The following is a 133,346-nucleotide window of genomic DNA, read 5'->3' on the forward strand; positions in this document are numbered from 1 at the left end:
TTGTTTTGTTTTGTTTTGTTTTGTTTTTCACTGCAGCAGTCAATCCCTGTGGTGGAGTCTTAGGAAGCAAAAATGTTTTAATTGCACAACGCGTTTAAAAGATCTTGTTTATGCGAGCTGTGACTGATGGACTTTGATCTAGCTCCTTTTGTATGCTTTGTAAGTTGTTGGCATAATTATGATTAATGGAAGTAAAAAAAATACACATTTAGATGGGTTTTGAAGTTCAGAGTTTGAACATTAACGAGTGATAGATGCATGTAATAATAATAATAATAATAATAATAATAATAATAATAATAATAATAATAACAATAAGCTTGATTCATTCATCTTAAAAAATAAATATACAATGGATTTACATAATTGGATCTAAAGTTAAAAATACACAATCATAAACAAAGGAGCCTTGCTGCCTGTGCCATAAAAGAGTTTGCATGTCTTTTTGGTTCTTGACCTTGGTATTGCTACTGGTCCTGGTGTTGATCTCAGGTTATTGCTGTGGCTAGTATTTGGTTTTGTAGTAAAAATTGGATTTGGGTGGTCTTTTATTATTATGTAGTAATATATGAGGGTATTTCCGTTATTCTTTCGAGGAGTCATTTATAGATTAATTTACACATGTTTAAATGATTTATTTACAGTTATACAGATTTGTGCATTATGTGGGTGTTTTATGCAAACGTTATAAACGTTATATTCACTGCTTTACTTACACACCTACCTTGTATAGGATGACAAGTAGTTGCTGAACAAATTCTTCCTCAACCTCTCAAGAAAGTTAGAATCAGATCCAAGTTTGTAAACAGACAGTTTATCACCAAGCTTCTTAGCTCTGACGACAAAACAATTCACAACTTATAAGAGAAACTTCAAAAACTCCACGTTGGAGGGGGCCTTTAGAAACGATATTAGAACAACTTTCAGTACTAGGCCAAGGGACAAAAATTAGAATTCTAATGAAATGTTCATCATGCGTTCACGTTCTCCATAAAACCTTAAATTTAGTCATTTCACGTTGTTGTTTTGCAGAGGACGGTAAATAAATGTACCAAAGTGTATAATGCAAGTGCAGAGCCAGTGTTTTGCTTATTAAAACTATTGTTTTCTGATGTTCTCGTTGAGGTCATCGTCGTCGCTGCACTGCTTAAGGTCCCTAATAGTGGCCAAGGTTTTTTTCCAGGTTCATGGAGCGAGCCGAAGGTGAGGTCAATAACCTTGGAGGAAAAGGATGTGAGCAATATTTCCCAATACGGACTGGATAAGCTGGTTCAATAAGGTTTTATAGTATAGGCTTCCCCGCTTGTTGCTTTCTAGTGCAAGCAAAACTGGTTTATGTTCAAAGAGTGCGAGGAAAAGTGCGAGAAATCCTTTTCAATGCTGACAAGATGGTTTGAACAGTTCCTACTCCATAAGCTTAATTTAAAACACTTTTACTTTGTTTTTGTCGAAATTACAACACTTTGCTCCCTCTAAACATGAGTTGTAACGCAAGCAGTCCATCGTAACTAGAGGAAGATTCTGACAACTCAGGGAGCCAATCAGAAAATTCACCTTGGATGATCATTTTCTTAATTCTCATGACCTCAGAGGTAAAACAAGCAATGACTTTACAAGGAGAAATTTGATGCTGATCACTGTTAGGGCTTACAGGGTTAAGCATGGATAACTGAGTGACTGCAGAAGCTTAACTTACCTTTCATATAGAAGCTGTAAGTTCTTCAGCGACTGTTCCTTGTCTGAACCATAGCTCCGGAGCTTTGAGTCCACATGTTTCTGTCAAAGAGAAATTAAGTGAAATTACAATAATAGTATATCAACAGAGTTGATAACTAAACTACTGTCAAGGTAAATTGGCCACTGTAAAGGGATTCGAGTGCCGACGTTTCAAGCGTCTTAGGATTCGCTCTGACTAAAGGCTATCACTCAAAACGTCAGCACTCAAATCTCGGTTATCAGCTCTGTTGATAAGCCAAACATTACAACTTGTTTTTACACCCCACTGATGCAGCACCACAGTTTCTTTAGATCTTAGCCTTAATGAAAATGAACATTTTTCACTTCTGCCCTGAATGACTGACTAACAGTAAGGGAAAAGGGGATAAATATAATGATTGTGTTTTCATACCTTAAGCACATCCTCATGAATATTCTGCACCATTTTTCCCATCACAACCTCAGCATTATTACCAAAAACTTTGTCAACCGTGCTGTGAACTTGCTCACAGAGTGGCATGACATCTTGAAACACATCAGCAGAATTGAACTGGCCCTGTCAACACAACGCATTTAACAAAAAGTTAACGTCAGATAATTAAAACCGTGTTCCAGTTAAATCAATGAATTCCCAGCTTTGGGTGGTAATAAAGAAATCCACTTCACCAGAGGAGGCATCTTATTAGCAGAAGCATTTCTAAAATGGCAATGTAGCAGCTTTCATATAACTAGAAATACATGACTTGAAAACAATAGAACAAACAACAGAACGATACTCCCAACCCTAAAAACAATAGCAGCTGTTAATTAATACAATAATACTAGTAATAATCATAGATTAGAGAGTGCATTCGATGTCACAAGCCCAGGCCAATACAATACAATACAATACAATACTTTATTGACACTCCACACTGGTGGGGCTTTTCAGTGACAATACCTATAAGAATTAATTATGTAATAGATATTATCACTACATACTATACAATTATAAGAAAATGAATACTTATAAGATACTAAATACTATCATGACATACTATTAACAAAAAGAAACAGTTATCAATTTATTTTTTAGGTAAAATTTAAACATAGAAATCGATTTTGCAGTTTTAAGAGTACTGTCTAGATTGTTCCAAAATATGGACCATGCGGTAGTAGAAAGTTCTCTGCCTGGTACTCGACTTATACAAGGGGATGTTTTAAAGTTGGCAACTTCGAGTCGCACGCCTGGTGACTGCAAGTCTTGTCGTAAATTGATCGCTGATCAATCTCGATCCCAGGCTCTCTCTCTTTGTGATGTCATCCACCACTGCAAAAAAATCTGCGGGGGATGCCAGATGTGCGTCCCGAAATCCATCGACCCATCCACGACAAGTCCCATAAAATCTCTACTCAAATCCATATTAAGCAACCTCGTTCCCAGGGTCTCTCTTCTTCGGCCGCCCCAGCGAGAGAGAGAGAGAGACCCTGGTTGGAGCTGGTCACGTGGCACCCAAATCTGGGTGCTTGACACAATTTGTCGTTAGGGAGGGGTAGTAGAGTATGCAGTTGTCGCTTTCTCAGAAGGACGGAGAAGCCAGCTACAAACTTTACGACAACAAGCGGTTTTCCAACAAGCATTTCTACATCACACGCTCACTTGAGAATTGGAAGAGGTTCACGTTTTTTCCACTCAGGTAGAGTGTTGTTAATCCAAAAGAATTATTTTAAAAACAGTCGTAACTTTTCGGGACGCCAGAGGGAAACCGACAAAACCTAAACAGGCATGGTGATTAGAACAGAGGTATCGCTGGCTTTACGCCTTTTAACAGAGCTCCAAATGAGGTGAAATGTGAAAGAAGATCAATTTTAGTATTGCCGAATGGAACACCAAGAATTTTTGGCAATAGAATGTAAGCAGGCGAAGTGTTCAGAAATACCAACGGACTGAAGCAAGCCGCGTGTGAATATAATTGAAAGGTACTTTTCATCTTAGTTTATTCCCTACGTTCTTGACTTTAAACCGTAGTTAAACGAAAAATATTGAGCTCAGAGCGCTGATTGTGATCGAAAACAATGTATTTACAGTGTATTTAATCACAGGAAATCGGTGACCAAAAAAATATTCAATATTGTGCTTCGCGAATTACATGTAAATAAACAGATTACTATTAACAAGAAGAATGTATTGGTATTTTCTTGTGAGTGATGAATTATAATGCTGTTACTGAAAGAATTTTTTATGAACTTCATTTCATTTTATAGAGCAAAAGATGTACTTATTACCGCAGTTTAAGCTTGAATAAATACTATTTCTGGTAGAATTCATGGAATCAGTACTGTTCCAACTAGTGTAGATAAATTACTCCGGTTCAAGTTGTAGAATTTATGATAAACCTCTGCTTCATTGACCGTTTGAAATTCCCTAGATTGTACTTAATATACGATTTTTGCAGACGGCATGAAACTGCGCCAAATCTCTCGCATTTCGCTTGCTTAAATCGCACCCGCTTGAAAATCTCTGATCGGCTCTTTGCGAATAAAACAATTGAGCAAGTGTACCCCGACTGGGAAGAAGTTTGTCTTGTGCTGTCACGTGACCAGCTCCAACCAGGGTCTCTCTCTCTCGCTGGGGCGGGAAGAAGAGAGACCCTGGGAACGAGGTTGCATATTAAGAAGCGTTCTTCCTACATCAAACGCAATTATTTCAAGCTTACAAGAGCTGCTACACTACTGTCTTAAAACTGTAAGAGGCATTTTATTTTTCAGGTATTAGATTTGATATGGAAAAAAATCATTTTGGTTTCTTTAACAGGTGCCTTATAAGTTTACAAATGCAACAAGAAGAGGAAGAAGTTGGAAATCTGAAGTACATGTAGTTGAGTGTACAGCAGTTAGAATAACAAAAAAAACCTTAGCGGTATACTAGGTTTAAAAAATGCAATTAGTTATAAAAAAAAAACTAACTAATTTTATTATGAAGAAAAAAATGTAATTAATACCACATTGTTTACTGTACAAGAATGTTCCAAATAATTTCTGAAAATAATAAAAAAATTATTATTCATGCCTCTCCCAGCACATTACAGATAGCATTTTACATAAAATGCACATTGTGCAAGTGGAGGACATTCACAGGGTTACAGAATTAACTCATCAAGTTTAACTTGCCTTTTGACTTTGTTTTATGAAAGCATCAATACACTGGGAGTAGCCCTGTAGAAATGAATCAATCACAAAATATTAAATTATTATTGTTAAGTACTTGACCGACTGTACTCTTAAAGTTGGATTGGAAAAACCATGCATTACAATATGTAACGGGCAAACACATAAGGGCCAGCCCACATCTTGGAGAGCGGAGGTGGCATTCATCCAAGGGGTATGCTTTTTCAGCAGTTTTGTTCTGAAAACACTGCATTAGTTATGAATTTTAAAAGCCATATTTTAACCATTTACATGTAGGTCTGAAAAAAGGTATATTTTTGGTCTGAAAGAGGGTCAGGTTTTGGAGAATTCCCCTCCCCCCCACTCCTCCCGCATTTCAATTCTGAACTACAGGGTTGGTTGTTCTTATACACTCTATATATAATTTTTTTTCAAGTTAGGGCAATCGAAATCCAGAAGGTCACTCTCACTTGGCCCGCTAAATTTCAAAGTTTCCTTTCCCACGTGCCCGATTAACCTCCGAGACATAATAAATATCTTACTAACCTTCTCGTTACTTTTTTTTTGGTCGGTAACTAACAGTACAGACCTCAAACTCAGTTAGCAAGAGGTACATATTTCACGCTCCCAGGAAGACTTTACCTTGAATGGCAGCAAAGTCTCTGCACATTTTCTCATACTGTTGATACTACCCTGGTGATGCGCATCTTCAAATTCTTCAAGCAAAGCCATTTCTACATGATCGTGACACTCTGTGGTATTTAAGGATGCATACCAAAATGATGAATTAGCAACATTTATAAATAAGCCACACTCGTCAAAAGTTAACCCAGCTTTCAATGTGTTTAGATCAGTCGGTATATTCTAGGAAGTCTAGGATTTCCTTTTATTCCTATTAATAGTGTTACATTATTTATATCAAGTTAAAAGTGTTTCATCTTCTGCTTTAAAAAAGTTAAATTGTTTTCCTGGAAAATACATAATTTATAACTTTCTTTCAATACTGAAACAAAAAAACAAGAACAACAAATTCGAATCAATCTGCATTAGCTACATAACACATGCACTTGACTACATGTATGTCAGCCCCCAAAGGGAAGCCTTTTTGTTTTCTTTCCAAATGAGACATACCACTCACCTTTGATTCTTTCTTTAACAGCTTTAAACCTAAACCCAATAGAAATTCATTATAAGACAAAGTTGCATTTAAAAAGAAAATAATTCAAAATTCAAAATGCCAACATTATGCATTTTTTTACAATAACTGTAAAAATTCCCATGCACTGATTGGCACATAGCTATTGTCTATAACTACAATACAGACAGATGTACATGCACACTTTCTCAACAAATTATTCTGCTCATACTTTTTCCACTGTAATTGTAAAACACAAATCAAAAGGCAGTTTTCCATAGGCTGTATAATTATACTCTTTTAGAGCATAAAATGATGCCATAAACTTGGCAGTGAAACCACTTGTCTGCAGCTTGTGGTTCCACTTGAGTTTTGAACATTTTATGACATCATTTTATGGTCTACAGCTGTATATACACGTAAAGTTTTGACCACAGAAAACTGCCACCAGTTTGTTAAAAATGACAAAAAATATCCAAGAGACGAACAATTCACTTGTAAATCAGAAACAATTAACATTGACAAATCAGTTTGAATAGACTAAAGATTCAATCATACTGTCCTTTTATGGATTATTTATCACTTGACTGTACCTATCAGTAGGCAGTTCTTGAGCAATAAGGGACAGTTTTTGTATGATGTTTGCTGCCTCATGAATCTGTAGGCAAAATAGAACAAAGTTATTCTGTCAATTAGTGTTGCTATAACACCAGGAAATTACAACTAAACATAGTCTACATGTATTATCAATAATTTATTGCTGACAAAATTTTGACCTTCTGTTTGACAACATAATTTCTATCTAGCTTTCATTTTCTTTGGCCGATGAAAATACCAGAACTGTGATATATTCATTTATAGTTAATAATAATTATTGACTTTGACTATAAAAAGTTGGGGGGAAAAACCACTTAAAATTATTCTAAGATCTAAAAAAAAAGGCTAAAAAAACAATGATGTTTTGATGCTAACTTAACGCCATTATCAAGACAAAAAATGTGTCTAATTATGTTGAAATCTATAAATCTAAAAAGAATAAGAAGTCATCACTGATGATAAAAAAGTTGTAACATTTTTATTATTATTTTATTTCACTGCGGGTCAGTGTTGTAATCAATTACATTGGGGGGGGGGGGGGGCAGGGGTTATGTTCAGAACAATTTTAGCATCTGAAATTTGGGGGATGGGCTACATAATAGGAGGGGGGTTAATGTCCAGAATTTTACTGTAAACTGTGACCTTAACATTCATAATATAATTATATGTGGACATAGCTTATAATCTTTCCACCTTCATGCTCACCTGAAATTGGTCATTAAAAACACGTGAAACCAATTTTCCTTTGACAAACTCATCAAAGTACTTCATAAGTTCCTGTGCCTCAATGGATCTTGACCGTGGTGTGTTGATCCCCTCAAGCTGGTCTCCCAAGTGTACAACCTTAGTGGCAACATAATTTATCCTGTCGTCTAACTCTTGAAAAAGACCAGTTGCAGTCTGCGATTAAAGATATTAACAATGAAAAGCATTTTAGCACAGCACAGTACTGCATGATTAAGTGAAATTGAGAAATTGAGTTTAATTTATGCATGGTTCCCAGTGCATTTTTGTATCCTAACCACACTGATGACAACAACAATTCTTATTATCAACATAGACCTTTACAACGGAAATTTAAAATTTTTATGTAGGCCTGATAACGCAAAACAATCGACGCGGCTGGGAACTGAGCACCTTACAATTAGTAAAAGGGCAAAGTTTGAGAGTCTTGTCAGGTAAAATACCGAAGATATAGTTCTGTGAATTCAGGAACTTTTCCAAATGTTTATATGAAGATAGGCAAACTTTGCCTGTTTCCATACAAACGTCTATAATATTTTCAGACTTAACAGAGCTATTATCTTCGCTTCTTTAAAAGACCAGACTCTCAAACTTTGCCTTTTTACTAATTTTAAGTTACTCTTTCCAGCAGTGCAATTGTTTTCGTTATCGGGCCAACATTAAAATTTTAAATTACCATGATAAGGGAGAATTGATTGGGAGTCTTGGTTGCCTCAAGGATCCTGGTATTCTATACCAGCAAGGGCTTCAGTTGCTGGTAGCTCCAACCAAACTGGGCAGGCCTTAGGAGTAGCAGACTGTTTAAAGTCTCCATAGTATTTTCCAGTGTGGTTGTCGAGATCGTGTGCTTCAATCAAACTGCCATCATCTTTGTCTGTAATAATGAATGCAACCTGGGGAGACCTGATGAGGGGGGACCTCACCATTACAAACCAAGTCAAAGCATAAAATCTCAACAATCACAGTGGAAATGATGGACTGTAAACAGTCTACAGGGCGGGGCCAGATGAAAACTAGCACCTAGCACGCCAAGTACCACTCCACCAATCCACCAATGAACCTTCTGTCTGGAAACAGACCTCTCAAAATCTTCAAATGGCAAATAATCCATAATATGGGCCACTTTCTAGAATTATTAATACCTACTACCAAAGATACTGTACATGTATATGACACACTGTACCACAATCCTGACAATTAATGAGAAACTGCCAGAGGCTGAGCAAGTCATGTATAGGCAAAGTTAGCAACAATTCATCAACATGATCAACGTATTTTTCAGTCAGTGACAAGCATACTCAGAAAAAGAAAATCCGAGTTCTAGCCAACAAGAGTCGAACCTAAGACCTTCCCATTACTAGTTCGGATACTCTACCACTGAGCTACAGGAGACTCGTGGGAGCTAAGGCCATTAAACTAGATTCATGGGACAAACATCCTGCATACTGCTAGGATTTGAATGTCGACGAGTGGCACACGGTATAGGTATTGAAAGAAACATGATGTTATGTTTTAAGCCTGGTGAATAAATTAATGACAGACACACTTTCCTCTCAGTGACACACACATACATACATGTTCTTGGTATACATTCATATATTAAGTGAAACCCCCCAAAAAACATTTCCTACTTAAATGAACACAAGAGAGACCTTAAATGTGTTCTCCAGTTCTCTGGCTTTCTGCTTGTGTTCTTCCTGCTCTTTGGCACAGAGTTCTTCAAGCTTGTTTATTCTCCCCTGCATCTTCTCGTCCAAAGCTGTAAGTTCTCGGATGGTTTTCTCAAACACATCTGACAAAGTTCTGGGATCAAACGCATCAGCTCCGCCCTTGGATCCTCCACCCACAACAGTGCTCGCCAGGCGTTCAACATATTCACAGGCATCAAAATCCCCCTAAAGGTGGAAAGTATACACAGGGGATTTAATTACATGAAATCTTGTTGGAATGCAGAAAGGCAGCAAATGGAATAAAATCCATTTTGGAAAGGTGACAGAAGAAAAAACAGAAAAGAGCAAATGGAAAATGGAAAAAAATAATTAATTATAATGCACTAGGTTAAGTGAAAAAAGGCAAAGCTACTATGAAAAAACCAGGAAGTGGGATCCTCTCAACAGCCCCCCCCCCCCCCCATCACCCTTACCCCTGTCTCCAACTTGATGTGACAAGTCAAAATGATTAAATTTCGATTTCCTCCCATAGCTCCCTATGCAGTGGAAGATAACCAAAGAACATCTGCCTATGAGGCTAAAGCTTAAATCCTATTAAAGCTTAAAAAATGACAAGGAAATTATTTTACATGTAGGCAAAATTTTAAATTACTTCAGATTAAGTCTCACGCACATTTAAAAACAGAGGAGCCTCGGTTTATTCTTAACGCAACTATTTAGCTAGAAATTTACGATGTCAAATGCCAGCTATAAGTCATTATTTCCTCCAAAAAGGAGAATTTCAGAGCGTCAATATTTTGCACTTTGGGGGTCTCAAAAACAGCAACTGAATAAAAGAAAAGCATACCTCGAAGTCTTCAAAAGTAGCCATTTTCGGTCGAAACCGTCAGCGGTCTATCCACAAGGAATTACATGACCAACACGCTGAAATTGTTACTCAAAGAAGAACGAGCAAATCTCACTCCTCTGTCCGCCATGTTTGTTTAGGCGCTGACAAGAAACTAGTGCCAGACCTTTTCCTTTCGAAAATTTGACAAGAACGCCTGCTTGATTTTTGAGTCGAAGCCTGGTTCTGGAGGATTATGTAATGTGTTGAGGTATTAAATTACTCCGTTCAGCGTTTATGTCTTTCCTTCACAAATATAAACCTCCGTTCAGGCCTTTCATTTGTTTTAAAATCCGGAATTTCATATTTTTACAGGGCACTTCCGGGTGAAGGGCTTGCCTCAGTGCATTCCAGCTCCACGGATAGGCAAATCACATGCTCGAGTGAGCTTTATTAGATGCAGGAGCCAGACGATCAAAGACTGGTTGAAGATGAACGACTTTCAGTAACCGATCTGAACGAGATGGAACAGCCTAGCAATAGCACTGCAGTGACAGAAAGCACCGTGAATTTGACAGAAGATGCCAGCGAAAGGTGAAGAAAGCTAGTATTAACTTGTTTACGACGTTGTACCTAAATGCTTGCAGATTAGCAATATATATTCACTGTACTTATTCTAGCTCTCGAATAAGTTTACGACGTTGTACCTAAATGCTTGCAGATTAGCAATATATATTCACTGTACTTATTCTAGCTCTCGTTTCTCGTTTCACTTTGCTGTTTCACTTTATGGATCCACTTTATTTTAAAGCTGATAAATTGAAAATGGCAAAACCAGATCGCATTAAGCATGAAAATCAAACTCAAACCTGATAAAATTAAGGAGTCACTTCATGTAAATACAACACAATTTTACATAAAACTTGGAAAGACTTCTACTTGACGCGCGCAAACAAAGCTTGAAAAGGCTACAAATATCATTAAATTCCCAGATGCTCTCTAGACCATAATTTTGAAATCTTAATAAATTATGTGATATCACAACATATGCTTTCAGTATAAAATGGTGGTAATTACATGTAATTGACATCCTTTTATTTTTACCCAGGCCGGCTCAGAACCACAGAGAAAAGCTCTGTGAAATTCTCCACAGTCATAAGACTCAATATGCCATTATTGCTTTGGTTGTCGTGGATATGATCATTGTCATTGCAGAGTTGCTTCTTGACTTGAGAGCAATTGAAGGTGAGAGCCATGCAGTTCCCATTTCCAAACCTGTTCAACCTGTTGTCCCTTTCTGAGTCTGGTTGCTGATACAATATCATTATGCCTTTATTATTGCCGAATTTACAATTTTTTTTTCTACCACCTTTAACTAATAATGTCATTTTTTTTAATGTCATAGTATAAGGAATGTTGTTGTATGATGAATTTATAACCTATTTATTTATCATACATGTAGGTTATCTGTGGTCTGACAAGAAGAAAAATCTTTGATCTGTTGCAGTTCATCATGACAATCCTGCACCTCATGTCCTTCACTACATCAGTATCGTCATCCTGTCAATTTTCATGATTGAGGTATTTTCACTTTTGCTTTATTGATTTGTTGGTTTGAAAGATGATTTGTTTCAAAGTTACAGTGTATGGCATGTGAATCATCTGTGACATCAGTGCATCAGTGAGGAATATTAAACCTGCCAACTCTCACGCCTTAGGCGTGAATCTTAAGCCTGCGGGTTGAAAACTTCGATCTCACTCCGGCTCACGCTTGCGGGCCAATTTCTCACGCTTGATTGAAAAATGTGAGTTGTTGCTGTCTTCCTTGACACAATTTCCAAAAGTATGTTAACTCAGACCCATGGAAGGAACGAAAGCCAATTGTGTAAAATGAATAAATGACAACACCTCTTGCGATCTCTGAGTTTTGAAGGTGAAAAGCACTGGGAGCGAGCTCGCGTTTATACGCGTCCTAAGACTGGGACTGGGAAATGCGAGGGCTGTTTTCGCTTTCGTCATGCTTTTGTGAGCAGCTAGAATAAAGCTTTATGGCCGTTTCTGGGAACACCAACATCAAAACTGCATTAAAAAATTGACCATGTCAGTCCAAAACTTTCTGATTTTAGAACTATAGCGCTGATTTTAAACCAACTTACGTTGGTCCTTGTGGCTAAGCATTTTCTCGATAACCTCGCTTTTGGCAGACTTCGGACGTCTTCAGAAGACTTCGGATGTCTTCGGAAGACTTCGGACTTCTTCGGGAATCTTCGGAAATGATCGTGTCGTTCTCAAAAATCCCACCACTCCCAGGATAAAAATCTCATGCCTTTATCTCAGAAAAAGTTGGCAGGTATAGAATATTGAATTGCCTGCCCAGTTAATGATCAGATGACGTCAGTGTGCAGGGCTGGGTTGCTTTTTGTGGACCTCACATATTAGCTCACTATTGTTTTTTAATCTATTGTTTTTTAATCTATGGAATTGCATCAGCTAGGCCAGATGGTTTGGTAACAATGTGTCTGTCCTAGTTCTCGCTGGGAAACAACACAATTAGTATCATTCTAATTAATTAGCTCTAGCCTCTAGGCAAAACCCTACAGACTTAATTCTGCCTTACTGCTAGCTGCTCAATCAGAAATAGTACATTTCACTTTGAAAGTTACCTGTATAACTTATCAATTTGTTGCCATCTTGTTGTTACTAACCTAAAGTAAGAAAAAAATTATGTGAATTTTTTACCCACAACATCAAGGTAGCGACAAACTGACAGCTCTTTATGTTGTCATGAGTAAAGTGTGATTATTATTAAAAGCTGTGAATTTTTCTTTGAATTACTTCTAATGTGCAGTTCCAAAAAACACTCATACTCCCCCCATGGAAGGTTTTTTGTGTTGCACCCCCATCCCCCCAGGAAATTCCAGTTTAGCTTCATACTTTGCTTCTAAAATTTTGACTTTTATGATCCCCCTCTCCCCCTAGGAGTTTCAATGACCTTCCATGGGGAGGGGATTTTTTTAAGGACATACATTGAACTGTTTTGACCTTTTCAATTTCTGCAGTTGTTTTTGAAGATCTATGCCATGGGGCTCACATTTTTTAAGCACAAGATGGAGGTTTGTGCTGTTTTTGTTTTTGGTTTTTTTTTGTTGTTGTTGTTGTTTTTGCCACAATTTGATGCACCACATGTTTCAGCCGTTTTGTACGCAGACATGATCTTCACTCATCAGTGAAAGTTCCCAGTTATAATTTGGCAAGAACAAAACTTTAATTCCCAAAACAGGAGTGTTTATGGGTATTCGAAAATGTTTTGCCTAGTAAGTATGTTATCTGCAAAATGGATTCTGTCAGCATAATACCGTATTTTCTTGATTAAACGCCGGCTTTGTGTAAACGCCGGGTCAAAACTGCCGATTTTCAAATAAACGCCGGGTGCGTTTAATCGGAGCCTCTGTGTTTGATCGGGGTCCCTGCGTTTATTAGGGGTTGAGGTCACAAGGACCAGTTACAAGTAAATAGTAACCTCTTGAATGGTACTGTTACAACATACCAAGTAGGGTATGCTATAATTTGCACACATTGGCTGACACAAACGAGGACGTTGGCGACATTGCTGTTTATAAACTTAAAACTTTGTACTCATTTCATTTACTTGCTTCTACATCATTCAAATATTGTTTATGTGCTGTTTGTTAGTGATACAAATGTTGATTGCAACATGGTACACGTGCCATATGTACGGTGCCATAATACTGTAACTTCGGGTAATCCGGGGGAAAATCGTCCAGCACTGACAAACTGCCCCTAGGTTTCCGAGAATCTGTAATAATAAATCAACCTGGAAAAATGACTGAAAATTGCATTTAATTAATAAACGCCATACCCCGATTAAACGCCGGCCTCAAAAAACGCCGGGTCAAAACTGCCGAATTTTAAATAAACGCCGGGGGCATTTAACCGAGAAAATACGGTACCTTCCAGGAGTTGGGAGTTGTAGTTCAAATGCAGGATACTTCCAGATAATCCAGGAAACTAATACATTTACAAAGGCCTTTGATGTTCAGACTTAAATAACAGTAATATTATTAATAATTATTGTTAACTTTCAGTGAAGAGTGGACAGTATGACAACAAAATTAATATAAATTATTATACCTCAATTAGAGATCTAAGTCAAATAATTATTAATATGTTAAAACTTTCACTAATTTATTGTTATGTTATTACCTGGCAGGTATTTGATGGGGTTGTTGTCATTGTGTCGTTTTCTCTGGATGTTGCATTCAGGTTTGTAGTAAGAATGTTTTGTACAGTGTAATGATTGGCTAGACATAACTTTGTTAGAATAAAATCTATGATGATGGCACTTTGAGGATAGAAAATACCTCCAAAGATGTTTCCTTTGAGGTCCACAATGGGAGGTGATGATGCACCCATCTTGGTTCCGCCATCTTGGAATTCTGGATCATTTCCCCAAAACTTCAGGAAAGTGCCAAAATTGAACAAAAAGTCCTCTGTTTTTCTCTAAAGGGATTTTCCATTTTTTAAAGCAACTGCAATGGTAACATCAAAGTTAATAAACACTAACCGATCACATCAGATTTTTCCCAGATAAACTTCTGAACGAGTCCCCCATCACATTTGCTCTTATATTATTACTAATAGGTTCAAAGTCGACTTGTGCAGAATCTGCTCCCCCCCCCCCCACCCCCCGGGGTTCAGGTAGGGTTAAATAGTGATGTTGTATTAAAAAAACCTGTTGACGTTTGCAGACGCTGAAAACCGTACCTTAATTACGGAGCATCAGGTTTATGTTGATGCCAAAGATACGTGTAGGAGTACCCCGTACACTTCCCTAGTGTTCCCCTGCATGCATGGGTCACTCTTGTTCACTAGACTGATAAACATTTTAATTTTCATTACAGTGGGAAGGAGGGAGCTGTAGATGGGATAAGTCTCATCGTTATTCTGCGACTGTGGCGAGTCACAAGAATTGTCAATGGTAAGGTCTCCTTTTTCACCTCCTTATCAAAGTCTGATTATTAAAAATAAGTTTGATTACAGCATGACTGAAATGTATAAATAAAAGTTCGTACTTAATCAGGTACAATATATTTTTGAAAGGGAAAAAAAACAGAAATGTTAATTACTCTGTACAACTATCTATTTAAAATTGACCTCAGGTTTGGCTATAGGAAAAAGTTATTTTTCACAATAATGTTGTGTCGAACTTGCTTTTTATCCACAAATTAGTTAAGTTTACTACGGCATTCACTAATTTATGAGGTTGAATCTATGTAACAGGAATAGTTTTGTCCGTGAAAATGCAAGCAGAAAGAAAGATTCAAGCACTGCAGAAAGAGAATGCTGAATTGAAAGAAGAAGTTGAAGGGTTGAAGACCAAGTGTGCTCAACTGGAGGTAATATTACATGATAACAGATAAGTATAGAAGGTCATAATCGCTTCGTAACACTGAAAAACTAATTCCTCTCATTTTCAAAGGGGAAAATATGTTGTTAAAAATGTAAAAAAAAAAAAGGTGAGCTAGCATTTTCGTCAAGTCAACAACGGCTAATAAATTCGGGGATAAAGGGGGGATTTCACCTAAACGCCATTTTTCCACCACTTAACATGGCTTTAATTTAAATATCTTGTTCACGTTTCAAGCAATCCAAAAACCCTACCATCATCCCGTGAATCGGTGTTGTGGAGTATTCTGTGAATTTTTGGGTAGGAGTAGTTTTTCTAGAAGGATGGGTAAAATTAAGAGAAATAAGAAATATTGAAGATTTAGTGAGGTTTTAAAATTAGAATTTGTAGTTAATAATTAATAGACGGACACCAAGTTCGTCCACTAGCAACCTGGGGTGCTCTTGCGTGGGTATCAACTGTCTGTTGGTGTTCCAAAAATCATTTTCTTTCTTCTATCCCTTCTTAAAACCTCTTCAAATTTCATTCAAATTTACGTGAAATCCCCCCTTAAGATTCTTTTCCCTAAAATTTTCTGCAACTTAGATTTTCAGTTAAAGCATAAGAACAGATTAAACTTGATTAGCTCACATAAATATGTCTTTAAATGGGCACAAACGATCTGGGAAAACATAGGAGACAACATTTTAAGTGTTTTGCTAAAATGTTCTCGTTGGTTGCCCCTGATAAAAAGACATTCTAATGGTTTCTTGGATTAAATCAGCGTTTGTCACAGTTTTTTTTTCTTAATTCGTCCACCCCATCCCGCTATACACTGTTTATACTGTAGACAACTGAGAGCCCTCCTTGGCCTTAAATACTTAGTAAATTATGGAACCATTAGACTTAATAACTTTAGTAGAGGTTATTTCTTTCTTTGTTTCTTTCAGTCAGAATTGAAGTCCTTTAAAGGAGAGACAAGTGAATCAGCTTCAGTAAAAGGAATTAATCAGCAAACACTGGACTCATCTTGAAGGAAATGTGTGTACGTAAAATGCAAAATGACTGGATTTTAAAGTGCCCCAGCCTTTTAATTGTCAAATGAATGAAACGAAGTTCCGTACAGTTGAGTTTATATTCAGAATGAATAGTTATTTATATTTTAATTATCATATAATTAAAAGTATTCCACAATAGTTTTATCATTATGTAATTACCAATATTTGAAGAATTTATGTTTTGCTTATCCGTAAGAATTTAATTATTGATGAGTTGTTTTACGAAAGAAATTTTTAAGTCGAGATGTATATTATTTTATACTAAAGGCCGATAAAAATATATAAATTTTCATACTTTTTTATATAATTTAGTTTTCTGCGTCATGAAAATGACAGTCACTATATTGAGTAGCTAGGCGAACTTTCGCAGAAAATTAGGTTTAAAAGTAATCGTTGATAAACGCACACTTCGATTGATATTTTCACAACGTGTGTTTCAAAACGTCTGTTGAAGAGTAAATTGAGCGCAAATTTTACAATACATGTAATTTAAAAATGTAGCGAAACGGCCGGATACCATCCATAACATGACTTTGAAACTTTGAAGTAATTCACGATTTTCTACTTCTGTAAATAACCAAACAATTAAAAGGCAAAGAATATGTAGACTCTTGAAGTGTTTGTTTGCTCGTGAAGTTTTTGTCTTTACGCACCCGCCCCGACCGTAGTTTTCTTCCTTCCTTCCTTCCTTCCTTCTTTCCTTCCTTCCTTCCTTCCTTCCTTCCTTCCTTCCTTCCTTCCTTCCTTCCTTCCTTCCTTCCTTCCTTCCTTCCTTCCTTCCTTCCTTTCTTTCTTTCTTTCTCTTCCTTCTTTTCTTCTTTCTTTCTTAAAATCTCTGGACCTCGTTACGCCGCAAACTATCTTGCGCTTTTATCTGCCGCTCATGAAAGTGCCCTCAAAGAGACTAAAGCCACAAAAAATGTCGACTAGAATTTAAACTGCCCTCCTTGTTTCAGCGCTATCTTTCGTGCGCCACCATCAACATCGCGCTCTCGTATTATGCCTTGAAAGTGATAGAACAGAAGACTTTTACGCGCAGACTCGCATTATATACAAATCACAGAGAACCACACTAATAAGCTTCGCGTTAGCTTGAGGCTACTTTATCCTCTTTAAAGTCATGTTGCACGGACAACTTTTAAGCACGATTTTTAACGCAATATAGCGCAGGAACAACTTTTAACGCAACATTTTGTTGCGGGGAACTCGTTGAAAAAGTTTCCAAGAAAGATTAAAAAAAAATTGCATTGTGTTCGCCGCAGCAAATTGCTTCGTAGGTTAAAATTGTCCGCCCGCTATGTTACACAATAAGAACTTTTAACGTTGTGTTACGTTAAAAATCGCCCCGCGAAGCAATTTATTACAGTCCATTGAATTACATTGCCCATTCTTACTGATCTAGGATCTTGGCGTTGTCGTAGTAGTCCGTTTCTATACTAGACTGCGAACAGTCTATTTCTTTTCCTAACTTCTGTAGCGCGCGATAGATGTAGCGCGCGATCGGGCGCGATTGATCGAGCGAACGAGGAAGCCACGACCCCTCCTCGTTCGCTTTTCTAATTTGCAAAATTTTGCCGGCGCTTTTGCTCACGTGATCTGAGGAAAAAGGAGGACTGCTCGCAGACTATTTCTATACCATGTTCTTCTTTGTCATACCATTTGTTCATTTTCTCTCCGGCGGAAAGAAGCGACAGCCGGATATAGGTCTCCGTTCGCAGGCTAACTCAATCTCCCACGCAGCCGTTTTTAGGGCAGGTGGGTAACAACTCCCCTAAAAACGTCTACTGTAACTGGAAAAATGAAAGTTAGTCAATTAGGTAAAGGGATTTAATAACTGCAAGTAATAGGCCTTATCACGGTTTTCGACGCCATTTTGACGAGTAGGCAAACAGGCTTGAAATAACAGTGTTTGTATGGAAATCCGATGTCAAATAATTTTCATAAAACATCGCTTCTGAAAAATTTATGAATTGAAAACTTTTGGCACTAGGAAAAGGATTTTAAGAAAAAAAAAAAGGAAGGGATGTAGCTTTGCCAGAAAGCGTCTAGTCGTGTTTTGAACTTTCCATACATTTCCCTGTATTTTTTCCCCGCGAACTATTTTTGGTAGCAGTTCACGGCAGTTTCGCTTTACAGACAAATGTATGGAAAGTTCAAAACACGACTGGACGCTTTCTGGCACAGCTACATCCCTCCAATTTTTTTCTTAAAATCCTTTTCCTAGTGCCTAAATTATTATGAAAATTATTTGACATCGGATTTCCATACAAACACTGTTATTTCGAGCCTGTTTGCCTACTCGTCAAAATGGCGTCGAAAACCGTGATAAGACCTATTTTTCGCTTTTTCGCGGGTATATTATATTTTTGATTTTCATTGAGTTTAGACAAATATTCTGCCGTGCACGGTCAAAGTTAACATTAGGGGCGTGAGTTTTAATGAGCACGTGCTGGGCGCCCCACGCCTTCGATCGATCCACACGAAAATCATTCACGAACAAAAATAGAGGAATTAGAGGAGAAAAAGATTATAAAACGACGGCCAGATGTAAAAAGAGAAAACATTAAGGGGGAAGAGTTCCTGACTTTCAGTGATATCTGTCGCAGTGTTAAACAATTTAAAAATGTATTGACAGTAAGCAAACTCACGTGTAGCAAGGAGACACCAATGTTTAATTACGGACTGAATTAATTTCTGTCTTTATGAATACTGTGCAATGCCAGTGTTTAAGAAATAGTATTCGCGAAAAAAAATAGGATTGTTAAAGAAAGTCAGTTTCTCGGGAGAAAGAGGAAAAACTGAGCTAAGCCTGTAAATTCTACTGAGTCCCTTTTAATTATTGAGATTCAATTTTTATGACAAACATAATCTAAATAGAAAGTGAGCTAATGGTCCTCTGGCAAACGCGAAAAATTACGAGCGATGCTAACCTTTTAGCTAGCATGACGTGTCTACAGTCTAACGAACCTAATAAAATTGACCTCGCAGACTGAGCTCGGCATATTTGTTCATATTGATCAACTGGACAACTTTGTTCTGTTTCGATCTGTTCTATATTATTTTCCGTTGCCGAAACGTAAAGTTGAAGAAGCGTGACCGCCGCATAGCAATGATCAGAACAGCTTTATTGATTTTTGTTGCTGTAGCGTTGGTAGAGGGAGGAGATAAACCAAACAGGCAGTATAAACAGCCACAGGTATTTTATGCCATCGATTTGTTTTCGTTTAACACCGGGGAGCTTTCTTTGTTTACAGTTAGCTTCAGTTTGTTACAGAATATTAACAGTAATAACTGAATAGTCAGAACTATTAGCAGACGTTTATCAGTAAGGCGGCGCTGTTAACTCAGTTTCCGCGCGCGTTTTTTACCGATTTTCATTCAAAAATCCCAAGAATGGAAAGAACCGTCTTAGTCGCAGTTCAGGTAGCCTGACTAATATTGATTCAATTGCCGTTCGCAGCTGGTAACTGTTTAAAATTTAATATTACAAAAAATTACGTTTCGACTTTTAAGGCATAAGTTTTCGCTTGGTAACCGACCCAGTGATTATTCTCGAAACTGTACAACGACTCAAAGGCTGAGAAGAAAAGCAGGACCTTTAAGAAAGTTTGAAAAGTAGAGCAATTCACTTCGAAAAAAAAAAACACATTCGCTAGCTCCGGATTTTTTCCGTGGTTGACTTGTGTGAAATCGCGAACACTCGGTCATCGACAAACCGAAAGTCCCTTTCAATCGAATTTTAATTTTCAATAACATAAAACAAATACGTTAACTCTATTTTAATATTTCACTTGCTTCTTATAACTACTTATGAACGTAGCCTGCCCAAAAAAGTAACTCAATTGGCAAGATCACACCCTGTAGCGCAAATATTTAATCTAGAGCGGAATGCCTTTGACCTATAGACATTGTAGTTTCTGGTTGATTTCCGGTAACCGTAGCTAGCTTCTTGAGAGGGCGTTCTTTGGGCTATGGGACAACTCCTTAATACATCAGTTTTTCATTACAATTTGTACTGTTTGAGAACTGCTTACTATGTCGAGCACGTTTGAGAACTGCTTACTATGTCGTGCCAATGTCCTGCGTGGCATTCGCCAACTTGTCAATTTATGTGAGTGTGCTCTAGTCCGATCTCTCTTTCTCGCTCGGCGAACCTTCAACGTTTCAACAATGTCTTGCGAGTAGCTTACATTAAAACCACAACGTGACACTTACTTGAAAGTACTAAACGTTTGATATATTTTAATTTCCTAATATCATGTATCTAGATGCTGTTTTACCGTTACTTCACACCCATGAAACTTGCAAGAGCTGCAACCTTCATCCATCACCACCATTCTCTCACAGCTCAAAGCCTCACTTTTCTCAGCGCTCCGAAGAACAGGTACCGGCTGATGATCGTCCCCCTTATACCTCCAAAGATTACCACTGCGAATGACAACCTGGTGATCAAGATGGCGGTTGGTTTGGAGACAAAGTACGGCCAAGGAGACAGTGATCCTTCTTTTGTTGTTTCTGATGGCATTCGATTTATTGGCGCAATTACCGTTGATAAAGGTCACCACAGGATTCATGCTCCTTGCTTTGGCATCGAGGGAGGCAGTGGGTTAACCATGAACAGTCCACGCACTGGCGTACCTCTCCCCAAAACTTCGTACAAGTACTATCCAGGAAGGTTTGAGATCCAGTTAAGCCTGTCAGACCGGTGGGGAACCTGTTTTGTTCCTCTGGACGGAGGCTTTAGCAGAGAGGTGATTTACCAGAACAAGCTGGATCCGCGTAATGGCCTGTTTCTGGAAATTTATGGCGATGATACCAACGAGAAAGTAGGAATCAAGTACATCGAGGTTAACATCCTACAAGAGAACTGACCTCGTTGTAAACAGCATGGTAGACTGAAGCTAACAAAAGCTAATAAAACACGAGTCTACACCAATTTTTAAAAGCCTCTTTCCTACCTTCTCCTTCCTTCAATCCCCCTCGCCTCTTCTTGAAGAATTGCACAATGAAAATGAAAGAACCACACAATCACACACACTGTACACCAACACATCAATCCGCCTTTCCCTTAAAGAGCTAAAAAAGTCTACAATTGGTCTTTCATGCAGTCGAAACAGTCAATTTGATTTCCTCTTTACTTTTCCTCTTCAATGTTAGCCAATTAATTTGTTTATTAGACCTATCGGCTTTGAGGTTAAACTTACTCCACAAATGAAAGAGGAAACATTTCATTTTGAGGGATATCGAACCTACAGTCAGAAAAATTTAAAAATCATTTGGAGCCACTTAAGAAACTCTTTGAACAATCTTCGAAATATTTACAGGTACATTTTTGTCCATTCAAACCATTTGATAATTTTGAAGACAAAGTCTTATGGAATTTTTTTAATTTTTGGAAAGAAAAAAAAAATCGTAACAATATTACCGGTAATGTTCAGAGTTTGGATCATGGCAGTCCTATACTCAAGGTAATTAAGGCATGGGTGCATGTCTAGTTATTTAATCGAAAAAGCAAGGGGGTGGTCTATCTTCTAAAGACTTAGCCATAACATCGTAAGACTTCGCAAGCCTAAAATGCTTGCAAATGTCAACATATTGACATATACGACCTATGTAAATTAGGTCACGGGCCTGGTGCGAAAATATGCGCAGGTATTCGTCCCCGGATATTTTCTGTTCCCAAAACTAATATCATTTTCTCGCTAGCTTCAGGTTCTTCGCTTTGCCTATTCTCCTCTCCCCTCAGCCCCATTCCCCAACCCCTCCCCCCGCGAATGTCATTGTTTTAGCTGATTACAAGAGTACTGTACTAATCAAGAAATTGACGGCAGTTTTCTTTGGTCTATATATACTCTTTTATTAAAAACTGGATCGCCCATTGTATAATGCAATTCCGGAGATTTGATTGGCTTAGCGGCCATGGTATATGACCCATTATACCATGTCCAAGGAAACAGAGACAAGCGAAATCAGCAAGATCCGGTAATATTCTATCAGTTGCTTATATCAGACTCTGCTGAGTCTGATTTTTTCAATAAAGACTTCATTCATTCATTCATTCATTCATTCATTCATTCATTCATTCATTCATTCATTCATTCATTCATTCATTCATGATAAAACAATTATTCCACTCCCACTTGTTGGAAAGGAAATGATTATAGCCAACACGGAACTACGCGCGTCTAAATACAGTTATCAAATCGTATCGTATCGTACGCGAATCGTTGACTATTTATAATCTCATATTCAACGCTCGCTCGTGGAAAAATTGTCAAATAGACCATAAAATGATGTCATAAAATGCTCAAAACTCCTGTGGAACTGCCAAGTTTTGAATATTTTATGACGTCATTTTATAGTCTATAAGAGTTTAGTATAAATCTACTAGTGTTCTATCACGAATGCCGTTCTCTGATTGGCTACGCTACTCGCTATCTATTCTGTGATAGATAGTGAGTAGCGATTTTCAACAAAATGGCGCCTGCTTCTTCGCGTTTTCGAAGTGTCTGCGATGAGGAAATAGATAATTTACTTGTTTAGTTTTGACCGACTAGTAGATTTATACTAAAACAATTAGATTATTCGCTCTCGATTTCTATGCGTGATAGCTGATTCGGGCTGCGCCCTCATCAGCTATCACGCGATAGAAATCTCGAGCTCATAATCTAATTGTTAAATAGACCATAGAAAACGGCCATCGATTTGTTTTTTTTTACAATAACAAGGAGAAAGTACAAGCCGAATCGACTTTCTTTACCTTTGAGAAAGCGCGCGCGTTACATCTGACGTCATTTCTATCCGGTCTGTACTCTTATAGACAATAGCTACGAACCAAGCATTAGAAGAACGAACGTCTTGTGCTTATGCTTATCATGCGCAGTTTTCCGTAATGAGAACGGCTGCGACATAAGTGAAGGGCAGTCAACCGTTTCGTCCGCCATCTTCAGTTTACATCGAGGAGAGCTGCTAAGGAGAATTCCGTCAAGAAGTGGTATTCTCCAGGGAGAGGGGGTACTCCCCTATATGGGCTACATGGGGACGTGCCGCTGGATAGGGTTATGGTTTTTGGCCCCTCTGCCCTGAACAATTCAAAGCGAGTCTGTCAAGGACCCGTCCTAGATAGGGTATGGTTGCAAGACTTTCGTCGAGTATTTGGCAATCCGAAATCAGAGACGTTAGTCTGTATTTATTTTAGTGAACAATGCTTCACGTCAATTAAGTTTCAACCTTAGGTTGACCGCTGTTGATGCGAAATTTTGGGAATTTTTGGCCATCACTTCTAGGTAATGTATTATTTTATCTGTTGTGATTGGTGTTCGCGTTTTGAACAATGCGTGGAACATCACGACCGGTAAGTGACAGTGGGCCTTTAAATGTAACTACTTATGATTGCCAATAAACACTTGTGTAAAACAAGAGCTAGATGTTGTCCTTTATCCTAATAAGGTATTAAAATATAGGGCGTTGTCCTACACAGGGTAGGTATTTCAGGTTATTTTCCTCCTAAACAGGGTCAGGATTTCAAACCCCCAGCGGCACCCCTATACCCAAACACGGGTCAAGTACCCCACTCCCCTGGGGGGGGCTTATGCGCGTGCGTCTGTCCTTATGGTTATGTAGCTAGTGTTCTCGCTTGTTTATCTTTTTTCTTACCATTATGCTTATGTCCAAGTGAAAACCAGCCTATATAGGGGAGGACTTCCCCGGGATTTTTCACTCTTTTTAATATTCTGAGAATAATAGGGTCTTAAACATTTCTGCTCATATTTTTTTGTCATTTTGATGCAGCAGGAAACATTTACCGACAAAATGAGAGTTTATCAATTATCTTGAGGCTATCTCTAAAATAGGGAACGGGGAATGGAGGAATGGGGAATGGGGAACGGGGAACGGGGAACGGGGAATCTCTAAAATAGGGAATCTCTAAAAGGGGGAATCTCTAAAATAGGGAATCTCTAGAAGGGGGAATCTCTAAAAGGGGGAATCTCTAAAAGGGGAAATCTCTAAAATAGGGAATCTCTAAAAGGGGGAATCTATAAAAGGGGGAATATCTAAAATAGGGAATCTCTAAAAGGGGAAATCTCTAAAAGGGGGAATCTCTAAAATAGGGAATCTCTAAAAGGGGGAATCTCTAAAATAGGGAATCTCTAAAAGGGGGAATCTCTAAAAGGGGGAATCTCTAAAATAGGGAATCTCTAAAAGGGGGAATCTCTAAAATAGGGAATCTCTAAAAGGGGGAATCTCTAAAAGGGGGAATCTCTAAAAGGGGGAGTCTCTAAAAGGGGGAATCTCTAAAATAGGGAATCTCTAAAAGGGGGAATCTCTAAAATAGGGATTCTCTAAAAGGGGGAATCTCTAAAAGGGGGAATCTCTAAAATAGGGAATCTCTAAAAGGGGGAATCTCTAAAAGGGGGAATCTCTTAAATAGGGAATCTCTAAAAGGGGGAATCTCTAAAATAGGGAATCTCTAAAAGGGGGAATCTCTAAAAGGGGAAATCTCTAAAATAGGGAATCTCTAAAAGGGGGAATCTCTAAAATAGGGAATCTCTAAAAGGGGGAATCTCTAAAAGGGGGAATCTCTAAAAGGGAGAATCTCTAAAATAGGGAATCTCTAAAAGGGGGAATCTCTAAAAGGGGGAATCTCTAAAATAGGGAATCTCTAAAAGGGGGAATCTCTAAAAGGGGGAATCTCTAAAATAGGGAATCTCTAAAAGGGGGAATCTCTAAAATAGGGAATCTCTAAAAGGGGGAATCTCTAAAATAGGGAATCTCTAAAAGGGGGAATCTCTAAAAGGGGGAATCTCAAAAATAGGGAATCTCTAAAAAGGGGAATCTCTAAAATAGGGAATCTCTAAAAGGGGGAATCTCTAAAATAGGGAATCTCTAAAAGGGGGAATCTCTAAAATAGGGAATCTCTAAAAGGGGGAATCTCTAAAATAGGGAATCTCTAAAAGGGGGAATCTCTAAAAGGGGGAATCTCTAAAATAGGGAATCTCTTAAAGAGGGAATCTCTAAAAGGGGGAATCTCTAAAATAGGGAATCTCTAAAAGGGGGAATCTCTAAAATAGGGAATCTCTAAAAGGGGGAATCTCTAAAATACGGAATCTCTAAAAGGGGGAATCTCTTAATCTCTAAAGCTTTTTTACAACCACTGTTTCGGCAGGCTTTTTACACGGAATGCCCGCAGGGCATGACGTGTCTAGGTTTCGGTCGGGTATCTTTTTTTTCATCGGTGTCGCAAATGTGCACATTAATTTATGCATTAAACTCTGTGTTCCCCTAGTAAGGATATTTTGTTCTGATTGTCTTCAACCGAAGCGGCCCAATCAAAATCTATTTTTCAGGCACATATCACGAGAGAGGGGACCCACTCATCACTTCTGTGTGACGTCAAATTATCATTTGATTTATTCATTAAAACTAGATTAAATTCTTCCCTCTCCCAGAAGGGATCTATTGTTTTGATTGTCTTGAACAAAAGCGGCCCAATCAAACTCCATTATCTATGCGTATATCACGAGGGAGGGGACCCACTCATCTCTACTTGTGTGACGTCAAAGCAAATCATCATTTGGAAAAGTTGTTTTCGTTCAATGGCGGCCACATGTCTGAATTTAACGGATCTGCCGTTTTCAGAGAGAAAACCAACCTTTTTCAAGCAGTAAATCGAAATAATAACTTCTAGGTAGTACTCGACAGTTGAAACGGCGGAAATTGGGAGAGTTCACAGCAAAGAAAATCCGCTTTAAAAAACAGATCGAATGATCAACGCGAAAGATTAGAGCTAGAGGAGGCCAGACCAGTTCAGCGGGGTCATGACGTTATTGCATAGTTATTTCTGGTACGATTCCTAGTAACACAACGATAAGTATCACGCAATATATCTGAATAAAACCATTCAGGCAATTATTTCAATGGCCAAGGGAGGATATTTTTTAAATATCTACGAAACATACAATGGGGAATAATTGGGGCTACATTAAGCATTCCGTGTAATGCCATTAGAGGGGCATCTTGTTTGTTGTCTGATACTGGGTAATAAACACCGCGCCAAATGAGCCTTGACCAATTACTTCCTGGCTCGTAATCTCGTCCCAGCTAAATTTTGGGAGCCCATCAAACGCCTCAAGCTTTTTTCTTTTGCTGGCAAACGCCAATGGAAACTTGAAATTGTTATCCATGTTGACCTGAAGCCACCGACTTGAAAAAACGTCGACCGAAGGTCGGGATGACATGTCTTATCTTAACACGTTCTTGCAGCCATTTCCCGCCATTTGGTACTACTGAAAGAGAATTTGTCTTTTTGGTATAAAAAAGCACACGCTATTAAACCTTATATTCTCATTACTAGTCTTGTTAATTACGCCATGAAACGTAACCAGCCAGACACAATGAAAACATATTTAGCATTTGCAATTTGGGTGGCTTCCGGCCTACGTCAGACATGTCTTTATCCCAGGGAGATAAGCATGTCTGGTACCTGAGTGATAACATCATAGATAAGGTGAATTTTTTCCTTGACCAGCGAAACCTTTTTTTTCTTGAAAAACATTGAGGGCGTTTGTTGCAACTTTCGAAAGGCATAAAAGGAAATTGGTTAGTTTTAGACATAAGAAAGGGCTTTTTTATTAGACATCGTTGTAAGGCCATTAGGGTTGATGGATCAATCGCAACACAAACACCGCGAATTTCACAATTGGCATTTTTGAACTGATCACTAGATAAGCTTTTTGCAGGCGTCCAGACGTCTGTCTAGTCCAGTTAATGATGGTCGACCCGTGTTACAGATGCCAGGCCCGGTTCCAGTTCCAGTCATTTTGAGTCTACGGCTTATTCAGAGATTCAATCGCGCTTTCATCTTAACCGTTTTGCAGTAAGATGCTGTAGAAAATTCGATTTCTCTTGCTGTACGTGGCCCTTTGGTATCAATTGGCATTTTTTTTTAGACCACCCCTACCGAAGATATTGCGGCAAGCGACGACAATAATTTATTTTTATCTTATATATCTAGTAATTATGACAACAACTGTCAATAATCACTGGTTTTCACGTGACGTCACCAAATTCTAAAATTCAAAACTGGGAGGCCTACAAAATTTTTACCTTCATTCAAGGAAAGATTACCTAAAAATATGTCTGTTCACAATTTCTTAGCTCGATGTCGTGCTTCCTTTTGAAAATAGAACGGTTTCAATTTCCGAGTTTCCATCGTGCGTGACATAAGGAGGACGGCCGTGACAGAGCTTTTCCGTATCTTAAAAATGACTCTTCGGGTAATTTTCAGCATTCTAAACAATTTAAGTTTGAGGAGAAATATTAAGCTAAACATTCGAAAATTCACAAGGGCAAACAAACCTCTTTTCTGGCAAAAGTGAACTCCAGATGTTTTTTCGTATTTCCGGCCGCCATGTTTGTGTCCCTCAGAGGGACACAAACATGGCGTCTCCATACTAAGCTCTATAAATATATGTGGAACACTTTATCAAATAACTCCAGTAGGGAATGCCGCACAGACCTGACACTTGGACAGATGCCTTATTTATTTATCCTCTATACCATGTCAATTTCTTGACTTCATTCATGGAATGGTTTCGATTTTTTTTTTCAATGGCGTGACAGTGAAAACCGAGAATATTATTGGTTGTTGGCAAATGATGTAAATGTCTCTTAGGAAAAACTCTACTTCTAAAACGTTCATAGATTTATCCAGTTTGTTGAAAGATTCTCCCGTTTAAAGATTCCCCTTTTTTGAAATTCCCCCTTTTAGAGATTCCCTATTTTAGAGATTCCCCCTTTTAGAGATTCCCTATTTTAGAGATTCCCACTTTTAGAGATCCCTATTTTAGAGATTCCCCCTTTTAGAGATTCCCTATTTTAGAGATTCCTACTTTTAGAGATTCCCCCTTTTAGAGATTCCCCGTTTTAGAGATTCCCTATTTTAGAGATTCCCCCTTTTAGAGATTCCCTATTTTAGAGATTCCCCCTTTTAGAGATTCCCTATTTTAGAGATTCCCCCTTTTAGAGATTCCCCCTTTTAGAGATTCCCTATTTTAGAGATTCCCCGTTCCCCGTTCCCCGTTCCCCATTCCTCCATTCCCCGTTCCCTGTTTTAGAGATAGCCATTATCTTGACGTAACAGTAACTGGAATAACAATCAGTAATATGAACCGCGGTGAATGGGTTTTATATCTTTCTCTTGCTTCAGGTAATATTAAATCTTTGATTTCGGTGGTATATCAGATATTTAATTCTCACTTACTTTATAATTACTTAAAAATATTTAATTATGCATAGCATGATCAAACTCAGTTAACCCTGGGGGCGTGGCACGTGCGGGGCGCCCCACGACCGCCACACAAAAATAAAGGAATTAGAGAAGGAAAAATATAAAATATATTAAATCTATAAAACTATAATCAAAGAAGACGGATCTAAAAAGAGAAAAAAAGGTGGAAGAGTTCCTGACTGTCAGTGATATCTGTCGCAGTGTTGTGTGGGGAATTAGTAAGGATAGCCCACACTGTCTCGTCTTCACTAGATTTTTATTCTTCTCCTCTTCTATTCTCGCTAGGTTTCACAACACTCGACTGATATAAAAGATTACTTCGACTGAAAGCTAAATAAATCACAGACAATTGTTCCTTATCTTTGCGGGACACCTTAGTTAAAAAAAACGCTGATTGGCTAGATACGAATCTTCCAGACATAAGAATAACAAAATTTCCAGACAAACATTTCACAATCGCTATTTGATATCTATGCTATTATTCTGTTTCCGACACACTCCCCCCATGTGCCTTCCAAACGGAAGCACATGTAAACAGAGGAAACGGCTAGCTTAATTAATAATTAAATTGAAATCAGAAACAAAACAAAACAAAGTAATGAATGTCAAAGTTCGCTGAAATCACTTTATATTCTCCGTCCATCCGCACAGTTCTGTCCTGCGTTTAGTTTTAAAGTTCTTCACTCTCTATAGCGTCACGAATACGCAAGTTTGCGGCAACCGCAGCATCTCTCCGTGGACGAAAGACTGGCGCTTTAGCATTTAGGGGGGTAAGGACTTCAGCTCTCTCCGGCGCTCTATCGCATGCTAGTTCCATGGGATAAAGGTGTTGAATCGGCCTCTCCAGAAACGTTTTCCCTGCGCGCAGCTTCACTCCACGTACAATTCCATCACGGCCGTTGAATAGTTCAACGACTACTCCTAATGGCCACTTTCCTCGGTTCTTTTCTTCTGAACGAATGAGAACAACGTCACCAGGCTTTAAGGGCCTCGCCTTGCCTTTTCCATTGCAGTTGTGACGCTCTCTGAGCGCCCCCAAGTACTCTCGAGACCAGCGTCTCCACACAGCGTCCTTACAAGACCTCAAATACTTGGCACGCTTTCGTAGGTCAGTTGTCTCCTCTCGCCATGGTTCTTGTTCAGGGAGGCGAATACATCTTTGGAATAGGAAAGAAGATGGGGTGAGTAGAGGGAGCTGGACGTCATCTTCTACATAGGACAGGGGGCGGCGATTTAGTTGAGTTTCAACATCCAGCACGACTTCGCACAGCTCTGACCAGGATAGCATTCCTCCACCAATTACTTTATAGAATGCACGTTTGAAGAGGCCCACTAGTCGCTCAAACTGGCCACCCCACCAGGGTGCTCGACTTAGGTTAAACCTCCAGGTAATCTTCTCCGATGCAAGGTAGCCTTGTACTTGCTCATCTTTCTGGATTCCTTTCAGTAGGTTTGCCGCTCCTACGAACGTTTTTCCATTGTCTGAAAAGATCTTTAAAGGTCGTCCACGTCTAGCGATGAAACGCTTCAAGCTTGAAAGAAAGGTAGTAGTTTCCAGATTAGGCAGGACCTCCAAGTACAAGGCTCTCGTTAAACTGCACGTGTAGAGCACCAGGTAGCCTTTTCCTTCTACACGAGAGGACTTGCGGTACTTAATCGGCCCAGCAAAATCTACGCCAACAATTTCAAAGGGAGTTGAGCCCTCAGTTCTCTCCAGAGGCAATAAACCGGGGGGTGGAGCTGCGAGAGCAACAGCCTGGAAGCGTTTGCACCCATAACACTCCCTGATGACTTTCTTCGCGAGGCGCCTCAGGCAGGGAATCCAGAACTCTTCTCTCACTTTAGCCATAGTAAGCCCCACTCCCCCGTGAAGAGTGGCTTTGTGGACGTGTTCGACATACTTGCTTGCGAACGTTGTGGCGTCTGGGATGTATATCGGATAGACCCCTTGCAGTCTCCCACGGCACTCAAGCAATCCATCCTTGTTCTTCTGTAAGTTTAGGCACAGGCGATCTTCCTCCATGCTTTCAATTCCCCGGCTCTGTACGCGTAGCAACCAAAAGTGTTTCTGCTTCTCAATTTCGTCTGTTGTCAGGGGTCCCTTTGTTCTTGTCGCTCTTTTCGCTCTAGCGTTGTTTGCGAACCGCATAATCCAAGCGCACACTCGCAAAGTCTTCCAGTAGTTGTGCTTGGCCAGAAGATGGTCTAGATCGTCATCAGCTTTAACGGCCATGGCAAAGAGCTCCTTTGTAGCTTTCATTTCTGCGTTAGATTCAGCGGTGGGCGCGGTCACAAGGTCGGCTGGCCATTTCGCAGGATCACTTAGCCACTCTGGTCCCTTCCACCACAGTTGGTTCTCCTCAGTTACCAGTCCACCTCGGCTAGCAAGATCTGCAGGATTATCCTGAGTAGGTACGTGCCTCCAGACAACATCAGAGTGTTCTCTAATTTTTCGTACCCGGTTGGCCACAAACTGCTTATAGTCTCCTCCTCCTAGTATCCAATGTAAGGCAACGCTGCTGTCAAGCCAACAATGCAGCGAAGTCACAGGGAATCCTTGAAGTGCATCTTGTACGTTGGTCAGAAGATTTACAGCCATGTGACCGGAGACCAGTTCGCGGCGAGGTATTATCAGCCCTTGTTTGGCCAGTCTTGCCTTTGCTGTAACCAGGCCTTGGTTGATTGCGCTTGACTGTTTGACCACAGCGTACACAGAAGCGGCCACGCCTTTTCCGCTCGCGTCTCCAAAAGCATGAAGTTTAATGTCCTCGATAGGTTCTTGGACGCTGGTAAGTGCTCGTGGACAAGTTACGTGTTGCGGCAAGGAACGTTCCCACTTCTGCCACTGCTGTTCTAGGGGGTGGATAACAGAGCGTCCCATGCACGTTTCTCTTCACAGGCATCGCGGTACAGAAGCTTTCCTTGCAGGGTGATTGGAGCGATAAGACCAAGGGGGTCATAGATCCTCGCCACTTTTCCCAGAAGCCCTCTCTTTGTCGGTTGGGCAACTTCCTCTGGAATTGTAACTCCAACTTCGTCCGTCAGTTTGTTCCACTTTAAACCAAGCAGCCCACATTCTCTCGGCTTGATTCCGAGTTGTTGCTTGGCGTAGCTTAAGTCATCCCCAGTTTCAGTTTCTTCAGTGAGCTCTAGTTCAGTCACGTTTGAATGCCACTTGTGTAAGTGAAAGGTGGCCTGGTGGAACATCTCAGTTGCTGTAGCTTTCTTTTTTTTCGCTTCTTGGATAGTACCTCCACCAGAAATGAGATCGTCAACGTACAGTTCTCGCTCGATTTCTGCTACGCGATCAGGGTGTGCAGGTCTGCAAGTGTTCAGATGGTGCTGAATTACGCCGCCAAGCAGAAACGGCGAGGGTCCCAAAGCAAACAGAGCTCTGGTGAATCGGTACGTACGAACACGAAAAGGATCCTTGCTTTCCAACCAATGAAACCGCAGTGCATCTCGGTCCTGCTCTCGGATACGCACTTGAAGAAATGCTTTGCGAATATCACCAGCGATAGCCACTGAATGAAACCGTCCCCTTAGGAGTACCTTCCATAGTTGATTCTGCAGGGGTGGTCCAACTTCCAGACAGTCGTTTAGGGAAGGGGCTGAGTCGTACGCTCTTGCTGAGGCATCGTAGACAATACGCATCTTGGTAGTTTCTGCACTCTCTCTCACTACTGCTTTGTGCGGGATGTAGAATTCTCTTTGAGTTGCTGGCATCTCTGCTTCTTCAATAATTCCTTCATTAAGCTGTTCTTGTATGATAGCGTCATAGTCGTCTAGCCTTCCTGTCTTCTTAAGTCGTTGGACTAGGCTCCCCAGTCGCTTTAAGCTTCCAGACTTGTTAGAGGGCAACGGAGGATGGTCCCCTTTCCAGGGAAGGCCAGTTTCATACCAACCCTCAGGGCTGCGGCTGAGTTGTTCAAGGAATTCTTCATAAACAACGCTCTGATCGCCATTAGGTTTGTCTTCGAATCCTAGGACGTCCATCCGGTAAAGCTCTTCATAGTCATTCGAGGCCGTCTGCGCTAGAAACATCTTGTCCAGGTCTGTCTCCGTTCCTGGTGACATGATGGCCCATCCAAAAAGAGTGTACTCAGCCACAGGCTCGCCGATAGCTCCGGTGCGTTGGGATTCTCGAGTTTTTATCTTCGCGTAGTCACTCGCGCCCAGAATAACATGGACCGGAAGTAAGCTCTTACTGTCGGTGTCTTCCATTGAAACGCCTTCCAGATGGCGGTATTTGCTGATCATTTCCTTATAGTTAGGATTTTCCACGGACAAAAGTTCAGCGCGGTCTACTCTAGTTACTCGTAGTGAAATTGCATTGTTTCCTTTAGTGTCACTCACTTGCGTATTGTAAGTTTCTGTCCGCTTAGTCACTATGCCCACGATAGTTTGTATACGGCGTGTTAAGGTGCGAGCTGGTACGAGGTTTAGACGATCCAAGATGTATCCTGAAGCATAAGACGCAGTCGCACCGGTGTCCAGTAGGGTTCTACAGGTCACGCCATTCAACTTGACAAGTACGATTGGATGGCAGACTTTCTCTCCTTCTTGAGTTGCAGTTAGAGCCACTCTGCCGTTGTTCGCTCTTTGGCGTCCAGTTGCCGACGGTCGGTCGCAAATAGATGAGTGGTGCCTTTGTTTGCAGTGTACGCAAGATGCGCGGCTTCGGCATTGTGAAGCGCTGTGTTGAGGCCCAGTGCAGTTGAAGCACAAGCGTTTGTTTTGTAGAATGTGACGGCGCTCCGCTGGAGATGTCACGTTCTCACACTCACAAGATCTGTGTGTCACGCGATCGCAGTAGACACACGCGTGTCGTGGGTTGGGTTCGCCCTGTCGCGCGTAGAAACTTCTGTCACGAGGCAAACGTGGGGGACGCGGCGGACGCGACGGGTGATAAATCGGCGGAGTCGGAGACGTTTCGTTTGCCTTTTCTACCCCCAAAGTTTCCATCGGATGAATGGCTTTCCATTCTTCTAAAGCCTGCATAAGGTCCCCGAAACCCCAATCTTGCCATCCCGGTTTTCCGCTCACGAGGTCTGCCTTTATGTCTGGCAATTTGTCTAGGACGCCACGCACCATAAATAAACACCCAGAAAGTTTACCTAGAGTCTCTAATGATTGAACATTGTAGTTCAAAGTCTGACAAAATTTATGAATTTCATTAGGGATGCATCCAGTTACCACAGGTAAACCATTGATGTTATCAATATACGCTCTCACAATCTCGCTTGTCTTGCCGTAATTGGACTTCAAGATATTTTTAGCACGTTCATAACCTTCAGGACTAAATGGGAGGCCATCGATTGATTCACAAACATCACTTTCCAGTAATTCTTTGAGATGAGCAAATTTAGTAACCGGGGGAATATCGGCTGCATCGATTTCCGCTTTGAACTTGTTCCAAAAGGAAAGCCACTTTTCGTAGGTGCCGTCATATTTCGTAATTACCAGCTTTGGCATTTTGACATTTCCCTTACTTAGGGGTTTTCCGGCGGGCTGATCGGGCGACTGCATTTTTGATTTTTGCTCAAGTTTAAGTTTTTCAAAGTTCAGTTCATCCTCCCTCCTTTTGGCTAGAAGAACCTCTTCCTCTTCCCGTTTTTTGTTTATTGCTTTTGCCCCAGCTTCTTCGAGATGACGATTTAAATCTTCTACTTCTTTATCTACATCATCAATCGTTTGCTCGATAATTTTTCCCCATTCATCAACTTCGTCAATGCTTTTCCACGCTTCAAGCTTACCTTTCTCGATGTCTAGCTTCAAGTCTTCTATAGATGCCACAATCTTTCCCAGAGTTTCTTTATGTCGAGTGATCTTCTCGATATTTCCCTTCTCCACGACAGATTTCGTCCTTCCTCGTGTAAGCTTTAGAAGCTGAAGTTCTGCCTCCAGTTTAGCTTCCATTGACTAACAGGTTGTCCGAATCACTGCAGGTCCCGTCGGAGGTGCCACTAATGTGGGGAATTAGTAAGGATAGCCCACACTGTCTCGTCTTCACTAGATTTTTATTCTTCTCCTCTTCTATTCTCGCTAGGTTTCACAACTGTCACAACTCCTCGACTCGACTGATATAAAAGATTACTTCGACTGAAAGCTAAATAAATCACAGACAATTGTTCCTTATCTTTGCGGGACACCTTAGTTAAAAAAAACGCTGATTGGCTAGATACGAATCTTCCAGACATAAGAATAACAAAATTTCCAGACAAACATTTCACAATCGCTATTTGATATCTATGCTATTATTCTGTTTCCGACAGTTGAAATAATTAACTACCCTGACAGGATAAAAAATATTCATGATCTGTGAAAAACGAATCAATCAATTGTAACCGCATACATATATTCCTTTGCACGACGAAAAATGACAACCTGACGGCAAAGGACGAAACTTCGAGACTACCGAATCAATACTGAAAATCACCAAATCAGCCATTGCCCCCGGGAAGGAAAATGTTTACTGGTTCACTGATAGCTACTGATAATGTCAGTCGATTAAACTGAGAAAACTACGTGCAACAAAAGCGACATCGTAAACTGAGGGCAATGTTTATTTACAAACTGAATTAATTTCTATCTTTATGAATATTGTGACTATTGTGTTAACTTGCTTAAGATATAGTGTTCGCGAAAAAAAATTACGATCGTTAAAGAAAGTCACTTCATCAGGAAAAAGACGACTAAAATTGAGTCAAGTAGTATACAAAATTCGTCGCAAAAAGTTTTAGTTTGTTTAAATTACTAGAGTCCCTCTTATTGAGATTCAATATATAATAAACACAATCTTAATAGAACATGAGCTAATGGTCCTTCGGCGAACGCGAAAAATTACGAGCGATGCTAATCCTTATGCGGTTAACATGACGTGTCCATAGTGTAACAAAGCTATCGACCTCAGAAGCTGAGCTCGGCATATTTGTTCATATTGATACTGGACAACTGTTCTGTTTCGATCTGTTCTTTATTATTTTCCGTTGTCAGAACGTAAAGTTGAAGAAGCGTGACCGCCGCATAGCAATGATCAGAACAGCTTTGTTGATTTTAGTTGCTGTAGCGTTGGTAGAAGGAGGAGATAAACCAAACAGGCAGTATAAACAGCCACAGGTATTTAATGCCGGTGAATGCACAAAGAGTGGCGTTATCTCAGTTGCTGTTTTCATTTTGATTCAACATTCCCAAGAATAGGAAGGATTGAATAATCAGAATAATTACCTTGACTTATATTTTGATTCAATTTCCGCACGCAGCTCAGCTCGTAACAGTTTCAATGATTAGTAAACATTACCTTTCGACTTTCTGGGCGTAAGTTTTCACTGGATTATACTGATAATTTTCGAAACTGTTAAACGATTCAAAGCTGAAGAGAAGAGCGACACCTTAAACAAAGTTTCAAAAGTTGATCAAATAATTTTTAAAAACACACACAGCCACACGCTCCGGATATTTTTCCGTGGTCGAGTAGTGTGGAATGAACTCTCGATCAGTAATCAACAAACCGAAATTCCCTTGTAATTAAGTTTTAGTTTTCAATAAGAATGAAAAAAACGTTAACTCTATTTTAATACTTCACTTGCTTCTTGTGATCCTATCCTGTCGATAAAAAGCTACATTTAGCAAGATCTACACCTAACTCAAATTTAATTAGTTTAATTTATAGAAGGCCTATAAACTACTCTGTAAAGATAGCTGGCTTCTTGAGGGGACGTTCCACATCAATTTTTCTTTCCATTTTGTACTGTTTCAGTACTGCATTTGTACTAATATAAACGTTTTGTTTTGTTTTTCTTCATTTCCTTGTATCATGTGTCTAGATGCTGTTTTATCGATACTTCACACCCATGAAACTTGCAAGAGCTGCAACCTTCATTCATCACCGCCATTCTCTCACGGCTCGAAGCCTCATCCTCAGCGCTCCGAAATCGACCTTGTCCCGGCTGATGATCGTCCCCCTGATACCTCCAAAGATTACCACCATAAATGACAACCTGGTGATCAAGATGGAGGTTGGTTTGGAGACAAAGTACGGCAATGGAGACAGTGATCCTTCCTTTGTTGTTTCTGATGGCAGTCGATTTATTGGCGCAATTACCGTTGATAAAGGTAACTACGGGCGTTATGCTCCTTGCTATGGCATTGAAGGAGGCAGTGGGCCAACCATGAACAGTATACGCACTGGTGTATATCTCCCCAAACCTTTGGAAAAGTACTATCCAGGAAGGTTTGAGATCCAGTTGAGCCTGTCAGACCGGTGGGGAACCTGTTTTGTTCCTCTGGACGGAGGCTTTAGCAGAGAGGTGATTTACCAGAACAAGCTGAATCCGCGCAATGGCCTGTTTCTGGAAATTTATAGCGATAGTGCCAGCGAGACAGTAGGAATCAAGTATATCGAGGTTACCATCATGCAAGAAAACTAACCTCATTGTAAACAGCATGGTAGACTGAAGCTAAGAAAAGCGAATAAAACATGAGTCTACACTAACTTAAGACTCTTTCCTATCTATTCTTTCTCCCAATACCCCTTCCCCATCCCCCACCCTTGCAGAATTGCTAAACGAAAAGAAAAAGAAACACACACTGTACACAAATATATCAATCCACCTCTCCTTAAGAGAGTGTTCTTTGAACTGTAAAAGTCTACAAAGTCACCCTGGACGTGGTCGAACAGCCTGTGTAATAAGCGTTTCCTTTGGGCGGCGCGAAAATTGGGTTGAGAGCGAAACAGAGGAGGGGAGCAGGGGAGAGGAGAGAGATGAAATGGAAGTTTCCTCTCTTTCTCCTCCCCCCTTCCTCCGGTTTTTTTCTCTTGTCCCAGTTTACTCTAAATAGAGTCAGTTAAGTCGTCTCGACTTATTGCAGAAATCCACCTTCTGTGCTCTCCTTAACTGAAAACAACACGCGCCGTGGAACAAGAAAAAAGCCACATTTTTCAGCATTGGGCCGCTTCGTTCCTGATTTATTGCCATAACCGACATTGTGGCAAAGGACCATGATGAAAACGTCTATTTTCTTTGGCTGAAAACGTCAAAAAGCCGTACAATATGCTACTACGATGGAACACCAATATGGCGGACAAAGTCGGTCGTCATGACGATACGGAAATGTGAGCACGTGAGCGAAAACGCTCTTTAGCTGATGTTGCAACGTAGAAAACGAAATAAAAAACGTAATAATAAGAAATTTGAGAAAGTAACATAAAATAGGAGGATAAAAGACTGGAAAAATGGCCTCATCTCTCCTATTTAGACCTAAGGTTCAAGAGTTTGACCTCTGTCGATGAGGTATGCCTCTCTAGCTTTGCGTACACTGTCACGATTACATTTAATGAGTGCAAGCCTTGTCTTTGTTTCTAGCCGAGGGCGAAAGACGGGAAACATCCATATCCTTCGCATCATGTCACCGATTGCCGTCTTAATTGTCTTGCTTACAATACACCAATGTTCAGCTAATTCACAGGTAAATGACAACTGATGGTTTAATTTGCAGCGTAGAATTCGTGGAATAGGTCACAACTCAGGGATCCGCTATATCGTGAAATGAGGTGTTCAAAAGGGGGTAGGTTTTGACTACTTTGCCCTGCAGGAAGAATACGGTGATCCCTTAAATTAAGGACTAATCAAAACATGCCAGTTGATATACTGGTTAGCGTTTTGAGATACGGACGGCAGACCCTCCGCATAGGTTTGTCTTGTATTCGAGAAAAAGATCAAAATATGGAGAGAGGTCAGAACCTCAGTAGCTAAGAAACAACTTGTAACTAGTGTTTGGCGACTGTGTTGACAAATAGCTGGAAATTGAGTGATCATCAGTGCTCACATGAGCCAGAAGGAAAACACGTTCTAAACTTATCGAACAGAAACTGAAAATATCTAATATACACCACCTTAGGTTTTCTCGCTAACAGCATGCCATTTTGCACGGTTTAGAGAATGAAGTGGATTAACCTTTGCTCCTGAGAGGAGCTAATCCAGGGGTGTGTCGCTTGAGTTGCCAAGACAACAAGAAGAACAAGGGCAGTCTTTGTCTCGCGCGTGAGTTAATTCGCTTCAAAATAGAAACTTGTATGGATCTCATACAACAAAAGGCCTTGGCTACCAGCAAGGTTTAAGACATCATGACCGAGGCAAAGATCTTCCTCCTATCTTGGGAGCAGGGATGATACAGTGGTGAGAGCACTCGCCTCCCACCAATTTGGCCTGATGTTCGATTCCCGGGCAGTCGCGTGATCTGTGATATGAGTTGAGACAGTTTGGCTCTCGGCGTCGAGGTTTTACTCCGGCTTCTCTTCTTAATTTCCAACTTCCAGTTTGAGTAGCGCTCTGCGCTTGATACCGTTGACACTTAAGAAACGTTATTTATTTATTTATTTATTTATTTATTTATTTATTTATTTGTTTGATCTACTGTCAAGTTCACCCCTTTATGACTTGTATACTGCCTACAAGAAATACCTTTCTTGTAGTCTATACCCTGCTTCTTAGATGAAGGAGCGGATGTGAGTATCGGCCGGTCCGCATAATCTTAATAGGTGTTTGGTGGCTGTTCGCAGCAGTTGCTCGTTGAGAAAAAAACACCCTTAAAAATATCTGTTTTCAGTCAAGTGTAAAGGGTGATTTGGACTGTACAACTTCCGCTTACGACTGTCGGAAGCGATTTCTGTACAGTACGTTGGTCGAGTCATGCGCCTGCTTGCCATTGTCATAGGATTTTGAAACATAAGTTTTACCGTCCGACATCGACTTTAACGCCTCAGTTGATTTTGTATTTTTTAATATATCCCTCAGTTAGTACACGCGGTGGGATTGCGGGTCTTTTTAGTTTGCAGGCCGTATCTCACTGTACGGCCCGCTAAATTTGAACTTCAAATAGTTTCCTTTCCCGTGCGCCTGATTAACCTCAGAGATATCACAAATATCTTACTAATTTCGTTTTCTCGGTCCGTACTGTAAGCTACGTACCCTCGTTTTATCCCGTTGATTTATGGCCCGGAAAAAACTCGGTCCGTCACTCACAGTACGGGCTGAGAAAACGAGGTTAGTAAGTGGCATGTTTTTTTTTCAGGGGCGGCTTCAGTACTACCAGCTTTTTACACCAATGAAGCTTTTGCGAGCCGCTAGTTTTATTCACCACCAACATACCGTCACCGCCACAAAATTCACCTTCTTGAGCGCACCACAAAGCTACGCCCGCCTGATGAAGATCCCGCTCATTCCAGCGGGAACCGTCGCCTCAGATGCCAACCTTGTTGTCAAAATGACAGTTGGAACTGACAAAGGGATTGGCCAGGGAGAAAGCGATCCTTCGTATGTCATTTCGGACGGTAAACACTTGATTGGTGCTCACATTCGCGACAAGAACACTTATTGATCTGCTGCTCCTTGCGTCAACGTCGAGGGATCCAGCAGTAATTTTTTCGGAACTCGTCGTTATGGTTCGGATTTGCCGAAGCCTTCCCAATTTGACTACCCGGGAAGGTTCGAAACCTGGCTGAACCTGTCTGACCGGTGGGGAACCTGTTTTGTCTCGCTCGACGGTGGCTTCAGCAGAGAGATGACCTTCCAGCGTAAGCTGAACCCCCACAATGGCCTGTTTCTGGAGATTTACGCCGATGCAAACAACGAAAAAGTAGGAATCAAGTACATTGAAGTGAGCATCGAGGAGGAAAATTGAAACGAGATTTAATTCACGAACTGCTTGCAATTTAAAGCTCTTTGACTATAATTGAATTAAAATATGCTGGTTAAAATCGCGAACTGAGAAGATATAGTTGTAAGCGGCGCTTAAAAACCATTTAACATAAGATTGATTTAGTGTGTTCATTTTGTAAAGTTTCTAATCCTCACAAAACTTACTGAGTAAGCTGTAATTTAGCAGAACCAGTTCGACTTTTAGCAGAGTCTGCGGATTTTTCTATTATTTCTCTCTTAGTTCTTTGGTTGTTTTAGTACACCTGATCGGATTTTTCATTTGCTTGTTTGTAAGTTCAGTTTTGGTTCAAGTTGTGAATGTTCTGTGAACCTTGCAAAGACCACTTGAACAACTACAGGAGCAATTTGTAGTCGGATCTGTGTGTAGATCAGGATAATTAATAAAATTATAAGATACTATCCTAAATAAATTAACTTGAAAGATGTAAAGCTGATGGAACAGCTAGATCTCTAATTTATTTTAATAAATTTGCTTCATATTTCTGTTAGAGAAGACTAGCTTTCATTGAGGGCTAGAATAATTAAGTGACAACGACAAACAAACGTTTACAACCACAAGAGTAAGATAAAATTCTTAAACGTGATAAGCTGGCAAAAAATCTGTAAACAACCTCATGAAAATAGCTTATACCGGAGATATCATTTAAGTTAGGCTGCATATCGCCAACGGTTGGTAATCGAGTCTTTGTGAAAAATAAGTTTCATTGCGTCTGTCGTGAGCTGAGTATCGTTCTCTGGCTTTTCGAACGTGTCCCTGTGTCAAATTGGGAGGTCCAGTGGGGTGATTCCGTACAGTGAGCCACTATTTGGGAACGTGTTACGCATTGCTCGCATTATTCTACAACACTTTGGATCTCCGAAAAGTATCATCAGATGCAACGGGCCGGGGAAAATACCGTCGAGTATCTGTAACTAGTAGATTAAAATTGTCCGGCCGCTATGTTACACAATAACAACTTTTAAAGGCCCACATTCACCCAAGATGTATTGCGCGCCGAGGAACAGTTTTCATATATGAAAACCCCCCTATTTTATTTGAGCGGGAGTCGAGTGAGAAAGCAATAAGCGATCACGAATAGTCTTTCCCTCCAGCAGGAGTCGTAGAGGAAACCCGTATGAACCTCTTGAGCTCGTACAGCCAATAAGACCACGCGTTTGGACAATACCGCATTTCAAAACAAAAACAAACGACCGCAATGACTCTTGGGTGAAGGTGGGCCTTTAACGTTGTGTTAAAAATCTCCCTGCGTGGCAATTATTGCAGTCGAACCTGTATAAAGTGTGATTCCATTGAATTGCATTGCGCATTCTTACTGAGCATAATTGCTTACGTCATTTGCGCGGGGCTCTAGGATCTTGGCGTTAATGTTGTATTAGTCCGTTTCTATACCATGTTCTCCTTTGTCACAATTTTATCACTGCAGTTTCTTAACCAGGTAAGTGATTTTCTAAGGGCTTTTGTGAATAAACTTTACACTTAGTGAACAAATTCTTACATAAAATGTCGTTTCATTGTGATTGACGTGCTATTCTCTGCAACCTGTATTAAACGGTCACCTAGCCATTCCCGATCGAGGGTGACCGCTTAACACAAGTTTCACTGTATTAGGTATAATTTTATTGAGGCTACGAGTGTATGGAGAGAGCCATCGACTGTCGACTCGCCGTTCTGCATTGCACGTTTCTTTCTCTCTCTATCCCGCATTTCTCAATCGTTTTGAGATTCTGAGAATAAAAGGTCATCATAAAACGAGAAACATTGTTGCTCATATCTTTTAGGGTTAAGCAGGTAGAAACAAAATCCAATTTCCCCTAGGATTTGACCCCATTTTTTCAGTCATTTACTTTCAGTTAACTCGAACTCCCCGCACACTCGAACTAATTTTACCAGCTTTAACTTTCGCTAGCCTCAAATTTACCTCGGTAACTCGACTTCTATTTTAAAAAATGTCGCTGGTTAATCCTCAAAATGTCCGCAGAACATAGCTGATTGACGTGTCGAAATCTTATTGTTAACGCGATTGGCCTGTTTTTTTTTTTTTTTTTTAGTGGTCCTTGATATGTCGTTAAAATTTTGGCTAAAATTGCCAGATTAATATTACTAAATCGTCCTCATCTTAAGGTTGTTATAAAACACACTTATTGCACCCAAGTGGCTCGTGTTTGCGAGAGAATGATAAATTCAACGCTGACCGCCGGTAAGCGTACTGGTCATAATAAGTTTGTTTGAACAGGATCCACCTTGTCGGGGGTAGGGGGGTTAACGAAGACACTTCCTATCTCAAGAACACTACCGATAAAAAAAATATTGGCTTTAAAATTAAGTTGACACAGAAATATTCAGCCAGCAGTAAGAGTCAACATTGCTAGATAAACAAGAAAAGTGAGGTTTGAATCTCATTGTCATTTTTTACTACTGGATAGAGGGGTGGCTATGCAATAAAGACACCACCTTTTGAGCTTGAGAAGGGGGGTGCAGGCAGAGACACCATCTAGTTTGTGGTATATAGTGGGTCATGTTCGAACATAATTTCTTTTCACCATTTGTTCAACACTAGTCTCCCACGCCGTTGTTACTCGGGAAAGAGGGTAACAATTCCCCTAAAAACGTCTACTCTAACTGCAAAAATGAACGTTAATCAATTAAGTGAAGGGGTTGCAAGGGTATTTTATATTTTCAATTATTCTCATCCATTCAGTGTAAACAAATTTTCTGTATTGCACGGTCAAAGTTAACCTTAAGTCAGCGACACACTTGACGATTTTATACGCCAATCGCGGCGAATTTGATCGCCAGCGAGAATCGCAAGCGATTTTCGTCACCGACCACAGCTGGCGATTTTTTTCGCCGATCACGGCAATGTGGCAGTTTTAAAGTCATGTGATAAAATCGCCCAACCTGATGGGTTGGCTTTACTGGCGATTCACAGCAATAAACGTAGAAAATTGCGGGAACGAGCACACTTGGTGAATGCTGGCGAATTTAATCGCCGATATATGACGTGCCAGATATCGGCGATTTTATACGCCGATCGCAGCGATCGGCGAAAATCGCAATCCCTGCACCGGGCACACCTAACGATTATAGCCGATCGCGGCGATCGGCGTATAAAATCGCCAAGTGTGTCGCTGGCTTTAGGGGCTTGAGTTTTGAAAAAGCACGTGCGGGGCACCCCACGCCTTCCACACAAAAAACACAAACACTGAAAAAAGAGGAATTAGAGATGGGAAAAATTATAAAAAAACGATTTAGAGAAACATTTCAACAGGAAAATTAACGATAGTAAAACAGCATGACGTTTCGACGACTTCATATCGTCATTGTCAAATGAGTAAAATGGAAATAACGGAAAGGCATATTTATAGGTATTGAAAGTGAGAAAATAAATTAGCATGAAAGCATTTTAGGTAAAGAGTTTCGCGCGAATGGAATCCGCTTGCGTGTTCAGTTTCGGTCTTTTGTTCTTGATCCACACATTTCGTAGACCAAACATTCAAATTTGTCACGGCATTTCTTTATGACTTTAAAGTTCTTAATTAAGTTGTTAGGTGTTAAACCATGCGCGTCCCTGAGATGTTTTCCGATCACAGAATGTTTATGATCCTCAACGAGTTGATGGAGGTGGCGGCAAGTGTACCCAATATAATTTGTATTTAAATTTCTCACTTTCAATACCTATAAATATGCCTTTCCGTTATTTCCATTTTACTCATTTAACAATGACGATATGAAGTCGTCGAAACGTCATGCTGTTTTACTATCGTTAATTTTCTTGTTGAAAAATTATAAATACACTTAATTTATAAAACTATATAACCTAAAAAGACGGCCCGATGTAAAAAGAAAAAACATCAAGGTGGAAGAGTTCCTGGCTTTCAGTGACTATATCTGTCACAGTGTTGAACAATTAACTATACTGACAGTAAACAAACTCACGTGCAGCAAGGAGACACTATGAGGTAGCAATGTTTAATTACGGACTGAATTAATTTCTCTCTTTATGAATACTGTGCCATGTCAGTGTTTTAGAAATAGTGTTCGCGCAAAAAAATAATAGGATCGTTAAAGAAAGTCAGTTCCTCGGGAGAAAGAGGAAAAAAACTGAGCTAAGTGTAAATTCTACTGAGTCCCTTTTAATTATTGAGATTGTTTATGACAAACACGATCTAAATCATCCTCTCTTGCCTGTTATAAATAGAAGGTGAGCTAATGGTCCTCTGGCGAACGCGAAAAATTACGAGCGATGCTAATCTTTTAGCTAGCATGACGTGTCTACAGTCTAACGAACCTAATAGAATTGACCTCGCACACTGAGCTCGGCATATTTGTTCATATTGATCAACTGGACAACTTTGTTCTGTTTCGACCTGTTCAATATTATTTTCCGTTTGCCGAACTGACGTAAAGTTGAAGAAGCGTGACCGCCGCATAGCAATGATCAGAACAGCTTTGTTGATTTTTGTTGCTGTAGCGTTGGTAGAAGGAGAAGATAAACCAAACAGGCTGTATAAACAGCCACAGGTATTTTTTGCCATCGATTTGTTTTCGTTTAACACCAGGGAGCTTTCTTTGTTTACAGTAAGCTTCAGTTTGTTACAGAATAATAACAGTAATAACTGAATAGTAAGAACTATTAGCAGACGTTTATCTGTTAGGCGGCGCTGTTAACTCAGTTTCCGCGCGCGTTTTTACTGATTTTCGTTCAACAATCTCAAGAATCGGGAAAGGATCGTCTTAGTCGCATTCAGGTACCCTAACTAATACTGATTCAATTGCCGTGCGCAGCTGGTAACTGTTTACAATTATTACAAAAAATTACCTTTCGACTTTCAAGGCATACGTACCGAATCAGTGATTATTTTCGAAACTGTACAACGACTCAAAGGCTGAGAAGAAAAGCAAGACTTTTAAGAAAGTTTGAAAAGTGAAAAGCTCCGGATTTTTCCCGTGGTCGACTTGTGTGAAATCACAAACACTCGGTAATAAATAAACCGAAAGTCCCTTTCAATCTAATTTTAATTTTCAATAACATGAAACAAATCCGTTAATTCTATTTTAATATTTCTCTTCCTTCTTTCAATTTGGCAAGATCACACCCTGCGCAAATTTAATCTAAAGGGGAATGCCTTTGATCTTTAGACAATGCAACTTCTGGTTGATTTACGGTAGCTAGCTTCTTGAGAGGACGTTCTTTGGGCTATGGGACAACTGGTTAATACATCAATTTTTCTTTCCATTATGTACTGTTTCAGTGCTGCATACTTGTATGTGCTAAACGTTTGATATATTTTAATTTCCTTATATCATTATCTAGATCCTGTTTTACCGATACTTCACACCCATGAAACTTGCAAGAGCTGCAACCTTCATTCATCACCACCATTCTCTCACGACTCGAAGCCTCACCTTCCTCAGCGCTCCGAGAAACTACTACCGGCTGATGATCGTGCCCCTAATACCTCCAAAGATCACCACTGCGAATGACAACCTGGTGATTAAAATGGCGGCTGGTTTGGAGAGAAAGTACGGGCAAGGAGAAAGCGACCCTTCTTTTGTTGTTTCTGATGGCAGTCAATTTATTGGCGCACTAACCCTTGATAAAAATAACTACCTAAGCACAGCACCCTGCATTGGCATGGAAGGTGCCAGTGGACCAACAATGAACAGTCGCCGTACTGATGTTAGTCTCCCCAAACCTTCCGAGAAATACTACCCAGGAAGGTTTGAGATCCAGTTGAGCCTGTCAGACCGGTGGGGAACCTGTTTTGTTCCTCTGGACGGAGGCTTTAGCAGAGAAATGATTTACCAGAACAAGCTGAATCCGCGTAATGGCCTGTTTCTGGAAATTTATGCTGATGAAGCGAAGGAAAAAGAAGGAATCAAGTACATCGAGGTTACCATCTTTCAAGAGAACTGACCTCATTGTAAACAGGATGGTAGACTTAAGCTAACAGAAGCTAATAAAACACGAGTCTACACCAAATTTTAAAAGCTTCTTTCCTACCTTCTCCGTCTCTCAATCCCCCACCCCCCCACCTCTTCTTGCAGAATTACGAAATGAAAATGAACGAAACACACAATCACACACACTGTACACCAACACATCACTCCGCCTCTCCCTTAGAGAGTCTTCTTTGAACTTAAAAAATTCTAAAACTTCGTCCTTCATGCGGTCGAAACAGTCGATTTGTTTTGGCCAATTATTTTGTTTATTAGACCTGTCGGCTGTGAGGTTGAAGTTATACTCCACAAATGGGAGGGAAAACAATTCATTGCGAAGGATATCGTTCATACAGTTACAAAGCTTCGAAAATCATTTGGAGCTACTTAAAGGGGATTAAGTATCACGCAAATTTGCTGTCATTTCAAAACAAAAACATGCTTGTCTGTCAGCAGAAACAAAGAAATAATTATCAAGTTTGTTATAAATTATCCCCCAGTGCAATAAAACTGTCGATTAGTGCTTTTGGCCAGAGACAGAGTTGGTCGGTATGGATTGAAACTTAAAAAATCATGGTTAGGCTAATGTTTTTCGAGTTCTCGCATTTTTGTTTCCAAAATGCGCTAGAACAGATCACGAGTTGTTCCTTTCAAGAATTGAGTTGATTTCTTTCCTCTCGTCATTCTAGATTTATTTGGCAGCTGATTGAAGGTCTTATTTCATCATTTTTAACAAAAGATACCAAAAACCCCATGCTACTTCCCCTTTAAGAAACTCTTTGAACAATCTTCAAAATATTTCCAGGAACATTTATGTCCATTCAAACTATTTGATAATTTTGAAGAAAAAGTCTTATGGAATTTTTTAATTTTTGGAAAGTATAGAAAAATTGTAACAATTAATAATATTACGGGTAATGTTAAGAGTTTGGATCACGACAGTCCTATATTCAAGAAAAGTAAGGCATGGGTGTCTAGTTATATATTTGATCGAAAAAGCAAGGGGGTGGTCTATCTTCTAAAGACTTAGCCATAACATCGTAAGACTTAGGAAACCTAAAATGCTTGCAAATGTCAACATATTGACATATACGAACTATGTAAATTTGGTCACGGGCCAGGTTGTAGCCGCTACTTTCATGAAAAGCATTTGGCATCACTGTTTATTGCCTCCTGGAGGCTGCCCTTTTTCAGTATTAGGCACTTCATTTCTGCTCTCGGGACTTTAAATGTTCCCTTAATTTTGAAAATAAACGGCTATTTTCACTAGTCCACAGTCCCTTCAAAGTAAAATTAGCCCTTTATTTTTCATAATTGAGGGAATGTTTAAAAAGGTCCAAGCACAGAAATAAAGTCCCTAATAGCCGCAAGGTTATAAAACTACAGGCAGCCTCGAGGAGGCATTAGAAAGTGGTGCCATTTTTGATCAAAAGTTTCATGGAATGTTGCGGTCGTAATACGCCACGTGACCTTATTTGCATACGCCACGTATGTCAATGTGTTGACATTTAGAAGTATGTTTCTCCAATCTTTGGACAGATATATTCCCGACTGATTATTTGTAATCCTTGGCAGATAAACAATAACTTTCTTTGGTGCGAAAATATGCGCAGGTATTTGTTCCCGAATATTATCTGTTCCCAAAACAAAGATCATTTTCTCGCTAGCGTCCGGTTCTTCGCTTTGCCTATTCTCCTCTCCCCTCAGCCCCATCCTCCCCCCCCCCCTCCCCCGTGAAAGTCATTCTTCTAGGTGATTGCAAGAGTATGCTAATCAAAAAATTGACGGCAGTTTTCTATGGTCTTTACCCTTTTATTAAAAACTGGATCATTGTATAATGCAATTCCGGAGATTTGATCATACCATGGTTATACCTATTTTGATTATACCCATTATACCATGTCCAAGGAAATAGAGACCAGCGAAATCAGCAAGATCTAGTAATATTTCTTGATCGCTTATATGAGACTCTGCTGAGTCTGATTTTTTCAATAATTAAAAGACTTCATTCATTCATTCATTCATTCATTCATGATAAAACAATTATTACACTCGCACTTTTTGGAAAGAAAATGATTATAGCCAACGCGGAACTACGCGCGTCTAAATACAGTTCCCAAACTCAATAATAATTTTTCAAAAGAAAGCAAAGAAAATCACTACTGTGACCGTGGTTTGGATATGTGATCCTAATTACCATAAGATTTTGCCAACTTTAGCCTTGAATTTCTCCAAGAATTATTGATCATTTGAGAAGCCATATCAAACACTCGAAAGTGTGTTTCATCAGACATCCAAACACCTCGAAGTCGTTTAAAAAAACTCGGCTACGCCTCGTTTTTTCAACCTACTTCTCAGTGTTTGGATATCTGATGAAACACGCTTTCTCGTGTTTGATATTACTTATCACATTGATCGTATCGTACGCGCATTGTTGACTATCTATCATCTCATATTCAACGCTCTATTGTGTAAAAATTGTTAAATAGACCATAAAATGAAGCCATAAAATATTCAAAACTCCTGTGGAACTGCCAAGTTTTCAATATGTTATGACGTCATTTTATAGTTAATAAGAGTATAGACCATAGAAAACTGCCATCGATTTGTTTTTTTCGAACAACAAGGAGAAAGTACAAGCAGAATCGGCTTTACTTTCCTTTGAGAAAGCGCGCGCGTTACATCTGACGTCATTTCTATCCGGTCTGTACCCTTATGGACAATAGGGACTTTAAGATACGGCGACTACGGACTACGGACTACGGACGAGACGAAAATTAGGACTGGGACGAGACAAGTGTGCTCTCGCTTCTCACCGTCGTAAGCTGGCGACGGTGTGTATAGGCGAGGAATTTCACGTACTGCGATCAAGGTGAGTACAGAGTTATAAATTATTGTATGAGAAAAGAAAGGTTGCGTTAGAATATGGTCTGAGGGCTTGATGCTTTCTATCACGAACACCAAAAAGCAGATATTTAGCAATTTCAAGCGCTTTTGAACTCCAAAAAGCGAAAAAATTTACGGCTAAGTCGTGTTTACTGATTTTGACCGCCAATTTGTGTTTACTTTTATTTACATGAGAAACAAAACTTGCGAGTGAAACACGCTCTTTGCATTTTGTAGGCAAAAATGACTTCTCCCCAAGTGGAAATGTAAGTACACAGCCTTTTTATCTTTTACCAAAGTATTTGCAAGGAAATTATGATTGAAGTAGTATCTAACCTGTCTAACGTGTGCATTAAATTTTGACTTGCAGCGTCTACAGAGCACCTGAACTGTGGAGGAACCCCAAGAATCTCGGCTAAACGAGGAAGATCTTCCTTGTTCACTCTGAACTCAGTTAAACATTCACTTGAGTCAAAGGAGTCGAGACAAAAACAATCGTACTCCCAGTATGGATATGATAGATTTACTGACTTATAGGCATCAAACAGAAGTACGAATTCTTCTTCGTCGATTATTTCGTCCACTAAAGAGTAAACCAGGGCATCTCGAACCTTTTCAAAAGACATTCTGGACGCAAAATATGAAAAAAGTAAGCGAGTTTTTTTCTTGAGTTTACTTCGCGCTTTGTTCGTAGTCCGGTGTCTGTAGTCTGCGATCTTAACTTCGTATTTTCGCACCACTGTTGTGTATTCGGCCCAGTCCTCCATAGCAAGAAAACCTTGCGTCCAACCGTAGTCCGTAGTCCGTAGTCGCCGTATCTTAAAGTCCCTAATAGCTACGAACCAAGCATTGGAAGAACAAACGTCTTGTGCTTATGCTTACGATGCGCAGTTTTCCGTAATGAGAACGGCTGCAACATAAGTGAAGGGCAGTCAACCGTTTCGTCCGCCATCTTCAGTTTACATCGAGGGGAGCTGCTAAAGAGAATTCCGTCAAGAAGTGGTATTCTCCCGGGAGAGGCGGTACTTCCCTATATGGGCTATATGGGGACGTGCCGCTGGATTTGGCCCCTCTGCCCTGAACAATTTAAAGCGAGTCTGTCCTGGACCCGTCCTAGATAGGGTATGGTTGCAAGACTTTCGTCGAGCATTTGGCAATCCGAAATCAGAGACGTTAGTCTGTATTTATTTTAGTGAACAATGCTTCACGTGAATTAAGTTTCCACCTTAGGTTCACCGCTGTTGGCCATCACTTCTAGGTAATGTATTATTTTATCTGTTGTGATTGGCGTTCGCGTTTTGAACAATGCGTGGAACATCACGACCGGTAAGTGACAGTGGGCCTTTAAATGTAACTACTTATGATTGCCAATAAACACTTGTGTAAAACAAGAGCTAGATGTTGTCCTTTATCCTAATAAGGTATTAAAATATAGAGCGTTGTCCTACACAGGGTAGGTATTTAAGGTTATTTTCGTCTTAAACAGGGTCAGGATTTCAAATCCCCAGCGGCACCCCTATACCCAAAAACGGGTCAAGTACCCCACTCCCCTGGGGGGCTTATGCGCGTGCGTCTGTCCGTATGGTTATGTAGCTAGTGTTCTCGCTTGTTCATCCTTTTTCTTACCATTATGCTTATGTCCTAGTGAAAACCAGCCTATATAGGGGAGGACTTCCCCGGGATTTTTCACTCTTTTTAATATTCTGAGAATAATAGGGTCTTAAACATTGCTGCTCATATTTTTTGTCATTTTGATGCAGCAGGAAACATTTACCGACAAAATGAGAGTTTATCAATTATCTTGACGCAACAGTAACTGGAATAACAATAATAATAGGAACCGCGGTGAATGGGTTTTATATCTTTCTCTTGCTTCAGGTAATATTTCTTTGATTTCGGTGGTATATCAGATATTTAATTCTCACTTACTTTATAATTACTTAAAAATATTATGCATAGCATGATCAAACTCAGTTAACCCTGGGGGCGTGAGTTTTAATAAGCACGTGCGGGGCGCCCCACGACCGCCACACAAAAATAGAGGAATTAGGGAAGGAAAAATACAAAATATGTTAAATCTATAAAACTATAATCAAAGAAGACGGATGTAAAACGAGAAAAAAAGGTGGAAGAGTTACTGACTGTCAGTGATATCTGTCGCAGTGTTGAAATAATTAACTACCCTGACAGGGTAAAAAATATTCATGATCTGTGAAAAACGAATCAATCAATTGTAACCGCATACATATATTCCTTTGCACGACAAAAAATGACAACCTGACGGCAAAGGACGAGACTTCGAGACTACCGAATCAATACTGAAAATCACCAAATCAGCCATTGCCCCCGGGAAGGAAAATGTTTACTGGTTCACTGATAGCTACTGATAATGTCAGTCGATTAAACTGAGAAAACTACGTGCAACAAAGGCGACATCGTAAACTGAGGGCAATGTTTATTTACAAACTGAATTAATTTCTATCTTTATGAATATTGTGACTATTGTGTTAACTTGTTTAAGATATAGTGTTCGCGAAAAAAAAATTACGATCGTTAAAGAAAGTCAGTTCCTCAAGAAAAAGACGACTAAAATTGAGTGAAGTAGTATACAATATTCGTCTCAAAAAGTTTTCTTTTGTTTAAATTTTTAGAGTTCCTTTTATTGAGATTCAATATTTATAATCAACACAATCTTATTAGAGCATGAGCTAATAGTCCTCTGGCGAACGCGAAAAATTACGAGCGATGCTAATCCTTATGCGATTAACATGACGTGTACATAGTGTAACAAAGCTATCGACCTCAGAAGCTGAGCTCTCGGCTGCATATTTGCTCATATTGATCAACTGGACAACTGTTCTGTTTCGATCTGTTCTTTATTATTTTCCTTTGCCGAAACGTAAAGTTGAAGAAGCGTGACCGTATAGCAATGATAAGAACAGCTTTCTTGATTTTAGTTGCTGTAGCGTTGGCGGAGGGCGGCCTTCCAAGAGGTGAACCAAACAGGCCACATAAACAGCCACAGGTATTTAATGCCAGTGATCTGCAGGCAGAGCGGCGTTATCTCAGTTTCTGTTTTTATTTCGATTCAACATTCCCAAGGATAAAAGGGACTATATAATTAGTTTGACTAATAATTTGATTCAATTCCCGCGCGCAGCTCAGCTGGTAACAGTTTCAATGATTAGTAAACATTATACCTTTCGTCTTTCTGGGCGTAAGTTTTCACTGGGCAATAATGACAATTTTCGAAACTGTACAACGATTCAAAGCCAAAAAGAAAAGCGAGACCTTAAAGAAAGTTTAAAAAGATCAATTAATTAAAACACACACACACACTCTCCAGATTTTTTCCGTGGTCGACTTGTGTCAAATGAACTCTCGAAAATCAACAAACCGAAAGTCCATTGTAATCAAATGTTAATTTTCAATCACACAAAAAAATTCGTCAACTCTATTTTAATACTTCCCTTGTTTCTTATGAACCTATATTGTCGATAGATAGCTACAATTGGCGAGATCGACACCCAGCGCAAATTTAATTAATTTAATTTATAGGCCTATGAACGATACTGTAAATAAAGCTGGCATCTTGATAGGACGTTTTACATCAATTTTTCTTTCCATTTTGTACTTTTTCAGTACTTGATATTTACTAAACGTGATACTTACTAAACGTGATACTTACTAAACGTGATATTTACTAAACCTTGTATCACGTATCTAGATCCTGTTTTACCGATACTTCACACCCATGAAACTTGCAAGAGCTGCAACCTTCATCCATCACCACCATTCTCTCACGGCTCGAAGCCTCACATTCCTCAGCGCTCCGAAAGACTGGTACCGGCTGATGATCGTCCCCCTGATACCTCCAAAGATCACCACTGCGAATGACAACCTGGTGATTAAGATGGCGGTTGGTTTGGAGACAAAGTACGGCCAAGAAGATAGTGATCCTTCCTTTGTTGTTTCTGATGGCAGTCGATTTATTGGCGCAATAACCAATGATAAACGTGACTACGGGAGTGATGCTCCTTGCTATGGCATCGAAGGAGGCAGTGGGCCAACCATGAACAGTCACTACTACACTGGTAAAAATCGCCCCAAACTTTCGGAAAAGTACTATCCAGGAAGGTTTGAGATCCAGTTAAGCCTGTCAGACCGGTAGGGAACCTGTTTTGTTGCTCTGGACGGAGGCTTTAGCAGAGAAATGATTTACCAGAACAAGCTGAATCCGCGTAATGGCCTGTTTCTGGAAATTTATGGCAATCATGCCAAAGAGAAAGAAGGAATCAAGTACATCGAGGTTAACATCCTGAAAGAGAACTGACCTCATTGTAAAGAGTATGGTAGACTGAAGCTAGCAATTAAAAGCGAATTAATAAAACATGAGTCTACACCAACTTAAGCCTCTTTCCTATCTATTCCTTCTCTCAACACCCCCTTCCCCACCCCCACCCTTGCATAATTGCAAAACGAAAAGAAAAAGAAACGCACACTGTACACAAATATATCAATCCACCTTTTCTTAAGAGAGTGTTCTTTTAACTAAAACAAAGTCTACAAAGTCGCCCTGCACGTGCAGGTCGAATAGCGTGTGTAATAGCGTTTCCTTTTGGCCAGGCGAAAATTGGATTGAGAGCGAAAACGGAGAAGGGGAGGGGAGAGGAGACGGAGGAAATGGAAGTTTCCTATCTGTCCTCTCCCCTCTCCCCTTCCTCCGGGTTTTTGGCTCTCGTCCCAGTTTACTCTACATAGAGATAGTTAAGTCGGCTCGACTTCTTGCAGGAATCCACTTTCTGTGCTCTCATTGACTGAAAACAACACGCACCGTGGAACACGAAAAAAAGCCACATTTTTCAGCATTGGGCCGCTTCGTTCCTGATTTATTGCCATAACCGACAATATGGCAAAGGACCATGATGAAAACGACTAATTTCTTTCCTGAAAACGTCAAAAAACCGTACAATATGCTCCCGCGCTGCTGATTCACACAAGACCGGCAATCGCCACTACGATGGAACAAAAAGTATGGCGGACAAAGTCCGTCGTCATGACGATATAGAAATAGGGTCACGTGTGTGAAAAATGCTCTTTAGCTGACGTTCCAACGCAGAAAACGAAACAAAAAAGCGTAATAATAAGAAATTTGAGAGAGTAACATAACATAGGAGGATAAAAGACTGGAAAAATGGTCTCATCTCTCCTATTTAGACCCAAAGGTTCAAGGGTTTGACCTCTGTCGATAAGGTATACCTCTCTCCTCGATTAGATTTGATGAGTGCAAGCCTTGTCTTTGTTTCTAGCCAAGAGCGAAAGACAGGAAACATCCTTCGCATCATGTCACCGATTGCCGTGTTAATTGTCTTGCTTACAATACACCAATCTTCAGCTAATTCACAGGTAAATGACAACTAATGGTTTAATTTGCAGCGTAGAATTTTTGAAAAGGATACAACTCAAGCATCCCGCTATATAGTGAAATGAGGTGTTCAAAATATGGGAGACCCCCCGCACAGGTTTGCCTTATAGTCGAGAAAAATATCAAAATATGGAGAGAGGTGTTGGTTTAGGAACCGCAGTAGCTTAGAAATGACTTGTAAATGTTCGGCGAATATGTTGACAAATAGCTGAGAATTGAGTGATCATCAGTGCTTACAAGAGCTAGCAAAGAAAACCAATTCTATACAGTATCGAACAGAAACTGAAAATATCAAATATATGCCACCTTAGGTTTCCTCGCTAACAGCATGCCATTTTTCACGGTTTAGAGAGTGAAGTGGATTAACCTTTGCTCCTCTGAGGAGCTTGGCCAGGATCCAGGAGTACGTCGCTGAGTTGCCAAGACAACAAGAAGAACAAGGGCAATTTTTGTCCCGCGTGTGAGTTAATTCGCTTCAAAGTAGAAACTTGCATGAATCTCATAAAACAAAAGGCCTTGGCTCCCAACAGGTTTTAAGACATCACGACCGAGGCAAAGATCTTCCTCGTGGGAGCAGCGATGGTTAGGTGGTGAGAGCACTCGCCTCCCACCAATTTGGCCTGGGTTCGATTCCCGGACACGCGTCATAAAATGGCAGTCACTATAATGAGTAGCTAGGCGAACTTTCGCAGAAAATTAGATTTGAAAAGAATCGTTGAGAAACGCACACTTCGATTGATATTTTCACAAACTGTGTCTCACAACGTCTGTTGAAGAGTAAATTGAGCGCAAATTTTAGAATACATGTAATTTTAAAATGTAGCGAAACGAACTGATACCATCTATAACATAACTTTAAAACTTTGAAGTGATTCACGATTTTCTACTTCTGTAAATAACCAAACAATTAAAAGACAAAGAATATGTAGATTCTTGAAGTGTTTGTTTGCTCGTGAAGTTCTTGGCTTTACGCAGCCGCCTCAACCGTAGTTTTCTTTCTTCCTTCCTTCCTTTCTTTCTTTCTTTCTTTCTTTTCCTTCTTTTCTTCTTTCTCTCTTTAAATCTCTGGACCACATTACGCCGCAAACTATCTTGCGAAAAACGAACGCTGAACCTTGATTATACACTTCTATATTTTTGTTATCTCATATTTACAAGTACGCTGTCTTCATGTCATGTATTAGCCAATCATTTTTTGCATGTATTTTTTCAAATTTTAATTTTAGGAGCCGTTAGTATATTTTTGTTATCTCATATTTACAAGTACGCTGTCATCATATCATGTGTTAGCCAATCATGTTTTTCCATGTATTTTTCAAACTTGAATTTAAGGAGCCGTTATTATATTTTCCTTCAGTATAGCTCTGGCCCTGAGGAAGACTAATTCTATTAGTCGAAATATTGGCCACTAATAAATCTGCCCTTTGCCGTAGTGCCAGCCTTGCATTCAGTTTTGTATTTTCACGTTCAAGTGACGCCTGACACGAGGTCTTTCACAAGAGAGATCCGGCAAAATTACCAGCAAGTTTAATTCCTGCGTTGTGTGGACCTCTGCATTTAAAAGTTTTCTATCTTGCGCTTTTACCGGCCGCTCATGAATGTGCCCTCAATAAGACTAAAGCCACAAAAATCTCGACTAGTCCACAGGCAGCCCAAGCTCAATTTCAGAGAACCGTTGAATTATAAGGATTTGTATGGGAATAAAACGGATTTGTGTTAAATGGTAGAAAATAATAGTGTTTTGACAATAAAGTCAACTTACCCTGTTTCTTCTTGTATTCTTTGTCATTCACCAGCTTTTCAAGCCGATTCGCAGCGATTTCGGCGAGTAAGCGTCATTCGGGTTTCCATTGTTAAGTGTAACGAAAGGCCGAACTCTATTTCAGCCATGCTCGAAGCGTGTAACGAAATAAATCCGTTGAAATCATCCCTAGTGTCCCAATTCCTTCATACAATCAAAGTAGAGATGAATACCTATCCTTCCAGCGCATTTCCGACTCAATTGAAGCCCTATCACACTTTCTCTAGAAAGATTTTCTTCAAGTCAGCTCGCTTCTGAAATTTCAAAAGACCCGCGGCCAGAACGCCATGGACACATTGTGCGTTCGAACAGCACGCTGGGTAACAAAAGTTCCCTGGCACGGGTGGACAGCGGCCAGTTGTACACAGGCAAACAGATTTGTTCACGGGGTCTCTATGTGTCTTTTTTGTCAAGAACGTCAAGGGACCATTGTTTCCATCGACCAATCAAAATTACTACCGGATGTGTTTTCCAAATTAAAAAGGTCGCGATCTATTCAACCTAAATTTCCGGTACAGAATAAAATATATGGACAACCTGTTGTTTGTTTCCCGGGAATTTTTGGAGTCTTTCTAGAGCAAGTCATATCATTTGTTCATTTTCACTCAGGCGGAGAGTAGCGACAACCAGAAATAGGTCTCCGTTCGCAGGCTAACTCAGTCTCCCACGCACGGTGTTTTTAGAGAAGGCCGGTAACAACTCCCCTAAAAACGTCTACTGTAACTGGGAAAATGAAAGGGGTTTAATATTTGCAAGTAGGTTTTCGCGGGTATATTATATTATTGATTTTCATTCAGTTTAAACAAATATTCTGCCGTGCACGGTCGAAGTTAGGCCCCGTTTATATGGGGAAAAGTTGTCCCGGCTAAAAGGGTCACTCGCCTACCCGAGCTACCCTGGGCGAGCCAACGTTTCCTACATTTCCTTACAAAACTTGGCGAACCGTTTACATGAGAAACAAAAAGCTGGCTCGGCTGGAAGGGTGACCCACCGAGCCGGGTCACCCTTTTTCGATGGTAGGGTCACCCTCCTAGCCGGGCCAACTTTTCTCCATATTATAAACACTTTGGCTCGCCCAGCCGGGTCAACTCCGTCAAGGCGAGACAATCAGAGCATGCGCGAGCGCTGTTGGCTCGGGCAAAGGTGTCAACTTTTTTCTCATATAAACGCTCGCTGAAGTTGACTAGGCTGGTGACCCTCTTTCCCGGGACAACGTTTCTCCATGTAAACGTTGCCTTAACCTTAGGGGCGTGAGTTTTAATGAGTTCGTGCGGGGCGCCCCACGTCTTCGATCCACACAAAAAATCACAAACAAAAATAGAGGAATAAGAGGAGGAAAAAATTATAAAATACATTGAGCTTATAACTGACTATGTAAACAGACGTCCGGATGTATATACTGAAAACATCAAGGAGAAAGAGTTTGTTCCCTTGCTGTCAGTGACTATCTGTTGCAGTGTTGAACAATTAACTATGCTGACCGTAAGCAAACTCATGTACAGCAAGGAGACACCAATGTTTAATTACGGACGGAATAGGCCTCATCACGGTTTTGGACGCCATTTTGACGGGTAGGGAAACAGGCTTGAAATAACACTGTTTGTATGGAAATCCGATGTCAAATAATTTTCATAAAACATCATTTCTGAAAAATTCATGAATTGGAAACTTTTGGCACTAGAAAAAGGATTTTAGGAACAAAATTAGAGGGATGTAGCTGTGACAGAAACCGTCCAATCGTGTTTTGAACTTTCCATATATTTGTCTGTAAGAGCACCAGCCGTGAGCTGCTACTAAAAATAGTTCGCGGGAAAAAATACAGGGAAATGTATGGAAAGTTCAAAACACGACTGGACGCTTTCTGTCACAGCTACATCCCTCCAATTTTGTTCCTAAAATCCAGAAGCGATGTTTTATGAAAATTATTTGACATCGGATTTCCATACAAACACTGTTATTTCAAGCCTGTTTGCCTACCCGTCAAGAGCGCGTCGAAAACCGTGATAAGGCCTATTAATTTCTGTCGTTATGAATACTGTACCATGTCAGTGTTTTAGAAATAGTGTTCGCAAAAAAAAAATAGGATCGTTAAAGAAAGTCAGTTCCTCGGGAGAAAGAGGAAAAAATGAGCTAAGTAATGTACAATATTGGTCTTAAAAAAGCGCCTCTTTTGTTTAATTCTAGAGCCCCTCTTAATTATTGAGATTCAATGTCTATGACAAACATAATCTAAATAGAAAGTGAGCTAATAGTTCTCTGGCGAACGCGAAAAATTACGAGCGATGCTAATCTTTTAACTAGCATGACGTGTCTACAGTCTAACGAACCTAATAGAATTGACCTCGCACACTGAGCTCGGCATATTTGTTCATATTGATCAACAGGACAACTTTGTTCTGTTTTGATCTGTTCTATATTATCTTCCGTTGCCGAAACGTAAATTAATTTGAAGAAGCGTGACCGCCGCATAGCAATGATCAGAACAGCTTTGTTAATTTTTGTTGCTGTAGCGTTGGTAGATGGAGGAGATAAACCAAACAGGCAGTATAAACAGCCACAGGTACTTTATGCCATCGATTTGTTTTCGTTTAACACCGGGGAGCTTTCTTTGTTTACAGTTAGCTTCAGTTTGTTACAGAATAATGACAGTAATACCTGAATAGTACGAACTATTAGCAGACGTTTGTCTGTAAAGCGGCGCTGTTAACTCAGTGTTCCGCGCGCGTTTTTGACTGATTTTCATTCAACAATCCCAAGAATGGAAAGGACTGTCTTAGTCGCATTTAGGTACATGTAGCTTAGCTAATACTGATTCAATTGCCGTGCGCAGCTGGTAACTGTTTACAATTATTACAAAAAAGTACCTTTCGACTTTCAAGGCATAATTTTTGCTTGGTAACTGACTCAGTTATTATTTTCGAAACTGTACAACGACTCAAAAGCTGAGAAGAAAAGCACATGAGACCTTTAAGAAAGTTTGAAAAGTGAAAAGCTCCGGATTTTTCCCGTGGTCGACTTGTGTGAAATCACGAACACTTGGTAATCAATAAACCGAAAGTCTCTTTCAATCGAATTTTAATTATCAATAACACAAAACAAATACGTTAACTCTATTTTAATATTTCACTTCCTTCTTATAACTTCTTATGAACCTAGCCTGCCCAAGAAAAGTTATGCAATTGGCAAGATCACACTCAGCGCAGATTTAATCTAGAGCGGAATGCCTTTGACCTCAGTATAGACAATGTAGCTTCTGGTTGATTTGCGCTAGCTAGCTTCGTAAGAGGATTTTCTTTGGGCTGTGGGACAACTGGTTATTACATCAATTTTTCAGGCTTTCCATTTTGTACTGTTTCAGTGCTGCATACTTGTATGTACTAAACGTTTGATATTTTCATTTCCTTATATGATTATCTAGATCCTGTTTTACCGATACTTCACACCCATGAAACTTGCAAGAGCTGCAACCTTCATCCATCACCACCATTCTCTCACGGCTCGAAGCCTCACGTTCCTCAGCGCTCCGAGAAACAACTATCGGCTGATGATCGTTCCTCTGATACCTCCAAAGACCACCACTGCGAATGACAACCTGGTGATCAAGATGGCGGTTGGCTTGGAGACAAAGTACGGGCAAGGAGAAAGTGACCCTTCTTTTGTTGTTTCTGATGGCAGTCGATTTATTGGTGCACTAACCCTTGATAAAAATAACTACCCAAGCAGTGCTCCTTGCTTTGGCATGGAAGGTGCCAGTGGACCAACCACCAGTCGTCGTACTGATGTAACTCTCCCAAAACCTTCCGAGAAATACTACCCAGGAAGGTTTGAGATCCAGTTAAGCCTGTCAGACCGGTGGGGAACCTGTTTTGTTCCTCTGGATGGAGGCTTTAGCAGAGAAATGATTTACCAGAACAAGCTGAATCCGCGTAATGGCCTGTTTCTGGAAATTTATGCTGATGAAGCGAAGGAAAAGGAAGGCATCAAGTACATCGAGGTTACCATCATACAAGAGAACTGACCTCATTGTAAACAGCATGGTAGACTGAAGCTAACAAAAGCCAATAAAACCTGAGTTTACCCCACAGAAGCCTCTTTCCTATCTATTCCATATCTCAACACCCCCTTCCCCATCCCCACCCTTGCATAATTGCAAAACGAAAAGAAAAAGAAACACACACTGTACACAAATATATCAATCCATCTGTCCTTAAGAGAGTGTTCTTTGAACTAAAAAATGTCTACAAAGTCGCCCTGCACGTGGTCAAACAGCCTGCGTTGTAAGCCTTTTTTTTTTTTGCGATTTTGCGCATTTTTCGCTTTTTGGCCGCGCGAAAACTGGGTTGAGAGCGAAACGGAGGAGGGGAGGGGAGAGGAGAGAGAGGAAATGGAAGTTTTCTCTCTTTCCTCTGAGTCCTCTCCCCTCTCTCCTTCCCCCGGTTTTTTGGCTCTCGTCCCAGTTTACTCTAAATAGTCTCGACTTATGGCAGAAATCCACCTTCTGTGTTCTCCTTGACTGAAAACAACACGCGCCGTGGAACACGAAAAAAAGCCACATTTTTCAGCATAGGGTCGCTTCTTCCCTGATTTATTGCCATAACCGACAATGTTGCAAAGGACCATGATGAAAACGACTAATTTCTTTGGCTGAAAACGTCAAAAAACCTTACAATATGCTCCAGCGCTGCTGATTCACAGAAGACTGAATCGCTACTACGATGCAACACCAACATGGCGGACAAAGTCGGTCGTCATGACGATATGGAAATAGGGTCACGTGTGTGAAAAACGCTCTTTTACTGATGTTGCAAACGTAGAAAACAAAACAAAAAACGTGACAATAAGAAATTTGAGAAAGTAACATAAAAAAGGAGAATAAAAGACTGGAAAAATGGTCTCATCTCTCCTATTTAGACCTAAGGGTTCAAGAGTTTGACCTCTGTCGATGAGGTATGCCTCTCTAGCTTTGCGTACACCGTCACGATTAGATTTGATGAGGGCAAGCATTGTCTTTGTTTCTAGCCAAGAGCAAAAGACAGGAAACATCCTTCGCATCATGTCACCGATTGCCGTTTTAATTGTCTTGCTTACAATACACCAATCTTCGGCTAATTCACAGGTAAATGACAACTGATGGCGGTTTAATTTGCAGCGTAGAATTCGTTGAACAGGACACAACTCAGGGTTCACGCTATATCGTGAAATGAGGTGTTCAAAAGGGGGTAGGTTTTGACTATTTTGCCCTTCAGGAGGAATACGGTGATCCCTTTTAGGACCAATCAAAACATGCAAATTGATATACTCGGTTAACGTTTTGAGGTACAGACGGCAGACCCTCCGCACAGGTTTGTCTTTTAGTCGAGAAAAAGATCAAAATATGGAGAGAAGTGTTGGTTTAGGAACCTCAGTAGCTTAGAAATGACTTGTAACTAGTGTTCGGCGACTGTGTTGACAAATAGCTGGGAATTGAGTGATCATCAGTGCTCACAAGAGCTAGCAAAGAAAACCCATTCTACACTTAACGAACAGAAACTGAAAATGTCTAATATATACCACCTTAGGTTTTCTCGCTTACAGCATGCCATTTTGCACGGTTTAGAGAGTGAAGTGGATTAATCTTTGTTCCTCAGAGGAGCTAATCCGGAAGTGTGTCGCTGCGTTGCCAAGAAAACAAGAAGAAAAAAGGGCATTCTTTTTCTCGCGCGTGAGTTAATTCGCTTCAACGTAGAAACTTGTATGAATCTCATACAACAAAAGGCCCTGGCTACCAGCAAGGTTTAAGACATCTGTGACCGAGGCAAAGATCTTCCTCTTATCTTGGGAGCAGGGATGATACAGTGGTGAGAGTACACGCCTCCCACCAATTTGGCCTGAAGTTCGATTCCCGGGCACGCGTGATATGTGATGTGAGTTGAGCCGGTTTGGCCGAGGTTTTACTCCGGCTTCTCTTCTTAATTTCAAACTTCCAGTTTGAGTAACGCTCTGCGCTTGTTACATTGACACTTAAGAAACGTTATTTATTTATTTATTTATTTATTTATTTGTTTGTTTGTTTGTTTGTTTGTTTGTTTCATCTACTGTCAAGTTCACCTCTTTATGACTTGTAAACTGCCTACAAGAAATACCTTTCTTGTAGTCTATACCCTGCTTGTTAGATGAAGGAGCGGATGTGAGTACCGGCCGGCCCGCATAATCATGATTGGTGTTTGGCAGCTGTTAGCAACGGCTCCTCGTTGAGAAACTAATAACTGAAAAATATCTGTTATAAGTCAAGTGTAAAGGCCGATCTAGACTGTACAACTTTTGCTTACGACTGTCGGAAGCGATTTCTGTAACGTACGTTGGTCGTGTCATACGCCTGCTTGCCACAGTCATAGGATTTTGAAACATGAGTTTTGCCGTCCGAAATCTACTTTAACGCCTCAGTTGATTTTGTATTTTTTAATATATCCCTCAGTTAGTACACGCGCTGTGATTGCGGGTCTTTTCAGTTTGCGGGCCGTATTTCACTGTACGGCCCGCTAAATTTGAACTTCAAATAGTTTCCTTTCCCGTGCGCCTGATTAACCTCAGAGATATCACAAATATCTTACTAATTTCGTTTTCTCGGTCCGTACTGTAAGCTACGTACCCTCGCTTTTTCCCGTTGATTTATGGCCCGGAAAAAACTCGGTCCGTCACTTACAGTACGGGCCGAGAAAACGAGGTTAACAAGAGCTATGTTTTTTTTTTCAGGGGCGGCTTCAGTACTACCAGCTCTTTACACCAATGAAGCTTTTGCGAGCCGCTAGTTTTATTCACCATCAACATACCGTCACCGCCACAAAATTCACCTTCTTGAGCGCACCACAAAACTACGCCCGCCTGATGAAGATCCCGCTCATTCCAGCGGGAACCGTCGCCTCAGATGCCAACCTTGTTGTCAAAATGACAGTTGGAACTGACAAAGAGATTGGCCAGGGAGAAAGCGATCCTTCGTATGTCATTTCGGACGGTAAACACTTGATTGGTGCTCACATTCGCGACAAGAACACTTATAGATCTGCTGCTCCTTGCGTCAACGTCGAGGGATCCAGCAGTAATTTTTTCGGAACTCGTCGTTATGGTTCGGATTTGCCGAAGCCTTCCCAATTTGACTACCCGGGAAGGTTCGAAACCTGGCTGAACCTGTCTGACCGGTGGGGAACCTGTTTTGTCTCGCTCGACGGTGGCTTCAGCAGAGAGATGACCTTCCAGCGTAAGCTGAACCCCCACAATGGCCTTTTTCTGGAGATTTACGCCGATGCAAACAACGAAAAAGTAGGAATCAAGTACATTGAAGTGAGCATCCAGGAGGAAAATTGAAACGAGATTTAATTCACGAACAGCTTGCAATTTAAAGCTCTTTGACTATAATTGAATTAAAATATGCTGGTTAAAATCGTGAACTGAGAAGATATAGTTGTAAGTGGCGCTTAAAAACCATTTAACATAAGATTGATTTAGTGTGTTCATTTTGTAAAGTTTCTAATCCTCACAAAACTTACTGAGTAAGCTGTAATTTAGCAGAACCAGTTCGACTTTTAGCAGAGTCTGCGGATTTTTCTATTATTTCTCTCTTAGTTCTTTGGTTGTTTTAGTACACCTGATCGGATTTTTCATTTGCTTGTTTGTAAGTTCAGTTTTGGTTCAAGTTGTGAATGTTCTGTGAACCTTGCAAAGACCACTTGAACAACTACAGGAGCAATTTGTAGTCGGATCTGTGTGTAGATCAGGATAATTAATAAAATTATAAGATACTATCCTAAATAAATTAACTTGAAAGATGTAAAGCTGATGGAACAGCTAGATCTCTAATTTATTTTAATAAATTTGCTTCATATTTCTGTTAGAGAAAACTAGCTTTCATTGAGGGTTAGAATAATTAAGTGACAACGACAAACAAACGTTTACAACCACAAGAGTAAGAAAATTCTTAAACGTGATAAGCTGGCAAAAAATCTGTAAACAACCTCATGAAAATAGCTTATACCGGAGATATCATTTAAGTTAGGCTGCATATCGCCAACGGTTGGTAATCGAGTCTTTGTGAAAAATAAGTTTCATTGCGTCTGTCGTGAGCTGAGTATCGTTCTCTGGCTTTTCGAACGTGTCCCTGTGTCAAATTGGGAGGTCCAGAGGGATGATTCCGTACAGTGAGCCACTATTTGGGAACGTGTTACGCATTGCTCGCATTATTCTACAACACTTTGGATCTCCGAAAAGTATCATCAGATGCAACGGGCCGGGGAAAATACCGTCGAGTATCTGTAACTAGTAGATTAAAATTGTCCGGCCGCTATGTTACACAATAACAACTTTTAACGTTGTGTTAAAAATCTCCCTGCGTAGCAATTATTACAGTCGAACCTGTATAAAGCGTGATTCCATTGAATTGCATTGCGCATTCTTACTGAGCATAATTGCTTACGTCATTTGCGCGCGACTCTAGGATCTTGGCGTTAATGTTGTATTAGTCCGTTTCTATACCATGTTCTCCTTTGTCACCATTTTATCACTGCAGTTTCTTAACCAAGTAAGTGATTTTCTGAGGGCTTTTGTGAATAAACTTTACACTTAGTGAACAAATTCTTACATAAAATGTCGTTTCATTGTGATTGACGTGCTATTCTCTGCAACCTGTATTAAACGGTCACCTAGCCATTCCCGATCGAGGGTGACCGCTTAACACAAGTTTCACTGTACTAGGTATAATTTTATTGAGGCTACGAGTGTATGGAGAGAGCCATCGACTGTCGACTCGCCGTTCTGCATTGCACGTTTCTTTCTCTCTCTATCCCGCATTTCTCAATCGTTTTGAGATTCTGAGAATAAAAGGTCATCATTAAACGAGAAACATTGTTGCTCATATCTTTTAGGGTTAAGCAGGTAGAAACAAAATCCAATTTCCCCTAGGATTTGACCCCATTTTTTCAGTCATTTACTTTCAGTTAACTCGAACTCCCCGCAAACTCGAACTAACTTTACAAGCTTTAACTTTCGCTTGGCTCAAATTTACCTCGGTAACTCGACTTCTGTTGTAAAAAATGTCGCTTGTTAATCCTCAAAATGTCCGCAGAACATAGCTGATTGACGTGTCGAAATTTTATTGTTAACGCGATTGGCCTGTATTTTTTTTTTCTTTAGTGGTCCTTGATATGTCATTAAAATTTTGGCTAAAATACCCAGATTACTGAATCGTTGTCATCTTAAGTCTGTTATAAAACACACTTATTGCACCTAAGTGGCTCGTGATTGTGAGAGAATGATAAATTCAACGCTGACCGCCGCCAAGGGTGCTTGTCATAATAAATTTGTTTGAACAGGATCCACCATGTCGGGGGTACCACCTTTCTCAAGAACTGACTGCCGACAAAAAAAAAATATTGGCTTTAAAATTGAGTTGACACAGAAATATTCAACCAGCAGCAAGAGTCAACATTGCTAGATAAACAAGAAAAGTTAGGTTTGAATCTCATGGTCATTTTTTACTGCTGAGGTTGAGGAAGGGTTAAGGGGGGTGCAGGCAGAGACACCATCTATTTTGTGGTATAGTGGGTCATGTTCGAATCAGTTGTTTTTCTCCATTTCCTCAACACTAGTCTTCCACGCCGTTGTTACCAGGGGAAGAGGGTAACAACTCCCCTAAAAACGTCTACTCTAACTGCAAAAATCAGAAACGTTAATCAATTAAGTAAAGGGTTGCGCGGGTATATCAGTTATAATTTCAATTATTCTCATACATTCAGTGTAAACAAATTTTCTGTATTGCACGGTCAAAGTTAACCTTAAGCCAGCGACACACCTGGCGATTTTATACGCCGATCGCGGCGAATTTGATCGCCAGCGAAAATCGCAACTGATTTTCGCCACCGATTGATGCGGACACAGTTGGCGATTTTTTTCGCCAATCGCGGCGATGTGGCAGTTTCAAAAAGTCATGTGATAAAATCGCCCAATCTGATGGGTTGGCTTTACTGGCGATCCGCAGCAATAAACGCAGAAAATCGCGGAACGGCCACACATGGCGAATGCCGGCGCATTTAATCGCCGATATTTGCGATTTTATACGCCGATCTCAGCGATCGGCGAAAATCGCAATCTTCGCCGATCGCGGCGATCGGTGTATAAAATCGCCAAGTGTGTCGCTGGCTTTAGGGGCGTGAGTTTTAATAAGCACGTGCGGGGCGCCCCACGCCTTCCACACAAAAAACACAAACAAAAATAGAGGAATTAGAGAGGGGAAAATTATAAATACATTTAATTTATAAACTATATAACCTAAAAAGACAGCCGGATGTAAAAAGAGAAAATATCAACGAGGAAGAGTTTGTTCCCTTGCTGTCAGTGACTATCTGTCGAAGTGTTGAACAATTAAAAATACTGACAGTAAGCAAATTCACGTGCAGCAAGGAGACACTATGAGGTAGCAATGTTTAATTACGGACTGAATTAATTTCTCTCTTTATGAATACTGTGCCATGTCAGTGTTTTAGAAATAGTGTTCGCGAAAAAAAAAATAATAGGATCGTTAAAGAAAGTCAGTTCCTCGGGAGAAAGAGGAAAAAGACTGAGCTAAGTGTAAATTCTACTGAGTCTCTTTTAATTATTGAGATTGTTTATGACAAACACGATCTAAATCATCCTCTCTTGCCTGTTATAAATAGAAGGTGAGCTAATGGTCCTCTGGCGAACGCGAAAAATTACGAGCGATGCTAATCGTTTAGCTAGCATGACGTGTCTACAGTCAAACGAACCTTATAGAATTGACCTCGCAGACTGAGCTCGGCATATTTGTTCATATTGATCAACTGGACAACTTTGTTCTGTTTCGATCTGTTCTATATTATTTTCCGTTTGCCGAAACGTAAATTTGAAGAAGCGTGACCGCCGGATAGCAATGATCAGAACAGCTTTGTTGATTTTTGTTGCTGTAGCGTTGGTAGATGGAGGAGATAAACCAAACAGGCAGTATAAACAGCCACAGGTATTTTATGCCATCGATTTGTTTTCGTTTAACACCGGGGAGCTTCCTTTGTTTACAGTTAGCTTCAGTTTCTTACAGAATAATAACAGTAATACCTGAATAGTAAGGACTATTAGCAGACGTTTATCTGTAAGGCGGCGTTGTTAGCTCAGTTTTTGCTGATTTTCATTCAACAATTCTAAGAATGGAAAGGACCGTCTTACAGCTGGTCTTAGTCGCATTCAGGTCAGGCCTGACTAATACTGATTCAGTTGCCGTGTGCAGCTTATAACTGTTTACAATTATTACAAAAAAATTACCTTTCGACTTTCTAGGCGTAAGTTTTCGCTTGGTAACACTCAGTGATTATTTTCGAACTGTACAACGACTCAAAACTGAGCTGAGAAGAAAAGCAAGACCTTTAAGAAAGTTTGAAAAGTGAAAAGCTCCGGATTTTTCCGGTGATCGACTTGTGTGAAATCACAAACACTCGGTAATCAATAAACCGAAAGTCCCTTTCAATCGAATTTTAATTTTCAATAACATAAAACAAATACGTTAACTCTATTTTAATATTTCACTTGCTTCTTATAAGTTCTTATGAACCCAGCCTGCCCAAAAAAAGTTATGCAATTGGCAAGATCACACCCAGCGCAGATTTAATCTAGAGCGGAATGCCTTTGATCTCAGTATAGACAATGTAGCTTCTGGTTGATTTGCGCTAGCTAGCTTCGTAAGAGGATTTTCTTTGGGCTGTGGGACAACTGGTTAATACATCAATTTTTCTTTCCATTTTGTACTGTTTCAGTGCTGCATACTTGTATGTACTAAACGTTTGATATTTTCATTTCCTTATATGATTATCTAGATCCTGTTTTACCGATACTTCACACCCATGAAACTTGCAAGAGCTGCAACCTTCATCCATCACCACCATTCTCTCACGGCTCGAAGCCTCACATTCCTCAGCGCTCCGAGAAACTACTATCGGCTGATGATCGTTCCCCTGATACCTCCAAAGACCACCACTGCGAATGACAACCTGGTGATCAAGATGGCGGTTGGCTTGGAGACAAAATACGGGCAAGGAGAAAGTGACCCTTCTTTTGTTGTTTCTGATGGCAGTCGATTTATTGGTGCACTAACCGTTGATAAAAATAACTACCCAAGCAGTGCTCCTTGCTTTGGCATGGAAGGTGCCAGTGGACCAACCACCAGTCGTCGTACTGATGTAACTCTCCCAAAACCTTCCGAGAAATACTACCCAGGAAGGTTTGAGATCCAGTTAAGCCTGTCAGACCGGTGGGGAACCTGTTTTGTTCCTCTGGACGGAGGCTTTAGCAGAGAAATGATTTACCAGAACAAGCTGAATCCGTGTAATGGCCTGTTTCTGGAAATATATGGCGATGATGCGAAAGAAAAAGAAGGCATCAAGTACATCGAGGTTACCATCATGCAAGAGAACTGACCTCATTATAAACAGCATGGTAGACTGAAGCTAACAAAAGGTAATAAAACATGAGTCTACACTAACCTAAGACTCTTTCCTATCTATTCCTTCTCTCAACACCCCCTTCCCCATCCCCCACCCTTGCAGAATTGCAAAACGAAAAGAAAAAGAAACACACACTGTACACAAATATATCAATTCACCTCTCCTTAAGAGAGTGTTATTTGAACTAAAACAAAGTCTACAAAGTCAACCTGCACGTGGTCGAACAGCGTGTGTAGCAAGCCTTTCCTTTGGGCCGCGCGAAAATTGGGTTGAGAGCGAAACAGATGAAGGGAGGGGAGGGGAGAGGAGAGAGAGGAAAGGAAAGTTTCCTCTCTCTCCTCTCCCCTCCCCCTTTCCTCCGGTTTTTTGGCTCTGGTCCCAGTTTACTCTACTGATAGAGTCAGTTAAGTCGTCTCGACTTATTGCAGGAATCCATCTTCTGTGCTCTCCTTGACTGAAAACAACACGCGCCGTGGAACACGAAGAAAAAAGCCACATTTTTCAGCATTGGGCCGCTTCGTTCCTGATTTATTGCTATAACCGACAATGTGGCAAAGGACCATGATGAAAACGACAAATTTCTTTGGCTGAAAACGTCTCAAAAAATCGTACAATATGCTACTACTCGTGATGGAACACCAATATGATGGCGGACAAAGTCGGTCGTCATGACGATATGGAAATAGGTTCACGTATGTGAAAACGCTCTTTAGCTAACGTTACAACGTAGAAAAGAAATAAAAAAAACGCAACAATAAGAAATTTGAGAAAGTAACACTGGGGGCTGAAAGACTGGAAAAATGGTCTCATCTTCCCTATTTAGACCTAAGGGTTCAAGAGCTTGACCTCTGTCGATGAGGTATGCCTCTCTAGCTTTGCGTGCTGACTGTCACGATTAGATTTGATTTGTTCAAGCCTTGCATTTGTTTCTAGTCAAGAGCGAAAGATAGGAAACATCCTTTGCATCATGTCACCGATTGCCGTTTTAATTGTCTTGCTTACAATACACCAATCTTCAGCTAATTCACAGGTAAATGACAACTGATGGTTTAATTTGCAGCGTAGAATTCGTTGAACAGGACATAACTCAGGCATCCCGCTATATCGTGAAATAGAGTATTCAAAAGGGGGTAGATTTTGACTATTTTGCCCTGCAAGAGGAATACGGTGATCCCTTTTAAGGTGATTCCACTGAATTGCATTGCACATCCTTGCTGCGCATAATTTTTCACGTCATTTAGCGCGAGAACGAGCACGCGTACACACAACATTACGAGATTTCCTTGAGGTTAAGCTCGGCAGGAAAATAAATGGTCCCTTTCTTCTAAACGAGCACGGTGATCCCCATTTTTTAATGCATTAATTTAAATGTCATACGGTTGACTACTATATATCGCGATTTTAATTAAAGGAAAGTTTAATACTCTAATTTGAGATATTTTTATTTGAATGCTTTAAAAAGCACGTATTTAGGTAGTGCTGCTTACGTGCACACGCAGCAAAATCTTTAATTTCTTTCATAATCTTAATTCCAGTTCAATTAAAATAGTTTGTTATGTAATATTAAAGTAAATTTTGTTGAACTGCTTCGATACCTTAATGCAAGAAATTAATTTTGCTAGAAATGATAGTTCCCTTTTCTTATTACTAGCGTGGGTCACATATTTACTATCATGCTAGCCATCCAGGTTGCATAAAAACGAGCACGATGACCCCCATTTTTTATTGCATTTTTGTAATTCTCATAACATAGTCATGAACTGGACCAAGTCTTAGACAATCTTTAATACTCCATCTCAGTGGAATCACCTTCAGAACCAATCAAAACATGCAAATTAGTATACTCGGTTAACGTTTTGAGGTACAGACGGCAGACCCTCGGCACAGATTTGTCTTAGAGTCGAGAAAAAGATCAAAATATGGAGAGAGGTGTTGGTTTAGGAACCTCAGTAGCTTAGAAATGACTTGTAACTAGTGTTCGGCGACGGTGTTGACAAATAGCTGGAAATTGAGTGATCATCAGTGCTCACAAGAACCAGCACCAGTTCCATATAGACTTGTCGAACAGAAGGGTGAAAATATCTAATATATGCCTCCTTAGGTTTTCTCGCTAACAGCATGTCATTTTGCACGGTTTAGTGAGTGAAGTGGATTAACCTTTGCTCCTCAGAGGAGCTAATCCGGAAGTGTGTCGCTGAGTTGCCAAGACAACAAGAGGAACAAGGGCAGTCTTTGTCTTGCGCGTGGAAACTTGCATGAATCTCATAAAACAAAAAGCCTTGGCTCCCAGCAAGGTTTAAGACATCATGACCGAGGCAAAGATCTTCCTCTTATCTTAGAAGTAGGGATGGCGTAGTGGTGAGAGCACTTGCTTCCAACCAATTTGGCCTGGGTTCGATTCCCGGAAACACGTGATATGTGATGTGATTTGAGTTTGGCTCTTGTCCTTGCTTCGAGAGGTTTTACTCCGGTTTCTCTTTTTAAAAACCAACATTTCCAAATTCCAGATTGAGTAGCGCTCTGCGCTAAATACATGGACACTTAAGAAAAGTTATTTATTTTATTTATTTCATCTACTGTCAAGTACACCCCTTTATGACTTGTATACTACCTACAAGAAATACTTTTCTTGTAGTCTATACCTTGCTTCTTAGAAGAAGGAGCGGATGTGAGTACTAAACGGTCTGCGTAATCATGATGGTGTTTGGCGGCTGTTCGCAGCGGCTCCTTGGAGTGAGAAAATAATAACTGAAAAATATCCGTTTCCGGTCAAGTGTAAAGACCGATCTAGCCTGTATAACTTTTGCTTACGACTGTCGGAAGCGATTTCTGTAACGCACGTTGGTCGCGTCATACACAAGTCTCGTCATGCAACATTACCTACACCTGCTTGCGATTGTCATAGGATTTTAAAACATAGTCGCACACAACAAAGTTGTACCGTCCGAAATCATCTTTAACGCCTCAGTTGATTTTATTTGTTTTTTTTTTTTAACATACCCCTCAGTTAGTACACGCGGTGTGATTTGTCATTTCAATTTGCGGGCCGTATTTCACTGTACGGTCCGCGCTAAATTTGAACTTCAACTAGTTTCCTTTCCCGCGCGCTAAATATCTTACTAACCTCGTTTCTCGGTCTGTACTGTAAGTTACGGATCCTCGTTTTATCCCGTTGATTTATGGACCGGAAAAACCTCGGTCAGTAACTTACAGTACGGTCCGAGAAAACGAGGTTAACAAGAGCTATGTTTTTTTTTCAGGGGCGGCTTCAGTACTACCAGCTCTTTACACCACTGAAGCTTTCGCGAGCCGCTAGTTTTATTCACCATCAACATACCGTCACCGCCACAAAATTCACCTTCTTGAGCGCGCCACAAAACTACGCCCGCCTGATGAAGATCCCGCTCATTCCCGCGGGAACCGTCGCGCCAGATGCCAACCTTGTTGTCAAAATGATAGTTGGAACTGACAAAGAGATCGGCCAGGGAGAAAGCGATCCTTCGTATGTCATTTCTGACGGTCAATACTTCATTGGTGCTCACATTCGCGACAAGAGCAATTATAGAACCGGTGCTCCTTGCATCAACATCGAGGGATCCAGCGGTGATGTTTTCAGAAATCGTCGTCAAGATTCGGCGTTACCGAAGCCATCCTTATCTAACTACCCGGGAAGGTTCGAAACCTGGCTGAACCTGTCTGACCGGTGGGGAACCTGTTTTGTCTCGCTCGACGGTGGCTTCAGCAGAGAGATGACCTTCCAGCGTAAGCTGAACCCCCACAATGGCCTTCTTCTGGAGATTTACGCCGATGAAAGCAACGAAAAAGTAGGAATCAAGTACATTGAAGTGAGCATCGAGGAGGAAAACTGAAACGAGATTTAAGTCAGGAACTGCTTGCAATTTAAAGCTCTTTGATTATAATTGAATGAAAAAATGTTAGTAAAAATCGTGAACTGAGAAGATAGTTGTAAGCGGCGCTTAAAAACCGGTTTAAGTAAGATTGATTCAGTAACGTGTGTTCATTCTATGAAACTCTTCTACCTCGACGAGACATCATGGATGAGGAGAAGTTTTAATCCACACAAAACAAAAGTAAACTGTTATTTGGCAGGACCAGTGCAACTTTTAGCAGAGTCTGCGGATTTTTCTATTATTTTTCTTTTAGTTCTTTGGTCGTTTTAGTACACCTGATGATTTTTTATTTGCTTGTTTGTTAGTTCAGTTTTAGTTCAAGCGGTGAACGTTCTATGTAGCTGGATCTTCGTGTAGATTAGGATAATTAATATAATAATAAGATACTATCCTAAGTTAATTAACTTGAAAGATGTAAAGCTGATGGAACAGCTAGATCTCTGATTTATTTGCTTCATATTTCTGTTAGAGATAACTAAGTATCATCGAGAGCTTGAAAAATTAACTGACAACGACAAACAAACGTTTACAACCACAAGAGTAAGATAAAATTCTTAAACATGATAAGCTGACAAAAAAACTGTAAAGAACCTACAATGAAAATAGCTTATACCAGAGATATCATTTAAGTTAGGCTGCATATCGCCAGCGGTTGATAATCGAGTCTTTGTGAAAAATAAGTTTCATTGCGTCTGCCGTTAGCTGAATATCGTTCTCTATCTTATCGAACGTGGCCCTGTCTAAAATTGGGAGGTCCAGAGGGATGATTCCGTACAGTGAACCGCTATTTGCGGACTTGTTACGCATTGCTCGCATTATTCCTCAACACTTTGGATCTCGGAAAAGTATCATCAAGCATCTGGTAAAATACCGCTGTAGTATCTGTAAACTGACCATGGAATAAGCTATACTCGACCCGTGAAATACGTTTGGCGCCAACCACATTCCCACCCCTTAAGGTTCCCCTAGTGCTGCTGCCAATCGCTCCTTTGACTTCTATTTTACTTTGATTAGTGATGTTAGCTTCCCTGATTTTCCTTTGCCAGTTACCACTTTTTATTTAAGATACAAATTTTTACCTTAGATTGATCTTCATTTGTCGGCATTGTTGATTTAGTATAAATGATGGATCAGAGAATTTACTCTGCAGTGTATGATAAAGTGCTAAAGTGAACACATGAATTTTCTACTGAGTGTTCAGCCCTAGTAAGAAAATGGGAGATCACACGAGGCAAAGAAAACAATCTCCGACCTCCGCGGAGTCGAACGAGGCAAGACGGAAGCAAGTCGTGGGTGATTATGGTGGTAAACCGTGGTAATTGCGGCGATGTGAATGTGAAGGGTACAAATGAATGTTGTGTTTTGTCATTACCTCAAAATTATTCAAATTTACTATACAAGAATGTACTTATAACAAGCTAATTACCTTGAGGAAATAAAGGTGGTTGTTGTTGTTGTTGTTGTAGCACCAAGGACACAAATGGACTATCGGCCAGTGTATGTTTACGTATATCATTTTGCATGCGATACGGACCTATATTTCTTTCACTAGCCGCTCGGCTGTGGTCAGCGGACTAGGAATTTTGGCGGGAAAGAAGTAGAGGTAGAAGAGCTGATTGCGATCGATCGTTCTTGTACTACAAATAGGAAAAATGTCGGATGTGATAACATTTGAGAGCGATATTGCCGATGACGGTGCAGGACACGAACCTGGTCTGTTTGATGACGATGATCCATTTAATCTTCCGCCGCCATTACCTCCATTGTCGCCTGGAAGAGATGACGATCCAGCGAACCAAGATGGCGACGGAGATCAAACTGCCGGCGAAAGCAACAAGAAAGAACCGGCCAAGAAACGAAAAGTGAACAGATCGCCGAGACCGAAGCTAGATGAAGTTAGGTAGGGATCTTTGTCTGTATTTTATTTATTTGGTTGTTCGCAGAAAGGGAAAGAAGCGCGATCAAAACGACCCAAAGGTACGCATAATACTAGGCTTAAGAATTATTATTCGAGTTGTCGACTTTGCGATTACTCGATTTTGAACATTTCAATGTCTTTGGGACTGGAGAGCATGTACTCCGAAGGGTTTGGCTTGGAAGTTGTTGAGATCGAAGTACATCACAGATTTTGGCAAGGTTTCTTTACGGCCCAAATATATATTAATTATGTGTACAATATTTTCTTATGGGGGTTTGGGGGGGGGGGGGTGGGGGGTACTCAGTGGATTTTTGGGTGGGGGTGTGCCACTGCGACTCTGACCCACACTAGATTTTCCTCAATGATACCCTCAGGGTTCGTACCAGTCATGGAAAGCCTCGTGGAATTTTGTAATTTCGTTTTCCAGGCCTGGAGAGTCATGGATTTTTATTGTGGGTCATGGAAAGTCATTTAAAATTACATTTATGGAGAAAATACACCAAGAAACACTCTATTAGAGAATAAAAAATGAAAAGGATTAAAGAAAAAACTAAAAGGAACCAAGAAATGGATTTTCACGAGTAAAAAAAAAATGCATATTTTGACACTAAAATGAAAACGCTTTATCATGGAAATTGAAAAGGTCATGGATTTTTAAAAGCCAAAAAAGGACGAACCATGACCGTATCGTAGGCCAAAACTCCCTAATTTTCGTACCCTTTCCCAAACTAAACTACTTACAGTCAACCCAGGTCACGCGTGAACAGTATTTCCAAGAATGAAATGAACATTCGAATTTCTCTTTGTAATGTCGGACGTGTGAATGGAATGTTGGACATTTCTCTGGAAATCGTTCCAAAAAAGACGCATTAACTTAAAAAAAATGTTCAAAATACTTGGGAAACAATTGTTATTCTTGAAATATTCAATTTTACAATGTAAAGAAAAATTCATAGCTTTATACCGTCAGTAAGCTAGGGAAATTTATACGGGAACTCTGAAATCTCGTTGGCGATTTTCAAAACTGAGATGTAAATTTCAAAACTCCGTTCAGATTTCAAAAATATCGTTCACGCGTGACCTGGGTTGACTGTAAAACATTCCCTTCTCAGCAGCACATACCTATATAGCACATATACAGAGGAGTGTCCCTTCCCTCACCCAGGGCTTTATTCATGATCCCTGTTTGTGGAAGAGGGATAGCATGAAAGTCAGTGCCAGTGCGTGTATGATAATGTATGGGGCTGTGTTGAAATCATTTCACAACTGTAACCACAATTTATCACCTGCCAAGTGATAAATTAACATGGCCAGGGAACCAGTCCCATAAAAAAGTGAGTGGGCTCCTGTTCATATCTATTAGGGATACAAAAATCTGTGGTTTGATTATTGTACTGCTTAAGGTATAAAGTGGAACACCAACATTGCAGGTGGTGTAACTGCAATTTGCAGCAAATTGATACTTCCAGGGTTCCTTTCAAACCATGAGCAACCTCATCAGTTTTATATACAAGCCCCCCCCCCCCCTCCCCATTAGGGACCTTCAGATCAGAGTTTAGTACGAGATTGAGGACCAGTATGTCCTTCAAATCTCAAATCAGTCATATTCCCAGACCTCTCACTGCTTCCCATTGTTTACCAGTAGATAAAGAGACCCATCAAACAAGACAGGTGTGACAAGCGGCTATCTAAACCATGCAAACTAGGTTTAAAAAGTTGTACTTATAGTCAATCTCGTACTCCTGGTCAAATCTAAAGAAGCCTATTGACATTCAAGTGGAACCTAAATGTACAAGGGACATAACTACTGTATTTGATGTAGTGCATGGAAAATAGCCCCATGAAGTCAAGTGACTCTTAGGACGCAATCCATTCAACCAAAATTTACGGGCTGAGGTTCGAAAATTTCTTGGGGTCGAATGGATCGCGACGGGTCCGAACGGTCTCGATCCATTCCCCTCGCAAAAAAATATTAAACCAAATAAAAATGGCAGGAGTTTTGCAAGTGCTCGAAAACATGGGGAATATCGGGAAATAAAAAGCTTTTAACAACCAAAACAAACACTTAGCTTGCAAAGCAACTGCATACCTGTTGCAACTGTGCACGGGTGAACAAGTAGCTCCGACAAATCCGTTGACAACCGTCCGCAAAGGCTCCACTTATAATTAGAAGTGCAAGTAGTGCTTTCCACACTTTCCTCCATGTTGAACAGAAATAGTGAACAGCAAGGTACTGGGATTGAGAAAGTTCCGCAAAATAGCCAAATGGAACGGTCAATTTTCGGGCGGACCGTCCAACCGAGGAAAAGTGGTCCACTTCGAAAGGTGGACCAGTTTTTTCGAAACTTTTGCGGTTGGACTGAACCGATCCGTTCAGTTTTGGACCGAAATTTCCGGAAATTTTGGTTGAATGGATCGCGCCCTTAATCTCACGTTAAATTCTCCCCCTTTTTACCAGGAAACATAAGGTAATTTTGGAAAAAGAATCTAGCAGTTTATCAGAAGTCACTTAGGACTATTTCAGGCACCTCTTCATTTGTTGAAAAGAAAAAAAAAAAGACTTTTTCCTTACATCCTGTTATCCAAAAAGAATCTGATGTGCATAGATTGCTAACCAACCAAATTTCAGGTTGTGCAGTGATCGTGGAATTCCAGCTCTGCAGCATCTTTGTGACGGAATTAAATTTAAAGGGAAAGGACATGAGGTAACTAGTTTTAGATAGTGACAGTAAATTTACCATCGTGAACCTGTGTCATTTTACATCTTCTTGGTACAGTATTGACTTATGTTCCTGGTAAGATATAAATTTGCACATGAGCCTGAGGAGGACACAGCAGAAGCTTGACCTGGTTTCTATAGCATGAAGCAACTAGAGCATGAAAATTCCCTGATGGGATGTTTTATGGAGGACATAAACACAGGACGAATATTTCTTTCTCTTTCTAAACTTGGGTGCGGTCTCCAAGAATTCAACTCCAGGAAATGTCACCTACATTATTTTGAGATTTAAAGCAATTTAGAACAGCCACCATGACGTTTGAAAAAAACATGAATTTGTTTTGATAGTGACGTTTTTGCCGCTGTTGCTGACATTGTTGCTAAAGCTCCATAATATCATGCATTTTATTTACTTGAATTTTCTTTTTCATCAGGCCTCAGATCTCAAGCTTTTGATGCAGCGATATGAACACTGGGCTCATCGCTTGTTTCCAAAGTTTCCATTTGTGGATGTGGTGGAACAGGTGGAAAAATTAAGTTCCAAAAAGCTTGTTCAGGTACAATTCTTGTTAAAACCTTACATATGTTCTGACTCACTTTTCCAAATAATAGGGTATAATAGTCCACAAAATTAATCAACACATGGTGATTGTGATCTTTGCAGAATTGCATCAAGAGAATCAGGCGAGGTGAAGAGGAGGCAGTTAATGATGACGAAAGGTCTGACACAGAACTTGGAGAAAACAGTGGTATGTTCAACATTTTTTCAATTGTTTTACTGACAAATTGATGGACCAACCAACCGACTGACTGATAGACTGCTAAAACAACTGGCAAACTGACTAACAGACTGATCAACCAACTGGTGGACCAACTGACTGACTGACTGACTGACTGTTAAACTAACTAATGGACTGCATGACTGGCCAACTGGTTGTCTGGCTGACTAACAGACTAACTTTTGTCTGACTGAATGAGTGATTGACAAAATGACTGGAACTGCTTTATGAGGCAATATTTTCTATGACTTGCAATTCAAAGCTGACAAGAGAATTGCATTGCAAGTTACAGAAAATGAATGTTAAATGCTGAATTGTACCTATAAACAACATTGCAAAAAGTAGAGGACTTATCTTCTTTTCTTCAATGAGACTCGTAATGTAGTTTTCCATTGGGAGACAAGTTTTGCGAGGAAGAGATTTTACATTGGAAAATTTTACTATGACTTGTCTCACAACAGTAATAGACTGTCAGACTCCCTAATTCTACCATATCCATGTTCCTACTCCCTGCAGAGAACAAAGTTGCCTGTGATTGACAAGCTAAGTGGTGATCCCATGAGGGGGGGGGGGGGGGGGGGAATGGAGACAATTTCTTAGAACTAAAAAATAAATGTCCTTTAGTCAGATAAAACAGGATCAAAGAAATGTCCAATGACTTGAGAAGTCTCCACATGAAACCCAATGAACAAAACCCTGCCAGAATATTTCCACCAGAAGATTTGTTCCCAAAAAGAGTCCACAGTCACTAATTTCAAACCCAAAAAGCTCTTCGCACCTTGTTGTCACTAATATACCTTAGTACCCCCCCCCCCCCCCCTCATACCTTCCTGTGGTGGTGGTGCTTACTTAAAGTGACACCCACTGTTATTTTTGACTGAAGGAACTCAGGATGATGAAACGCCATCTCAGGACGGTGGTACACCTTCCGTTAACGATGTAAGTTTATTAATATATACAGCTATTTCAATTAACGTTGTCGGATTAAAATCAAGCTAAAAGAAGAGACCGCAATGTTTTGTGGGATTATTTTTTATGAATAATTTCATCAAAATCATCCCTGCACGTGCAGGTCATTGTACTGCTAATTACAACCTATTGTTTTCTCCAGGCATGACTGATTTTGATGAATTTATTCATAAAAATCCCACGTAAACTTTCGGTCTTGTCTTTTAGCTTCATGCTTTGAACCGACAACGTTAGTTGAAATGACTGTATATGTAGTATAAAATAAGTCAAATACTCCACTCGGAGAACATTTTATTGAACTGAGTGGTTGACAGTAATTTTATTTGGTTTTAAAATCCAGGGTTTTTTCTTATTATATCTAATCTGCCTGTGCGTAACTTGGTATCTTATTTCTGGCTTCTTATAATTTAGATTTTGTGTTTTCTGTAATGTCATGCTTAGGCGAAGCAATTTAAAGAAATAAAAATAATTTAGCTTACATAAGAAATGTAGTTCCTATTTTTTTTTTATCACTGGTAATAATAGTACTACAAAGGCAAAGTTCCCTGGGAAGGCTGGTGTCAAGCTAGATTCTATCAAGACTTGGGCAGGTGCAAAAACAGAGTAACAAGAGGCAAAATTTATGATACAAGCTAATAATTAGTTTACAAGAAAGGATGATATAATGTTGCATGGTCTTTGGACCACACTTGTGGAACTTGGATAAATTCAAATATTATTGTCATCACTAAGGTGGTCATTTACTAATATTATTTCTTGAAGAAAAAATACAGAAACAAAACAAAACAAAATCATACCTAACAAAGGGGCAAGTAACAAATTTGTGAATCTTCAATGTTTTTTCCGTTTTGTTCAATTTCAGCTGGAAACATTTGGTGCACAAGTAGAGGCAAGGGATAGAATGGTAAATGTTGAATCTACATTCTCCATTTGATTTTTGTACAAGGTTGAATTTTCAAGTTCCAGAAATGAAAAGAATTTATGGTTTACACTGGTCCATAAGGAATGCATCTGAATTTTGTTTCACGGATCGCTAAGATGGAAGGCTCACAAATTTGATTTCATAGGGTTTTGTTTCCCAGTAAAATTCAAAACTCAAAGTAAACTGTTTTAAATAAATGAATATCCCTTATTCAAGTGCAAGAAATAAAAATCTTTTGAGGTGAAAACTTCAGGCCAGCCTCACCCACCCCCACCCCCGCCCCTAAATTTATTTTAAAAGTAGCAATATTTGATAAAGCCTTTATTGACTTCATAATTCCTCCTGGCACCTGTCTTTCTTACAGGTTGTTATGACGTCCGAGCAGCAAGAGCGCATGCGTCGTAACAGAGAAATAGCATTAGCAAAACGAAAAGCAGCTCAGGAAAAACAAGCTGAGCAAGATAATTCGCAAACCCGTCAAACAGGTAAGGCGTGCCAGTCATTCAATTCTCATCTTCCCTTTGTACGTTTTGCAGTTTCCTCATACATTTCATCGGTGGAAAAAAACTTTTACGTACGTTGGACGCCGTGACATGCTGTCCTTAAAGGGGGAAGTATCACGCGAATTTGATGTCATTTCAAAACCCATAATTGTCTATGAGAATGATGTATTATTCAGCAGGTGACACAGGCACACTCGGAAAAAATCCGAGTGCTTCTATCAGGAGTCGAACCTAAGACCTTCCGATTACTAGTTCGGATGCTCAACCACTGAGCTACAGGAGACTCATGGGAGTCTAGTTTTGTTATCCCCTCAGTGCAATAATACTGTCGATTAGTGCCTCTGGCGAGAGACAGAGTACGTGGGCTTGAACAACAACAACGCGCTAGAACAGATCACGAGTTGTTCCTTTCAAGAATTGAGTTGTTCTAGAATTATTTTCTAGCTAAGTGAAGGCCATATTTCACCATTTTTAACAAGAGGTCAAAAACGCGAGACGGCTGTGAACTTGCACAAAATGGAAAATAAAATAATGACCAAACCTATCCTTTTCCCGCCGTAATCACTTATGGTGAACAAGGGGGCAAGTTGTTCAAACAGTTGTGAAGGTATTAATTTTGAATTCGGTTTGGCCTCTAAAGAAGCAAAACAAGTCAGGAGAATTGCAGTCTCCTCTGTGAGGAGCACCGCACTTTCACTACAGTTTACTCTTGGATTGGTTAGTCCTCTCTGGGTCTCGGAGGATTCGGAAAATAACCTGTTCCGCAGTACCCTTAATCTTTGGATTTTATCAAAGTCCACTTTTGGTAGTGTGGACTCCATCCCTTGTTTTTTGCCGACTTCGCCTAAAAGCTTAAAGCTTCCGTCCGCTAAATGAGGTTGCTTATGCGAAACTTATACGTCGACATTCACCTCTCATATTGTAGAATTCGGGATATAAGCCTCCTTCCCCAAATACAAGTTACCTCCCCTAAAGCAAAGACGCAAAAATCCTCTACACGCTACCCCCCCCCCCCCCCTCTCGAACAAGCCCCTCTAAGTCCCTAAAAGACCTTCCAATGAATGCAAGCCTTATATTAGGAATTTTACAGTTTGTAAAGTTTGTTAATCGTTATTCGATCTACTGAAGTGTTATCCATCAACTAAGGCCCAGCTTAGTCTATGTTAGGCCTAGATTAGACCGGGTTAAGGGTGGCCTTCCACTGTCGCGGGCCTGAATTTACGTGGGTAGTACACAATAGGGGAAATGTATAGACAGCTTGTGTCTTTGGATAAAGTGAATCTGTTTCCACTTTGTCCACAGCGTAGGCTGTCCATATGTGCTCTTCATTTTGATTTAAGGCCCGTTTACACGACAGAAAAAAAATAGAACGGTCCGAACAAAACGTGGAACGGCACGGATAGTTTCTTTCGTGTAAACTATGCGTACCCGACTTTTACCCGTACCCGATCTTGCCTATGGTCCCGTCGCGGAAATCTCTCTTCCAGGCATATTTTGGTTTCACATTGCTTCAAAAGAGATCGACTTAATTTCCTTCTAGACAGCCAACACGACAGATAAAGTGACAATCCATCGTCCGTCGCCATATTGCTTCACGAGCACGTGCGGTTTAAACGAAATACACTGATCTACTGATTCATGCGGGCTCAATCATGTCCGGTCCCTAAAATTTTGTCGTGTAAACAGCCCTTACCGTTCCACCAACATTTGGGGACCGGTGCCTCTTTTTATCGGATCCGTTCCCTGATATTTCTCGTATAAACGGTCAAAAATCATTGGACCGGTTCTTGTTTCTATCCGAGCCGTTCCTCCTTTTCTGTCGTGTAAACGCGCCTTTACGCACGTAAATTCTCGCCCATTGAGGCACGTAAAATTACGCGGCAGTGGAAATCCACCTAACCTGGACTAATGTAGGCCTAACATAGACTAAGCTGGGCTCAATTTATGGATGGCATTTCAGTATAGCTTGAAGTCAACCGGCAGCCTGCGTTTTACGCTATCCGGCCGATTGTCCTCTCATGACACAAACTTCAAGTTGAGAGACTTTTCCTCAATGCAGTAAACAAGTGATGGAGCCTAACGTGATACGTGTTGATGCATTTTCGCTTTTTCAGATGCTCACAACCAATCAGAAGAGGTTGCAGCAGAGGGCTATGGCAATGCACAAGATGACCACGATACAATGGAAAATCTTGCCTTCGAGAATAATCCTTCCGTACAAGCGAATGACGTTGAAATGGGAGATGGAACGGTAGATGGAAATACCATGTCACTTGTAAATGGTAATAAAGAATCTGGAACAGTCGCCGATGCTTCAAATTCATCTCCTTTGGCTGCTACAAATAAGAGCCACGAAGATGTCGAAGATGCTGAAATGAACACTGAAGAAAACGATCTTGACGCTGCTACTGTTATTGCTCAGAGTGGAAGAAGCGTTCACAACATCGACAATGGAAACCCCGATGGCACTGCAACAGATAATGACTTGTTTGACTCTACCAAAGAGGTGCCGTGCCACGAAGATGATGATGATTTGGATTTAGATTTATGCACTGTCCAAGCCATGGATAAAGCGCATTTATCTCCTTGTAGAAGTGTCGATCAGTCTACCAGTGAGGTTCTTAATCATGAGGCACACCAGCAGGAGGAGTACAAAGGAACATTAGACGCGCAACCCTTGGAACAAGCCCCTGATGAAAACGGACTCGAAGAGCCTCGGAGTATAGAAATGGAAACCGAATAGGATGCTGGCTGTAACACTTTTAATTCTAACATAACAGCATATTATTACCTGTTTTTCTGGAGGATCTATGCAACACCAAGGGAGCGACTGCTAGAAAGGCGTTGACAATAGAGATTTAGAATCGCGTTTGGGGCAAACGGCAACCCTGAGATTCGCGTTTATGTTTTCTTGAAAAAATGAGCACATTGACGAGAATAGCGCAAAACAATTCTGGTCTTTCATGATAAAGGAAATCTAATCAATTTTACTCAGAAACTGAAAACAGCGAGCGGCAAATGAAGGATAAACATAGTCACGTGGTCATTTCTTTCGTTTTCCGTAAACGTAATTCCAATAAATCTCTCAAACATGTTTGACTTTGTGTACGGTGCTTCGTACCGTCCACCACGGCGGTAACAGTAGAATCCGGTAGCAAATTTGGGCCCCGTCCACACTGTTCTTGTTTGAAAAAGCATACATTTGGACGCGTTTTGGCCTTGCGTTCACACTAAAAAGGGTCGAAAACACTATCCAGAGTGGGGACATCTGAAAACGGAGCCCTTACGTTTAGTGTGGAAAGCGAAAACCGAAGGCCTTAAAAAACAACGCCGTTTAGCCGCAAGCGCAGATGACTGTTGTAAAGTTTCCTCGTATCAACGTATTCTTGCGTTTTGGTGTGGACAGGAAACGATAGTGCCAACGCGAAGCTATTGACACGTTTTCGATGCAACGAAAGCGGGGCGTTTTCGAAAACGCACTGGTGTTGGAGGGCCGCTTTAAAATACCCGGGTGATGCTGCATGTGTCAAGTCTCTTGACTGTCTAAATTGTTGTCGTTTTGTTGGGTGCTTTGTTACGGCACTCGGGCCCTAATATATGGTGCACTACCCTACCAGTAATACTCGGCCACTTCATTTACACGTGTCTAGGCACTTTTAGAAAGGGTTCATTCTGTATGAAGGCGCTGTTACTCAAGACACCAGGGAAACTTGAGCAACGATGACGGCCACGCCAACGAGAACGTCTCTAATAAAAACGGTTTAATGAACAAAACAGTGCTCTGCACGTGCGTTATCAATACATTTTGTTAACAGGCTGATTTAGCAACATAACGGGAACGTCTTTTGAGGACGCGAGAGCGCGCGGAATAGTCTGGATGCGAGTCTATTTCGACTATATATGGGTATTCTAGATGCGCGCGCCGTTGTCATCTGACGTTCCCGTTTTGTTGCTAAATCAGCCTAACATTTCTTTATTGTCTTGTGCAAAACAAGACTTGAAATGACGAATTTAGGGTTCTGTGGAGAACATGAATACACAAAATGAACGTTTCTTTCTCTTCTTGAAATTGAATGCGGTACGGACGAAATCATCCGGAACGTTCAGCCACATTATGCAAGTTAAACTAGTTGCAATAATCGCCTTGCAATATAAAGAACGCGAATCTATTTTCGTAAGGTTACACTAAGCATTGCTTGAAAAAATCGTTGCAACTTTGCCGTATAATAAATCGACTTGAAAAGTAAAGGCAACACTGAAACGAAATTTTCAAGCGTGCAACGTTTTCTGTAGTTAGTCCCGCAACCCAGGAATGCTCTAAATTTAGCCCTTTGACCAAAAAAATTGCACGAAAATTTCTTAGTGCGGTTTTCAATTGAGTGTGGAAAGTACTTCGCGTTTGCTTTGGTCTGGCTTAACAAACGCTCTGATTGGTTGACAAAACTCGTGCCACTGTCAACCAATGAGAAGCAAAACCAACTGTTTTGCTTGCACGCTTTCAACCTCGTTCCCAGGGCAGTCTACCCCGCGGACTGACCTGGGAACGAGGTTGCAAACGTGTTTTCTCGCGCTTTATGCCGCTTACATGTATTTACTTCGAATTCTGATTGGTTCATTGCACTGTTTGTTGTGTTGTTGCTGTGTCGTGGTTGGCCAGGATAATTACTTTGAAATGGATTGGTTTCTTTTGCCACCGCTGACCAATTTGAGCGTTTTACACTTTGGAAAAACTACAAGTTTTAATTTTAAAAATGTGTAAAGTTTATTCAGTACTGAAATTCTTAACATACCTTTACACCGTTTCATTCCATAATTGAGAAAACTGCTCATTTAGTAGAATGAGCTTTTAAGGTTACCTTTAAAAATTCTCAGTAAGATATATGCGTCGCAAACCTAAACTTTCACTACAATAATTTCATTAAAATCTAAGTACATAATTATACAAGTAATATTACCCTCGCCAAAAGGCTGGAAAAAAACTGACTTAAGAAAAAAAAACACCCGGCGGTATTACACAAAATAACGTCTTTGCACAATTACACACGGGGAAAATAACTCCACCTTTACAATGACTAAGTCAACGCTTTTACATTTAATTTTCTAACACGCTCAAACAACAAGAAAACAAAATTATTTAAAATAACACGATTAGCTTGAAAGTGTTCACAACGCACAACACCAAGTTTGACGTATAAATATTGCGTTCAAACATTCCCCAATGAAATATATCATTTAACAAATAAGACGCTATCTACACAAGTTCTTGTTTTCCTATTTGCTTTCAAAATATATTACTTCATGTTCAGAATGGTTACAATATCATAGACGTTTTTTTAAGTGATTTTGCATCAAACGTATACAAGTTGTAGGAAGGTTGGCTTAAGAAATAAAGCGTGTTAACACTCAATTCTCTCCTTGTGGGAACCCCAGTTTGGACAGCTTTCTCACTGAGTTTAGTTACGCTTACAAAACAAAATTAGTTCACGTATTGTTTCAAAATGGTAAGATTTCCGACTTTCCAATGTCGCCTCCCCCTCTTAAAAAATCAACCAATGACAAACAAGATAGTAAAAACGCAGTCTCAATTCACCATAATTTCGTTTGCCTTTGCTGCTTAACTGTGCAGTTAGTCAAATTACACCAAAACGCTACTTGCCCGACCTTAAAAAGTCTTAGGTTTGGTTCAATTGACATCTGCAGTTAGATGGACGTTCTAGCACATCAGGGCCCGTTGTTCAACTGAGCCCGATTAAGCTAATCCTTGGTTGACGAAAACATTGATTCAAGTTTAATTACTAATTAATAAAGATTTTTCCAAAACATTTTGTCCCTCAGTTTTGACATAGACATTTCTTAACCATTAAGCTGAAATTAGCTTTTAGAAACATTTTAACTAGCAATTAACGAACAACCGGACAAGAGTTTTAATCTACAAGATGGTGGTGTAGGTCTTGGTGTCTGCCAAAATATGTTCTTGTCGATGTTCATTTAGTAACGGCATTATTATTATTATTATTATTATTATTATTGTTGTTTTTCTTGTTGTTATGGTTACTGTTATTGTTATTATTATTATTATTATTATTATTATTATTATTATTATTATTATTATTATTATTATTTATAGACATTTAACAGGAGACAATTGTCACTGTAAATACAAATTATTAGTCAGAGTATTTTTGTTGGTCTGGGAGCTTAAAGTTAGGAACCAATAGAACAAACCAAACAAAGAAAACAGAAATGGTTAAAACTTTTATCAATCGCTAGACTGCTTAGGAGGGGATTCCGTCACGGTTGACATTAATTTGAATGTACTCTTTTTTTTCGGGTTCAAACACTCCGGAACGAAATTGTCACAACAGCGCAAAATACATGTATTTCATTTCCAAACTTTCAACAACAGGGCTTGAGATCCTCTTTTCTCGGATAATTACGAAAAATCTTCAACGTTTACCATATCTTGTTCGGCGATAAATAAATAATCATTTCTCAATAGAGTGTGTGCACGGCGGCCATGTTGGAGAACTAAAACAATAGAAGATATTTGCATAAAAATAGAATATATTTCCCAGTGGAAAATCATTGTATTGTTTCGGTCCTCCAACATGGCCGTCGTGCACACACTCCATACACGAGGAAAACAAAACTGAGGGAATTCAAAAAGAGAGCAGCTCGTGGTATGACAAAGACAAAAGATAGATATTTTAATTTCGTTTTTGAACCTCATTTACTCAGCATTTGTTCGGTAAAGACAGTAAAATTCATTCCAAAATCGGTAAGTTGAGAGTGAAATGATTGAAAAAATTTCCTAACACACCAGAGGAAGGATGGATGACTGCCCATAATGCACTGCGAATGAAACTACGACACCAACAGAAAGATATCAAGTGATTTTCTCAAAGGGACATCAAACCATAATCCGTTTTGAACAGTTTTCCGGCACACAGGAGAAGAAATTGCAAAATTTGGCCACCGGGAAAGGAAACGTTAATTTTCGATTACAAATATTGGTATGTTTCGATCGCCTTAAAAAGCCAGCCTGGGGTATTCCACAAGGAGAGATCTTATTCGTGAAAGTACACATGGACCAAAAATATTCAGTTTAGGACAATTTTTGAATTTACTAAAGCTCTACATATATCCACTGACGATGAATCAACCTCACCTTGAAAATGCTTTCCGAGGACAACATATTAGAGAACTCAAGCCTAGTAAAGTGACGATAGTGACAACAACATAATTGAGATTTCCAACATCGGATTCAATGTAATTATTAAGTTCGCAGATAGTACGAATACCCTGAGGTGAAAACAATCAACTGAAAGCTATCAAAGATGTTTCTGAACCGTATCTCCGTGTCACTGTCTGAAAAATAAACCTATCATATAAAATTCACTAGGCTGAAAACAAAACATTGATCACATTTCTTTCAAAGAGATAATGTTGCTTACCTTTCTCAAGACTAAAACTTTCCAAAACGTATCAACCTTGCGCAACTGAAGGATTAGGAGTTAAGTGACACTCGATGTTTACCATTTGCAAGAAAAAACAGTTGAGATAAAGGTTGATTAATGGTACGTTTTTCTCGAAACAGGACAGCAACTAAAAGAGATGGCGCTTTCCGTTGACAAGGTCGTCGCTCCAATATTCTGGAAACGGGAGAAATGACAAATGATACGGAATTAATGGGACGGAGAAGTAGTACCTTTGAAGGTACCCTTAAAATTCAGGATGGAAATTCCGAAAGAATTTGAGAACCATTTGATTTCCAACCAAAATCTCCGGATTTTTCGTGCAATTGGCAAACGCACATTACGCCGCGTTCTCCATTGTGGTAGTGCTTAAACACCCTATTCAGCCACTCACCCATTTGTACCACAGTTCGAAAAGCACAAAAATGTCTTTATTGTTGACGACGCTCGTCCATAGAAGGTCCCTTAGGCGGCATCCAATCATGGAAATGATCTCTGTAATGCCCGCGTTCCAGGAACCATGAATCCACGCCGTCTCGACGCTGCGATTCCCGCCCATCTGCCCGTCGGGAATACCACGGGACATAGTTTAACCGCTGAAAAGCACGGTCACTGGCTCGTTCAAAATACCACTCATGGCTACGCTTCCGTTTCTGACCGTGAGGAAACTGGGTTGCATGTCTGTCAGTTTTTCGATGGTAGTTTCGATCCCGCGCCCGACGATCATACCACGGAGTGGACCGCTGATACGCACAACGCCTCCGGTTTCGACCGCAAGGGAAATGGGTAGCGTGTTTCTCAGTGTCTCGTTGAAACGATCGATCTCGCGCCCGACGATCATACCACGGAGTGGACCGCTGATCGGCACGACGTTTTCGGTTTCGACCGCAAGGGAACTGGGTAACGTGTTCATCTGTGTTTCGCTGCGGGTATCGATCTTGTGCTCGCCGTTCATACCAGGGTACAGAACGTTGGTCAGCGCGATCCTTGGCGCGCTCAAATACCCAGTTCGGAGGGGGAATCGGTTCACCATCCCCAGAGTCATCGGAAAAACACACTTTTCCGCCTGTTATATCTCGCTTTCTCATCTCATCCCCACCTGAACGCTCCTGATCCTCATCTTCGGATAGGATCGGGCCTTTAGGGACAAAGTTCTTTCCTTTCTTTTTCACTTTAGACCGTTTCTCGTACCACTCTTCGGGAGTCAGTTGGACACCTTCGGGAGGGATCGGACCTTCGGGTGTCTTTCGCTGGCGTAAGTCTCCATGCTTCAACCGGAAATCTTCAGATTCGATCGGGACTTGAATTAACCATCGACGGTCCTCGGGTATCTTCGGTTTCTTAGGCGACTTCTTCCTCTTGATGTCGGAACCTCCACCGGAATCTACTTCAGCTGCTTCTCGTGACACAATAATGAAGCCTGTACTGTCTGTAGCTTTAACTTCATCTCTCGTGGTTTTACTCTCGCGTTCCACCTTATCCATTCCTTTCAGCAGCGTTTTAACAAGATCCACGTTAAAAGTCAAGTTTACAAAGCCTGCTAAAGCTCTACCTTCCGACGTTGTCATCAGCTCCGACTTCCTAACCGTCATCTCCCACTTCTCTTTACTTTTGTGTTCGCAATCACGCTTCTCCATTCCCGCCATCAACTTAACTATATTTTTCTTCTCCTCTTCCCAGTCGCTCTGTCCGCCCTTTTTCTCGCCCTCGTCTGATTCTCTCTCACTCTCTTCATCCCCTTTGAAGCTCCTTTCACGTCTAATTTCCTGTTCTTTCAATTCTGCCTGATCCTCCTCTTTGGGTTCAAACTTATCTGCCTCGCCGTTACCACGAAATATTGTTGGCGCAAATAAGCGTGCCCAGTAAGTCTTCTGTTTTTCAATTGTATTCTTACGAACACTGTTTGTTGATGCAAATAAACTTTCCCAGTAAGTCTTCTGTTTTTCTATTGTCTTCTTATGAACACTGGTCAACCATTCTTTGATATTTTCCAACTGCTGCCGAAGGAATTCTCGATCAAATCTTCTCCCTTTTCTCTCGGAATCTCCCTCCCGCTTGTCGTTAACGTCCGATTTTCTCCATTCTCCCCCTGCTATTTTTTCCTTCTCAGTCTCACCATATTCTCCCTTCATCCTGCGTTTTTCTTTATCATATTTTACCTGCTCCCGAATGACAGCCTCGTATTCCTTTTTCCGCCGTCGTTCCCGCTCGGCTTTCTCCCGATTCTTTCTCGCAGCTTCTCGCTGTTTTTCCAGCTCGGCCTTTCTTCTCTCTTTCTCCTTCCGCTTCAGTCTGCGCAGCTCCATCAACCACTTCTTGAACTCCTTCTTTGCGGCTTTCTTCAAAGATTTCAAAGTTCTTTGTTGTTTTCGCAGGCTCTCCTTTTCCTGAGAGATTTCATCTCTTAACCGCTGTACTTCTTTTCTCTTCTCCGCTTCCATTTTCTTCGTCGTCTTCAAACCCTCCTTCTCTTTAGCTAACAATTCTTTCACCTTCTTCTTAAACTTCCCCTTTAATTTCTTGATCTTTTTCTTTTCTTTTTTCAATTTCACCGTAAATTCCTCAAGTCCCTTTTTTTCCCTCTTGTGATTTTTCCTTTCTCTGGAAAACTTCTTCTTCTCTCGTTTCAGCGCTCTCCAAGCCCGCTGCAATTTCTTTTTCTCCTTTTTAATGCGACGCCTTTCTTGTTTCAACTCCGACAAGAAGCGGTGCGCCTCTGCAAGGCGTAGCTTCGCCTCTTTTTCTTTCTTCTTCAGCTCGCGTCGTTTGATTCTTTGTTTGCGTATCTCTTCGCCACGACGCTGCTTCACATTTCTTATCATCTGCTTCTGTTTCCTTGGTAACTGCTCTGGAAGCTGACCCAAAACACTAACGCCTTCGTCTTGCTTCTCTATTAGCCTTGGCCTTGAAGGTTCACGATTTTGTACCTCAATCTCTTTCTTGCATTTTCGTTTAGCAAAGTACTCTTGGTACGACTTCACACGAGAATCATCAGCCTTTTGAATCGACCTAAACCCCATAGATAATAGAAGGGCGTCTGTATCGGACTTACTGCGTATGATAACCCTTTCTGATTTTCCTAGCGCCCACACAGCAACTACATGCTGTCTTCGCTCTAGGCCGACCGCCGATGCCGAGGGGTTTTTCTCTGGAAGCTTCTTTGGTTTTGAAGGTTCACGATTTTGTACCTCACTCTCTTTCTTGCATTTTCTACTAGCAAAGTACTCTTGGTACGATTTCACACGACGATCATCAGCCTTTTGAATCGGCTTATCCCCCATAAATTTCCAAGGAAATAGAAGAGCGTTTAGTTGGGACATACTGTGTACGATAACCCTTTCCGACCCCTTATAAATTACAAGGGGCCTTTGCAATGGGGTGACCGCCGATGCCGAGGGGTTTTTCTTGTCCCTGTCATCGTTTTTCAAAATGCGCGGAGATTTGTCGTGAACCCAAGAAGATGTAAACTCCCGAGGAAACAATATGTTGTCAAACTGTTCACCTTTGCTGAACTCTTTAGAAATATCTTCAGGATTATTTTCAGATTGACTCTCCATGATGCGAGGAAGCGACTTGCTCGCTTCCTTGTCATCGGGATTCGCAACAGAAGCTTCTCGCTCTGTGGCAGACTTCTCAGTTGAACTTCCCACAAATGTCGGTGAAAGCAAAAGAGAAAGATCTGTTTGCTGTGATGTAGTTGTTAAAGAACGTTCTCCAGGCAACTCGGACAGACCTCTCCTTTCGTTAGTCTCCTCTGATGCGCACTTCTCGCTCTTGGAAGAACTTTCGTCCGTGGGCCCCTTCATCTGCGAGTCTTTGGTCCAGCGGTTTCTAAACTCGCTCCACGTACTACCACGCATGCGCAATGTCCTTTGGGCATTTTGTTTCTGTTTTTTACCCTCGGTGGCCAGCTCCTTCGGTTTTTCGTCGTGTTCTGTGGAGTCCGTCAACATTTGACTCTCGTTTACATCCTGACTTCCATCTTCAACCTTTCGCCAGCGATGTAGAAAATCTCTCCAGTATCTGCAAGATGTTATACAAGAGATCATGATTAGCTCCGTTTTCTCGTGTATGTATTGATTTCAGAGGCAACTGTGCACATCATTGTGAACAAAGACTGTTTATAGTAAAGTCCCCTATCTTCCCTTGTGATCGTCAAGATCGTATGCTTCGACTGAACGGCCGCCATCTTGGTTTGAATGACGAACGCAAGCTGGGGAGAGCGCCTATACAGACGAGGAGGACCTCGTCAGTTTGTATAGCGTGGAGGAGGGAACTCACCTTTCTCCGCCCCCAGCCTCCCCCCCCCCCCCCCCATAGTGTTGGTGTTCTCCCCAGGATAATCACAAGGGAAGATAGGCGACTGCGAACAGTATTGTGGACAGGAAACAAATCACAGCAGAATTCCACATCCAGAAATCAAGATAATTGAGTAAAGGGATGTCCCATGACTTACATGGTAAAGCTCTATTAGGCCCCCTCCGTATTAAAACCCCTCCCCCCTTCCTCACCCTCATCTCCACCACAAATAGGAATCCCCGGAATTAAAAATCTTGTTCAAATATTCTGGAGAAACAAAGGGTAGCTTTTGGAGAAGGGCAGATAGAACAAATTTATGTAAAGCAAGTGAAAACTTGTGGAAACTTGGTCGTACAATGTCCAGATGTATGATAGATACACTTGACACTTTTGTTGCCTAACAGTGATAAAACTATTTGTTTGATTTGTCTCCATGCAATACACAAGAGGCTGGGGGAGGGGTGGCAAAAGGTTGTTAAATCAGTTAATGGTTTGCACAAAATTCCTTATTCTCATTTCACGTGCTGCTTACTCGGACAAAAGTAGTTAATACACTTCACTAAGCTGAATACAGGTTTGGAAGTAAAGGTGGGGTGGGAGGCATAACCAGATCCACATCACTTCACCACCACCAAAACCACCACCAAGGAGATCACAAGACACATGACTCCTTTAGATTGCTCGCGGTGACTTTTGGAGTCAAGAGAGCGAGCTGAGGGAGCAAGATAGGGTACAAAGGGCTGAGCAGGTACAGCAGACCTTTCTCCTTTGCCTTTGACCACTGCCTAGCAGTCTTGATTCCTGGCCCTAGTTGTCCAAAGAGTGGATAACTTTATCCAGCAGATAAATTGCTATCCAGTAGTTATATAATCAATACATTAATCTGCTGGATAGCAATTTATCCACTGGATAAAGTTATCCCCTCTTTGAACAACTGGGACCAGATAGCTTTCAACAAAATTGGCTTTTATAGAGTCAATTGCTTGGATCAGGATGGGCACAGGAATAATTTTGAAGACATATCAGAGAATTGACAACACTCACTTGTCAAACTTGATGCCACTAGAAACTGCCTGGCGTAATTTTCTGTTTTCATTCATACGACGCCACAAATCAGCAGTGTGTTTTTCATGCAAGTAGAGCTGCTCCATATGCTCCAGCTGATCCTGTAGAGCCTTGTTCCAATCAATCCCACCTCCCTGTTTGGACTTTTCCTCTTCATACTTTAGCCGCCAGTACCATGACATAACTTTACTCATGCGCAAACGCTGCCTTACGTTTTCATGTAAGCCCATGAGTTTGAAATGTTTTTTCTGAAGTTTTTCATGCAGTGCTTTGGTGTCAAACAGGTTTCCCAGTTCAGTCTCAGGCTCCTGTTCTCTTTGAGGGTCTAGGCGATCTTCTAGTTTCCACATTGTTAGCTGATCCAGGAAATCACGTGACACATCGTCCAAAGGCTCCATTGGGTCTGAGCTGAGTGGAAGAGAGGCTGTTTTTGGCCCAGGCCTCTTAATGTCTCCAGACACCTGCAATGCTTGGCTGCTGATATACACGCTCAAGCCTACCAATCATTGAAAATGAAAAATAAAAAAGTGTTAGTAGTGGTATTTTAAGAAGCCAGCAAGGAAAGAACACTGGAATATTGCAAATGCTGGAAAGCATTGACCAAAGGGCACTGTGTCAAAGCACACTCGAAAATAAGACGGCTGTTTCCATGCAAGAGCAGGATTCTGGGGAGAGGGTTGTAAAAATGGTCCAGAAGGTATGAGAGATTGTTGAGGGTAGTTAAGAAAGACTTGTCTGGGAAGGCATGTGGGCCAGTCACTATGATTGCTGCCATACATGTAGCTGAAATAATAACTATTTTAGATAAGAAATTTCAATGTGTAACCTTCCGACATAGAAAAAAAAATGAAAAAATGTATAACAACAACAACAGCAACAATTTATTTACAGCTTCAGATTATATAAAGGGCTTGTCCCGCAAATAGCCACAAAGCTAGTCGAGGCGGGACAAGACCAAAAGAAAATTACAGTAAATTACAAACATGCTGGAAAACGGAAAACTCAACTTTACATAATGCAAGTGTAATGCTTAAATTCTTTTATTTATTGGTGACAACTTATATACCAGAAAAAAAGAAACCTTTGCACTCTTTCTGCATAATTCTCTTTGAATGTTTACTGATCTTGCAAGAAAAAGAAACAAATAAAGTTTTGTTTTCCTATAAATTTAAATCTTACCATATCCGATGCTGAAACCAAGGGCTGTTGTCACACCCAGAAGAACAAACAGGGTTGGGACATCAACATAAATGGAGCTACCATCACTACTGCCCACAGCTGTAGCTTGATCCTCAGTTTCTGCTACTTTCTCAGCATCCTGACCTCTGTCGTTGCCATCCTCAATGGCTTCTGTGATGTCAGAATGTTCTTCCTTGTTATCAATGTCTTCATCTTCATTGTCTGGATCGAACAGATCACTATCAAAAGAGAACACACTGCATCTGGACTCTACCATCTCTTCACGTGATTCACGGCTTAGGTCAACAAAATCCTGGCTGACGTCCTCTTCTGGGATTGGCTCAATGTCATTGTCATCCTCCAAGCTATTTGAATCACTGGGAAATGAGAAAGCACCACTCTCTGAGAGCTGAGGCAGTTCTCGCCAACCATCAACAGTGTCTAAAGAGACATTAGAAGATAGTAGATCTTCTTGATCACATTCAGAGGCCAATGAGTCAACAGCGTCATCGCCCACATCATCCGCATTCTTGTTCAAACAAAAGTGATTAGATATTATCATAATACCATCATCTGCTGCACAATGACAACTGTTCTGTCGACTGAGCACAGGTTCCCCTTCTGCATCAGCCTCAAGATTTGCACCATTTCCAAGCAGATTGTCGCTATCAACCTCTGCTTCTTCAGCTGCCTGGTTTTCTTGATCTGCCGCAGGTGGTGGATGACAATGAAATCCACTCAGAACTTCAAACTCTGCTTCACCCTCGCTGTCGTCTCTCGCTGGGGCTTCAGATGGGAAAACAACAACCTCGTCTCCTATTGGAGGCGATTTGGAATAACACACAGAATCCCTTCTTGGCTGAAAAGACATAAAATATATTTTGTCACACATTATGTTACCTTATTTTATACTAACATCAGCCTTCCAATTTAAAGTTGTTGTGATGAATCTGCATGGGCAGCAGCAGCAAAGACATTAACTTGGCTCATCAGGAGAATTACTCCACTTAAAAAGCTGATCTTTTACAATAAATGACGCTTTAATACCTCACATATGCCTACTATACCAAAAAAATTAAAATACTATTACTGTTCAGTGCAAACACCACTGCTGGCAATTAGGCCAATAAAAACCAAGAGTTCACTGTCCAAATCGTTTGCAAGTAAGAAGACTCCAAATTTGCAACTGTTACAGTTCATGTCTGAAATGCTGCCATTCTGTTTAAATGACCAGAACTCAAGGCATATTGAAAGAAACCGTTTGTCAGAAATTTATTTCCTCTGGTGACAGTAACCCACAACTTTAAAAGATCTTTTTTCTTCTTGATTTCTTAAATATTTTACTGTATGGTTCTCTTGATCACATGACGGCAAATTTATATGATATTTAAATCGTTGACTGAAGTAGTACAGTTCAACTCAGCTATTATACTGAATGCTAACCAGACCCCTTCATATTCCCTTGTCGGTACTTTCTGTAGCCTATTATTGGCCCTTGCAATTATTATGTTTTAATTGTCCTAAATTCCAAAGTCCATGTGTTCAAAGTAAGAATTTGGTGCATTAAAATACTAATTTTTGCAATAATGCGGTTGTTATTTTCGTTAGATAACGCAATCAGGCTAAGAAGCACACCGATAAAAACGCAGATTACACTCGCTGTTATCGGATGCCCAACTTAATCTTACATAACTACAGGTGTCGTTGTGACACAAACCTGTCGATCACGTGCTCTTTGTTTACAAGCGAACGAGCTTGTTGGGAAAGTACAAGCTTGAAAAATGTAAATTCAAAAATGGCTTGGGCACATTTTGTAAATAAGCAACCGAAAATCGTCGGACGTTACAGTAAAAGAAATATTAATGTACTACGATGACATGTAAATACATCTTTTCTGTTTACCACAAAGGGTATAAGCTGAGGACACAAGACGAACCCTGGACTAGCACGAGCTAAAATATTGTAATTGGGCAAAGGGCAGTGTCATTTTCTCCCCACAGAATTTGCTACCAAGTTTATAACAAGTTAGTTTACCTCAAAAATAAAATATTACACTCTTTCATTCCATACTATATAAAGCGCTGTTGTAAAACCCGAACATTTACCGCATAAGCAGGTCGGGGTGAACGAAATTGACGACATAGCTTACCTGGATCTCAACTTTGCCATCTCTGTTGACGAAAGTCCAGTCGTTTTCAAAATCGTCTGCTGCAGTGGACGTCATTTCTTCCGAAATAAAATTCTTACATTATTATCAGCAAATGAAAATTACAAGTGACTCGTCTTTTCGCCCGTAGAAGCTTTATACGATACCGAAAAATTTCGCTCAATGTTTTGGTTCTATGCAACAAGGCGTTCAATGTTGTTATTTTGGCATAATGATCACGTGTTTATTGCTAACCAATGAGAGCGTTAGTATGTAAATTTTGCCCACCTCTTTTCAAAACTAACCAATCAGAAAGATGACCTTGGTAAACAACAAATTCGCGGACAAGAATTACGCGGTTTAAAATGATGCAATCAAAAAGGCCAAAAAGGAAATATACCGAAAAAATATTCGTATGACCATGCATGGCCAAACGCCACGTATAATGTTTAACAAGAGAGGTTACAAAAGGAATGACTCGTGTCGATTTAGAACCAACATTCCCTCTTTTTACATTGTACAAATATTAAAACCAACGCGGGTTCGTTTGCGGGAAGGTGTGAATATTTATTATAAGTAACATATTCACGTAAAATATGCAACGAAAGCTTGGAAACATTCCTAAATGGAGCTATTCAAAACAATATATGAATGGAAATGACTATTTAATTTCGCGTCGCCATATATAGCGTTGAAGCTGTGTTCCTGGAGTGGGATTAGATCATCTGTTTAGTTAAACATTAGTGGAGTAAATATTTTATCATTTATGCCTTTTGAAGCCAAAAGAAAATTTTATCCACAAATTATATGAATAAATTTAGTTTGTGAAAGACTTAAGAGTAGTTCAGTTAAATGAAGTGTCTCGGTTCTAATAGCAGATAATAGATACAAGAAATAAGAGCTGACTTGTTTTAGAGGGAAAAGATAGTTGATAATTTAGACTGATTGCTTTTGGTAGTGGGAACACATTCTGGGAGGGGTAGGGGTGGGGAAGCCTTACAGATGTCTGCCTAAATTTGAAAAGCTTTTGCCTACAGTCAGTTAGGCCAAGCATGAATGATTTTTTTTTTTTTTTTTTTTTTTTTTTGGAGGAATAGGCTTATTCTTAATATTTAATTAAGGATTGGATGATATTGGTACCAAATATTTGATAACATCAACACTGGCCGGTTTCCTTAAAAAAGATTGATACTTGCAAGTAATATCAGAGTGGTTTTGATCCCTTTGTTAGATACTACTCATGTGACCACTCACTTGCTAGTGAATATTGAAGGCTGTTTTAGTGCCTAATGAAAAAAATTGTTGATTCTGATTGGCTAAGGGAAATGCACTTTTCAGCAAACCGGTAACGTAGAAAAAAAAAAAAAGAAATTTGGTACAGAAAAAAGAAAATTCAGTGCAAATTACAAAAATTTCCGAAGTTAATACGAAAGAAACTACAAGACATGCTGATGGTCATCTGAGGTATTGCGAAGATTGCTGAAGATCAACCGATGCCTTCCGAAGATAGCCGAAGATCATTTGAAGACTTTCGATGATTTTGGAAGATTACCTAAAGACTTCCAAACCTTTCCAAAGATTACCCAAAGACTCCCTAACCAAAGAATTCTGAAGATTTTTCAACATAATTGGAAGGTTTTTAAAAACTTTATGCTTTTGCATAATTGAAAGAGCTGAGAACATAACCGACCAAAATGACTTTTCAGGTCGCTTTGTGTTGTTTTAGCTCAGATTTACTACAATTTTTGCATGTGGCCTTGAATTTCTTCAAGAAATGATGCTCCAGCGTTTAATCTGCTGCTTAACGCTTTGTTTGTGATAAAAATAGAAATCTTACCCATGGTTATAGTTTTATTGGAAATGAAGTCCACTCGAAATTGTGTGATTATCTGTACAAAAAGCAATACTCTTCTGTTTCTGAATGTGCTGTTTGCACTATGTAACAAGTAACACTTTGCAGGCAACTTGCATGGTCTATAGGTGGCTTGTTTGTAGCCTGGAAACTACCTTGGCGATGACAATTGGCATATATATGGACCATTAAGTCTTTTTGAAGTGTAGGTGAAAACATCACAGAAAACTCTTGAACGATGAGGTCACAATATCGGTATTGACATTGATATTGAAAACATGCCAAGCATCAGTAAATATCATAATCATATTGGATTGATTTGAAAAACTGGTATCGCCCAACACTTACTTTAAGCCATAAAGTCAAGAAATAGACAGAGATCTACATTACTCACATGATGAAAAATATGTTTTCCAAATTAGAATATGGAGTAGATTGGGACTTTAAGCCCTTTTCATTTTTGTCTTTATACCTCTCCATGGTATCTCAATGCCTGGAACACTAGCTCTAAGGTCACACTGTTCAAAACTCAATCTTGTACTTATCCACCAATCTAACAGTCAGTTCTATTGAAGCACCATGCTCTTCAAGCCCACTGCCGTACACTGGCAATACTTTCAAGCCTTTGCAGACCTTTCAAGTTTCCCAGATTTGCCATAAGATGACTGGTCTCTCATGTAATCTCTTAGTCCATCACAAAAACAGTAAAAAAGAACGCCCAAGAATGTGTTAAATTAATGTGCAAGTCATATGGCAAAAAAAAATTATCCTGGCAAAGGTCATCAGTTAATTTGTCCAGATTTCTCCCAGGTTGTAACCTTGAAGATTTCATTTTTGTCATATCAAGGTTGTTGTCTGCAGCAGTCTGTACCCTGCTGTGAAGTCAGCATTTTCGGAAATGATCTCATTATGTGGGGATAGCTCTATATTCACACCAGTCCCTCTTATTCCGATTGGTTCAAAATGAAGGAGGAGATAAACCATCTGGTTCTTCCAGAAATCTCCAAGTTTTGGGGATAATCTCCGTTTTGAAAAATTCTCCAGGTTTTTAGAAGTTCCTCTAGGTTGGGAGGTTTGCTATCTGGGAGGTTAATTCGTATGGCAACTTTACATATCCAAATTCCAGCCTCCTTTCTGCTGAGTTTATAACAGCCACATTCACTCTGATGAAGATGCCGTATTGTCTTTTCCTTTGACCTGTATGAGAAGAGCTCCGGTTATATCTTTCTTCTTTGCAGGGGTCGAAGTTTTTGTTGCAGCAGAGGAAATGGTGTTCGAGGGGTTTACGTCACGAGAAACAGCACTGCCATCACTTGATACGGCATCAGTTTTCTCCTTTGAATTGCGTTTAGCCACATGTTTTTCAAGCAGGGGTTTGTAAATGTATACTCCACTGGCAATTCCGACTAGGGTAACCACAAACAATTGATGTAAAGGCGTTCTTTTCACAAGGGAGAGCACCATTTTGTTATCCAGTCAGAAATGAGCAGGCGTTCCCTCTTATGACAGCGTAAAGACTGGGCCCTAGCGTAACAACGCCTGGCAGATTTTGACGGAAGGTTGGCTGTTTTCAAAATGGCTGTCGAAGAAGACGGAAACCCTGCCTTGACAAGACGAAGGAAACAACAAAGCAGGGAGTTATCAAATCATGCATCTTCAAAACATGATTTAGATACCTCGGTTAAATCTCCCAGTGTCATGAACTCGGCAGAAAGATATCTTCTATGCGTGCTGTTCTTGTTCAGAATTCTGAATGCATTTCTCATGAGGACATCTTTCGTCCCGGACGAATTCTGGCAGGGTCCAGAAATTGCGCACAGAATTGTATTCGGTTATGGATATTTGACATGGGAATGGAAAGAAGGTCTCAGAGGGTGGACTTCTCCATTGATCTATGCCGTTGGCTATAAATTCTTAGCTTTGTTTGGGCTAGACACTGCAAACATCCTAGTCGTGGTTCCAAGACTGATTCAATCATGCTTTGCTTCCACGGGAGATTTGTTCCTGTACAAACTGGCGGTGAAGAGATTCGATCATCAAACCGGTGCATGGACACTTATTTGCTACTTACTTTCATGGTTCACGTTTTATAGTGTGACAAGAACTTTGACAAATTCTTTAGAAACCGTCCTAACAATAATTGCCTTGTACTATTGGCCAGCTGAAACCAAAAAGGAAACTAAAACGAAGCAAGTTATCAAGGCTCTTGGCTTTGTAGCTCTTTCATGCATCATCAGACCAACAGCTGCTATTGTTTGGATTCCATTATGCACTTTTTATTTATTTTCAACACCAAACAAGCTAGCATTTTTATTGAAGTGTGTTTTCCCAGTTGGATGTTTGGCCATTTTGTGGTCACTGGCTGTGAACAGCTGGCTGTATGGAAAGTGGGTGTTAGTGGAACTCAACTTTGTCAAGTTCAATGTCATAAATGATATGGGAACATTCTATGGAAGCCACCCATGGCACTGGTAGGCTTTTTATTTGCATGCTTCAACTCCCAAGGATATCAGAGGGTATTACTTACTTAAGGACGGTGCCTACTATTGTTACTGCGCATATGTCCTGCATCTCTAGATACTCGGGTTTCCTATGAGTGGTGCTTACTAACACAGGGATACTTTTGCGCAGTTTAAAACTATACAGAGAAAGCAGAAGCAAATGTGACCCTCCACGCGAAAACAGGTCTTATGAGAATTTCATGGTGAGGCTATTTCACGGTCAATGCCCGTGAAATGGAGTAAAATCATCAGATTTACCGTGAAATTCCTTTAAAGCAGAGTGAACACGGCGTGAAAAATAGTGATGCCCCTGTGAAATTAATCACGCCATTAAAAAATGGACCACACTATAAAACTTATTCATGTACTCGTGAAATAAACTTCACGCCGTGAAAATAAAATAGACTTCACGCCATGAAGTAAATTTCACGCCGTGAATGTTATTGTCGTCTAGGAAAATTGTAATAATCATGCTTGCTGCAAAAAGCACGCCGTTAAAAATTTATGGACCGCACCATAAAATTAGAACAAATTCTTGCCGTGAAATAAAATCAATGCCGGCGTGAACAATGAACCAGTTTTCTTATTGTTTACACAATTTCTGGGGCCCTTTGATGGTGACTCGTGCACTTCAATAATGTTTTTGACTTTCAAAGTTCCCTTGTTGTCGTTCATTGCAAAATGTTTGCTATCCGATACAAACTCTTTTGAAGGAGACACGTTAATTATCCGCAGAGGAACCTTCGCTAGCAAATTCGCAACCGACGTGAGCAAGTTGATCGCGCCGGTTGCAAATTGCTCAGAGCAAACTGCCAATCAAAATACCAACATTGCGCCGGAAAATTGGAAAGTTGCGCGGAAAGAACATCTGGTTTTACTGTAAAACGTCAAGAGGTGGTCGCCGGGAGAGGGTTGACTGTAGTTTATTAATTTCCATGCAGAACGAAATGTCCCTTGACAGAAGTTCTGTCGGTTTCCCCATTAAACCTGTGATAAGGCCCAATTTTAGCAGTGCTCTTATTTATTTTTACATGGTCACTCGCTAAATTTTTGCAGGAATCGTTTTTAAAATACCAAGACTGAGAGCCTAATGCCGTTTATAGTTCTCTAGTTCTGAGATACTACGTCTGCCAACAACCGCGTCTCAATTCATACTAAAGCACGATAAGAGGCGCCTCATTTCTCAGGCTACCGATAAACCAACCTATGGAATAATGAATTTTGACAGGCTGTTGACAACGTTATCGCAAGATGTTGATTTCATGCAAATGATCTCAAAACACGTTCTTAAGTTGACCTGAAAGTTGACCTGGCTGAACAAAAGCAAAACACTATTATTAAAGATATTGTGTTTTATTTGTGAAATATTGGCGTAAATAATCGATTAAGCTTTATAATACTTCAGAAGTATGTTTACTGGGGCATTTTGTTTAACTCGCCGCGATACGTAACCGGATCCTAATAAATTATTTTTAATTCATTATTTTTCACTCTGACACCATTGAAAAGTTTCACAGCGAGGTTTTCATTTCACCGCGTGAAATATTTCACTCCTTTATAATTTTATTTTCACGGCGTGACCAGGCGACGTGAATTTATTTCCCAGTCTTCAGATTCACTCCCAGAGTGAAAACGTTTCGGAATAGCGTGAACACGGCGTGAAATTTCCACTTCACTGCGTGAAGTTTCAAATACACGCGCCGTGACCGTGAAAAAAATTCACTATTTGGAGTGAAATCCATAAGCCCTCTTTTCGCGTGGAGGGTCACAAATGCTTTTGGTATCCAAAAAGAAAATTGGGGGTAGCCATGCATTCTTCAGAGATAATTAAGCTTCAATTTAGGAAAAAATCCCATACATTTTATATTTTGGCGCTTTTTAAAGATATTATTGCTTAGTTATCTCTGAAAAATGCATGGTTACCACCAATTTCCTTTTTGGATTTCAATAGCCCTTGCTAAGATTTACTTTTCTCGCATAGTCATAAACCGGACAAAAATACTTCGGTATTAGTAGGCACCATCCTTAATTATCCTCTTCGTACCCCGGAGGACACTTGAGGCCATTCAGAAAAGCCTTCCATCTGTCTTGGTCTTTCACAGAGGAAGTTGCAGCCCTCCATGACTGCCATCCCATCCAGAGGGTATTGGGGCTACAAAATAGCAAGTTTATTATATTTTAAAGTTCTCATTGTGGTTTTTAGGTCACAACCGTATCAACCCCTCATTCCTTGCTATTCCTTCCAATGTTAGCATCAAACTATTGGTGGGTTTGTATATTACGACTAGTGAGTAAATTGATTCAGGTACATCTCTTTTGCATATTTTGGAACTTGCGGATAACAATCATATTTCTTAATCTGTACAAGCAAAAGAATCCAATTCTCCCTTTATTCGTGCATCTGATGGCTTGTATTTTTTCACATTCAGGTATTTTACTCAAGGATTCCCTGTTGTAATGTTTACTCACATGGTTCCTTTTGTTGGTGGCATCTTCAAAGCTTTTCCATGTCAGAAGGCATTTGCCTTGCTCATCTTGTGGACTGTGTCTGTCTACAGGTGTGTATGTTGTTTTATAGAAAAAGCAAGGAAGAGGTGTCCTGAGCATGAACATTCAAATATCAACAATCAAAACATTATATGATACAAAAATAAAAAAAATTGATAAAGAAATCTCTGGTATATCGCATGTGGTCTCCCAGTTCATAGTTAGCAATTTAGAAAAATTCGCCATTTCCCTTGGGCAGGAAAGGGTTAAGTGTCAAATGTAATTAGCGCAGAGCATTTTCCAGATCGAATTGGAATTTGGAAATGTTGATTTTTGAGGAAAGGGGAAAACCAGAGTACCCAGAGAAAAACCTCTTGGAGCACGGATGAGAACCAACAACAAACTCAACTCAAATATGACAACAAGTCTAGGAATTGAACCCAGGCCATGCTGTTGGGAGGCAAATGCTCCCACCACTGTGCCATTCCTGCTCCCCGACAATTAAATGTGGATATTAAAAAAGTTAAAATTAAAATGTGTATGTACAGTGTAGTTGAGGACTACAAACGAACAGTTAGCCAGGGTGGCCTCTTGATGTGCCCTATGCACGTCATTTTTTATTGACAGATGAAATTAACCTTAATGCTCATCACAGCTGAATACTGCAGTATGCTGGGTGTGACCTTCAAGTTACATTGTTTTGATTGTTAAAGGTTCAGTTTTATTCAAAATGCAACTCAATGATGCTGTCTCACAGTCTGAGGGGAAAAAGCCTCGAGTATTGCCTTTAAAATTTTATTTATTTATTTATTTTTTTTATTTTCCAAATAATATGACATCATTGGTAAATTGTATTTTTAATTACATTTCTACAGCTTCCTTGGCCACAAGGAATTCAGGTTCATTTTCCCTGTGGTCCCTTTGGCAATGTGCTATTGTGGCCTCTTTATGTCTTCCCTCTCTGTGAATCATTCAAGTAAGAATAAAAAAAGTCAAACTCACGATCAAGGTGTCTTGAAAGTTGCTCTTCAATCTGGATGGAAGGCTAAACTACTGGTGCTGTTCTTGGCCATAACCAATATCCCATTGGCACTGTACACCAGCACTGTTCATCAGAAGGGCACCATTGATGTTATGAATTACATTCAAGTTGAGAGTGCTAAACTTCATAGTGATCGTGATATGTCAGTGTTGTTTCTGATGCCATGTCATTCAACACCATTTTACAGGTATTTATCTTGTATTAATAAATCAAGTGCTCTGCAATTTTGGAAGGTACTTTTAATAAAAATAACAATTCTCTTGACTGAGTGATTAAGAAAAGATGTGGAAGCTGTTGTTGAGTGAGTTTGGAAATGGCTTGTCTGATATTTTCACATAATTTTTCTCCCAATCTTGTGCTCGTGTGGCATGAAATATATCACAAATGTTTGGTTTATCAACAGAGTTGATAACTAAAGGTAAATTGGCCACCATAAGTAGATTTGAGTGCTGACATTTGAACGTTAGCCCTTTGTCAGCGGGTGTTTCAAGAGTGTTTCATCTAATGTCCAAACATTATGAAGTTGGTTGAAAAAATGAGGCACAGCCTAGTTGTTCTAACCAAATTTCAAGGTGTTTGGAAATTGGATTGAAGAGTCCTCAGACCATTAATAATTCTTGGAGAAACTCAAAGGAAAAGATCACATTTTCATACCTCCTTCACAATAGTGATTTTTGTATTCTCTTCATAAAATATTGATTAGTTTGAGAAGCGTTAATCAAGAGCATTGCTCTACTGCTACTACTGGACTATTAGGATCGGCCGTTAGGATTGTACTGGTTTCTATTGGATCCCGTCTCAGATCTCCACAAGAGTGCCCAAGAATTGAAGTAAATCATTATGATTCAACTTGCTAAAAATAATTACTAATAAATCGGTGCTATACTGTATGTATGGTGCCAGGTTATCTATCAAAATTTACTGATTGTAAGACACTCATTCCCTTTCTTCATCATCATCTGCTGACACTACGATTTATCAATCATAGTAAATAGTATTATTTTATTTAATATTTATTTTGTTCATCAGTTTTATACACAGAAATATCAGCATGAGAATACTGGAGTGTCCCCCAAGTGACAAGCCAGGTTATATTGATGAGGCTGATCAGTTTTATATGAATCCTTCATCATGGCTGAGAGAGGAGTTTAGAAACTACACAGGGCAGGATGGTGAAGCTCACCTTCCCACCCACATTGTGATGTACAATGTTCTTCTACCAGTTAGTCAATATTATTATTTTGTAAGACTCATTTGATGTGTTTAGAATTGAAGGTTAACTTCTCTTAGATATGGTCTTTTTATTGAAAAAGTTGGTTGGAATGTGTTTAGAATTGAAGGTTAACTTCTCTTAGATATGGTCTTTTTATTGAAAAAGTTGGTTGGAATATTAAAGCAGCCGGGCAAAGTTATGTTCACGGACGATCAATTTTCCTGGTGCTCGGCCCTTAATGAAACCTTAATGATAATATTTTTAGTGGACTGGTCGTTACATGTAAAGGGGAAGTATCATGGGGTTTTTGATATCTCTTGTTCAAAATGATGAAATAAGACCTTCAATCAGCTGCGAAATAATTCTAGAATGATGAGAGGCAAGAAATCAACTCAATTCTTGAAAGGAACAACTCGTTATCTGTTCTAGTGCATTTTGGAAACAAAAATGTGAGAACTTGAAAAACATTACCCTTAACATTTTTCAAGTTTCAATCCATACTGGCCTACTCTGTCTCTGGCCAGATGCACTAAATTTATCAACAGTTTTATTGCACTGGGGTGATTATAACAAACTTGACAATTATTTCGTTGTTTCTGCTAACAGACAAACATTTTTAGGTTTTGAAATGACAGCAAATTTGCACCAGTTATTTCTACTCCTACTTAAAATCTGTATTTCTACGCATAGGGGAGGCACATACAATAATCCTTCCACTTACCATAGTCTTGCAGTGCTCTTCCACCTTTCATAAGTTACTTTTTGGTTTGCTTTATAATTATTGCTTATAACACTGTGAATTTAGTGATCGCTCATGACAAGTATGGTTCTTTTTTTTATTGTAGGATATATCAACATTTTTGGACCAGTTTCATTATAGAAAGGTAAATTAATTTATTAGTGTTGTCATTGGCCTCCAAAATTACTATTCATCATTGTGTCTATTGATAAACTGTTTACAACAGGAAAACCCATAGAAAATTTCTGTGAAAAGTAAAACAATTTATTGCAGTGAACAGCCTTACAAATATATTGTACTACTGAGCTCTCAAGGGAGGGTATTTGGGTGGCACAAATGGGCCGAAAATCCTCTAAGGTCTCCAACTTAGACCCCATTTTAGAAGCCTTTTGCAAATTCAAAATTAAACCTCATTTTAGAAAATGTGGTGCTTGTTTGGGCAACTGATAGACCCAAAATACTACTAACAGTGAATTAATAAGTTAATGCTTCTTTATGAATAAGTTACAGTAAAATCACAGCTGACACACCCCAATCCACAAACTTACAAATGCAAAGTGGTGGTCCTGGAAAACTGAGCAATGATAAGATGGAATGGAAGTTCCATTCTGAATATGAAGACTGAGGTTTACTGTACCTTTGGAGATCCTGCAAAAATTCCAGACAGAAGTCTGTTATAATCCCCCCGCCCCCCTCCACCTCGAAAAAAAAAACAACAACTACAAACAAAGATTTCTGAACCTGACTTGCAGGTGATTGTAACAAAACCCACTGTGCAAATCCGTACGCCTAAGGGGTAACATTACATCCCCAAGAACAATGTTAATTAATGTTGATGCTGAACACATAGAGTTGTATTTTGATCTGTGGAAATAGCAGTGAGTGAGCAAGAGCTTTTTCTTGTTTTTCAGCGTGCAATGTTTTTTCATACCCATTTTCCAGAGGGACGTGTTGGGTCACATGTGTTGGTGTACAGTCGTTACAAAACATCATGAAAACAAGAGAACCACGTCGTTAGGAATCCGAACACCCTGTGATGTAAACCTCTCACTTCTGAACTTTGTTATGGACCCGGTGAGCAAGGACACTAAAGGAAGGAAGTCCTTCACCTTCTCTTCAACAATAAGTCATATTTTTTCAAAGTTGTTTCATTACCAACCTGAAAACATTGTCACAGTGTTAATTTTCATTTGTCTTCAAGCTATCACTTAACCTCAAGAAGATAATATCAATTTTTACACCAAATACATATGCTGTGTATTTGAATTCCAAATATCTGGGAGCCCTCTAAACTCCTGCAAATGGGCCCCTTATAAAAGCTAAGCCAATCAGGGTTGCCACCCGATGACACATTCTGAACTTTCACAAACCACACTTATTTTCACTGGCTATCTTATCCAAGACAAATCCTTGGATAATAAAGCCAGCAAATCACATACACAAATCTTTGCAAACAAGGAAACTGTTTTGAAAACCTAGTGGCTAACAAAAAATTCCCAAGTGTGTGAACATGTTCGTTCAAGGATTGATTGTACAAGTCAGAATGGTTTGGTCAAGGTTCTGGCACACAAAGACAGTGACAGACAGATTGATCAGTCTGATAAACTGCTGTAAAATGGAACGACGTTTTCCAATCAAACCAGGCAAAACAAGAATGGCTCTTACCATTTTTTATTCCTTTCTCTACCCCCCCCCCCCCCCCCACCTATGTGAAAATCTACTGAAGTGAAGTAGGGTAACAAACCAGTTTGTCAAAATGGAATGGCAAATTTTGGACCTTCAAAGGAAGTTCTGTTTCCCATTTTCCCTCGGACCGAACCATTCCATTTGATTGCTAACCAAATTTCCGGAATTTTGGAATAATGGAAAGCACCCCACCTTTCCAATGCTTGAGAATTTGTGACCAAAATAGCTTGTGTAATATCCCTCCATTGTAACTCGCCCACACTGCTAGCAGAGCCTTTCTTTTGCTTGCTCAATTTTGGCGTTCAGTAAAGAAAAAGACAAAAGGAGGCTCTGCTCGCAGGGTGTAACTCGCCTTGCAGCTAAAAAAAGGCGTGATATATGATATATTGCAACTTACAGCTAAGGTTGAAAGGCTACTTTTCATGTTGCAAGATACATTGCAGTGTGGTACATGCAACTTGTATCTCAATGTTGTGTTGCAAGTTGCAAGAAAATAAGTTACATGATGTAACATCATCACTAACATGGCTGGCTCTTTTCAACCCATCCTGGAATATCTGACCGTCTTATGTTTAGATCCAGTATATAGCATGTATTTTTGAATCGGATTCCCAAAATGAGGGGGACATTGGATCTCATTCTTCCTGGGTCGTGGGATTTAAGTTCTTAAAAATAGTCAAGCGCCTAACATGTGGTTAGGATCGCCACCCAACTCAGGTAGTGCGTATTAAACACACCCTGTATCAATGCTGTTGTTTTTTGTTTAGTGTAAAATACCAATGAAATAAAAGAGACTTCACAGACATTTGTTTGAAATTCTATATTTAACAATGAATATTCTTTGATGTTATTTAAATTTTGGAAACAAATTATATACAAAATGATTAATGTGATGAAAGTAAACAATAGAATTTAAACAAGTCAAAGGATGTCGTCTTGTCAGCCCTCTTATATTTACAATGAACAAAAATTAAAGCAATTTTTAAAAAAGTCGGCGGCATGCCATATTACTTTAGCGATGCAATTAGCTATAGTGTTGACAAAATGCTGAATGAAGTGAAAATCAGCATTTGCAGCCACTTGGATGTGTTCTTTGCCATAAACAAGGTTTCTTCATTCCATAACTGTCTCAAGAACAACATGCTTGGATAACTTTTCCTTGATTTCATATTCCATGTCTATTTCTGTTTAAAGAATTTGATATCATCCCACCGCTCTCTCACTGAACAATCTTCCTCTTGAATAGAAGTACATGAGGCTCTGAAGACAAAGTATACACTAAGATTACTAAAAAAAATAGCATGTGCTGTAGCAATAGCAATTACAGAAGTTTCAAGAAAATAATTGTCTTGTTATTTTTAGAATACCCAGTTACAGTAGAGCTCGGTTAATACAGATGGCAAAGGGACATGCAAGGTGGAGATAACCATTGCCCATAAAACAAAGTGTCTGTTGTCCATATTAACTGGACTATTAAGGAGGCTAATATAAGAGAGACTAAATGAGCCATTTGTCAGGTCAAACACAACTGTCCGTAATATGCAGGTGTCCGTATTAAAAGGGTGTCCATAAAACAGGGCTCCACTGTACCTTAAAGGCCCACATTCACCCAAGATGCATTGCGCGCCGAGGAACAGTTTTCATATATGAAAACCCTCCCATTTTATTTGAGCGTGAGTCGAGTGAGAAAGCAATAAGCGATCACGAATATTCTTTCCTCCAGCACGAGTCGCATAGGAAACCCACATGAACCGCTTGAGTTCGGACAGCCAATAAGATCACGCATTTGGGCAATACAGCATTTCAAAACAAAAACAATTGACCGCAATGACTCTTGGGTGAAGGTGGGCCTTTAAGACCAGTTTACATACTTATTGTCAGCCCAACAGTGTCGCAGCGCAAATCATACATGTATTTAGACTCCCGATGGTGATTTTTGTCAGACGCAGCAGTTTCTTTGAGTATTGGCCTGAGTTGAAAAAAAAACCATTGCACTGCCACAGATTTTCTGAGTCAGGCCAATTTTCATTCAACAAATCGGATGTAAATCGGTTGTCCAAAAAGATGTTGAATAATTTGCACTCTGAAACTGTAAGCAAAAAAAAAATGGTCAACAAATCATAGCATGTAAACTAGCCTATATGTATTGCTTCCAAGAATAGACCCTGTACAACCATTCTGAATCACGTCAAAGCATGTACTCAAGTGGCTGGGTATTCTAGCATGTTACCAAGAAATTCCTGAATAGTAAATTTTGGACCAACCAGTCAGAGTGGTCCATTTGCAAAGGTGGTTCTTATAAATTTCTGACAATGTTTATCGGAAACGTAATGTCCTTGCTGTCCTTCGCTGGCAGAGCAGAAAATTTTCACAACTAAACAAACACCTTTGAATTTGCATCAGGCCAGCTTTCCTTTAGGTTTTCAACAAACAGTACGATTGAACGGAATAGCTTTAGTTTGAAATAGCTTTTGTTCACTACATGCTCCAAAGGAGAAAAAGAGAAGTGTTTTCTATGCAACAGGACAAACTCAAATACTTGCCTGGTCCATGGCGCATATAGTTTTCCCAGCCTTGAGACATCTGAACTCCCAAACCTCGCCACTCTTGCTCCGACATTAGATGCTTGGGAACTTTTTTAGCGATCTCCTTTGGTAAAATAACGTGCCTTGTATGTGTGGAAAAGACAGATTTGTTTTTCCGCGTTATTAAAAAGGAAAGAACTTGAATTAGCTTGAAGAATATTCATGGCTTATAAACTTCCCACAGGTACAAAAATTATTCATACGAAGACGTTAGTAATCACATTCAGAACTATAGTTGTATTGTAACTCTCCTTATCGAGGAATAAAAACTGACCACTCAAATAAAGTAATGCCGTTTCTCTTCTTTCAAAACTTCTATCCTTTCAAATGTAAAGAGCGAAAGATTTTGAGTATCATGGAAACCAGTGCAGAAAATTGCAACCTTTCGAGTGATTTTAAACTTCGTACCAAGAAACAAATTCAAAACCCTTACCTGTATTCGTATATGCCTTCACTGTCGGGATGTTTTGAACCATAATAGATGTCTTTCGCCGACATTCTGAAGCCAAATTTTGTGATAAAAACGAACAGAAACAAGAGCGAGAAAAGATCACACTGAAGCAAATCGAAAATAACGAAATCCTCGTGGTTGAAAATTACAAAGTGAGCGGCTTGTTCTCTGATTGGTCGAGAGGAAAACGAACGCGAAATCTAATTGGCTAACAGTTCTTCGCCCCAGTTTCCTTATGCACGAATGCACGCACTGTACGCCTGACTGAAATCAACTGCAAAGAACGATACCATGTCGAAAACGTGTTAACTTGGAATGCTTTTGGCAAGTCTTTGTGAGTAAGTTCTACAACTACAACCCTATCAATATCGCTTGCTTTGTATACTTTTTGAAATGTGTTTGCTTTCGAATTAAATTAATCTTAAATTTGAAATTTAGCTGGCCAAAATCGGGAAAACCTTACAGGCAACTTCGGTCGCGTTTTTATAATAGATTGATCGTAATTCAGTGAGAATAAACAGAATAGCGTCCACAAAACTGTGGTAAGTTTATATTTGCCAGTTAGTTGGAGTCTTCTTTTGTTTTGCCGTGATGAACAATGGGATGTAAAATTTTAAAATAAAGGAACTGGAAAAATTCGTCCCCACTGGAGGCCTGACACATGGCATGTTTTGGATTTTGGGAATGGATAACAATAGGCCTTATCACGGTTTTTGACGCCATTTTGACGAGTAGGCAAACACGTCTGAAATAACAGTGTTTGTATGGGAATCCGATGTCAAATAATTTTCATAAAACAATGCTTCTGAAAAATTCATGAATTGGAAACTTTTGGCACTAGGAAAAGGATTTTAAGAAAAAAATTGGAGGGATGTAGCTGTGCCAGAAAGCGTCCAGTCGTGTTTTGAACTTTCCATACATTTCCCTGTATTTTTTTCCCGCGAACTATTTTTAGTAGCAGTTCATGGCTGGTTTGCTATACAGACAAATGTATGGAAAGTTAAAAACACGACTGGACGCTTTCTGACACAGCTACATCCCTCCAATTTTTTTTCTTAAAAGCCTTTGCATAGTGCTAAAAGTTTCCAATTCATGAATTTTTCAGAAGCGATGTTTTATGAAAATTATTTGACATCGGATTGCCATACAAACACTGTTATTTCAGACGTGTTTGCCTACTCGTCAAAATGGCGTCGGAAACTGTGATAAGGCCCATTCATGATCAGTAACCGGACTTTTATGTGACCTATTGACCTGCCCCAATGGATCATGCATTTTCGATCATTGATTGTGATCACATGAATAATCCAGGAAGAAAGTTTGATTGCTTTACACACGTCACCACAGTGCGACTTTAACATGGCTTTTCAAGCCCTAAATACCCAAGGGGTTAGTTGGGAGGAATCTCAAAAAAAAGTTTTACACTTTTTGGATATTTCAGTCTCTGATGGAAGCAAAGTGTGTTTCACTCCTGGCACATTTTTACTTTGTCAAACAGAGGCTTAACCAGGTGTCCCCTCCCAAAGAGGGAGAATTTTGGGGGGTATGAGAGATTAACCAAATATAAAGGCAAATGTTGCTTAACATGTTGAGACCAAATTCTCCTATCTTGTCAAATTAAGCATTAATATTACAAGGAGAAATTTAATGCTGATCACTGTTAGGGCTTAAGGGGTTAAGAACATTTTGCCTCAACAACTGGTAGTTTTGTTTGTTTCACTTTGTAATTTGTGGAAAACCTTGGAACAGCTTAGTCTAAGATGAAAAAGCTACAAAAATCATGATTATAATAACTGTATTTTCCTCATTCTGCCAATTACAGCATACATTACTACTGAATGATACATTAATTTTTTAAGTGGCTCAAGGAGCCCAGGAATGTACACTCCGAACACTCCAAAATAAATAATGAATTCATATTTAAATACAATATAATGTTTAACTTAATTAAGTGATATCTATATGCTTTTTAATAGCTGAGGTTTCTGTAAATGTACATTACATTTGTAAATAATTTATATTTATAAATGAACAACAATTTATATATTTGATTTTACAAACTCTTGAAAATTGGCAGGAACAATGTTCAATGCTTATTATCTATGATTTCACACCGAAGCGCAAACTTCTAGCAAACAGTATGCAAGCTACAATAGGGTAAGTGTCAGATGAATACCAGATCAGTTGCTTGGCTTCATTTTCTACTTGTTGCGAATGTCAGTCCTTTCTCTTCTGAACAGCAAAATGTGAGGCTCTAAAACATTAAAATGAAAGCAGAAATATAAGTTAAGTTACTTTTGCATTGATTTATTTCATCATGAATAAAAAATTATTCCTGTTCTTACTTTGTATCTCTGATTATTGTAAGTGAACACATGGCGGTCAAGTCAGCAGACGAGTGTGTTTACATATGAACAGCAACTACACTGAAGATGACCTGCCTGCTTTCCCAGGCTTTGAAATGTCCAATAGAAACAGGCAAAGGAGGCTTTTTTCACCCATTTACCCTGAAGATACTTTCCTTTTGAAGTTGGCCAGCTTCTTCAAAGACTAATGACAGCCATGAGTTTAACGTTGACCTGCTAGTGGCTTAAAAACCTGGTAACCCAGTCCTTGGAATGATGATGTTGCTGGTGACCTTGGTCTGGACATCATAAGGCATTGCAAATCGCTTTCAATGCAGCACTATGGTGAGCCAGACCCAGACATGATAAGCACTCAAGACTAGATTTCAAACAGCCTTGGACAACTGTTTGGCGTTTTTGGGCCTTGTCGGCATGGGATACCTTGTACAATGAAAGAGATTTGCAGTGCCATTGTAGGGAAATTTTACTTTGGATTGATACTTCTTATGGACTAGCATTCCATCCAGAGGCCAAGGGTGATGGCAATGCCCCTTCCTTGCAGTGTAAAAGAGGGACCCCAGGGGCCACTCTATTTATTGAATAAATAAGAGGGGGAAATGTTATTTTAAGGCTATTCCTTTTTCCTTTTTTTTATTTTTATTTCATTTATTTATTTTTTTTTTTATTGCCATTGCACCAGCCCAAATCTGGTCATACCCAACTCCCTTCACGCAATGAATGTTTAAACTAAGCTTACCTGGGTCATGTCTCATATAGTGTTCCCATCCTTGGGACTGTTGAACACCAAGACTACGCCATTCCGTTTCAGACATTAAATGCTTCTTAGGGACCAGCTTCGCAATTTCTTTGGGTAACAAAACGTGCCTTCAAAAACGGGAAACAAAGGTATTTAATTGGCGACAAACTTTGAACCTTTCCGTTTGGGTTGCGCCATGTTCCTTTATTCAGTTGCGTCGAAAATGATATAGCTAGTTAGAGCTTAAAATGTGTTTACAACCCAGGCAACGTTCTAGCACTTATAAGTTACTAGTTTGACCGTTATTAACAGCGTTTACCGTGATATAACGGAAATGATAACAAACTTGCATGGAAAAACGCCACGTTTGTTTAGATCTGATCTGTTGCGACGGAGAGGGGACTCTATGCAAGCTGAAATAACATTGAGAAAAAACACAGACATATTTGTAGGTTTACCTGTACTCAAAGACATCGTCGTAGTATTTCTCCGAGTAATAAATTTGCTTCACGGACATTTTTTCCGAACCTAACGTTGCAACTTGAAATCTTCGTGACTTTCTTGGCCGACTGTAAAAAAATTTTTCCCTTCAAGACTTCGAGATTGGCGCGCTACTCTCTGATTGGCTACACATGAAAACGCGGTAGCCTGGTACTAAGTCCTGAAAGGCCTGTCGCGCTGCAGTTCAAGATGGCGGACGGCGACGTGGCTTTACATAGCTTTTCGTTTCCAAAATTTTTACCTAGTAACCGGACTCCCAAGGTCGCCGTTTGAGAAAAGGAAAACGTGATAAGCGTTAGTCAATCATGCTGAAGAATGGTGGACTCTGAAGGGGCTAAGGAACGTGTGCTACAAAGACTTGAAACGGACTTGACGTCGGCGGACATGCGATGGAGTTTGTTTTTTTCCGCCTTGGAGAGCTACAGACACGATAGTATATTAAGACCCTTTCCTTCTGCATATTTAGAAGATGATGGTAGTAAGAATTTTCAGGCGCTGGTGAGTGCTAAATAAAGAAAAAGTTAGTACTTTCTCTGTTGTATTGTTGTAAATTATTGCAGTTGTGGTTTGCACCAGGCCACCTACTCTTTAATTCTAAGTTTGACTTTCAGTTTCGAGAAGGAGAAGCGGGGTTTATTTATGGAAGCCATACTTTTGGGATCTAGCAACAACTTCATTACTTTCAGGGGCTAATAAAGTATATTACTATATTTAGTTGTCTTTGCATTTAGCATGCTAGTGCTTCACGTATGTAGTTTACTTGAATACCGGTCAACTCGCCTACGTGCAAACTCGCCTATGCCAACTCGCCTACGCCTACTGGTTAACTCGCCTACGTAGGCTAATTTAGAACATAGCACGCTTGTTTAGGGTTATGGATTAAAGAATGAGTTAGATAGAACATAAAGTTATTTAAAAGGCATACATTACTCGCCTATGTCAGGAAGAGAAGTCGCCTACGTAGGTGAGCTGACAAGTTGTAGGCGAGTTTGCACGTAGGCGAGTTGACCGGATACCGTTTACTTCGGGAAAAGAGTGGTAACATGGGTATCCGGTCAACTCGCCTACGTGCAAACTCGCCTACGAACAAACTCGCCTACAACTAGTCAGCTCGCCTACATAAGCGACTTCTCTTCCTGACATAGGTGCTTGTCGGCATGGGATACCTCGTACATTTCTGTTCCTGACAAGCGTGCTATGTTCTAAATTCACCTACGTAGGCGAATTAACCAATAGGCGTAGGCGAGTTGACCGGAATTCGTAACATGCATCAAGAGTGAATGTGCATTTTACTACTGGATCTCAAAGGATCACCTTAAGCACACATGCTGGGTCATGTATGCAAGCTAACTGTATATATCAGATGGCGTGCAACTTTGACCCAGGCTATTCTTCCAAACTGAGCTATGGAAATGCTGTAAATGAGAGAAATTGATATGACAAATAGAGCATTCAAATCCCCACAAGTGCGTGGACAGGTGGCTGTTCACAAACATATCCAAGGACTAACATGAAACAAATCCATGAGGTCAAAGGGGAGGTTTGAACCTGAAATCTCCCTTGCCCTAACCACACTAGGCCAAGCTGCTTGCCTAGGTACAAAGGAATGTTGTGCCGCTGGCATTAAGGACAGATAATGATGGATAAGAGAATTAACTCCGTAGTGCATGTTTAAGTGCTAAGTGAACGCATGAAATTCTTACTGAGTGTTATCCTAGTAAAGAAATGGAAGATCACATAAGGCAAAGTAAAATATCTTTGACCTCAGCGGGAATTGAACCCATGACCTCCAGATTACTACCGTAATCACCTACGTGTATGGCTTGTCATGGGTTTGATTCCCACTGAAGCAAAAGATTTAATTCTCTGATCCATCAATCAAGCTGCTTATGTAGTTTTTGTGGGATCAATACTTGTTTTCATTCCCAGGTGCAGGTTTGCAACACAGTTCCTTCATTTGACAAGCTACTCAAAGGAAAACAAATTATTTCACAAGAAGCATGGGAAATTCTGGAATGGTCACTGGACAGGACTTTTACTCTGAAATCTGTTGACAGGTCCAAGGTAACACTTTGCATTATTAATTTCCTGCTTGGTGTTGTAAGCGCTTTTATATTGAACGAGCGCGATGTCTTTTGTAAATATATGACTAAAGCACATTTTACTATTCTATTATAATTGCTCAACGTAATGCATATTATTTAACTAATAAAGCATTAAAGAAAACACTATACTATAAACAGAAAGATCTGTATATTATGATCAAACATGCGTACATTCAAGGTGCCAATCTTGAGAAATGTTTTGGCGTTCAGAAGACTTGTTTTCCCCAGCACGAGTTCCCAGTTGGTTTTTACCTATTCCATGTATGCTGGCACTGTAGTGCCTCAAGGTTGTAAGAAAAAGAAAACCCCTGTTTTCCCTAGTAAGGTATCATCAATCTCATGCTTTTTAACAAGTAGCCAAGTACATAACTATGGCACCAGAACAGCTAACCACTATCGATGGCATTCTTGTTGAACAAAATTTGTTCTTAAGCAATTTACAGTCCTTTACCAAGGTCCCAAAATCTGGAACCCTCTCCCAATATCAATTACTTCTTCATCTAGTTTTGTCACCTTTAAGAAATTAATGTTGCAGTTGTTATCTATAAAATCACAAATTGACCAAGCTGCACTTACGCAGCACCATATTTTCTACTTATTAATGACGGCCGAGGTGGCCTCTCTTATAAGCCTGGTGGTTTCTTGAGGTCTCCTTGCCATTATTGTAAATTTGATCATCTCTTCCATTTTTATTAAGGCAAATAAACAAATGATGATGATGATTGTAATAATAATCTCATCAGTTCTCAGAGATTGAGCAAAAGACTGGTCAAGCAAGTTACAGTTCTGCAGAACCAGATTTTATATTTGAAGTTGAGTACAGTGAAACAAATGCCCACAATACAAAGTTCAATGAACTGTCACAGACGCTGGATGTTTGGTATGCTTACCATGGCAGTCGAGTGGACAACTTTCATTCCATTTTACACAATGGGCTGCATGCTCACTTGAACAAGGTATGACTCAGAAACTATGTATTATTTAGTACAACTGCCCATTCTGAAGTTCAAATGGAGACCGGGGATAAGTTCCTCAATTTTCATTTGATCAAAAATTGAAGTCTGTCGCAAGAAAGATCACACTAAAATTAGATTAATAAATTAAACATAACCAAACTTGGTAGACTTACTAATTTTTATGCAATCTTTCTGGCAATGGGGTTCATTTCTTTATATGACGCAATTTGAACAATGTGTAAACTGGGGCGCATCCCCTTTATGAACTTCAGAACAGGCAATTCTCTCTTTCTTTTTAAGTCTACAAACTCTCTAAAAAAATGATTTACTGTGTTGTCTTATTGCTCATTTATTGAGGTAGATTCCTTCCATCTCAGTAGGAAGTCATTTCTTTTAGATGCTGTCTGTAGTCGTTTATTACTGGCTATATCAAATTCTAACTTAAATTTCAAGCAAGTTTTTGTTTCCCCCAATTGCTTAAGATAGTAATGGTCTACTGTATTTGATTTGTTGAACTGACAAAAAGTACTTGATAAAACAATTTAGTTTCTAAACTGTGGTGCTGCATCTGTGGGGAGTAGAAGCGAATGTTTGGTTTATCAACAGAGTTGATAACTATTTAGGTAAATTGGCAACCATAAAGAGATTTGAGTGCTGACGTTTGGAGCGTAAGCCCTTCATCAGAGCGAAGAGCTGACGAAGGGCTAACGCTTGAAATGTCAGCCGTCGCATCTCTTCACGGTGGCCAATTTACCTTTAGTTATCAACTTTGTTGATAAATCAAACGTTTAATATTTAATTGATTGATTGACCGACCAACCGACCGACCGACTGAGTGACTGATTTACTCATGGCTGAATTAACTGATTGGCAGCTGAAAGCAATATCACAGTAACAACCTTTTAAGTTCTTTCCCTCTCTATAAACACTACAGACATCTTTCTTTGGTGAAGGCACATACCTTTCAAGCGACCTGGCTGTTTGTATGATGTATAGTCACTATGGTCAAGGATGGAAAAACAGTGTGATTGGTGAGAAACTAAGTTGTGTGGCCGTCTGCGAGGTACTGGACCACCCAGCTGTAAAATGCACAGTCAAATCAAAAGACGATAATGAGAGACAGAGTCGTTCACGAGCAAGAGCCAGGAATAGCGAGGGAGGGGATGTTCCCGAGAGATATTATGTGGTAACAAATAACCAAGTGGTGAGAGTGAAATATGTGCTGGTATATGCTGAGAAGAAAACTCCTGCAAGGTAAATGAGTTAGTTATTTTAATGATGAAGAGTTCTGTTTTGAATTGATAATGATTGTACACAATGCTTAGTGTAATCCTGTTGACAGATAAGTGTCTCACTGTGACTGGGCCATGTACCCATGTGTCTTTAGAGTGTAGCGCTTTTGTGTGTGAATGTTTGTTTTTATAAACAGCGTTAGTAAGATGATATGACTGCTGTAAAGAGATTTGAGTGCTGATTTTGGAGCATTAGCTCTTTGTCAGAGTGAATTAAACACCTGAAAATTGGTTTAAAAAACTCAGCAGCGCCTCATTTTTCAAATTACTTTTTGGTGTTTGGAAATCAAATGAAACAATCTTTAATGGCCTTAGCTCCCACGAGTCTCCTGTAGCTCAGTGGAAGAGCATCCGCACTAGTAATCCGAAAGTCTTATAGGTTCAACTCCTGATAGGAGCACTCAGATTTTTTTTTCCGAGTATGCCTGTGTCACTTACTGATTAATACATCATTCTTACTCTTCCTCATGTGTGATAATTATTATATTATTACATCAAACATGGAGAAGTGTGTTTCATAAAATTTCCAAACACCAAGAAGTGGATTGAAAAAACAAACTGTAGCTAAGTTTTCCTGGACACCAACTTCAAGATGTTTGGAAAATTGGATGAAACACTCCTTTGAGTGTTTGAGCTAGCTTCTCAAGCCATTAATAATTCTTGGAAAATTTCAAAGCAAAATTCATCTTGATGAATTTTTCTGGTCACATTTCCAAACCTCGTTTGTCTAGTGATTTCCTTTCTTTTCTCTCCATCAATTATCAATGAGTCTGAGGAATTTACTTCAAATAATTTGGTTCTCAACTCTTGCCAATACTTGTTCTCATTTGAACAAGGTTTCATAATTACACAAGGGACCCCAGATTTTGATGACAAATTCTTTGTATCTTTCCAGGTTACAAGCTCGTAGCTGGCTGATGTTCAGATATCCATTAGCTTCAATGATGGTCATTTATATCTTGGTTTTAGTGCTTGTTGGTTTCTCAAAAACCAGAAAATTCCAGAAGTTCTATAGCAAGTATTTTAAAGACAGTTGACAAACTGTTGGCAAGTTTTAACTTACAATAAATTCTAAATAGAAATTGAGGTTTTATAAAAAATCAGGGATCTCCTTGTGGTTTAGGCTTAATACAGCAAGAATGTTTGGTGTGTTCCACTAGCCCGCGAACGCAGGCGTATTTCCGGCGGAGAGAAGCGACAGCCGGAAATACGTCTGCGTTCGCAGGCTAGTGTTCCGTCAAACAAAAATTAATTTGTTTGTGGAATGGTGGTCATTCTATCAAACATTTAGGAAAGGAAGATACTGAGCAGTTTCTCTAAAAACACATTAATTTTGTTTTGTGAGAACATAGTCGTTTCAACACCTTTCGGCTTTTTACCTTTAGACTATGATGCACGAACTCTTTTAACTGCGTACTCAAAATTGCAAAATTGAATTGTTGGCTGAGAGGAAACAAAACTGGTTTGCTCATTTGTTAAAGGTCAAATGAGCCAAATTTCGCTTCTTTTGTTTATTCATTTAAACTAGACAAATCGGTAAAATGAACCGCAATAAACCGAAATTAGCAACCATTATTGGTCGGCACACCTTTCTGAGCGAGTAAGAGATGAAAATCCGAACGTAATCCGAGAGCTTTACGAAAACGATCCGAAAGTGGTCGAGCGCTGGAGTTCACTGGAACTGGAAAACAGTTGTTTAACCACAGACCCTCCCCTCCCCAATATCACGGTAGCTACAGCCAGACCAGTATTTTTTTTAAATACCGGCTACGTTCTCTTTAGCGGCTAGTTATCAAATTCCCGAAAAAAAACTGTCAGACACAGAAAACGGCCACTTGCTATTAAGTGGCCCCTTAATATAGCATTCCGCGGGGTTGGCGACTTTTATAATTCCCGGTATAATTTTTAACTTGTTCGCTTTGAGAGGATAAAGTACTAGGTGTTATTTAAGTTGTAACAGAAAGTAAATGGATAGAATTTGACAACTTCTGGATGCTTTATTACGGCCAGTCGCGAAGACCTTAACATTTATGCATAATAAAAGTTATTAGGAACGTAAGGCGTAGAACTGAATAAAAGAGAACATGAAATCCAAATGTTTGCTAGCGTTATTTCATCTTGCTTTGAGCCACAGAGTGACACTCAACCTTTCTTGATACTAAGGAAGCTTTACATTTGTCAGAACTGTGAGGCCAGACCGGTAATTTAGCGGACGGAATTCCTCAGTTTGAAGGCTTGATTATACGCTAGTTCTCAGTTTGAATTTCTTCTAAATGGCACTTGCGTTTCTCTGATTATTCAATTTTGAAGAATTTGTAGATCCCGACCTTGCCAATGGCGCGCTCCATTTACGAACTGACCGTTCTGAGCCGGGTTGTTCGAAAGCTGATTAACGCTATTCCACGATTAAAAGTTAATCGAGGTTTTCATCTCGCTCGTTAAGAATGTTTTAAAAGGCTTAATGGTAAAGAAAAGTTTAAGGCAAAACTGAGGGACAAAAATGTTTTCGAAGAATTCGTATGGGTTAGTAAATAAACTCGAATCAAAGTTCACGTTAACCCAGGATTAGCTTAATCGGGCATTGAACAACTGGGCCCTGGCTGGCCAGTTCTTGCTAATAGAAAGCTCCCTAAGACAAATGCCGTAAAGCAAACTGATATTAAAATCAGCCAAAACTGAGACCGTTCAGCAAATAAAATGCTCATATTTAACTTGTGTTCAAGTTTGAAAGACGAATTGAAACTAAAAAACGGTGCCGGATACAAAATAAAACGGGACACTTAAAGGGAAAGTATCACGAAAATTTGCTGTCATTTCAAAACCCAAAAATGTTTGACTGTCAGCAGAAACAACGAAATAATTGTCAAGTTTGTTAAAAATTATCTCCCCAGTGCAATAAAACTGTCGATTAGTGCCTCTGGCTAAAGACAGAGTAGGCCGGTTTGGATTGAAACTTGAAAAATTTTAGGCTAATGTTTTTCAAGTTCTTGCATTTTTGTTTAATCCAAAATGCGTTAGAACAGATCACGAGTTGTTTCTTTCAAGAATTGAGTTGATTTCGTTCCTCTCGTCATTCTAGAATTATTTGGCAGCTGATTGAAGGGGTTTTTTTTTTTATCATTTTTAACAAAAGATATCAAAAAACCCCATGATACTCCCCCTTTAAAATTAATCAAATACCGATCTTAACTGTATTGCCATGAATGAAAACCCCGTTGACGCCTCCATGATTAACAGAGATGGGCGAACTGACCTTTGCGAACAAAGTTATGTGTCTTGGAAAAGATTGAACTGTTACCCCTGCCTACCAGCTTTAAAGTCCTCCGTTCGTTTCCACACTTCCAATTTTTGAATCAATCCGTCCACAAGTCCCAGGTTTGGTCTAAAAATGTCCACAATCAGCACAACTCGATCATTGCGAGCGGAATGCTCAAACGTGTCGTCAAACAAAATCCCTTGCCCCTCCTTCCACGGTACATCGACTCCATCTACTGTTAGCCACGAGTGTTTTCCCCCGTCTGGTACAATCAACGCGAGATGATAGCGAAGAATCGACGCGGTAAAGCCGTAATGAGGCGGAATCGACCCTCCTGCTTTCAGAAGCGAGAAGGCAGCAATCTGTACTTCAGGAAGCTTTGTAAGTATGGACAGTGTTACAGGAAAGGAAGACTTGACTTCATCAATTGGTTTCCCGTAGCCAAAAATCATCGCTAACTTCCATTTGCTTTCTTTATTGAGCTCGTCTCCGCTGGTTCAGTTGTGTGAACGTTGCACATTCCAGTGCCGTTTTTCACGAAGGAAAACAGCTCATCCCGGATCGTTTCCCAGTTAGCTTCCAATTGGTACAGCCATGGAAACATTTCAAGATAATTTGCGAACACGGCTAGTCGCGTTAGTGAAATGAAACAATTTATCATTGCACTGATCTCAGTTTTATACAGAATGCTCATTTTCTCACTCCGATGATATTTGCTATTTGCTAGCGAGCGAGCTTATATGTAATCGCATGAGGCCGAGCAGAATTTTCAAGCGTATTTAATATCCAAAGTTTTCCCAAAATTTTCTTTAACCCACTAAAGCTCCTCGTTTAATTCATCAGTAAACTAACAACGATTAAACCAAATGTTAGGCCTTAATTAATTGATTCATCTACGTTGTGAAGCTTTTCTACCGCTTGAAAATCACACGAACAAAGATCGATAAAAATAGGAAACGGTAGCTCCAAGGAAGGAAATAACAGAGTAATTTCTTCCACTGGATTTGACCTGCTCTTTCCTCCCATCAAAAGGACACTGTTATGTTCGGCTGTAGCCGTAACGAAGTGAAAACTCTTCAAGCAGTCGTCATGAATGATTTCCGTTTTTCAACCAAACAAATCCGATCCATGTTTTTAGCTTTTGACACAAATAATCGTTTGCTGTTTCTTGTGAGGCACGAAAAATTCACCCTTAGTAATTTCCTTTATAGCTGCAGCACTTGATTTCCATGTATTTTTGACACAACAACCCGGTAAACAGTCAAATCCAAAGAATCTGAAAGAATTCGTTGTTGTTGTGACACAAAATGAAGAAACCAACTCCACGCGCGCTCTGTTAGAATACTCAGTCTACTCACTATCTCAACAGAATAGATAGTGAGTAGCGCAGGTAATAAGAAAACAGCATTCGTGATGGAACGCCAATAGATTTACAGCTGTTTCGACAAAGGTTGTCCAAAAAAAGGGTAAAAGCGTACGCGACAATGCCGAAAGGTAGTCTGGGAAATACCCAACAAATTTCAATAAAAGCTCAGAATCCATCTTCGACCGCGTGTACAGCGAAGACTTGAGATGGCGGGCAGTATTGATTCTGAGCTTTTATTGAAATTTATTGGGTATTTTCCAGACTACTTTTCGGCATTGTCGCGTACGCTTTTACACTTTTTTTGGACAACTTTTGTCGAAACAGCTGTATACTTACGGCAGGGGTATTTTGAAGATAGAAGTCTGTTTTACCTGATTTTCTGAATCTCGTTTTTCTTCCGAGACCAGCTAGATAAAGTCAGCACTCTACCCTGAATAGAATTACTTTTGCCAGGTGTTTTTCTACTTCAGAGTAAACTTTGGAAAAAGCTATCCCTGTTGCAACGGTCACCCCTTCTTGCAAAGTCCAACAGGCAAGTGACGCGACAACGAATTATTGAAAACGTGTCCTTTTGTATTTTATGGCTCGCTTGTAAAAAAAATTGTTGGATGGCCACGCAGACTTTCTCAAAGTCGCTCGCTCGCTTCTCATTGAATGGACCTTGCGCTCCGCGCTCGCTCGCTCGAGCTCTTACGATCGCGCTCCGCGCTCTCTGAGCTCGACTTGTAAGCAAGTCTAGATGGCCACGGTAAGGCGCGTCCCACTGTTATAGTGAAAAACATTGTTTTGAAAATCATATTGGGTGGCTATTTTTAGTTATATTTATTAAACTAACTGAGTGGCCATGGTTGAGCGGTTGAGTTTCAGAGGACCCCGGTTTATTTAGATACCATTCCGTTGTGTTCAGTAAATATGCAAGAAAATGTAACTTACCAATGAGTTCTATTATTTTTTAATCAATTGAAAAGTCATTTTAAATAATGTAATATCAAAAGATTAATGACTTATTAAAAATTTCAAATGCTTAATTATTCAAAGTAAAGGGCTAAATTATCCATAGTTTATACTAACATACTAGATCATTGAAACAATAAGCTTTGACAACTTGCATTAATCATGTACCCAGCATATTGCATCATCCATTGTGTTATTACTTCCTGTTCATTAAACCCTTAAACATCAGTTTTCTTTTAATTTATTGTTCGCCGGCGAACGATAGTTTTACTCGCTTGGTACAAGTAGAGAATAGCCAATATTAGAGACAAACAATGCCAGATACATCGTTCAATAGAGCCAGTTCCTGTCAGTGGCCAGTTAAAAGAAGTACTGTTAACGTTCTTTGGAAATCTAGCAAGCTTTGTAATCTCAAGGCCGCTTCAAGTTCAGTTAAAGCAGGAAAAAATAGGTTGAGAATGTTCACATGTTCATATACGCCAGTGAAACAAATCGTTCATTGTATGCAACCCATATTTTGCCAATAATAAGTATAAGTATAACGTTATTTTGCGTCGAAACGTGGGTAGTGAGGTGCCCAAGCCCGGTTTATAGTCGTTTATATAGTAGTGTATCATCTATGTTCACGGACCTGAATTGGCCCTCACTGTAGCATACATGTACGTATGTGATATCCGCATGTTTTATCAATTACATAGAGGTCACGTTAACGTCTCCCTCCCCCACGAGCTTATCTCTGTGCCCGCGTACAGCCGTACAAGGGCGAGTCATGACTTTAAGATAAGTCTACCGTCCTCTTCAGTCAATGCTCACAAATACTCGTTTTTTGTAAGAACGATCCCAGCATGGAATGCGTTTATACCACCTGACGTCATCAAGTCTGGCTCTTACTCGGAATTTATCAGTGGAGTATCCAACACACTTCCAAGCTTTTTAATAACTTTATGAATCAATAATGTAACCTAGTTCTTTATATGTACTGCATGTATTAATCTATTGTGCGTCCGCTGGCCGCTCCATTGCCGGATTAGCTTTGCTAATGGTAATTATGCTAATTAAAGAAAAAGAAGATTAAGAGCAGTCGGTCGCTAGGTAGCCTCCCACGCAGTCGTTTTTAGGGGACTCGTATTACCTCGTAATACGAGTCCCCTTAAAACGACTGCGTGGGAGGCTAGTCGCTAGGAGGACTGTCTCCCGTCTTTCGCGTCGTTCACCGTTTGCCGAACAATTGAACAGGAGCTAAAGTGAATAAGGTGAGTTTTGTAAAAATAGTTGCCTGATTTTATTTCGTAGATGTCTTTACTAACTAGCAGTCCTGAGATTTATATCTGTCTGGCTGCCCTTGCTTTCGGGAATACATATTATGACATAATATGCGGGTAACACAGTCTATACACTGTAACATTTTACACTGTGTCTATATGACCGGCAGCCGGTCAAGGTTTTCCTGGGTTTTCATTTCACTAAATGACCGGCAGTCCGATATTTTTGTCAAATTACGTAAAATCACAGGTATCCCAAGCTGTATGAGCATTAAAATAAAGACCTTTGTTTTGACCTTTGTAATTTGAGTGTCACGATGAGTGTTACGCAATGGCGTAAATTATAAGGGTTTGTATGGGAATTTACGAACGTGTTTTGGAATCGAAAATAAAGGGCATGAATTGGAAAAAAAATGGCTTACCTTGTCTCCTCGGTATCTTGCCAGTGTTTGTGTGCCGTATTTTGGCCATTTCAGAGCGATTTAGTGGGTTTTAGGTTTGCCGATTTCCTCTCCATATATAATATAGAGAGGAAATCGGCAAACCTAAAACCCACTAAATCGCGCTGAAATGGCCAAAATACGGCACACAAACACTGGCAAGATACCGAGGAGACAAGGTAAGCCATTTTTTTTCCAATTCATGCCCTTTATTTTTGATTCCAAAACACGTTCGTAAATTCCCATACAAACCCTTATAATTTACGCCATTGCGTAACACTCATCGTGACACTCAAATTACAAAGGTCAAAACAAAGGTCTTTATTTTAATGCTCATACAGCTTGGGATACCTGTGGTTTCTGTTCGCTTGACTCGACTGCCGGTCAAGGTTTTCAAATCACTAAATGACCGGCAGTCCGATATTTTTGTCAAATTACGTAAAATCAATGGCTTTCACCGATTCTTACTAAGCTATTTCGATTAAGAACTCTTAAGCGCTTCTAGAGAGCGCTACGGCTCTAAAGTTGACGCGCAGCTTTTCGCTGGGCTCAGAATAGCGAGCGACTAAAGTGACACAGTTTCTGCACGTTTGACTCGACTGCCGGTCAAGGTTTTCAAATCACTAAATGGCCGGCAGTCCGATATTTTTGTAAAATTACGTAAAATCAATGGCTTTCACCGATTCTTACTAAGCTATTTCGATTAAGAACTCTTAAGCGCTTCTAGAGAGCGCTACGGCTCTAAAGTTGACGCGCAGCTTTTCGCTGGGCTCAGAATAGCGAGCGACTAAAGTGACACTTAGTTTCTGCACGTTTGACTCGACTGCCGGTCAAGGTTTTCAAATCACTAAATGGCCGGCAGTCCGATATTTTTGTAAAATTACGTAAAATCAATGGCTTTCACCGATTCTTACTAAGCTATTTCGATTAAGAACTCTTAAGCGCTTCTAGAGAGCTCTATGGCTCTAAAGTTGACGCGCAGCTTTTCGCTGGGCTCAGAATAGCGAGCGACCGAAAGTGACACTTAGTTTCTGTTCGCTGGACTCGAATGCCGGTCAAGGTTTTCAAATCACTAACTGACCGGCAGTCCGATATTTTTGTCAAATTACGTAAAATCAATGGCTTTCACCGATTCTTACTAAGCTATTTCGATTAAGAACTCTTAAGCGCTTCTAGAGAGCTCTACGGCTCTAAAGTTGACGCGCAGCTTTTCGCTGGGCTCAGAATAGCGAGCGACTAAAGTGACACTTAGTTTCTGCACGTTTGACTCGACTGCCGGTCAAGGTTTTCAAATCACTAAATGGCCGGTAGTCCGATATTTTTTGTCAAATTCAGTAAAATTACTGTTGTGAAAATACGTAGACTACGAGCAGTCCCTATTTTTTCTTATAGTCCGTCGAGTAAAGCGAAAACTAGAGCGGAGCGAAAAAAGCGGCCGCGCGAAAATTGGGGACGAGGGGGGGGGGGGGGGGTGGCGCCTCGCCACCCCCTGCTCGTAGTCTAGAAAATACCGTATTTATTCCATTAAGCGCCCGAACGCGAATAAGCGCCCACCTGGAATAGGCGCCCACCCAGTACGTAGGAAAAAAGCTCGAATAAGTGCCTACCCCCACCCCTCAAAAAATGAATTGCATGCACAGGGGGAGGTCGCTAACTGACATTAGCAAGATTAGTGACGACGAGAGACTCCCAAGGACCGAGTGTTCTTAGAAACTTACAAAGACCATTAAAAAATCTGCTTTTTCAATATCTTCAGGTTTTGTTATCATTTATTGTTTACTGCTGATAATGGTTAAGCGCCCAGCCTCGAATAAGCGCTCACTCTGCAAGGTCCAAAAGTTTAATAAACGCCCAGGGCACTTTTAAATCGATATATTGTTAATACGGTATACTGTTGTAGTTACAATATACTGCGAGAAATGTGTTAAGCGTGTATCAATCAGATTTTACAGTAAAATAGTTTTCGTCTGGTCGGAGCACGCTAACTACGGTAACCAGGTAACTAACCAGTAGTATACTAGGCTCACATTTTAGAATTGACCATTGTAAAGCTGATTGTATTATTGAATTAAGAATTTTATGCTAAATTGTTTATCATTGTACATTAACTGTATTCCTGTATACTAGCTTGGATGGATAAGATTGCACTTTTTATAATCACTATGAGTACTTTAACTTGCAAGACTTGCAAAACCAGTTTTTGTTCTTTGGTCGTTTTTTTAACGAAGTACACCTGAAGTGCGACCACAGAAGACACCGGTCACACGCGATGCTGTCTTCCCTTGCGTCGTTTATAGACTTAGAACAGACAGCACAGATAAAGTCCACGCGGTTTTTCTCCTCACTTGCTTTGAGAACATACAACCATGCATCCTTTTCAAAGTATCTTTCTACACGGTGGAGGTCTAGCATCTCATGATCTTTTATGGCGTCTGACATTTTGCCAGTAGGCAAAATATCTACTTTGGTCAGAAGTCGGTGACCCCCAATGGCATCTGCCACAGCCAGGGAACTTGATAAAGAGCCAAGAATCATTCGGTCCTTTTCGATGGGGCTGAGTTTACTAAACGGGACCAGACTTTTTTGGCCCTCTTTTTTTTTCTTTTTCCTTGGAAGACCTATTACAGTTGTCTCCGCTCCTTTTGGACGACCTCTCTTCAACATCTTAGGTGGCATCTTTATTTGAGAGTAATCAGGCACTTTCAGTTCCTCGTTTTCATCTTTGCATGGGCGTTCGACATGGTTGTCACCGATATGATTACCGCCTTCCTCAAATTCGTTTTCACTCAAGAGTTCTTGATCTGCAGCCTTGTCTTTTTTCTTCTCCTTCGCGGGAAGAATGTCTGCCTCTAGCTTTTCGGATTTTAGGTTGTTGCTTTTAATATCCGGTTTCCCAACTTCTTCTGCGTTTTGTGATAGAGAGTCTATCTTTGGCTGTGGTGACACTCTTTCTGCGTCATGTACAGTAACCTCGATTCCGTGTTTCCATCTTGTAATTATGGACTCCAGAACTTCGTATCTTTTTTTAAACGTAGCCATTCCTCCCTCGCTGACGAGTGAGGCAAGAACCTGTGCCGCTTGAAGGCCTGTTTTGAACTTTTGTGACTGTGTAAATACATTTGTTTTGTTTTCTTCGATAGTTATACATTCAACGCTATGATCCTCGTCCTGTCCATGGGATATCGGAAGGGAGTTTAAGCGATTCGTTGACAAATAGAAATCCATCGTCCAGCGCTTATGGACAAGGACTTCATCAAAAGCTGAAAGGCCAACTAATTCTCTCACCTTAAAGATGTGTTTGCACGGCAGGGCCATCCGCGAGAAGAAAAGGCAGGTGCAATGACTTGGTGAAGCATTGTGTGGCTCCGGACGGTTATTGTTCTGCGACCCAGCAGAGAGACTAAACTCCGAACTACTCTTTTGAGCTATGACTCGCACTTTAACCGCGGAATCGTACTGTTGCTGTACAAACTTAAAGGCATAGGGAGTTAGATTTTGCGAGTATTTTTGTAGATCTTGGGTGAAATGCTCATACCCTGTTTGCCTGCGCGAAATTGCCATCACGTAATGGTGATTTCGTTCTTCTCTAAGGCATTTAAGAACAGACATGAACTCCAAGCAGAACTGTAGAAGGCTGGCGTACCTTGAGCAAACACTTTTAAGCTTGCTGAATGTGGATTCGAGTCTGTTATTCGTTGTTTCCCCCAAATTCAGATGCTTGTCCTTAAAGCAGGTTACCCATTGTTCATTTATGGGATGCCAGTTTTCTAGAATGTACTCTATGACACTTCTAATGTTGGTCTTTTTTAGTTCATCAAGAGCTTTCTCGTATTGCCCTGAACTCTTAGAATGAGCCATTTCGGACAGAATTTCCAGTACTCTTGACCGTTCTGCGGACGATATTCCCATTTTCTCACAAGTAATTTCGCGTCTAAATGATCGTAACGTATGATAAAGGCAAATACTTAGACTTGCAGTTGGGAAGCAGGCTTTAAATGCGTCACGTTCAGTAAAATCCTTATCAGACATAATCACTTTTGTCTTATCCCAGGAAGGATTGTGCTTTTTAAACAAATCGACAGATGCTTGAATTACGTCTTTCGTCTCTTCTGCCACAATGAACATTGCCACTATTTCACTCAGTCCGTCACCATCTATGCACATGAGCAGATAAACAGGCATTCGTAGGTCTAGTAACTTGTATGTTGCGTCTACCAGGAGGATTTCTGGGAAATGGGCATAGATGTCCTCCATGTAATCGTCTTGGAAAAATAGGTCTTTAAAATTGTTATCCACGTCAACAACTATGTCTGTCTTGGTGCCTGGTTGTTTTTTCAAATATTCTATGACGTCTTCAAGATCATTTTTCTTCAAATGTTTCATGGAATTTTGTTTGATGTTTGAGATATCTTTAAGTGTTACTCTTTTACCAGTGGCATTTTCGATTTTTTCTTTTAGGAGCTTCGGGTTCGCTTGCAGCTGAATTGCGTCCTCGATATCCTTTGCAACGTTTTTACAGCGTGCAGCTCGTTGACGTGGGAGGCGCTCATAAATCTGTTTTTTAAGAGCATGGTTATGTTGCTTGGATATACGGTTGACCTGAAGATATTTCCCATCCTAAGACAGTGCAATATAAACCTCAAACGGACATCCTTGTCTGAATGATTTTGTTTTTCGTTTTCTTTCTTTTCCAGATTCAACAGCTTTTCCACCAAATTTGCAGGTCAGCCTTAATGAGTAGTATTTAAGATCTTGATTGGCTTTCGCAACTTTCTTGGGAACACGCTTTGCTGCCGAAGTCAGTGTCCTCACATCTCTCTTCCACAATTCAAAATAATGACTGTCTTCGTACACCTTTTTTGCCGTTTCAAGCTCACTCATACTACTAAATTTCCGTCCCACAAAGAAAACCTCACTCTGTTTTTCAAAACCACAAACTTCGTCTCCGTCTTCTTCGAAATAGTTATCCTCTTTCTCACTGTTGTTTTGTACCAAAAGAGGATGACGAAACTCCACTTCACATTGCTTTGTTTCAGTTGCAGGGTTGTCGAGCCGCGTGTCACTTGAGTTGAGGTCTTCGCTGTCAGCACATTTCTCGGCATCTACTGTCTTTCCATCACCATCCTGAATAGGACAGTCGGTTCTTGTTTCACTGTTCTGCTTCATTTCACTTTCAACCTCATAATTAACATCCATAGCACCTTCAGTTTCAGGGTTGTCGAGCCTCGTGTCACTTGAGTTGAGGTCTTCGCTGTCAGCAAATTTCTCGGCATCCACTGTCTTTCCATCACCATCCTGAATAGGACAGTCGGTTCTTGTTTCACTGTACTGCTTCATTTCACTTTCAACCTCAGAATTAACATCCATAGAACCTTCAGTTTCAGGGTTGTCGAGCCGCGTGTCACTTGCGTTAGAGTCTTCAGTATCATTAGTTTTCTTGACATCCACTCTCTCTTCATCGCCATCCTGAATAGGACACTCGGTTCCTGCACCTTTTTCTCTCCCCTCATTGCCATTTCTTAAGCTTTCGTCAATAGAAGGCTCCGTGGAAGTCCACTCTTTATTCTTGCCGAAATATTTTCTTGGAGATGTAGCGTTTCCTTTCCCACCTTTGGGTAAGTGTCCTTGTCTCTGCTGGCTATGCGTCTTCTTCTTTTTCTTTCCATATTGGACCTTTACCCAATCGCCATTCTCCTCTTCTTTTTCACTTTCCTCGTCTGAGATGACCACCTTGCCAAGGACTCTGCGACTAAATGGGACATCACGACCACGCTGTGGGGGTTCAACCCGCTCTCTGCTTATTCCAAGTGAGGAAACATCAACTGAATCAGCCAAAAGCCAACAAATGAGAGAACATCGCAGGAAATCGGAATAAACAGTGGGATATTTTAACCACTTCAAGCTGGCGGGAAGATCTGCACCTCGGTCGAGAAACATATTTTTCCAAAGGCCAGGGGTAGCGCAAGCAATTCCACCGAGTACAGCTGCGGCTACTCCACAAACATTACCACAGGTTTGAGTTGGGATGTTTTTTAGGCATGTCTTAGCGCAAGAATGACTTGTTTCCAAACTTTCAGTGTGCGCTTGTATAATTCCACTGATAGGCTTCGGCGTCTTTCCATGATGCTGGTAAATAGCTTTCACAAACGGGGCAACTGAGGACTGCAAATACTCTGGCCTTCCCCAACAGTAGGTATCACAATAATACCATTTGTTGACTGTCAAGTCCACATAAAGCAATGTCCAGTGATTTCCTGGATTTCCTGGATTGCTAATAAAGACATCATTTTTCCTTGTTTTTCCAACATTGGCAAACAGGACGACATACTTTACACCATGTCGGATGTTACACTTCACGTAATCGCAAAGGTCCCGCTCGTCGACCATGACTACGTTATTCAGTACTAGTGCCGCCGTTTCCTCGCTATCTCTGTTTAGGATTTCTGAAACACCAGTTATAACACTGAAGTCTAGCCATCCATTTCCTGCTATGTTAGCCAGATCCGACGCTTAAAAGGGGACTGTGATGGTTGGGAGTGTTGAAAATTTTATCAGCATAAGAGGAAAGACGTTCCTTTGAATATGAGCACTCCGAGTGAGGTAGTTTTACTTCTTTCTTCAGCCACTGCTGCTCGTTGTGAACGGCATTCTTTACGTTGCGGAGGGTATGCATTTTTAGCAGTACCTCTAACAACTCTAACGTAAACTCTCCTAGCTCACAACCAATAGCAGAGTACTTCCCTTCAATTAAAAGCTGCTTCATTTGTCGGCAGGAAGATTCAGAAGGCATTCGTCTCAGCGACAAAACATTTGGTGTTTTCGGCTGCCTTGAT

General features: G+C 40.1%; 15 protein-coding genes, 1 long non-coding RNA gene and 2 pseudogenes across 25 annotated transcripts in view; 13 read left to right on the forward strand and 5 right to left on the reverse strand.

Annotated features, from left to right (window-relative positions):
• Positions 1-10,014, reverse strand: part of LOC146459810 (exocyst complex component 5-like) — a 23,244-nt gene extending 13,230 nt beyond the window's left edge. Inside the window, exons 1-10 of the mRNA XM_085088885.1 lie at positions 9,857-10,014; positions 8,992-9,234; positions 7,301-7,495; positions 6,592-6,656; positions 6,002-6,030; positions 5,506-5,615; positions 4,867-4,911; positions 2,129-2,272; positions 1,697-1,776; positions 725-835 (exon numbers count right to left, since the gene is read on the reverse strand). Of these exons, the coding sequence (XP_084945011.1) occupies positions 725-835; positions 1,697-1,776; positions 2,129-2,272; positions 4,867-4,911; positions 5,506-5,615; positions 6,002-6,030; positions 6,592-6,656; positions 7,301-7,495; positions 8,992-9,234; positions 9,857-9,880 (1,046 nt within the window). The 5' untranslated portion in view covers positions 9,881-10,014. The remainder of the gene's footprint in view (positions 1-724; positions 836-1,696; positions 1,777-2,128; positions 2,273-4,866; positions 4,912-5,505; positions 5,616-6,001; positions 6,031-6,591; positions 6,657-7,300; positions 7,496-8,991; positions 9,235-9,856) is intronic.
• A 32-nt stretch (positions 10,015-10,046) lies between these two features.
• Positions 10,047-16,916, forward strand: LOC146459811 (voltage-gated hydrogen channel 1-like). 3 transcript variants are annotated; one of them, XM_085088895.1, is made up of 9 exons: positions 10,047-10,106; positions 10,211-10,429; positions 10,944-11,080; positions 11,343-11,416; positions 12,895-12,948; positions 14,067-14,119; positions 14,758-14,834; positions 15,137-15,252; positions 16,193-16,916. In XM_085088895.1, the coding sequence occupies exons 2-9, from the start codon at positions 10,293-10,295 to the stop codon at positions 16,274-16,276; spliced, it is 732 nt and encodes a 243-aa protein (XP_084945021.1). In that variant the 5' UTR covers positions 10,047-10,106; positions 10,211-10,292; the 3' UTR covers positions 16,277-16,916. The 3 variants fall into 3 exon arrangements, with proteins under 3 accessions (XP_084945021.1, XP_084945022.1, XP_084945020.1); XM_085088896.1 differs by having other exon boundaries at positions 10,100-10,130; XM_085088894.1 differs by lacking the exon at positions 10,047-10,106 and having other exon boundaries at positions 10,113-10,429.
• A 2,340-nt stretch (positions 16,917-19,256) lies between these two features.
• On the forward strand, positions 19,257-21,236 carry LOC146459812 (uncharacterized). Its single transcript, XM_085088898.1, has 2 exons — positions 19,257-19,496; positions 20,569-21,236. The coding sequence occupies exons 1-2, from the start codon at positions 19,410-19,412 to the stop codon at positions 21,169-21,171; spliced, it is 690 nt and encodes a 229-aa protein (XP_084945024.1). The 5' UTR covers positions 19,257-19,409; the 3' UTR covers positions 21,172-21,236.
• Positions 21,237-28,828: 7,592 nt separating this feature from the next.
• Positions 28,829-34,855, reverse strand: LOC146459813 (uncharacterized). Its single transcript, XM_085088908.1, has 3 exons — positions 31,459-34,855; positions 31,130-31,145; positions 28,829-30,231 (listed from the first exon to the last, which is right to left on the reverse strand). Exons 1-3 carry the CDS (start codon positions 34,506-34,508, stop codon positions 29,260-29,262), a joined length of 4,038 nt encoding a protein of 1,345 aa, XP_084945034.1. The 5' UTR covers positions 34,509-34,855; the 3' UTR covers positions 28,829-29,259.
• Positions 34,856-35,469: 614 nt separating this feature from the next.
• LOC146459814 (uncharacterized) lies at positions 35,470-37,083 on the forward strand. The gene is made up of 2 exons (XM_085088883.1): positions 35,470-35,708; positions 36,416-37,083. Exons 1-2 carry the CDS (start codon positions 35,622-35,624, stop codon positions 37,016-37,018), a joined length of 690 nt encoding a protein of 229 aa, XP_084945009.1. The 5' UTR covers positions 35,470-35,621; the 3' UTR covers positions 37,019-37,083.
• Positions 37,084-37,878: 795 nt separating this feature from the next.
• LOC146459815 (uncharacterized) lies at positions 37,879-40,756 on the forward strand (annotated as a pseudogene). Its single transcript, XR_014857812.1, has 2 exons — positions 37,879-38,057; positions 39,663-40,756. The product of XR_014857812.1 is annotated as an uncharacterized LOC146459815 (transcript).
• Positions 40,757-44,585: 3,829 nt separating this feature from the next.
• On the forward strand, positions 44,586-46,293 carry LOC146459816 (uncharacterized). The gene is made up of 2 exons (XM_085088899.1): positions 44,586-44,831; positions 45,625-46,293. Exons 1-2 carry the CDS (start codon positions 44,745-44,747, stop codon positions 46,225-46,227), a joined length of 690 nt encoding a protein of 229 aa, XP_084945025.1. The 5' UTR covers positions 44,586-44,744; the 3' UTR covers positions 46,228-46,293.
• A 5,488-nt stretch (positions 46,294-51,781) lies between these two features.
• Positions 51,782-68,876, forward strand: LOC146459817 (uncharacterized; annotated as a pseudogene). The gene is made up of 3 exons (XR_014857813.1): positions 51,782-52,161; positions 52,864-53,483; positions 68,827-68,876. The product of XR_014857813.1 is annotated as an uncharacterized LOC146459817 (transcript).
• Positions 54,316-64,236, forward strand: LOC146459818 (uncharacterized). Of its 5 annotated transcripts, XM_085088893.1 has the most exons (3): positions 61,242-61,585; positions 61,692-61,704; positions 63,095-64,236. In XM_085088893.1, the coding sequence occupies exons 1-3, from the start codon at positions 61,563-61,565 to the stop codon at positions 63,701-63,703; spliced, it is 645 nt and encodes a 214-aa protein (XP_084945019.1). In that variant the 5' UTR covers positions 61,242-61,562; the 3' UTR covers positions 63,704-64,236. The 5 variants fall into 5 exon arrangements, with proteins under 5 accessions (XP_084945017.1, XP_084945016.1, XP_084945018.1 ...); XM_085088891.1 differs by lacking the exons at positions 61,242-61,585; positions 61,692-61,704; positions 63,095-64,236 and adding exons at positions 54,316-54,542; positions 59,781-60,429; XM_085088890.1 differs by lacking the exons at positions 61,242-61,585; positions 61,692-61,704 and adding an exon at positions 54,373-54,542.
• LOC146459819 (uncharacterized) lies at positions 67,116-68,876 on the forward strand. The gene is made up of 2 exons (XM_085088900.1): positions 67,116-67,364; positions 68,212-68,876. The coding sequence occupies exons 1-2, from the start codon at positions 67,278-67,280 to the stop codon at positions 68,809-68,811; spliced, it is 687 nt and encodes a 228-aa protein (XP_084945026.1). The 5' UTR covers positions 67,116-67,277; the 3' UTR covers positions 68,812-68,876.
• Positions 68,877-69,708: 832 nt separating this feature from the next.
• Positions 69,709-74,205, forward strand: LOC146459820 (uncharacterized). Its single transcript, XM_085088902.1, has 2 exons — positions 69,709-69,868; positions 72,099-74,205. The coding sequence occupies exons 1-2, from the start codon at positions 69,806-69,808 to the stop codon at positions 72,705-72,707; spliced, it is 672 nt and encodes a 223-aa protein (XP_084945028.1). The 5' UTR covers positions 69,709-69,805; the 3' UTR covers positions 72,708-74,205.
• Positions 74,206-74,247: 42 nt separating this feature from the next.
• On the forward strand, positions 74,248-86,135 carry LOC146459821 (uncharacterized). Its single transcript, XM_085088888.1, has 9 exons — positions 74,248-74,649; positions 77,297-77,372; positions 77,821-77,943; positions 78,051-78,135; positions 79,049-79,104; positions 79,997-80,038; positions 80,421-80,541; positions 82,674-84,366; positions 84,521-86,135. Exons 1-8 carry the CDS (start codon positions 74,402-74,404, stop codon positions 83,300-83,302), a joined length of 1,380 nt encoding a protein of 459 aa, XP_084945014.1. The 5' UTR covers positions 74,248-74,401; the 3' UTR covers positions 83,303-84,366; positions 84,521-86,135.
• Positions 86,136-86,683: 548 nt separating this feature from the next.
• On the forward strand, positions 86,684-87,665 carry LOC146459822 (uncharacterized). The gene is made up of 2 exons (XR_014857814.1): positions 86,684-87,063; positions 87,199-87,665. It is a non-coding gene; the product is annotated as an uncharacterized LOC146459822 (long non-coding RNA).
• Positions 87,664-96,941, reverse strand: LOC146459823 (uncharacterized). Of its 2 annotated transcripts, XR_014857811.1 has the most exons (5): positions 96,727-96,941; positions 94,578-95,436; positions 93,378-93,894; positions 88,241-92,057; positions 87,664-88,201 (listed from the first exon to the last, which is right to left on the reverse strand). XR_014857811.1 is itself a non-coding variant. In XM_085088884.1 (4 exons), the coding sequence occupies exons 1-4, from the start codon at positions 96,799-96,801 to the stop codon at positions 88,466-88,468; spliced, it is 5,043 nt and encodes a 1,680-aa protein (XP_084945010.1). In that variant the 5' UTR covers positions 96,802-96,941; the 3' UTR covers positions 87,664-88,465. The 2 variants fall into 2 exon arrangements, 1 of the variants encoding a protein (XP_084945010.1); XM_085088884.1 differs by having other exon boundaries at positions 87,664-92,057.
• A 1,121-nt stretch (positions 96,942-98,062) lies between these two features.
• LOC146459824 (GPI alpha-1,2-mannosyltransferase 3-like) lies at positions 98,063-108,050 on the forward strand. Its single transcript, XM_085088872.1, has 6 exons — positions 98,063-101,046; positions 103,506-103,634; positions 104,439-104,792; positions 105,635-105,827; positions 106,664-106,702; positions 107,469-108,050. Exons 1-6 carry the CDS (start codon positions 100,151-100,153, stop codon positions 107,550-107,552), a joined length of 1,695 nt encoding a protein of 564 aa, XP_084944998.1. The 5' UTR covers positions 98,063-100,150; the 3' UTR covers positions 107,553-108,050.
• Positions 108,051-109,047: 997 nt separating this feature from the next.
• LOC146459825 (cyclin-dependent kinases regulatory subunit-like) lies at positions 109,048-111,420 on the reverse strand. Its single transcript, XM_085088873.1, has 3 exons — positions 111,262-111,420; positions 110,787-110,911; positions 109,048-109,503 (listed from the first exon to the last, which is right to left on the reverse strand). Exons 1-3 carry the CDS (start codon positions 111,324-111,326, stop codon positions 109,463-109,465), a joined length of 231 nt encoding a protein of 76 aa, XP_084944999.1. The 5' UTR covers positions 111,327-111,420; the 3' UTR covers positions 109,048-109,462.
• A 1,637-nt stretch (positions 111,421-113,057) lies between these two features.
• LOC146459826 (cyclin-dependent kinases regulatory subunit-like) lies at positions 113,058-114,989 on the reverse strand. Its single transcript, XM_085088882.1, has 3 exons — positions 114,840-114,989; positions 114,382-114,509; positions 113,058-113,533 (listed from the first exon to the last, which is right to left on the reverse strand). Exons 1-3 carry the CDS (start codon positions 114,896-114,898, stop codon positions 113,481-113,483), a joined length of 240 nt encoding a protein of 79 aa, XP_084945008.1. The 5' UTR covers positions 114,899-114,989; the 3' UTR covers positions 113,058-113,480.
• Positions 114,990-115,061: 72 nt separating this feature from the next.
• LOC146459827 (protein mono-ADP-ribosyltransferase PARP16-like) lies at positions 115,062-121,331 on the forward strand. The gene is made up of 5 exons (XM_085088881.1): positions 115,062-115,380; positions 116,812-116,946; positions 117,731-117,943; positions 118,878-119,197; positions 120,131-121,331. Exons 1-5 carry the CDS (start codon positions 115,198-115,200, stop codon positions 120,270-120,272), a joined length of 993 nt encoding a protein of 330 aa, XP_084945007.1. The 5' UTR covers positions 115,062-115,197; the 3' UTR covers positions 120,273-121,331.
• The last annotated feature ends 12,015 nt before the right edge of the window (positions 121,332-133,346 follow it).

This window comes from Pavona decussata, unplaced genomic scaffold (genome assembly GCF_977016875.1).
Source record: "Pavona decussata unplaced genomic scaffold, jaPavDecu1.1 SCAFFOLD_216, whole genome shotgun sequence".
In the NCBI taxonomy this organism is placed as follows: Eukaryota; Metazoa; Cnidaria; class Anthozoa; order Scleractinia; family Agariciidae; genus Pavona; species Pavona decussata.

What these genes read in the sequence shown, in the direction of transcription:
- LOC146459811 (XM_085088895.1), top strand. Translation starts at nt 10,293, where the DNA reads ATGCAGGAGCCAGACGATCAAAGACTGGTTGAAGATGAACGACTTTCA. An exon ending in TGTCAATTTTCATGATTGAG is followed by an intron (nt 11,417 to 12,894) that starts GTATTTTCACTT and finishes CAATTTCTGCAG; the next exon opens with TTGTTTTTGAAGATCTATGC. An exon ending in CCAAGTGTGCTCAACTGGAG is followed by an intron (nt 15,253 to 16,192) that starts GTAATATTACAT and finishes TGTTTCTTTCAG; the next exon opens with TCAGAATTGAAGTCCTTTAA.
- LOC146459812 (XM_085088898.1), top strand. Translation starts at nt 19,410, where the DNA reads ATGATCAGAACAGCTTTATTGATTTTTGTTGCTGTAGCGTTGGTAGAG. An exon ending in GGCAGTATAAACAGCCACAG is followed by an intron (nt 19,497 to 20,568) that starts GTATTTTATGCC and finishes TCATGTATCTAG; the next exon opens with ATGCTGTTTTACCGTTACTT.
- LOC146459813 (XM_085088908.1), bottom strand. Translation starts at nt 34,508, where the DNA reads ATGGAAGCTAAACTGGAGGCAGAACTTCAGCTTCTAAAGCTTACACGA.
- LOC146459814 (XM_085088883.1), top strand. Translation starts at nt 35,622, where the DNA reads ATGATCAGAACAGCTTTGTTGATTTTAGTTGCTGTAGCGTTGGTAGAA. An exon ending in GGCAGTATAAACAGCCACAG is followed by an intron (nt 35,709 to 36,415) that starts GTATTTAATGCC and finishes TCATGTGTCTAG; the next exon opens with ATGCTGTTTTATCGATACTT.
- LOC146459816 (XM_085088899.1), top strand. Translation starts at nt 44,745, where the DNA reads ATGATCAGAACAGCTTTGTTGATTTTTGTTGCTGTAGCGTTGGTAGAA. An exon ending in GGCTGTATAAACAGCCACAG is followed by an intron (nt 44,832 to 45,624) that starts GTATTTTTTGCC and finishes ATCATTATCTAG; the next exon opens with ATCCTGTTTTACCGATACTT.
- LOC146459818 (XM_085088889.1), top strand. Translation starts at nt 61,305, where the DNA reads ATGAGGTATGCCTCTCTAGCTTTGCGTACACCGTCACGATTAGATTTG. An exon ending in AATCTTCGGCTAATTCACAG is followed by an intron (nt 61,479 to 63,094) that starts GTAAATGACAAC and finishes TTTTTTTTTCAG; the next exon opens with GGGCGGCTTCAGTACTACCA.
- LOC146459819 (XM_085088900.1), top strand. Translation starts at nt 67,278, where the DNA reads ATGATCAGAACAGCTTTGTTGATTTTTGTTGCTGTAGCGTTGGTAGAT. An exon ending in GGCAGTATAAACAGCCACAG is followed by an intron (nt 67,365 to 68,211) that starts GTATTTTATGCC and finishes ATGATTATCTAG; the next exon opens with ATCCTGTTTTACCGATACTT.
- LOC146459820 (XM_085088902.1), top strand. Translation starts at nt 69,806, where the DNA reads ATGTCACCGATTGCCGTTTTAATTGTCTTGCTTACAATACACCAATCT. An exon ending in AATCTTCAGCTAATTCACAG is followed by an intron (nt 69,869 to 72,098) that starts GTAAATGACAAC and finishes TTTTTTTTTCAG; the next exon opens with GGGCGGCTTCAGTACTACCA.
- LOC146459821 (XM_085088888.1), top strand. Translation starts at nt 74,402, where the DNA reads ATGTCGGATGTGATAACATTTGAGAGCGATATTGCCGATGACGGTGCA. An exon ending in TTAAAGGGAAAGGACATGAG is followed by an intron (nt 77,373 to 77,820) that starts GTAACTAGTTTT and finishes CTTTTTCATCAG; the next exon opens with GCCTCAGATCTCAAGCTTTT. An exon ending in AGAACTTGGAGAAAACAGTG is followed by an intron (nt 78,136 to 79,048) that starts GTATGTTCAACA and finishes TTTTGACTGAAG; the next exon opens with GAACTCAGGATGATGAAACG.
- LOC146459823 (XM_085088884.1), bottom strand. Translation starts at nt 96,801, where the DNA reads ATGACGTCCACTGCAGCAGACGATTTTGAAAACGACTGGACTTTCGTC. An exon ending in TGGTTTCAGCATCGGATATG is followed by an intron (nt 93,895 to 94,577) that starts GTAAGATTTAAA and finishes AATGATTGGTAG; the next exon opens with GCTTGAGCGTGTATATCAGC. An exon ending in AGTGGCATCAAGTTTGACAA is followed by an intron (nt 92,058 to 93,377) that starts GTGAGTGTTGTC and finishes AACATCTTGCAG; the next exon opens with ATACTGGAGAGATTTTCTAC.
- LOC146459824 (XM_085088872.1), top strand. Translation starts at nt 100,151, where the DNA reads ATGGCTGTCGAAGAAGACGGAAACCCTGCCTTGACAAGACGAAGGAAA. An exon ending in GGAAGCCACCCATGGCACTG is followed by an intron (nt 101,047 to 103,505) that starts GTAGGCTTTTTA and finishes TTTCACATTCAG; the next exon opens with GTATTTTACTCAAGGATTCC. An exon ending in CATTCAACACCATTTTACAG is followed by an intron (nt 104,793 to 105,634) that starts GTATTTATCTTG and finishes TTTGTTCATCAG; the next exon opens with TTTTATACACAGAAATATCA.
- LOC146459825 (XM_085088873.1), bottom strand. Translation starts at nt 111,326, where the DNA reads ATGTCGGCGAAAGACATCTATTATGGTTCAAAACATCCCGACAGTGAA. An exon ending in GAAGGCATATACGAATACAG is followed by an intron (nt 110,912 to 111,261) that starts GTAAGGGTTTTG and finishes CACACATACAAG; the next exon opens with GCACGTTATTTTACCAAAGG. An exon ending in CTATATGCGCCATGGACCAG is followed by an intron (nt 109,504 to 110,786) that starts GCAAGTATTTGA and finishes CTTTGTCTTCAG; the next exon opens with AGCCTCATGTACTTCTATTC.
- LOC146459826 (XM_085088882.1), bottom strand. Translation starts at nt 114,898, where the DNA reads ATGTCCGTGAAGCAAATTTATTACTCGGAGAAATACTACGACGATGTC. An exon ending in GACGATGTCTTTGAGTACAG is followed by an intron (nt 114,510 to 114,839) that starts GTAAACCTACAA and finishes CCGTTTTTGAAG; the next exon opens with GCACGTTTTGTTACCCAAAG. An exon ending in CTATATGAGACATGACCCAG is followed by an intron (nt 113,534 to 114,381) that starts GTAAGCTTAGTT and finishes TTAATGTTTTAG; the next exon opens with AGCCTCACATTTTGCTGTTC.
- LOC146459827 (XM_085088881.1), top strand. Translation starts at nt 115,198, where the DNA reads ATGGTGGACTCTGAAGGGGCTAAGGAACGTGTGCTACAAAGACTTGAA. An exon ending in AATCTGTTGACAGGTCCAAG is followed by an intron (nt 116,947 to 117,730) that starts GTAACACTTTGC and finishes TAATCTCATCAG; the next exon opens with TTCTCAGAGATTGAGCAAAA. An exon ending in GAGAAGAAAACTCCTGCAAG is followed by an intron (nt 119,198 to 120,130) that starts GTAAATGAGTTA and finishes GTATCTTTCCAG; the next exon opens with GTTACAAGCTCGTAGCTGGC.